Source organism: Oncorhynchus clarkii, chromosome 25, assembly GCF_045791955.1.
Source record: "Oncorhynchus clarkii lewisi isolate Uvic-CL-2024 chromosome 25, UVic_Ocla_1.0, whole genome shotgun sequence".
In the NCBI taxonomy this organism is placed as follows: Eukaryota; Metazoa; Chordata; class Actinopteri; order Salmoniformes; family Salmonidae; genus Oncorhynchus; species Oncorhynchus clarkii.
The window spans coordinates 19,689,805-19,833,983 of NC_092171.1; the positions used below are offsets into that span (position 1 = coordinate 19,689,805).

Consider the following 144,179-nt stretch of genomic DNA (forward strand, 5'->3'; position numbering starts at 1 on the left):
CACACACACACACACACCTGATAGAGAGTCTGTTCTGAAAAGGCCCTTGTTTTACTCCTTCCCAATTTGAATCATTTCAACTACGCCACTCCAGGGGAGGGGGTGGGGAGGGGGTGGGGAGGGGGTGGGGAGGGTAACAATAATCATCACACTGGCAACACAACAGGTATTTCTACCCACAGACATCATACGTTTGTAAGACTGCTATCTCAAGCTACCCTGTTTGACAACCACATTACGGTAGTTTAACACATTCACGTTATGTAAAGTTTGCAGCACACATTTTGAATCTTGTGTGAATGTTGGCACAGATGGACATGTGTTCCCTGTAAAATGAGCTGTTCACTTACAGAGGAGCTGAAACCTTCAGACTTGCGCTGATGTTTCGTAACATTCTCCTATAGAGTTTACAGACATACACAAAGCGTCCTAGAATTGCCAGATGGATGGCGACAAAGATCAAAATTGAATGAATTGCGACCATTCAGCTGATGTTCGTTCACTTGAGCAGATAAGAGTCTGACTTGTGACAATGCTTGAGGAGAAGCCCTGCAATTTTCCAATCACTACCATTCAGGCCAGGCCACTCTTTAGGGCCGTAAGATCAGATGAGACTCAGCATTTGCTTTTGTAAGAAACTACAGTCTATTTTCCTGCACACTGTGACAAAAACAATCAGACAGAGAATCAGGCTTTTTTAGTCTCCCTGGAGTGGGACCATAGGGAGGGGAGGAGAAGAGGAGAAGGAGGGGTGAGAGATAGAGAGGCGTCTGAGTCTCGTCCCACTGGCCGCCCACAGTGGGTGGTTGTGGTGATGATAAACGGAGTGGCGGCACAGCACTGAGGCTCTGCTGGCACGGCGCGCTGCAGGACCAGGCACTGAGAGGAAGTGTCACTCTCCACAGGCCTGCTGGGTCAACCTGGAGTCTGCTGTGTCCTGCTGTTTGAGTCTTCACAACAAATCAAACACCATAACACCACCTCCCTGAACACAGCTGGAGGCCCTCCGCTGTCTGGAAGAATGTGCTAACAAACTCTGGTGCTCATCCAGAATGAATTGAGCAGCACAGCACTGCTCACTGAATATCTGAATGAAACATAACCATTCAACTGCTTACAGCTGGGAGCCCTGTTCTCCCTGGGAGGGTAACTGATCTTTGGGCCCTGGGCCTGAGGGTGCTCCTCCCACAGGCTCCCCTCTACTCCACCCTCCCCTGCCCTGGCCCCCTCCGTAGGCTTTCCTCTCTTCACCCTACCCTGCCCTGGCCCCCTCTGTAGGCTCTCCTCTCTTCCACCCTCCCCTACTCTGGCCTCGTCCACAGGCCCTCCTCTCCTCCACCCTCCCCTGCCCTGGCCCCCTTCGTACGCTCTCCTCTCTTCCACCCTACCCTACCCTGGCCTCGTCCAGAGGCCCTCCTCTCCTCCACCCTCCCCTGCCCTGGCCCCCTCCGTAGGCTCTCCTCTTCTCCACCCTCCCCTACCCTGTCCCCCTCCGTAGGCTCTCCTCCACCCTCCCCTCCCCTGGCCCCCTCTGTAGGCTCTCCTCTTCTCCACCCTCCCATGCCCTGGCCCCCTCCGTAGGCTCTCCTCCACCCTCTCCTCCCCTGGGTCCCCTCCGTAGGCTCTCCTCTCCTCCACCCTCCCCTCCCCTGGGTCCCCTCCGTAGGCTCTCCTCTCCTCCACCTTCCCCTCCCCTGGGTCCCCTCCGTAGGCTCTCCTCTCCTCCACCCTCACCTCCCCTGGGTCCCCTCCGTAGGCTCTCCTCTCCTCCACCCTACCCTCCCCTGGGTCCCCTCCGTAGGCTCTCCTCTCCTCCAGCATCCCCTCCCATGGGTCCCCTCCGTAGGCTCTCCTCTCCTCCACCTTCCCCTCCCCTGGATCAACTCCGTAGGCTCTCCTCTCCTCTCCTCCACCCTCCCCTCCCCCGGGTCCCCTCCGTAGGCTCTCCTCTCCTCCACCCTCCCCTCCCCCGGGTCCCCTCCGTAGGCTCTCCTCTCCTCCACCCTCCCCTCCCCTGGGTCCCCTCCGTAGGCTCTCCTCTCCTCCACCCTCCCCTCCCCTGGGTCCCCTCCGTAGGCTCTCCTCTCCTCCACCCTCCCCTCCCCTGGGTCCCCTCCGTAGGCTCTCCTCTCCTCCACCCTCCCCTCCCCTAGGTCCCCTCCGTGGGCTCTCCTCTCCTCCGCCTTCCCCTCTCCTGGGTCCCCTCTGTAGGCTCTCCTCTCCTCCACCTTCCCCTCCCCTGGATCAACTCCGTAGGCTCTCCTCTCCTCTCCTCCACCCTCCCCTCCCCCGGGTCCCCTCCGTAGGCTCTCCTCTCCTCCACCCTCCCCTCCCCCGGGTCCCCTCCGTAGGCTCTCCTCTCCTCCACCCTCCCCTCCCCTGGGTCCCCTCCGTAGGCTCTCCTCTCCTCCACCCTCCCCTCCCCTGGGTCCCCTCCGTAGGCTCTCCTCTCCTCCACCCTCCCCTCCCCTGGGTCCCCTCCGTAGGCTCTCCTCTCCTCCACCCTCCCCTCCCCTAGGTCCCCTCCGTGGGCTCTCCTCTCCTCCGCCTTCCCCTCTCCTGGGTCCCCTCTGTAGGCTCTCCTCTCCTCCACCTTCCCCTCCCCTGGGTCCCCTCCGTGGGCTCTCCTCTCCTCCACCTTCCCCTCCCCTGGGTCCCCTCCGTAGGCCCTCCTCTCCTCCACCCTCCCCTCCCCTGGGCTCTCCTCTCCTCCACCTTCCCCTCCCCTGGGTCCCCTCCGTAGGCTCTCCCCTCCTCCACCCTCCTCTCCCCTGGGTCCCCTCCGTAGGCTCTCCTCTCCTCCACCCTCCCCTCCCCTGGGTCCCCTCCGTAGGCTCTCCTCTCCTCCACCTTCCCCTGGGTCCCCTCCGTAGGCTCTCCTCTCCTCCACCCTCCCCTGGGTCCCCTCCGTAGGCTCTCCTCTCCTCCACCCTCCCCTGCGTCCCCTCCGTAGGCTCTCCTCTCCTCCACCCTCCCCTCCCCTGGGTCCCCTCCGTAGGCTCTCCTCTCCTCCACCCTCCCCTCCCCTGGGTCCCCTCCGTAGGCTCTCCTCTCCTCCACCCTCCCCTCCCCTGGGTCCCCTCCGTAGGCTCTCCTCTCCTCCACCCTCCCCTCCCCTGGGTCCCCTCCGTAGGCTCTCCTCTCCTCCACCCTCCCCTCCCCTGGGTCCCCTCCGTAGGCTCTCCTCTCCTCCACCCTCCCCTCCCCTGGGTCCCCTCCGTAGGCTCTCCTCTCCTCCACCCTCTCCTCCCCTGGGTCCCCTCCGTAGGCTCTCCTCTCCTCCACCCTCCCCTCCCCTAGGCCCTCATCTCCTCCACCTTCCCCTGGCCACGACTCTCCTCCACTGGCTTATTTCCTCTCACAATGAGAGGTGACAGTGAACAGCGGAACTCGTCAGTGTGAATAACACACAGTCACGCTCTGCGAAACCCTATCTGGCGGTGTGCACACACACACACATGTGAGTGTCACAGGGGGCTGGGGGGCCTGGTGCAGAGCAGCACAGCGGCAGGCAGGCTGTCAGCCCCACTCCGACCCCTCCATTACAGCTTAACCAGGGACAAATTGAGCGATTTGACGTGTTACTGTATATCGTTTGACTCACTTTGTTGTCTTACAATGAAGTAGTGCAATTATAGACTAGTGTTAAAAATGAAATACCTTCTTCTGGATGGAAGGGTGTCATCAATACAAAAGTGCAGTGTCTCAGCTTTATACCAAGGGCATGCCAGTCATCTTTGGTTCAAACTTTACAGAAATAGCTAAGCTATTACTGTAAATTCCCATAGTTGCATGCTCTCAGTCTCTTCAGTCTTCCTCTGTCCTTCTGTGACAGACAGCCAGGAGCTGCTATAAGACAACCACTAGTCTGGCTTAATGTAACAACATTCTTACTCCTCTTCTGAGGAGGAGAAGCGAGAAGGAGAGGAGGACCAATGCGCAGCGTGGCAAGTATCCATAACGTTTATTTTAAGACATAAACTGAACACTATGAAATACAAAACAATTAACGTGACCATGAACGAAACCGAAACAGTACCGTGTGGCAACAAACACTCACACGGAAACAAACACTCACCACTCAAAGGTGAAACCCAGGCTACCTAAGTATGATTCTCAATCAGAGACAACTAACGACACCTGCCTCTGATTGAGAACCATACTAGGCTGAACTCAAAACCCCAACATAGAAAAACACACACAGACTGCCCACCCCAACTCACGCCCTGACCATACTAGATAAAGACCAAACAAAGGTAATAAAGGTCAGAACGTGACACTTAATTTAACCACTTTCCCTGTCCACTGTCACATCAGTATACAGTATTACATAACTGCTAATGGGCTAATAGCGAGAGAAAGAGAGAAAGATAGTTAGTTAGTTAGTTAGTTAGTTAGTTAGTTCGTTAGTTAGTTAGAAATGGAGCTCAGGTTCATCCAAACATTTAATACTTTATCCAATCTGGAGCATACACCTCTTACTGGGCTAATTATATAATTTAACTGGCCTGGATGAGTGGCCAATGCAGCCACTCTCTCTTACACTGTCACCACATAATTATGACTTATGCCAGCACAACCTAGCAACCTGAATGAAGTCAGCATGCAATAAATTGTAATGATCACTTAGACGATACAGACATTCACGCGGCTTCCACCACATTAACAGGAAAATATGGATGCCATCAAAGTCAGACAAGAGACCAGAGACAGGAGGAGAGATGAGATGTGGGAGACAAACAGGGGAGATGTGACAGAAGCCCTGTTTATACCTGTCGTTAACATGAGTCCTTTGTCCTGATCTTGACCTGATCTTGTCTGTTTCACAATCAGAGCACATTTCATCTTTTAATCGTCCACACTTGTCTAAAAAGGTGAGCACAATCACAATGTGGACAAGATTAGGACAAAGGCTGCATGTCAGAACCAGGTATAAACAGGACTATAGGGACAACTAGGCCAGCTGATACGGGGCAGATACATTTTCCTGCATCTGTGGGATAGGTTTCTGTCTGTGGTCACTGCTCGGCCTGGTTGGGGAGTGACAGAGCTGGTGTGGCGTCAGTTCAGGCCTGTCAGAGAGGTAGACACTGGTTCAGGAACCAGAGCTGCTGTTGCTGTGGTGTGGTGTGGTGTGGTGTGGTGTGGTGCGACTTGTCCCATCCAGCAGTAATGGAAAAACAGCAGCTGACACTCTACTCCTGAGGCGCTGCTGGTGACCTCATTTAGAACATGGGCTTTTGGAGGAGGGGTGGAGAGGAGGTGGGCGACTGTATATGGTGGACAGGGAACGCTGCCTTTCACGTTCCAAACCTCAAAGCACTCGCACAAAGTTTCAAATAACTTTCAAAGGTTGAAATAAAGAGAAATGTAATAATGAACAATGGTGATATAAAAATAGATTGGACATAATGAAAAGGGTTGCATGTCTTTTTAATAGCTGTAAAATGGCTAATTACCCCACTATGATTGATCATTGGAGAGGCACATTGGGACATTTGAGACCCCTGAGATTTTCTACTGAAATAATTCAACATTTCTCATGTAATTAAGAGATGTTATATGACTTTACTGACCTTAAATGACTGTGAAATAAGTCATGTAAAAACACAGATACAACAGAAAGGAATAGGCCTCTCAGATAGAAAGGGACTTGACAGTGGTAGATGGCCTGTCTAGAGAGAGAGAGAGAGAGATGAGCTCTGTGCTGTAGCTGTTTTTGTGGCTATCCTATTTCATGACCGCGCCTCGCCGTGGAGCGATTGAATGACAGAGATGACCTGTTTGGAAAGCACCAGTCTGACCACTTGATTTATGCATGTTTTTGTTTTCTTTCCTGGCTTTGTGAACTCTGTTGTTTTTCTGCTGTAACTTGACTAACTAAACCTGAGGAGGGTGATTCTTACCCGAGGGACTCAGGCCAGGGATCAGTCGGTTTCTGATTGAGACTTAGCTCAGAGTCTTGTTGGCTTGTAGCTTTTCTGGACCAGGGGTTCACCACAGTCACCCCGTGAGCCTCGCATTGACTTAAAAGGGGTGAAACAATATCTTTTTAAAATCTCCCCACCACCACAATCCCATTCTTTCCCAATATTAAATGAGATTGAAAGTTCCACTGCACACTTTCCCGGGGCTGTCAAATGAGCTGTCAGTCATGTGTCAGAACAGTCCGATGCTCATCTGCTCTAATACATCACAGCCTTTTATATGGACCAGGATCAGGGAGGCTCCCCTCCCCTCACCAGCCCCCCCTGGGACCCAGCGTGATTGATAACAACATCCAGGCAGGGACTGATTCATACTGGTGCCCATTTGGAGAATGGGGTGAGGCAGAGACCACTTCCTCCTGAACTGGTGCCTACCACAGCCCCACTGGAGAACATGACATTAGCCTGTTAAATACACAGCAGCAGCATGCTGAACCCCTGGAGCGTTCTGGAGACAAACTCAACAAGGTCTTCATTCATAAAGTATGCTTTGACAACCATTGATAAATCGTATTCACCAGATGCTGATCTGATTTTCATTGTTTATGTTTAGTATAAGGTAATCATCTTAGAACACAGACACCATGACATGCCCACTTTAAAATCCAGAGGGGCGGCAGGTAGGCTAGTGGTTAGAGTGTTGGACTAGTAACTGAAAGGCTGCAAGATCAAATCCCAGTGCTGACAAGGTAAAAATCTGTTGTTCTGCCCCTGAACAAGACAGTTAACCCACTGTTCCTAGGCTGTCATTGTAAATAAGAATTTGTTCTTAACTGACTTGCCTAGTTAAATAAAGGTCAAAAATAAATATTCCTGTGTCCATGCTCCACTCTAAATGAAATGCAGACATCTAAACTATTCTCCCTGATTAGCTGCTCTCTTTCCTTTGGAAGGAGGTTCAGTGCTAGGATTTGTATTGAGGGGAAGTTTTGAGCATGTAGTGGTGCTGCCAAGCTAATGACCACTTGGCACATAGACAGCTATCCATCCCAATCTCAGGTCACACTAATCCAATTCATGCGACCTGCTTGGCATAAGAGAGACTCATCTGTCTTTACTGTTCATTAACAGACCTCCTCTTGGACTAAACGCATTCACATTCCTCCTCTGGATTTCCTGAAAGGGAAGACTAGCATATAACCCCAAATCTAATCTGAAGAGTCAATAGAAGGGATGGATACACAGCATCAGAGATTCTACATAAAGCTAAAAACCACATTCAGTTCACCAAAGGGATATGTTTTTGGGTAAAACTGAAACTCGTTTCTGGACTGTTACAGTACATGTTCCTTCAGACCAGTATAGGAAGATCTTCACTCAAACAAATCTAATCCCTCCGTGTGATGAGCAGCAGGAGCAGCAGTGGAGGGGTATGTCAGGGAGTCTGGAAGTGATAAGTACATCAGTTGCGGCTGTCGTGAGTAAAAGTGTGTGAAGCGATGTAATCATGGCAGTCACAGGGCTGAGGACCTAATCCTGGCCTAGCATCACAGCTATTGACCATGCTATGATAGGACGCTGTGGGTAAACAGACCTGTCTTGATAATCACACACACACACACACACACACACACACACACACACACACACACACACACACACACACACACACACACACACACACACACACACACACACACACACACACACACACACACACACACACTAGTTCCATCATACATTACATCAATCCCTGAATCCAGAGCCGGATGACAGGGAATTCATGCTTTTGACAGGTAATCATGCTCACTTTCTCTCTATATCTCTCTCCAACTGTTTCTCTAGTCCTAGACACTGTCGCACATCCAACTGTCTCTTTGAATATGCTCCATTCAAATTGCATGAAAAAGCTCTTCTGTAGATTTCCCCCATATCCTATTCAAAAATATATCAGAGTACTTGTATTCACGTCAAATCCAATGCGTTTATTCCACACCATCTCAGTGTTGTCACAAGCTGAGTGGCTACATGGGATCCCCCTCTCTTCTCTCCTCTCTCTCAGGCTGTGACAGGGACTTTATGTCTGGGGGTGGAATGATAATAATGTTTCTAATCTTGTTACATTGCACACAGAATTGTGTTCCATGTTAATGAACTGGCCCCCTCCCGGCCCTGCCGATCTGCTTACTTTCAATTTGTGTACTGTCATCTCCCCGCGACGCTGCTGAAATTGATGCACCCTCTTCCTTTTAATTAAATCAAACCCAGTCGGGGGCCGGGCAGGTGGGGGGCCTGCGCCCGTACATACGTCAAAAAGACCTGCCTGACTTCACGCCAAACCTGAGTGCTGGTAAAACTCTGGTTTGGGTTTGGTAATCCATTAGCTAGTGTGTACTTCACTGTTCTCTCTAAGTGTATGTTGCATGGCAGTGTCTTTGAGGCAGACAGGACATCCAGCACACTGTAGTTTACCATAGAGGTGTAACCCACTGATTCCATGAAAATGTATTTAAAACATAGACAGTTGACATCCCGTACCCATGCTAACATGTAAAGATTTAACACAAAAATGACCTTTCTTGGTCTTTCCCAATCAGCCAAAATAAATAATACGATGTCAGTAGGGTAATGAAAATCTAGACTTTCTTTAATCTTGAATTATGTAGGCTGCATCACAATACAATATAATAGTCATGGAATAATTGATGGCAGCTGAAACAATCCAGTTTCCCAATCTTAATTCACACATTTTGGAGTTCTATGGACACTGCTCCTAATCTACAAAATCTCTGCTAGAAAAATAGTCCCTCCAACCTGCCTTGTAGCTTGCACAGGTACAGTGAAATATTGGAGCCAGCCAGAGCATAAAAAGGGAAGCGTAAAATTCCCACAAATTATAGGGAGGATAATTGGATTCCGAGCTTTGTCCTGTATGGTGGGCTGTGGGCGGTGGCACTCCTGAAGCTGTGACATTATCAATGTAACATAACCTGAAGGCTGCAGTGCTGTGGCGCAGGGCTGCCCGGTATGGCCCGTCCTCCAGGTTCCACATCACTGCCTGCTTGGCTATTCATCCTGTGGACCCTGCAAATGAAATTATGGGAGGAAGAGCAAAGGACATTCTTTGGGAATTAATCCTATTTATGCCTAAACTCACTTCAAAATGTTATAGTGAGGTACTCTTAAGATGTAAGGCACATTTACAATTAGACAAGGCACTGGGAGGATGGGTCACACAGTATGGCTGTTTCTTGGTAAGTAGGGCAGATGTGAGAGATATAGCAGAGTGTCTGGAAATAATCAAACAGATGGCTAAACACTGAACAAATAAAGACATTCAACATACTGATTTCACACTCAAACAATCTGAAAGAAAGATTCTCACCAGGTGTCCACTAGACCAGGGTTTCCAGTCCTGGGGTCCCCCATTGGTGCAGGTTTTGGTTTTTGCCCTGCACTACACAGCTGATTCAAATAATCAAAGGGGAGTTTAGGAAACCCTGCTGTCAGTAACCTTCATTCTGGACTGTATCTGCACCTGTTTGAACCGTTAGAAATGTATGTTTTGTCTTCTCCAAATCTAGGCCTACACCAAATTAAATTAAACATGTTTTTTCAAAGGATAGTCATCTCAAATATTTTGTCACTGTCATTTCCCACACACACACCTCAGTTCTGCCAGAGCAAAATATTGCCCTCTACAATTATAAAAATGTGGTTTTTGTTTTTATATCTAGGCCTACCTTAAACTCCAATAATCTTCTTCCTTGATCAGAAAAGGTGTGAGAATTGTTGTCGGTATTTAAATTCATTAGATCTAGTCTACAGTAGAGGCACTTTGATGTGAAGGCACGCCAAAGTAATCAAAATGACCCCGCAACACATCAACAAGCACTGGCTCGACACCGTGCTACGTTTTAGCCTCTGAAATAGAACACTGTTTTGAATTAAATAATGTAAGAAAAAATACATACATAGATTTTATTTGTTTGGCCTAGGCATTTGATTTGTTTAGCCCATAGGCCTATAATTGTATTTTTATATAAAGTTTTCATGTATACATTTGTTCAAACTTCTGTCATTCTAAGAATAACATTGTTGTTTTGGTGAAAATAAAACGATTATTCTAAAAAAAAGTTCCTCAGTCTCGATGGGCCTGTAGTTTGCAACCGTTTTATTACAGCGCGTAGCAGTGGCAATACACGTTCCACCTGGCTGTCACTACGAAACAGCGCGTGCTGTATATATGCAATATCAATGCATGGACTTTCTTGCATTCAAATGAAACACTGTCAAAAGCAGTAGAGCCTAAACGGTCACAATTGTTCCATTTGTTGAAATTATATACCTAATTGTATTTAGGCCAGCTGTGGAAATCTGACAAAATATTCCATTTTGAATAAAGGCTACCGAACATAAGTAAATGTCTACTGTTTCGCCATTCTTTTTGAATACATTTGGCCATGCAAAATATACAATTACAATAAAATGACTATTACATTAGTGCCTAATAATTTAAATATGAATGAAGCATAAGAGCAATGTTAGGCTTATTGAGACTGCTGCAATTTTGAAATAAAGTTGCAGGATTACCTGTCATTTAACAAAGAAAACCCAAATCTAACCTGTAATTATGTGATCAGAATGTATTAAATCCTAATCAGCCAATTTACGTCAAAACACAATATACTGTTACAACAAAACGATTAAACTGAAGCCACAAATAGGCTACGGATTTTGACATGCCACTGCGTTATATGAAGTGAACCACACTGGAGTGTTTCGACCCTCTCGGAATTGCAGAGAAACACTGCCCCCTGCTGATCAATACAAATACAATGACGATTCAAAAATGCCTTTAAAAAATCTGAACATTGCACATTATTTTATTCAAACATAATTGCACACATTATTATATTTCCATACACAGCAGCTTTGAAAGCATTCGGTTAGAAAACACATAAATCGAGCCTATATACCCCGTATGACTTTCACTATAAATCTAATTGTTGTTTGTAACAATGACATGACTACAACATACATTTCTGCCTGTCCAAAAGAGTAAAACATTATTTGATGGGGCTTATATACTGACAAATTACTATTACCTGTCCCACAAACATGGAGGTGTATATTGTAAAATATAAGATGAGGTATAAGCCTATTGTCAGCAGTGAGAGGTTTAATATCAGGTATCCTTGTGTTTAGTTAATTTTATTCCAAAACATTTATATATTCTATATATTTAAATAAAAATGATGTTAGACTACAAAAGAGGACAACAACATAAACACAGATATACTATACACACGTTCCAGGGAGGGCAGTGGCCATAATGGTTCTATAGCCTAATTACCTGATAGGTCCTTTACCCTTCTCATCAGGAGCAGCACAGACCCCAGCCAGAGCGAAGAGGCCACACCACAGAGCCTGTCTCTTCTCCCTGGTTACACGCTATCTCCCCCACCCACCGCAAACACACACACAAGATGCACAGGAAAGAGGATACTGACACATACACACATGCAGATGTACACATGCACTTGTACAAACAAACAATAAAACACACACACACCAGAGGAGGCTGGTGGGGGGAGCTATAGGAGGACAGGCTCATTGCAAAGGCTGGAATGGAATCAATGGAATGGTATCAAACATATGGAAACCACACATTTAACTCAATTTATTCCATCCAGCCATTACAATGAACCTGTCCTCCTATAGCTCCTCCCACCAGCCTCCTCTGACACACACACACACACACACACACACACACACACACACACACACACACACACACACACACACACACACACACACACACACACACACACACACACACACACACACACACACACACACACACACACACACACGAACACTCAGTCAGAGCCACAACTACTGCTTCACCCTGCCATTATCCCCTCCTCTACCCCAAACACACCGTTTTAATTTCAAAGCTCTGATTAGCTGATGATTGCATGACAGCCGCCGAACAGGTTCCCTTTTCGCCTGGCTCCCAGACTGCAACTCAATCATGCCCAATTAGTGGGTCCCCAAACACTCTCTCTTATTAGAGGACTCATAATCGACTCATTGTGTCCTGATTTGGCAAATAAATCACTCTGGGGGCTTCTCTCTCTCTCGCTCTCATTCCCTCACCTCTCCCACTATGTCTTTCACTGTGCCCCCTCTTTACCTTGTCCAGGGGTACAGTGAACGTTTTCAAGCAAGCTTTTCAGTGGAGCTGACAGTTTGAGCTCCTCTGCTGGAATCCTTTTTTATTCCCCCAGAAGAATAAATAATCATTTAGCAGCGAAGGCAGCATGCGGGTGTCCTTGTCCTACAAGGTTAAGAATCCATTCCGTCTGAGCAAGAAAGGAGTGAATTAAAATAAATGACGGCCAGATATTTATTGCGAGTTTGTAGATGAAGCTACGTCACTCCAGCGGACCAGCGGGGGCTGGGCTGCCAATGGCTCTGCCTCACTGCATGACCTGCTTGCTCTGCCTCACTGCATGACCTGCTTGCTCTGCCTCACTGCATGACCTGCTTGCTCTGCCTCACTGCATGACCTGCTTGCTCTGATGACCTGCTTGCTCTGCCTCACTGCATGACCTGCTTGTTCTGCCTCACTGCATGACCTGCTTGCTCTGCCTCACTGCATGACCTGCTTGCTCTGCCTCACTGCATGACCTGCTTGCTCTGCCTCACTGCATGACCTGCTTGCTCTGCCTCACTGCATGACCTGCTTGCTCTTTTTGCGTGGGACAAGGGAATAACACTCAATGTCACATTACACCTTTCCTGCTTTTAGATATTTCTGTTTATATATATATATATAAATGCATGTGTTACTGCGGACGTTAGGGGGTAGACATCAAACGAGATAGTAAGGCAAATGAAAGGATCTAGTGCTGGATGCTAAACATATTTGTCATTTGATCGAAAGAGAAGATCGTGAGAGATGTAAGCTTGGTAGAAAGACAGCACTGGCGGCTGGCATAGACAACGAGATATAGAGTGAAGGGGACGGATGGGATAAAAGAGGACAACGTTTCCTTGGTATTGTCATGGAATGTGGAGACACCAAACTCAAAGCCACTGCTTTCGTCCAGTATCTGTAATTGATATAAATAGGATAAATGTTAATGTTCAGGAACAAGGAGACAGGTTGGTTGGGAGGGGGTGTGGCCCCTTGACACTGTCCATTCATATAAAATTTTAGAGACTCCCAGCAGACATCTGTATACAACATGTTAGCCCCAGATCTCAGCACAAAGGTATAACAGCCTAATTAATTAAGTGGACCGAGACGAAGTAGCTTCGTCATAGTAAAAATACCTCCTGTGCCGAGGATTAAAATAAGGTTTTCAGTGTTTCCACACAGTGATCATGTGCCATGTTCATAGATAGTTGTGTTCTGCACGTCGCTAAGCTTCACAGGCTCTGTGGGGTGTACTGGGTTGAGCTCCAAGGGCTTGAGGAGGAGACAGGAGGCCTATGAAGTGACAGACTTAGAGGGAACCCGTCAGACTCTGATGTAGTGGACTCAGAACCCCATCTTACAGAGTGGAGTCAGCTGTCTCCTACTGTGATTCTGAGCCTGGCTATTGGGCTCAAACGGCTTCTGCAAGTAGGGAGGATTTGAGCATGCTTAGTGGGCTCTCAGAGGGGTGTGTGAAGTAACCTCTGGAATGTACGTACCTGCTCAGAGACAGACAGTACAGTAGTCCCCAACAGGGTGTAGCTGGGGGGCTGTGCATGTTCAGATGTCCCTCGCATACCTTAACAAGATGATTGTGTGAGTGGTCTTTACTGTCACAAGCCTCATGCTCTCTACTGTGTCCATATCACACAGCAGAACACAATTCTCATCATAATCTTTACTTTAACCACTTGACCCTTTGGCATGTGTGTCTCCCTTAACTCTGAACCAACTAATTTCCCCTTAACTCTCCCTCACACTTTACCTAGTAGTGTATGTGGACTGAGGCTGTGTATTTGTGTGTGGTGGTCATTAGTCTCTGCCTTTAAGGTAAAAGGAACCGTCCTGGCCAGCTGGCGTGGTGTGGGGTGCAGCGTGGGGTGGTCTGCCACTGTGAGACTCCCACGGCAGAACCACTGAGGCTTGGTGCCCCCCGCCCACCGACGGACTGCTGTGACCACCATAGGCGCTCAGCAGATGGAGCCTCCTGCTCCCCTCTCTCTCCTCTCTTCCACAGGAAGGCAAGGAGATTTGGGCTAGGACTGGCCTAACTAACCTCCGTCACAGATGCCAGAAGAAGCCTGGGCCTCCAGTGGAGCCCTGCTGGGGAGATGCTGGGCTGCAGCAGGTGTGATCTCAGCCCCTCTCTCTCCCCCCTGTCAGCACCTCAGTGGTGGAGCCCACACTCTGCACTCTCTTCCTGCCCTCGCTCTTCCTCACTTAGACACCGTCTGTGCTGAGGTAACAGGACCACATCCTCCCCCTCACTAACCAAAGACATGTCCACTACAGTACATTTCACATCTCTTTAGATCCAGATATTCTGACAAACCAGGCTTTATCATTTACTAACACGATGAACGGGGGTGAACTGGGATCAGAAATTGGCTCTGGCATTTCTAACACCCTGGCAAATTTCTTCCCCGAGGCCCCCACAGCGGTCAAATGTTTTTGCAAAAAAAATCATTTTATAATTATCACTTTTGCCAAAAAAACAACAAGTTAAACAGGTACACTTGGCAAAAAACTTGACCACCCTTTTGGCATTTGCAAGATATGTCAGATGGCCGCCCCAACGATGAAAGATGAGAGGTTACTGACAGATGACTGACTGACTCTGGTTGTGGACTGAATTGGATTTAACACATGAAGCATGGGGTATGGCAAATTATATGAAGTACCAAGATCAAAGTACAATAACCAAAGTAGATGTTTTTGCCCCTTTGAGGGCAAACTGTCTGCCTGTTGACTCAAGTGTTTTCCACTGCTGGTGATGATAAGCTCTCCTTCTGACCTCGCCACCGCCACGGGGCCCAGCCCACACTACCACTCTCCCTTCCATCAGCCCCTTCTCTATCGCCAGCAGCTACAAGACAAACAGGTTCTGCTGCAGGTCACACACTGCTGCGGCCAGTGTTCTCTGTGATGGAGAGGGTTTACATGGGGGTGCCGTCGCACCACGCGGCTGAGTCCCCCACCTTGACCTGTCCCTGTCTACAAGGCCTCGGTGAACGCTGTCCCCTGCCCCCCCGGTCCCCCCAGCCTCTCTGACCGCCACTGAGTTATTATCATAATTTCCCAGAGAGGAATTGCGGGGCCTCTACAGCGGGAGTCGCCCGTGTTTTACAGAATGTTTTGTGTTTTATTGCCTTTAAGTCACTCGTAGGCCAGTGGAGAGGGCCCACAATGATAAGAAAACCACTCATGTGAAAAATGAAGGGCCTCATGTCCTGGACTGAGAGGAGAAGAGAGGAAATAATCAAATCCATGGCAAATGTGGACCCTGAATGTAATTCATGTTCACACCTCCCCTCCAACCCACACCAATTCCCCAAAATTGTAGAAGAACGAGGAAATAAGCATAATTAATTCAGCCAATCTCTGTGTTACAAAAAGAACAGCGGCTTTATTCTCGTTTGGTTTGTACTTGAAAAAAACTCCTATAAAACACCACCCGCCCCTCTCATTCCCCCTCCCGACTCCCAAGCCCTTGACAACATGACACCTGTAAAATGCCCAGGGGCATTCCAAGCTGCCATCGTCCCAGTCATTTCATGTCCAAGCCCACCTGGGGTAAACAAAAAAGGACCAAGAGCGATAGAATATTAACAAAAGAGGGGGGGAAAAAAATCACTGTCGAAACTGAAAACACCAACTCACACAACTTTGGACTCTTAAATATAAAGCCTTTGTCTCTAATGTGGTCAGGAGAGCCCCTCCCCCACAGGCCCCTGTGGCTCCGCAGGATAAAGGTGCAGCATATCTCATGGAAAATAAAACATCTGTTTAATCTATTACTTTCAAACGCAAATCCCCTTTTGATCAAAGAATGATATTGATCTGCCTGCCTCTGTCTATGGCAGGGATTTCTCTTTCAAACTTGAAATATCATCCAGTCTTTGTGGCAAGTTAATACAGGGGCTAAACAGCTCTCTTTTTTCAAGTCATTTTCAAAGTGCACTGAAACAATTTGAATATGGTTGCATTTGCATTTATTTCAACCATATAAAATACAAATTCAGCTTGCCCATGTAAACAGAACGTATGTAGTGTGGTGGACATTTGCCCTAGAGTTAAAACACTGCTAATGTTTCATCCTACATAGAGAAGCCTCCAAAGCTTAATAATGAACAGACTCAGGGTCTGATGATTTATTTACTGCATCTCTGGAATAATCAAACCAACATCAGAGATGCTGGACATCCAGGCTTGGTTCATGGCACCTGACTCAGCTTGTAAAGCCCTGATCAGGCCAGTGACTGACTGAAGACCTGTGACAGGCCAGGCGCCTGGCCCCTGGTGGAACGAGCAGGTCAGGTCTTAATATCCCGTGAGCTTTGGCGTGTCTGTCCTCACCCGTCACTCTGTGTGTGACGGGCCCTGGCTGAAGGCCCCGGCTATCTTCACATCTCCCCATTTTCTTAACACTTTAATTACACATCAACATATTGCTTTTGGGCCATATGGAAGGCAGATATTGAGACCAGATAAGATGTATAAACTTCTGTCAACACCACAGCATATTAGGGGGAGTTGGAAGCATAGTACCTCGATTCCTTCTTCCAATTAGCGCCCTGTATCAAAATACATTAAGACAAGCCCATCAACCCCGAGCAGGAAAATACATCAAGACAAGCCCATCAACCCCGAGCAGGAAAATACATTTTTTAGAAGCCGTGGCCCAGTTGTATTAAAACTGTATTACTTCCCCTGTTTGTTTCTTTGCCACAAAATGAAAAGTCATTTCCACAAAGGGATTCAATAAAAACTCAGATAAAGGACCCAGTAAACTCGATGGCCTGAGAACTGGTCCTAGTCCGCTGGATCAGATTGGACTCTCAAGGTTCTACAGTTGGACTACAAATATGAGAAAACATCCATAAAAAAAGAACCAATAATAATAATTCACATGAGAATAAATAAATGCGGGATGAGAACTGAACTTTTACGTAACTGATGTATATTTACATTTTATATGGGACCCTGACAAAGAGTTCAAACGAACAGTTATTTATTCCAATCAGCCGAATAAGGATATCATATTCCACATTAAATACGGTGTATTTTCTTTCTGTACTAATGAGGTCAGAAGATCCCACTACAAAATCATTCACCATTCCCAAGGATGACCTCAACCCAAATCCTCCTAAAATAGCTTCCTACGTTTTATCAGAGGCACACAAAGAAGTCTCTGCTCACCTCTGCGTGACACGGTGTTCTTCTGGAGCTAAATACATCTACACTGCGAGGAGCTCTAGGAGCAAGGGCCGTCTCTCTTCGTAGAAATAACGTATGTGTTACAGTTGGTTTGACGTGATTCAATTCAGTGCGCCCAGCTACCGAGAGGTCATTCTAAGCCTTGCTGCATCAGGATATAAGAGAGAGGAAGAGAGATGGGGAGAAAGAGAGAGGGAGGGGGAGCACGAGAGCGAGAAAGAGGAGAGTATGAGGGACAGAGAGAGGTCACTTTGAGGAGCTGGATGCAGGCACATGCCAAACAGTGTCTCCTCTCCCTCTCTAATCCCCACTATGATCCACTGGTGTTCCAGCCAATCGTCTGAGACAGGCCACAACCCGTGATCACTGGGCCCTAATCTGGGTCCTCCGCCCGTAAGCCGTCCACCTCAAACGCCAGCGGCCCGGCGCCAGCAGAGGACTGGCAGGCGCAGCCATCTCCAGAGAGACAGCTAGAGGTTGTCTCTACATGGCTGGGCACTTCGCAGCTCCGCGGGGGTGGGAGGAAGGGGCAACGCGGCAGCTGCTCGGGGCATATGGGCAGAATTCATTAAGGCTGGCTAAATAAGCCAATTGTGGAGAGACTGTAAGTGTGTGTAAGTGATGGAGAGAGAGAGATAGTGAGGGAAAAAGAGAGATGGAAGAGGGAGAAAGGCTGACCACTCGTTACAGTAATTCTGAACATCCCCTCCATCTGTAATACCCATGAAGACTGATTTGAGGCCTACGAAATGACTGGCTGAATGGTTATCTATGTGTGACTGGAGATAATTGAGCTGTGAGCTGCGTAGATTGTGTCCTCCAGGCCGTTGGCGTATCCCCAACTGTCACGAGACCTCTCTCTGCTTCAGGGAGAAATAAACCTAATCACAGTCTGTAAATGTTAAACCTGTTTTCCCAATAGTCTCAGTGTAGCTTTGGAGGCCTGCGTCTTTATTCACACACATGATCCAAAGACTAATCTAAGTGGAGACAAGGCATAAACACACACTGATACATACTAAACATTTGTGTGCAAACTATGACAGTGAGAGGATCTTAGGTATAAACGATTCCATCCTTACATATAAAAAAGTAAAGAGCAGAGGACATACTCCACCGAGGGCTTCTTCGCTACTAATAATCTGTATTATGTTGAATTGGACTCATGTTCAGGCCCATAGGCATATATAGTATTACAGCCTCTCCTAAGGCCTTGTGGTTTGGGTTTGATGCATGGTTGTTATGTAAGTTTGGAGAGAGCATGCATCTGGACACCTCCAGCCATCTCCAAATGAGAAAGATGTCTTCCTTATATAATGTATGCTAATCCCCCATTTGTCAATAGGAAGTGTGTTCAATGCATTTGAGATAATAGTAAAGAGGGGGCAGCTCTTGTCGAAGAGCTGGAAGATAAAGTCAATGGCACAGTCAATAACAATAAAGTTGTGGGCTTTAATGAAGAATGTTAATTTGACCACAATCAAGTGGATTTCAGCTTAGGTGATTGTCAACCTTGGACTTGTATCTGACTGAGGTTGTAGGGGGGTAGATAATGCTGGTGGGAGATGAGGGCATTTTGATCTGTATCAGACCATTTAGGCATTCAGCATTTTTAAACAAAAGTGATTTGTCTTCTAGCAGTCTTGGTAGATTCAAACAGATAGCATTGCAGTGAAATACCGCACACATGTCATTAAACTTCTGTGTCTTAGAGAAGATCATTCATTTGCAACCTACTATAGAAATTACAGTAATTAATTTCACAATAAATATACCTACAAATGTGGCGTGTTTAAATTTATTCGAAAAAATAAATACATTGTGCACTGAATTTGGAATATGAACAACAAGCTACATATACTTGATGGTCCCTATATTTGGACAGAGCATTGACATGCACCCACCCAGGTCCCAGAGGAGGCATCCTGGTCCACCCGATCCCATCCTGGGGAGGCTCGTCATCATAACACATAACACATCATAACTCCTCCTTCTCTCCTTGATCCCATTCCGTCAGCAGCTCTGAGGACACCTCCGTAAACAGACGATCCCAGTCCCAACCCACGTCCTCCTGATAGAGAGAGAGAGAGAGAGAGAGAGAGAGGAAAAGAGAGAGGAAAAGAGAGAGAGGAAAAGAGAGAGAGGAAAAGAGAGAGAGGAAAAGAGAGGAAACAAGAGGAACAGAGAGGAAAAGAGAGGAAAAGCAGATGAAGGAAAAGAGGGAGAAAGAAGAAAGCGAGGAAAATAATAGAGGAGGAGAAGCAGAGCAAGACAGAGCGAACATCCCAGGGAAGGTGGGAGAAAGATAGTAGAGCGTGTTAATGCACACATCATAAATCTTGATTACCTAGGAGACTGGAAGGCAACCTCCCCTGGTGCTTCAGAAACAGCTGGACACCCCCCTCACATGGAACACAGCAGCTATATTTACAAAAAAATACTCACTCACCTCCCGCACCTCCTGCTCTGGAGCCAAAACCTTGGTGAGGAGCTTCAAGTCAATCTCCCCATCCTAGGGAGAGGCATAGACCTTATGAGAACACCCTGAGTGTGCAGAAACATACTCCTCAGAGAGAGGGGATTGATATGGGATGCATCCTAAAATGATCTCCTTAAAAGGCAGGCTGGGTAATCTATTACAAAGAAAAATAAATTAGCAGTTGAAACCTGGCTGTGTGTGTGGGGCCCATATGAGATGTCTTACCAGGGTCTGGAAGGCAGAGTACTTCATGAGGTCATTGTCCAAATCTCTGTATGTCATTACCCGGTTCACCTGGATGCTGAGGAGAAGAACAAACACTAAGTAAACAAAAATCCTATAGTAGATGTGCTATACTAAATGTTGGCATGCTTTTCCTCATTAGAGGCTGTCTATTCAAATACAGTAGCCACTATCTGCATCAGTAAGATATCACCAGACCAATCGACAAACTGCATCATAGTACAGTACAACTTGCAAGTATCACTCTGTGAGACAGATAGCTTCTCAGAAGTTTAGGGTAGTGCTTACAGGGCACGGAGAGTTCATAAAGGACAGAGAGATCAGGAGATGGGCGCCAAGTGGTAACCGCCTCAATTTGAAACCCAGCTGCTTATCTGTAGTTGGAATTAAGAGGAGGGCTCTGAAAGTGGCGAGGGCCTAGCAGTGCATGCCAGTCCTACTTACTGCACATTACACGCTACATTGCCCCCTCAATAAGTTCAATGTGGATATTATCTCGTACATAGAGCGGGCCCCAGCCTAATAACCCCCGCCGCTGTCATAGCCGTGCTACATAGCGGACACATGTCGGCGCATCTCTCACTGCCTTGTAAATCAAAGGGCCCCACTTGTAAGGGCCCCACTAACAGCCGTGCATAAATCACACCTTAACTGTTATTTCTGCATAACGGCCCAATATGCCAAGACACCTTCATTACCATGATGAGAGGAGGCAAGGTAACAGTCAAGACACCATCTAAGACCAGTGTATTATTATCTTTAACTCTCATTGATGTTCAAATGTAGGCCAGGTACTGTACATGGCTCTGAGGGTGGGCTGGGTCTGTAACCCTCCAGAGGTATCTGAACAGTTAAGCAGCCAGTGAGGGTGAGGAGGCATGTCTGTATTCACAAGACTGACCAAATGGATACACTTCAACTCTGAAAACAGAGTGATGGGATGCCATCTAGGAGTTTGAGTAACTGGAGTCAACTAAAAGGGAGGCTGGTGTTGTTTACAGTACCTTGGAGGAGCAGCAACTTGCATGGTAAGGTCTTCCTCTTGTACTTCATCAAGGTCTGGAATCACTGGTATATCTAAAACACAATATACATACAGAACATATCAATATCTCATCAATGTCACCTTCTCCCTTATTTAGTCATTCAATCTGTACATCTAAAGTGTTAACTGAGAAACAATAGTGGTCAATCACATAAACTGGACATGGATTACAGAAACACTAATTTCAAAGATACAGTCTGCTTTGTGTTTAGTATGACAGTTTGTGTGTACGTGTGAGTGTCTCAGAGTAAATTGGCACCTGATTCATCCCCTCCCTCTCTCTCCCTACATCCTCCGTAGAGCTGCCCTGTCACAATAGCCAGGCGGCCATGAATATTCAGGAGGCCAGGCAGCAGGTCTTCCTGCTGCGAGAGGGGCGCTGGCCAGGGGCTCCCCGGAAAGCACCCCCCGCTACCCCAGCATTTGGACCCTGTCAGCGCCGCCCAACCCCAGGACCCGCGGTGGCCGGCAGACCGACCTCCGTGACCACTCTGCCACTCGGACCGGGGCGGCATCCAGCCATGTGCAAGAGTATTTGCTGGCGGGCCCATCTGTGTGGGGTCGGAAGTCACGGTGCGGCCTGGCAGGGGCTGCGGTGCCAGGAGCCGCCAGCCCGCTGCTCAAACAGTGGGAACTCGCTTTAATTGGCAAAACGCAACAGGACAGAGGATGGCTCCGCTCCCAAGAAGGACAGGGCAAACTTTCACAGCACATTTCAGATGGACTTTTGTTAGAGTGGGCGAAGGTGTGTGTGTGTGTGTGTGTGTGTGTGTGGGGGGGGGGGGGATGGGAGGGGGGCAGACAGACAGACTGTGAGGAAATAGGATGAATATTGAAATGTTGAAGACACTTAAATGCACCTGTATAATTCATATGAAATTAATACATGCATTATACTATGTTAGAAACAAACATTACAAAATAATAAATATCACATCATATTTGAGGGAAGGTGGTCTCCCCTACTTCCACAACTGAAACGATAAATTCATACTTGTGCAAACTTGGCCATCAGAGTTGCCTGTCAACATCAAAGTCACAGAAATCTATCTAATCCTTGTCGCCATGTAACAACTCTAAATGAGCAACAAAAAAAACAGAGACAACTCATGTGCACTCAGAGGAGAGGTCTGATTTTCTGTTGTTTTGTCTCTTTTTTTAATACTGGTTTTGGTTGAAGGCAATTGAAAAGTGCAGCTACATTTCCTTCTGACTTCCTACAGACAGACAGTGTGCTAGGTGTCAGTGGAGAGGCTGGGAGAGAGCAGGGGAGCGGGAGGGAGGGAGAGAGGGAGCAGGAATGTCAGTAATCTCTGAACACAGCGCTGCACCCTGAGGGGAAAGTCAATAGTGGAGCTAGATAGAGGCCAGGAGATGGGAGGCACGATCTGATGGGAGGAAATATCTGTAGATCTGTCACTATACCTTGAAAATACTTCAAAATACATACTTTCTCGGAGGGTTAGTCTACCATTCTCATATAACAGTTAAGCAAATATTTCAGCAATGACAAAAGAAAAAGTTAAGGAAGTTATATGTTCCTAGAATGAGCTAAATGAGCAAAACGATTAATGTTATGAAGGATTTTTCCGTTGAAGGAAACAGAAAATAACCCCAGCAAATCCCAGCAACATTACACAGATAACAAACATCATCATCAGTTGATAACTAATTCCGTTCTCTTTTTTTAATTAAATAAAATTTAAAATGCCACACTCGTTTAGCCGCTGACAAGATTCATCTGTGTTTCTGATATCCAAATAAACGCAAGCGCGGGTATTTCATATTCATGAGGCCCCGGTGACACTTTGTCCTCTCATTTACAAAGCACAGTGTTCAGCAGAATCCATCCCCTCCGGACCCCCAATCAAATTTAATGGTCTTAGCGCAATGACATCAAAAAGCCGCGCTGTCCAGTTCTTTGCAAATAGCTTCCTGGGTTGTTTCCCCCCCCACTCTCTCAGCCAATAATGCACTATTAACACTATTCTATGAGAGTTCAACGTGAAACAGCAAGGGTTAGGTTCTCTATATGCAAACTCTCGAAACACTTTACTTGACACCCAGTGTCATAACACGTTATAATGTCATAACAGCTGACATAACTTGTCAAAATATGGTCATAACACAGTCATGACCCTTATACAGTACCGGTCAAAAGTTTGGACACACCTACTCATTCCAGGGCGTTTCTCTACTTTTACTATATTGTGGAATAATAGTGACGACAACTAAATGAATGAAATAACACATATGGAATCATCTAGTAAACAAACAAAAAAAAGTGTTAAACAAACCAAAATATATTTTCTATTTGAGATTATTCAAAGTTGCCACCCTTTGCCTTGATGACAGCTTTGCACACTCTTGGCATTCTCTCAACCAGCTTCATGAGGTAGGAACCTGGAATGCATTTCAATTAACACGTGTGCCTTGTCAAAAGTGAATTTGTCGAATTTGAGTTAATGAGTTTGAGCCAATCAGTTGTGTCGTGACATGGTAGGGGTGGTATAAAGAAGATAGCCCTACTTGGTTTAAGACCAAGTCCATATTACGCCAAGAACAGCTCAAATAAGCAAAGAGAAATGACAGTCCATCACTACTTTAAGACATGAAGGTCAGTCAAGCGCAGTCGCAAAAACCATCAAACTGGCTCTCATGAAGACCGCCACTGGAAATGAAGACCCAGAGTTACCTCTGCTGCAGAGGATAAGTTCATTAGAGTTAACTGCACCTCAGAAATTGTAGCCCACCGAGTTCAAATTCACAGAGTTCAAGTAACAGACACATCTCAACACCAACTGTTAAGAGGAGATTGCGTGAATCAGGCCTTCATGGTCAAATTTCCGCAAAGAAACCACCAATAAAGGACGCCAATAAGAAGAAGACCTACTTGCGCCAAGAGACACAAGCAATGGACATTAGACCGGTGGAAATCTGTCCTTTGGTCTGATGAGTCCAAATTTCAGAGTTTGGGTTCCAACCGCCGTGTCTTTGTGAGACGCAGAGTAGGTGAACGGATGTGTGGTTCCCACCATGAAGCATGGAGGAGGAGGTGTGATGGTGTATTGCTGGTGACACTGTTGGGTATTTATGTATAATACAAGGCACACTTAACCAGCATGGCTACCACAACATTCTGCAACAATACACCATCCCATCTGTTTTGCGCTTAGTGGGACTATTATTTGCTTTTCAATAGGACAAGGACCCAAAACACACCTCCCGGTTGTGTAAGGGGTATTTGATCAAGAAGGAGAGTGATGGAGTGTTGCATCAGATGACCTGGCCTCCACAATCACCCAACATCAACCCAATTGAGATGGTTTGGGATGAGTTGGACTGCAAAGTGAAGGAAAAGCAGCCAACAACTGCACAGTATACAGTTGAAGTCGGAAGTTTGCATACACCTTAGCCAAATATATTTAAACTCAGTTTTTCACAATTCCTGACATTTAATCATGGTAAGAATTCCATATCTTAGGTCAATTAGGATCACCACTTTTATTTTTAAGAATGTGAAATGTCAGAATAATAGTAGTGAGAATAATTTATTTCAGCTTTAATCTTTAAGTTTACATACACTCAATTAATATTTGGTAGCATTGCTTTTAAATTGTTTAACTTGGGTCAAAGTTTTCGGGTAGCCTTCCACAAGCTTCCCACAATAAGTTGGTTGAATTTTGTCCCATTTCTCCTGACAGAGCTGGTGTAACTACGTCAGGTTTGTAGGTCTCTTTGCTCGCACACGCTTTCTCAGTTATGCCCACACATTTTCTATGGGATTGAGGTCAGGGCTTTGTGATGGCAACTCCAATACCTTGACTTTGTTGTTCTTAAGCCATTTTGCCACAACTTTGGAATTATGCTTGGGGTCATTGTCCATTCGAAAGACCCATTTGCGACCAAGCTTTAACTTTCTGACTGATGTCTTGAGATGTTGCTTCAATATAGCCACATCATTTTCCTCCTCATGATGCCATGTGCACCAGTCCCTCTTGCAGCAAAGCACCCCCACAACATGATGCTGCCACCCCCGTGCTTCACGATTGGGGTGGTGTTCTTCGGCTTGCAAGCCTCCCCCTTTTTCCTCCAAACATAACGATGGTCATTATAGCCAAACAGTTCTATTTTTGTTTCATCAGACCAGAGGACATTTCTCCAAAAAGTATGATATTTGTCCCCATGTGCAGTTGCAAACCGTAGTCTGGCTTTTTTTTATGGCGGTTTTGCAGCAGTGGCTTCTTCCTTGCTTAGAGGCCTTTCAGGTTACGTCGATATAGAACTTATTTTACTGTGGATAAAGATACTTTTGTACCCGTTTCCTCCAGCATCTTCACAAGGTCCTTTGCTGTTCTGGGATTGATTTGCACTTTTCGCACCAAAGTACGTTCATCTCTAGGAGACAAAACGCGTCTCCTTCCTGAGCGGTATGACAGCTGCCTGGTCCCATGGTGTTTATACTTGCGTACTATTGTTTGTACAGTTGAACATGGTATCTTCAGGCATTTGGAAATTGCTCTCAAGGATGAACCAGACTTGTGGAGGTCTACAATTTTCTTTCTGAGGTCTTGGCTGATTTCTTTAGATTTTTGTCAAGTAAAGAGGCACTGCGTTTTAAGGTAGCCCTTGAAATACATCCACAGGTACACCTCTTAGCCTATCAGAAGCTTCTAAAGCCACGACATCATTTTCTGGAATTTTCCAAGCTGTTTAAAGGCACAGTCAACTTAGAATATTTAAACTTCTGACCCACTGGAATTCTGATACAGTGAATTATAATTGAAATAATCTGTCTGTAAACAATTGTTGGAACATTTACTTGTGTGTCATTCACAAAGTAATTGTCCTAACTGACTTGCCAAAACTATAGTTTGTTAACAATACATTTGTGGAGTGGTTGAAAAACGAGTTTTAATGACATCTGACTTCAACTGTATGTGGGAACTCGTTCAAGACTGTTGGAAAAGCATTCCAGGTGAAGCTGGTTGAGAGAATGCCAAGTGTGTGCAAAGCTGTCATCAAGGCAAAGGGAGGCTACTTTGAAGAATCTAAAATATATTTTGATTTGTTTAACATTTTGTTGGTTACTACATGATTCCATATGTTAATTCATAGTTTTGTTGTCTTCACTATTATGCCACAATGTAGAAAATAGTAAAAAATAAAGACAAATCCTTGAATGAGTAGGTGTGTCCAAACATTTGACTAGTACTGTATTTATACCTGTTGTTACATATATTGTATTATTTTATGGCTGGTAATGACACCTACATAAGAGTGTCAAAAACCACATTTTCTAATTAGTTTTTCCCTGCCAAGAAGTTTCCTTCCTTTCCTTTGTTGTTGTTGTATTTCATTATTTGTCATTTTTCTTCATATTTCAAATAACTTTTATGACACTGTCAAGAAGCATTATGACCATCATAATCATATACGCCAGATAGGCCTATCACGTACATGCTCTTATATCAGTCATCAGTCAAAAAGAGGGTGTCTTGTCCTGCTCCTGAAATCTGCTCCTAATCTATATATATAAAATGTACCATGTTCGATTATCATTGTAATTGCACACAGATTAATGTCAGACATGCGCCTACCCCAGTGCCGTGTTGCTGAAGACGGATGAATGCAGGATAATATATATATATATATATATATATATTATGGTGTAAAGGAATGTTTTGCCTTGTGTGGTAGGTTTTGTGGGTTTTGACACTCTTATATAGGTGTCATAACCAGCCATAAAATAACTACAGTGGTAACTTGTGTGAGTTTTGACACTATTGTGTAAGTGTCATAAATCCAGCCATAAAATAAAGCAATATATGCCAAACAGGTCTAAATATGTGTCAAGACAGTGTTATGACCATATTATAATAGGTTATGACAAATTGTCAGCCGTTATGACAAATTATGACATAGTTATGATTGTGTCATAACGTGTTATGACGCTGGGTGTCAAGTAAAGTGTTACCCAAACTCTATTACTAAGTGAAAAAAAAGTAAAACATTTTAAAATGAGCTTCAAATTCAACCTATTACTGGACGTCAAGAGAGTATAAATGGGAGCTGCAAACAAGCTGCCGTTTTTCTTTCTGAAGGAAAGGGCAACGCCATCAGAAAGAGACGTCTGTTCCCAGCACTGCTGGCACACATTACCTGATACATATCCTCCATTCCCCATTGCAGCCTGGACATCTATCAAGGTTGCTTTGTCTGGCGGCGACTGGGCCAAGCCTATCCTTATTACACGGTCACGGCGAGTTTCCTCGCTGAAGCATGTAAATATCAAAAGGGGATAATTTGCTGTGAATGTAGACATACTCCCAGCAGGCACGCCGCAGTCAGCGACTTTGGGGACACCTCCACACATCACCAGGCAGGGCTGCTATAATCTAAGCAGGGAGGCTATGGGATGATTACCTAGGCACGGACTACATTTGAAAAGCTTATGGGACAATATTCAGCAGATCACTGACAGAGAGAGAGAGAGAGAGAGACGGAGACAGAAAAGAAACAGATTGAGAACAGATTAGTGTGTTTGTAATGGCAGTTCTTTGCAATGAGACTGGCAGGGGACTGTAAGGCAGCCAAGGGGGAGAGGGGGAAAGGGCTAGCCCTCTCTCTCTCTCTGCTTCTAGCCAGTGGACATAAGGGATAGGGTAGGGGACATAATCAAGATCGGAGGGGCTATCTCACTAACCCTCAGCACTGCAATTTCCACTGCCCCAGCCGCCGGCACTGTAATAAGAGGTGGCCCTCCACTGAGGAAGTTTCTTTCCAGCTGCATTTGCTGGGTAAGAACGGTACCACTGGGGTCTCCACACAACTGACCCTTTCAGCTAGGGTGTGTGTAAGCATGTGTGTGTGTGAATGTGATTATGACAGTGTGTGTGTGTTCTTGTGAGCAACTTAAAAGCATTGTCAAAAACATTTATTACCATTTGTTATAATCGTAAAAAAACAAAACAGAAGAACAATGAAAAATTAAAAAGGCTTTGTAAAAACAAAGTGGCCATAAAACTAAAAGAAGATGTCAAATGTTTACATTATTTAGTAAATCTAATTCCAGTAATGAAGTTCATAACATCTAAACCTACAACAATGTGCAAATACACTTTATTAGGATTCTAAGCACATACAGTGCATTCGGAAAGTATTCAGACCCCTTGACTTTATCCACATTTTGTTACGTTACAGTCTTAATCTAAAATGGATTACATTCACATTTTTCCTCATCTACACACAATCCCACATAATGTCAAAAACACGTTTTTAGAAATGTTTGCAAATGTATTACAAATAAAAACAAAAATACCTTATTTACAGAAGTATTCAGACCCTTTGCTATGAGACTGGAAATTGAGCTCAAGTGCATCCTGTTTCCATTGATCATCCTTGAGGTGTTTCTACAACTTGATGGGAGTCCAACTGTGGTAAATTAAATTGATTAGACATGATTTTGAAAAGGCACACACCAGTCTATATAAGGTCCCACAGTTGACAGTGCATGTCAGAGCAAAAACCAAGCCATGCGGTCGAAAGAATTGTCCGTAGAGCTCCGAAACAGGATTGTTTTGAGGCACAGAAGGGTACCAAAACATTTCTGCAGCATTGAAGGTCCCCAACAACACAGTGACCTCCATCATTCTTAAATGGAAGAAGTTTGGAACCCCCGAGACTCTTCATAGAGCTGGCCGCCCGGCCAAACTGAGCAATCGGGGGAGAAAGGCCATGGTCAGGGAGGTGACCAAGAACATGACGGTCACTCTGACAGAGCTCCATAGTTATTCTGTGGAGATGGGAGAACCTTCCAGAAGGACAACCATCTCTGCACCACTCCACCAATCAGGCCTTTATGGCAGAGTGGCCAGATGGAAGCTACTCCTCAGTAAAAGGCATGACAGCCACCTTGGAGTTTGCCAAAAGGCACTTAAAGACTCTGACCATGAAAAACAAGATTCTCTGGTTTGATGAAACCAAGATTGAACTCTTTGGCCTGAATGCCAAGCATCACGTCTGGAGGAAACCTGGCACCATGCCTAAGGTGAAGCATGGAAGTGGCAGCATCATACTGTGGGGATGTTTTTTAGCGGCAGGGACTTGGAGACTAGTCAGGATTGAGGGAAAGATGAACGGAGCAAAGTACAGAGAGTTCCTTGATGAAGCCCTGCTCCAGAGCCCTGAAGACCTCAGACTGGTGCAAAGGTTCACCTTCCAACAGGACAACGACCCTAAACACACAGCCAAGACAATGCAGGAGTGGCTTCGGAATAAGTCTCTGAATGTCCTTGAGTGACCCAGCCAGAGCCCAGACTTGAACCCTATTGAACATCTCTGGAGTGACCTGAAAATAGACGTTCAGCTATGCTCCCCATTCAACCTGAAAGAGCTTGAGAGGATTTGCAGAGAATGGGAGAAACTCCCCAAATACAGGTGTGCCAAGCGTGTAGCGTCATACCCAAGAAGACTCAAGGCTGTAATTGCTGCCAAAGTTGCTTCAACAAAGTACTGAGTAAAGGGTCTGAATACTTATGTAAATGTGCCGTTTTTTTTTTTTTTTTTAAATACATCTGCAAAAACTTATACAAACCTGCTTTTGCTTCGTCATTATGGGGTATTGGGTGTAGATTGATGAGGGAAAAAAATATATAATCCATTTTAGAATAAAAGGCTGTAATGTAACAAAATGAGGAAAAAGTCAAGGGGTTAGAATACTTTCTGAATGCACTGTAAATCCACAGAAGAGGGCTATAATGGTGGGTAGGTGTTTCATTAAGTATGAGAGTAGTAACTACAGCCACAGAAACAGTGCTTCTGTTCCTCATCAATATGTCAGTTAAAATACGTCAAAGAAAACCTCCTTATACAACGCCATCCAGCCCGGACATTGGCATGTATATAATATAACTTCTTAAATAATCAGGGGCTCACCACTCCTATCTTTGCTAAGGCAATTTCACCCTTATTTCCCCTGGTGCTTTGCTCCGAAAAATGGAACAATTATCCCAGGCCGTGCTTTGTTGAAATGTCTACTCTGAAATTGTTTGTGATGCGGAGAACCAGGCCCTGAGGTGACCAAGTCAGAGGCTAGCATTGAGCGTTCCCCGCTGGTTCAACGCTCTGAAGCACCTGCCCCAACATGTAGATGTGTGTGTGTGTATGTGTGTGTGTGTGTGTGTGTGTGTGTGTGTGAGTGTGTGTGTGTGTGTGTGTGTGTGTGTGTGAGAGAGGAGAAGACGTGTGTGTGTGTGTGTGTGTGTGTGTGTGTGTGTGTGTGTGTGTGTGTGTGTGTGTGTGTGTGTGTGTGTGTGTGTGTGTGTGTGAGAGAGAGAGGGAGAAGACGTGTGTGTGTGTGTGTGTGTGTAACGCTCAAAGGGAAGAGACACTTAAATCCTGCTTCAGCCACTGAATAGGATAATTCATTTAGTGAATACTGTATTTGAGGTCTGTTATGGACTGTGTATGATGTGATTTTATGAGGGGATAACCAGTGATCAGCTACAGTTCTCTAAACGTATCAAATTAACATATTCACCTGTCACTTTCATCTAAACGATTGTGTTCTCTGGTAAGTTTTGGGTGTCTCACAGTAGGTGGTCAGAAGCAGATGTGCTACAGAGGATTCCTCACTAGCACTGAGAACAAATATGTTGGGACTGTTAAAGAAAGCGATAAGACGAGAGGCAGCTTATCTGCTCTATTTTGGATGAATGTGCTGTGGAGGGACTGGAGGACTCAGCTCTGCCCGCCAGAAGAGACGCGGGACTGGGATACAAGGGTGCTCTCACCTCCTTCATCATCCGAGCCCTGGGGGGTTTGTGGTCGAAGGCGTCGGCTGCAGAAACAGGAAGTGTGAGAGTATGAATTATTGAAGGCTTTCAGTGGTGAGGTCATCACAGGGAGCCAGACTTAGACTGGGCTGTTGTGCTTTGATGATGGGCCGGTTTCTGTGGGCTGAGTGAGGCTCTAGATCAGCCTGATAGGAGGTTTGCTCTGCCTCTGTCTGTCTGCTGCAGACTGACTGGGACTGTTTCTACAATACAGCAGCAGACACCGCCTAAAGGCTCCACAGACACAGCAGCATCAGTGGGACTGCCTGGCTGATTGTCTCTGTGAGCAGCCCAGGGCTTCAGTGAACTCAACAGTATCCCTCTAAGAATGAATCAAAAACACAACGGAGGCAGCAAATAAATGGAACTGAGATGGGCTGGTGGTGAAAAGAACATAGATCAAAGGACTATTTTGTAGCGCTGCCTGTGTTTCTTTCAAAGCCTGTGTCTCAACACTGCTATTCAAGCATGGGCCTCCAGCCGTGATGAGTAAAACACACCATGTCCTCTAGTCTCCTTCCATCTCACTACTGTCTATTCAAGGCCTAATATGCAAGTTGGCAACATGGAAGAACTAAAATAACAGGCTAACTTGGCTCCCAACAACAATAAAAGTGATGACAACTCAGTCACGCTGGATTTTAATCATGTTAAGTGATTGTTCTTGGAAGGCGAGGATTAGTTGCAACCAAGTACAGCAATTTCCAAATCAGAGCATCGGGCACAAACATTTAAATTGGTCCAATTTCGATTCCTGTATTTTTTTTTAACCAAATAGTTATTTAATTTAATCAACAACTGAGGGAAATATTTCAGAGTGAAAAGACGAGACTAAGTGAACTTACTCTTCCACGTCCTCCACCATGGCAGGCCTTCTTCCAGACCTACGGAACAGTGAACATAATTGATAGATTATACAACAAAGGAACACAGACAAAATGCTTTTGTGCCACATAAATAAAACGACTAAAATCTATTCAATTTTAACAGACAAACCAATGACCAATTAGCTTATTGATTCTATTGATATTTGAAAGCTTAATCTTAAAACCACTAATGGTTTCTGACGTAGGCTAGTTGCTCGGTCAGATTTGAGCCTCCTAAGGCTTAGGTGAGGGATGGGCAACTGGCAGCCCCCCTTTTGTAGGCCCGTGGATAAATTTCCCAAAAATGAAAATAGAAACAGAGTCAGAATCTTAGCCTAGGCAGATACAGGCTCCAAAGGCACAACTTTCCTCCGTAACTCGTTTTAGTGGCAACACGTCGGAAAAAAAACGAGGAAAATACGTGTACTGTCTTAATAATAAAACTATTTTCGGATTTTCAGACAATTATTCCTTCGCAGCCTGAATGGAGGATGCTTTATATGTATGAGCCGGTCCATGGGGGACATGAGTGTATTACCAGGAATGCAAATCAAATTTCACTTAGGGCTACTAAAAGGCTAGAGCTCTGACTGCATGTATAAGTATGGATGTGGGTACGCAGCCCCGCGAGCCACTGCGTCCCCTCATGATGAATTCCAATTTTTTTGGTGTCCCCAACCCCCATCAAAGTTGCCCATCCCTGTCCTAGGTTGTATTCTCTGTTTCTCCTCTTCTCTGTTGTTCCTCCCCTGCTGGACCACGGGGCTATTTTCAGACACCTCTCCATTTACACAGCCCAGCTTGACTGCATGCCACGCCCTACACACACTGACAGAATCCCTGTCTTTTCACACATTCTCACCTCAACACACTATTCTTGGCATAAAACTGTTTCACACCAGGGTTAGGGGAGATAATATTACACAAAACAGGACTACTGTCAAATAAAGGTATCCTCACTACAAGCAGCATTAGAAAGGCAAATCAAGACTTAAAATCTTAACATTTTAGACCAAGGCAGTCTGTGAATTTTTGGCTATGAAGACAACTTTTTACAAAGTTACTTTTACATAAGAGTGTTTCTGGATAATGTTTTGGAGGAGATACGCGGTACCGGCAGGTTCTACTGGTAGAGGAGTGCCCCCTACTGGTTTTGAAGAAAACAGATACTGTAATTTTCTCTGGACTGAAAACAGCTTTTAAGGCAAGAGAATGTTGCCCTACAAATATATTTCTTATTATTCCTTACTAGTGTGTATCTATAACCTAAATATTTTTTTTTTAATTACATTATATATGTTTATAAATTGTACTTCATGAATAATCCATTCACTAATCTCTGGAGGCTCCCCGCTCTACAATAGATCAGCATATTCTCTAGGGTTGAAGCCACCACAGGGCCATAGGAGTGTTAAGGGCTCCTCCGTCGAGAAGCAGGAGACCAGTGGTGTAGATGGCAGACACTGGCCAGGGTCCAGACAGAGCTCAGGGGAGACAGAGACAAAGCGGACATGCCCCCCGAGCCAACCCCCTGGCCTTAGGGCCTCGTCTGGAGGGGAGCGGAAGCAGAGCCTCACACATGGTCCTCATCCACCCTCTAGTCCACACAACAACCAGCTACGGTAGGGACACTTCACTGCTGTGGGACCTGATCTCTGCTGTATTATCTATGTTTATTTAGCCTTCATTTATAAAGGCTATACATTATGTTTATTTAGCCTTCATTTATAAAGGCTATACATTATGTTTATTTAGCCTTCATTTATAAAGGCTATACATTATGTTTATTTAGCCTTCATTTATAAAGGCTATACATTATGTTTATTTAGCCTTCATTTATAAAGGCTATGCATTATGTTTATTTAGCCTTCATTTATAAAGGCTATACATTATGTTTATTTAGCCTTCATTTATAAAGGCTATACACTATTTATACAGCCTTTATTGATATTTTTGTTGAGACAAATAAAATAAAGAAATACTTCAGTCTGACCCCACCTTAACCCACCCTGATAACAATAGCAACAGAAGCATCGTGATCAGCTATGGAGTCTGATGGTCAAAGAGAGATCAGAGAGGGAGCCCACCTTGCTGCCCTTGGACTGTGTCCTGGGCTGGCGATGCTTAAGACACATTACAGGCCCCTTGATTAAGACTCATGTAGACTGAAGCGATAGACATGGTAAAACTGTCTGGAAAAAGTTGTTAGGGATAAAATATATTGTGACAACCCGGCTTCAAAAGGTTCATCAATAAACTGACAGATCATTTAGTGTCAATTAGGAGTGATAGATCGACAAATCCTGGGATTTCTGGGCTGGGATTAGTGGGAGGAGGTGATTGAGCACAAGGGTTGACATTGAAGGGAAAAGTCCTTGCCGGTTCCAGGGGGGCCCATTACTTACTTTGTTTCAGAGAGGATCAATGCACGTGAGAAACTCTTAACACCTCTGGTATTCCAATCTCTCTGAACGCAGGAATCAAGACGAGTTACGCTAACGCAAGGACGAGACACTCTGACCTTCCCAGAGTGAGAAAGATATATTTAGTTTGCTGTTGTCTTTACTGGCTCTGCAAATAAATAATAACTATGCAAATAAACCCAGTTAAACCAGCTTGTTCACTTCAATGTATAGATTCATGCATCTCCCCGGCTCTCCTCCCCACAGAGACTGGAGTAGAGTGGTGGATGGAGCCATCTGGAAGAGTGCAGAGCCAGTTCCACAGTTTGACTACAGTCACACTGACGGCACATAGGGAGAAGCACAGTAACGAGCGAGGGGTAGTGCCTTTTCAGTCCTATAGTTGGCCCCCCTTTTCAAATCATAAAAAATGGACAGTTAAGAGGAATATGTTACTTAATGTAGAGACAAATAACTATGCATATTTTTTGGTCATAAAGTTAATTTACGAAAATCTAGCTAACATTAGCCAACTCGCTCTACATTTAGCTTGCTATATGGGCGTTTGACATTTGCATGAATTGTAATTTATAGTTGTTTAATGTTTTAGGGACTTCTGAGCAAACCAGCAAACCAGTGCTGTCATCTGTGAAAACCAGCAGATGTACATAATCTACCTAGAAATCATTTACTGCAAATTGAATGAACAATATTGTCAGGTTGCCTAGCTGTCAATCACTTGTCAATGTTTTTTTACTGTAGTAAGTAACGTAAAGTTAGTGTTAGAGATTGAAGATATTTGCTATAGCAGGTACATAGCAGTAGCTAACTGTTTTCTTCCTTGTTGTGTAGTGGAGGATAAAAAGACCTGTATGATATGGATGTGTAGCCATCTGTGTATGGACCCTAAAACGTTTGGTATAAATATTAGTTCAGAACAGTGGTTTTAATTGTTCTAGAATGCTTCCACTGGTAATGACTAAGTGAAGCAAATGCAACTGTTACATGCCAAACTGTTATGGAATGGAAGTCCTGCTTCAGTACTAATCCACATTGAACCACAGCCAGAAGATGGGTACATTACGGGCACATTGTTGTTCTGCTACTCTCAGATGGTGCTCATATGGTAAATAATAAGTACGCATTTGCTGCATCAGAAATATAAGGAGAGCTGTTACTGCCGCCAGTACGGGCATTGTGAAAAACACAAGGCTCGTCGCCAATGAATTGCGTGGTATCCGTTGGCAGTTTCTGATGTGAGCGAGTGATGTACTGTTGTCCCATTCCCTAGGCCTAATTTAGCTCTCCCTACCACTAGCTGCTCCGGTTGAGTGCCACTCTCCCACTGAGGAACACTTGAAAATGAGGGGGAGGGCTAAGGGAAGGCACTGGGATGGAGCCTAAATGTGTTGTTTTAGGGAGTAATTATTTTGTTCAATACATTCCATGTGTCTGTAGTTGGAAATATTCATACATGTGCCTTTAAAAGCGAGCATGCATTGGTTAGACAGCCATTGTAAGAGGTGATAAAGTGGCCAACCCTGTGATGAAGTGGATAACTGACTAACAGTGCCCTCCTGTGGCTGATACATGAACCATGTCAATTGCCACCTCCCGCTCAGCTGAAGAAGATTTGTGGGGTTCACTACTCAGATAGGCTCCCTTCAGAGCGCAAAGTAGAAAAAATATGCATTGATAAATAACCTATTCTCTGTTTCAGCATGAGAGATCATTAGTAACAAAAAAACATTGCTCCCAATCTCAAACGCATGCCAGAGACACATTCTGGAGACTGAGGTGGAGTTACCTAGTCTACAGGCTGGAGGTGAGTAGAGCGAAGGAGATACTCACTTGGCTGATCCAGATCCAGAAGTCTCCTCAGCCCAGCCGCCCTGCCTGCGGGCTGGTTTAGGAGGGGGTACCTGAGGTTAGAGAGATCCTTAATGACAGGCATAACAGACAACTTCTTTAAACTATTAGGCTAAATTCTACACTTCGGCTGAAAACATACAGAAGGAGGAAAAGGGGTCCAAAATAGTCTTTCACATGGTGAAATGATGCTTTCTGTCAAGCTTAATCAGAAAAATAAAGTAAAAGCAAAGTTCCAAAACTGAGCAGACCCTGATACATTTTGAGACAACTGCCCCTGGAACTGTATTCTGGAGCTGTAGGCTAGTACAACAGACCAAGTAACCCTTGGTATCCCATATCACTGAGGAGAGACTATTTTATCTAAGAGATCTTTTCAAATTACCAGAGGAACTATGTCATAACCCCTAAAAGTTCCAGAATGGGGTGAAAATGGCAGTATTATTGGTCAGCGTGAAATTCACACCACTCTAATTGAGTCTTTGCTAAACCCCGCCCCAGGAATTTGGACAACCAATGGATAGCAACTGTTTTTGAGTCCGACAACTCAGACAAGCTCATGTTTGAAACGCATGAAAGCCAGTGAGGGCAGTGGGAAAAAAACAAGTTTTCTTAAAGTTTAAATGGCTAAATAATTGTGCACCTGGGGTACTTGCCACTGTAATTCCTGAAATACAGAGCCAGTTGGAGTATTTTTCAAATAACTAGCTAGCTCTCAGTCTCATTCTTTGACCGCCAAATGTTGCAAACGCTAGCTAGCCCCTTAATATAAAGTTCTCTCGAAATGTGCAGTACCGGTCAAAAGTTTGGACACACCTACTCATTCAAGGGTTTTTCTTAATTTCTTCTATATCGTAGAATAATAGTGAAGACATCAAAATTATGAAATAACACATATGGAATCATGTAGTAAGCAAAAAAAGTGTTGCCCTGATGACAGCTTTGCTCACTCTTGGCATTCACTCAACCAGCTTCATGAGGTAGTCACCTGGAATGCATTTCAATTAACAGGTGTGCCTTGTTAAACGTTAATTTGTGCAATTTGTTTCCTTCTTAATGTGTTTGAGTCAATCAGTTGTGTTGTGACAAGGTAGGGGTGGTATACAGAAGTTAGCCCAATTTGGTAAAAGACCAAGTCCATATTATGGCAAGAACAGCTCAAATAAGCAAAGAGAAACGACAGTCCATCATTACTTTAAGACATGAAGGTCAGTCAATTCCTTAAAATTTCAAGAACTTTTAAAGTTTCTTCAAATGCTGTTGCAAAAACCATCAACTGCTATGATGAAACTAGTTCTCATGAGGACCGCTACAGGAAAGTAAGACCCAGAGTTACCTCTGCTGCAAAGGACAAGTTCATTAGAGTTAAGTGCAGCTCAGATTGCAGCCCAAATAAATGCTTCACAGAGTTCAGAAGACCTGGCCTCCACAATCACCCGACGCCAACCTAATTGAGGTGGTTTGGGATGAGTTGGACTGGAGAGTGAAGGAAAAGCAGCCAACAAGTGCTCAGTATATGTGGGAACTCCTTCAAGACTGTTGGAAAAGCATTCCAGGTGAAACTGGTTGAGAGAATGCCAAGACTGTGCAAAGCTGTCATCAAGGAAAAGGGTGGCTACTTTGAAGAATCTAAAATATGAAATATATTTTCGATTTGTTTAACACTTTTTTGGTTACTACATGATTCCATGTGTGTTATTTCATAGTTTTGATGTCTTCACTATTATTCTGTAGAACGTAGAAAATATTACAAATAAAGAAAAACCCTTGAATGCGTTGGTATCCAAACTTAGCTTAGCTTAATCGGCTATATTAGGAATATAACTCTCATCTGCTGTCAACATCAGCAAACGATTGGCTCCAAAAGTGGTTTGTAGCTTTAACTGCATGCACAGTGCATTCAGAGCCATTAAGAGGTTAGCCACACTACAAACAATGACAGTCCACCACAACATACCCAAGATGTTCCTGATTAGCCAAGAGTAGTCTGTTATTAATTTAATTGTGTATTAAAAACAGAGTTTGAGATCATTGTGAGCGGATTTCGCCAGTGGTTAGAAGGGGGAATTAGGCTTCCCGGAAAAATGTTGTCCAAGGTTGCAACAGTAACCAAGGGGGGTGGGGCATAGAGAAGGGTCAATTGGAATAAATGGCAGTAGAGGCGTAATCCTGATTTTATATGGGAAAATAAAAGTAAGAAATTGTGTAATAGAATTAGTCAACCTAAAATATAATCATACAATTCTAAATAGTTTATACAGGTTTTATACATGTTCTGTATAAATAGCATCTAAAATATATGTGAACAGGCCATAAATGTCTAAATTTTTGTTTTCTTGGAAAGCTGTGAGTGCTATTATATGATACAATATCAGTACTTGTTGCATCATCAACTGATTTCAGCCAGTGATTGACTGCATTGTTTTAATGGAATGTTGGCATATAGGCAGTACATTTTAAAACTTAATGGAACCATTCCTCTAAAACTGACTGGCTAGGTAGCTAAAAAACATTCTTCAATGTCATTATTTTACACAATATCTTATCACAGCACTGGCAAACCATGGTTTACCAACTCCCTGACCAAAATGGCTGACCTTTATACCATCATAAGAAGGTTCATTGCCATTCTAGTATTCTAATTCTATATTTGATCAGTGTTCTGTCATTTGTTTTATGCACTATACCATGCTACAGATGCATGTTTCTGGCAAAGATCACATGCCTTCTCACTAAGCCCACATACAAAATACTTAGGAATGGCATGCACAACATCTTGCCGTCTATATGCAAACCATTGTGATGCTTATTATGGTTTTAACTCCTGTCCAATAATAGAGCCTGAACATATGGAGCAGAGTGTGGGAACTGCCACACAGAGGACAGCCCGGGTGGACTGCGAGTCTGACCTAAAATAGCTTCACATGAAAAAAATGACCCTCTCCCTCTCATTCTTTGATTCTGAAAATAGTACTGAAAATAGTGAATTGAATTTGGATTGTGGTCCTGAGACCGGGGCCCGGGGAGCTGGGGACCAGCACTTGAATGAATGAATTCCTCAGAGCACACAAGGGTAGGCAGCAGACAAATGAATTTGGAAAAAAAGGACAACATTCTCATTACCAAATTGGGTCTGCAAAGGACATATTGGTCAGGAGGAATTTCTTACTTTCGACATGAAAGAGGAAAACATCTTTCATGGCTGGTTCCTTCAGCAAACCCATTTATAAATGTGAATGTCAGCGTCTACAGAGGAAGGGGAGGCTGGCTGATGGTATTAAGCTGGGAGGTTGAGGCTGAACAAGTTATTTCATGCAAAAAGTAAAGAAAAATATTTCAACAAGAACAAGGGAGGATAAATGAATGACAAATGTGGCAACTTATTAACAGTATTAAATTACTCTGGGTAAATCCTGCTTTTACAGTCTGCTACCAAAAAGAACACTCAGAGCGCTCTATGTAATTAGGAATTAATGAGGATAAATACTGATGACAAAGACGATACAAAAGCAGTTGATCTTTGAAGATGAAGACCTATCTTTAGCTTATGATGAGTTATTTGACCATGAAAAATAACTAAACTCAGCAAAAAATATATATAATTTTGAAAGCACTTATGCCTGTAATAATTTTCTATGTGCAAGATGAGGGTCCAGGAGCAAGTGCAGATTAGTACACGGCGCTGAACAAACTTCAGACTAACTCAAATCTATCCTCTCTCTTCATAACAGCCGAAGACATAAAACGGACAACGATGTACCAAAGCAAATAGCCTAGGCCAATTCAAAAATAACATATATGGTGAGTTTCCACTGAGGATTTACCCTGGTGTTTTACCAAAAATACTCTGTTTGCATCTATGCGGACCGGCCTCCGTGTCTCATTGGGCCATGGCTTCAGCGGACCTTCCCTGACTTGAGGCCAAACCTAGGCATCTGGGTACTTTTCAGCTAGTGTTAACATAACAAAAGCTAACTGTGAACTTTAACACCTTCTCACAAAGCAACTGTTGAATGATGCAGACGTTGTTGATTCAGTACGCTCCAAGTCTTTACTGTCACACTCCTGATGGAAACACAATTACACTAGAGCAGGGTTCCCCAACTGGCAGACCTCGGGTGATTTTATTTGGCCACCCAAGTTCTGAGCAAAACATTTTCTGTTGAAAAAAACAAAAGCAAATCCGCTCTTAGTGATTTTAATTTTGGAAATCTGTTCCAAAGTATTCCAACAGATCACACATAATAGAGATATATGTGATCGTATACAAATGTAAGCAAAGTTTGAAATGGTTATGTCTTAGTCAAATAATTATGATATCCGTCTTTCAATCTACAAATAATTTGTAATTATGTTTTGGCTGAATCTACTTGATGATCCCCTGGTGTGGGGGTAAGACTCAATTGAAAAGTACCACTAGTCCCTATTCCTACAATTTCATGTGTGATGGAACTGGGTAGCTGGGCTTTGCATAAAAAAACAAGCAACTCAAGACCACCAGATACGTAGGACAACTTTTAAGTCAAAGAAACTGCACGATCAGGAACACCACTAAGCAAGGGGCACCACCAAGCAAGTCATGAAGACCAAGGAGCTCTCCAAACAGGTCAGGGACAAAGTTGTGGAGAGGACCATGCAAGGACAGCATTAATCAGAGAGGCAACAAAGAGACCAAAGATAACCCTGAAGGAGCTGCAAAGCTCCACAGCGGAGATTGGAGAATCTGTCCATAGGACCACTTTAAGCCGTACACTCCACAGAGCTGGGTTTTAGGGAAAAGTGATCAGAAAAAAAGCCATTGCTTAAAGAAAGAAATAAGCAAACACGTTTGGTGTTCGCCACAAGGCATGTGGGAAACTCCCCAAAAATATGGAAGAAGGTACTCTGGTCAGATGAGACTAAAATTGAGCTTTTTGGCCATCAAGGAAAATGCTATGTCTGGCGCAAACCCAACACCTCTCATCACCACGAGAACACCATCCCCACAGTGAAGCATGGTGGTGGCAGCATCAAGTTATCGCGGCCAGAAACCTGCTCCCTTTGCTCTCTGTTCCAAACGTAATAGACGACCAGTTCTGATAGCCTTTAGCTGTACCCTTATCCTACTCCTCCTCTGTTCCTCTGGTGATGTAGAGGTTTTTTATTTTACCTTTATTTAACTAGGCAAGTCAGTTAAGAACAATTCTTATTCTTATTTTCAATGACGGCCTAGGAACAGTGGGTTAACTGCCTGTTCAGGGGCAGAACGACAGATTTGTACCTTGTCAAATCGGGGGTTTTAACTTGCAACCTTCCGGTTACTAGTCCAACGCTCTAACCACTAGGCTACCCTGCCGCCCCATATAATCCAGGCCCTGCAGTGCCTAGCTCCACTCCTACAGTGCCTAGCTCTCATTTGTTGACTTCTGTAACCGTAAAAGCCTTGGTTTCATGCATGTTAACATTAGAAGCCTCCTCGCTAAGTTTGTTTTAGTCACTGCTTTAGCACACTCTGCCAACCCGGATGTCCTGGCCGTGTCTGTATTCTGGTTTAGGAAGACCACCAAAAACCCTGAAATTTCCATCCTTAACTATAACATTTTCCGACAAGATAGAACTGCCAAAGGGGGCGGTGTTGCAATCTACTGCAGAGATAGCCTACAGAGTTATGTCTTACTATCCAGGTCTGTACACAAACAATTTGAGCTTCTACTTTTAAAAATCCACCTTTCCAGAAACAAGTCTCTCACCGTTTCCGCTTGCTACAGACCACCCTCTGCCCCCAGCTGTGCCCTGGACACTATATATGAATTGATTGCCCCCCATCTATCTTCAGAGCTCGTGCTGCAAGGTGACCTAAACTGGGACATGCTTAACATCCCGGCCATCCTACAATCTAAGCTTGATGCCCTTAATCTCACACAAATTATCAATGAACCCACCAGGTACAACCCCAAATCCGTAAACACGGGCCCCCTTATAGATATCATCCTAACCAACTTGCCCTCCAAATACACCTCAGCTATTTTCAACCAAGATCTCAGCGATCACTGCCTCATTGCCTGCATCCGTAACGGTTCTGCGGTCAAACGACCACCCCTCATCACTGTCAAATGCTCCCTAAAACACTTCAGCGAGCAGGCCTTTCTAATCGACCTGGCCCAGGTATCCTGGAAGGATATTTACCTCATCCCGTCTGTAGAGGATGCCTAGTTATTCTTTAAAAGTGCCTTCCTCACCATCTTCAATAAGCATGCCCCATTCAAAAAAATGTAGAACCAGGAACAGATATTGGTTCTCTCCAGACCTGACTGCCCTTGACCAGCACAAAAACATCCTGTGGCGTATATGCATTAGCATCAAATAGCCCCTGTGATATGCAACTTTTCAGGGGAGTTAGGAACCAATATACACAGGCAGTTGGGAATGCTAAGGCTAGCTTTTTCAAGCAGAAATGTACATCCTGTAGCACAAACTCAACTGAGGCAAGGAAACACTGTCACCACCGATAAATCCACTATAATTGAGAATTCCAAGAAGCATTTTTCTACGGCTGGCCATGCTTTCCACCTGGCTACCCCTACCCCAGTCAACAGCCCTGCACCCCCCACAGCAACTCACCCAAGACTCCCCCATTTCTCCTTCACCCAAATCTAGATAGCTGGTGTTCTGAAAGAGCTGCAAAATCTTGACCCCTACAAATCAGCCGGGCTAGACAATCTGGACTCTCTTTTTCTAAAATTATCTGCCGAAAATGTTGCAACCCCTATTACTAGCCTGTTCAACCTCTTTTTCGTATCGTCTGAGATAACCAAAGATTGGAAAGCTGCCGCAGTCATCCCCCTCTTCAAAAGGTGCAGACACTCTAGACCCAAATTGCTACAGACCTATATCCATCCTACCCTGCCTTTTCAAGGTCTTCGAAAGCCAAGTTAACAAACAGATTACCAACCATTTCGAATCCCACCGTACCTTCCCCGCTATGCAATCTGGTGTCAGAGCTGGTCACGGGTGCACCTCAGCCACACTCAAGGTCCTAAACGATATCATAACCACCATCGATAAGAGACATTACTGTGCAGCCGTATTCATCGACCTGGCCAAGGCTTTCTACTCTGTCAACTTTAGGTATTTTTAATCGTTAATAATCGAACAAATTGTAGACAGGTCTATCTGTGTTCAATACAGGAAGACAACAAATCAACGCTACTTTTCACATCTTGCGCACTGTCAACAGTGTTACCCAGTTCCTAGATGGCCTACTTCTTCATTGCACAAATGAATAACCTCAACCAAATTCCAAAGACTGGTGACATCCAGTGGAAGCGGTAGGAACAGAAAACAGGTTCCTAAGAAATATAATTTGCCAATGAGAATTCAGTGAACAGACAGAGACCAAAAAAAGAAATTCTGAACGGTTAGTCCTCAGGGTTTTGCCTGCTACATAAGTTCTGTTATACTCAGACATGATTCAAACAGTTTTAGAAACTTCAGAGTGTTTTCTATCCAAATCTACTAATAATATGCATATCTTATATTCCTGGCATGAGTAGCAGGAAGTTGAAATTGGGCACGCTATTTATCCAAAAGTGAAAATGCTGCCCCCTATACCTTAAGAAGTTAACTAACCTCCAGACGAGCTTCATCCTTCACTCATGCTGCCAAACACACCCTCGTAAAACTGACTATCCTACCGATCCTCAACTTCGGCAATGTCATTTACAAAATAGCCTCCAACACTTTACTCTACAAATTGGATGCAGTCTACCACAGTGCCATCCGTTTTGTCCCCAAAGCCCCATATACTACCCACCACTGCGAGCTGTGCACTCTCGTTGGCTGGCCCTCACTTCATACTCGTCGCCAAACCCACTGGCTCCAGGTCATCTACAAGTCTCTGCTAGGTAAAGCCCAGCCGTAACTCAGCTCACTGGTCACCATAGCAGCACGCGCTCCAGCAGGTATAGCTCACTGGTCACCCCCAAAGCCAATTCCTCCTTTGGCCGCCTTTCTTTCAAGTTCTCTGCTGCCAACGACTGGAACGTGCTGCAAAAGTCACTGAAGCTGGAGACTCATATTTCCCTCACTAGATTTAAGCACCAGCTGTCAGAGCAGCTCACAGATCACTGCACCTGTACATAGCTCATCTGTAAATAGCCCATCCAACTACCTCATCCCCATACTGTATTTATTTATTTATTTATCTTGCTCTTTTGCACCCACAGTATCTCTACTTGCACATTCATATTTTGCACATCTACCATTCCAGTGTTTAATTGTTATATTGTAATAACTTCACCACCATGGCCTATTTATTGCCTTACCTCCCTTATCCTACCTAATTTGCACACACTGTATATAGATTTTTCCTACTGTATTATTGACTCTGTTGTTTATTCTATGTGTAACTCTGTGTTGTTGTATGTGTCGAACTGCTTTGCTTTATCTTGGCCAGGTCGCAGTTGTAAATGAGAACTTGTTCTCAACTAGCCTACCTGGTAAAATAAAGGAGAAATAAAAATAATAATAAAAACATGTTTTTCATCGGCAGGAACTGGGAAACTGGTCATAATTGAAGGAATGATGGATGGCGTTAAATACAGCGAAATTCTTGAGGGAAACCTGTTTCAGTCTTCCAGAGATTTGAGACTTGGACGGAGGTTCACCTTCCAGCAGGACAATGATCCTAAGAATACTGCTAAAGCAACACTCAAGTGGTTTAAGGGGAACATTTAAATGGCTTGGAATGGCCTAGTCAAAGCCCAGATCTCAATCTAATTGAGAATCTGTGGTATGACTTAAAGATTGCTGTACACCAGCAGAACCATTCCAACTTGAAGTAGCTGGAGCAGTTTTTCCTTGAAGAATGGGCAAAAATCCCAGTGGCTAGATGTGCCAAGCTTATAAAGACATACCCCCAAGAGACTTTCAGCTGTAATTGCTGCAAAAGGTGGCTCTACAAAGTATTGACTTTGGGGGGTGAATAGTTATGCACACTCAATTTCTTGTTTGTTTCACCATAAAAAATATTTTGCCCCTTCAAAGTGGTAGTCAGGTTGTGTAAATCAAAAGATACAAACACCCCAAAATTTCATTTTAATTCCAGGTTGTAAGGCAACAAAATAGGAAAAATCCCAAGGGGGGTGAATACTTTCACAAGCCACTGTATCAGACCATATACTACGGGTATGACAAAACATTTATTTTTACTGCTCTAATTATGTTGATAACCAGTTTATAATAGCAATAAGGCACCTCTTGGGTTTGTGGTATATGGCCAATATACCACGGCTAAGGGCTGTGTCTCCACGTTGCACCGTGACTAAGAACGACCCTTAGCCGTGGTATATTGAACATATACCACACCTCCTCAGGCCTTATTGCTTAATGATCACTTCTCACAATGGTGCTTGTTTAGTAGATCAAAGCTGATTCAATGTTTTGTAAGATTACATAATGATTCATTAGCATTTTACATTACAGAACCGAATATAATACTATAGCATAGTAGGCCTACAACGTTACTGTTACACTAAAAACATTGTTAGCTGAAGATGAATGGTCCCAAAAAAAGATAATGCGCCAAAACTCAACAGAGCGTGCCACTCAGCAGGATATATGCTTTGATTGAAACGAAATACAAGAAAGGCTAATAGCTTGTTAACACAATGTGCTCTAATTTGCTCACGAAACCATAATTCAAGAAGACCTAAATGCACATTCCCATGAAACTGGGAATACGAAGAATGAAGAATTATCATTCATGATTGACAGTGATGATGGCCTATTTTGAAACGAGGTAGCATATGCCTAATTTGGTGTTTGAGAGTATTAACTTTTTTTTTGTTGACAATACTGTATCTGTGAACATATGCAGATGTTGCAATTGGAGGATCCATTTTATAGATATTCTATAATGATAGGTTATTCAATTGGCTACATCTCTCGGTACAAACTGAGGAAATGATGACATCACTTACTTTTTTTTGCGCTCCCTCGTCAAAAAATAATAATAGCACTATACCACTGTGCAGGATCCACTTCAAACTAATTTTACATAAAAGTAGCAGTATCCAAAGGAACAACTGTACTCTAATATGCCTACATCTATAAAGCAGAATAGAGCAGTACATCCCTTGAACACAACATGAAGTAACTTAATACCACAGTGTGAGGTACCCAGTGACAGCTGAGTTAGTATGTAGAATGCCTACATTCAAATCATATGTAATGTGTATGGATTCAATCTATGAGGGTACAGTATATGTTCTTGTGGTATAAAGTTACTCTGTAGGATTATAAAATGAATACTACCAAGCCATATCATTACTTAAGTGCCCTCATACAATACCTCTTCCTCTTCCTTGGTTCATGCATAAGAAATGATAAGAAATGATTGATGTATTTAGGTGGAGTGTATGCAGTGACGTTAATGGCAAGTAATATATGATATTTGGTTTTAGGTAAATAAAACATTACAAGCAACACTGATAGTCAATCATAAATCATAGCTACCTCTCCCATCGACGTAGAAGAAGAGGATTTTCTGACGTGTCGAGACTCCTCCATTGAAGATGTTTGCTCTGCAGCCTGGCGAGCCCGTCGACCTAACTTTACAACCTGAGTGAATATCATAATTCGAGTCACTAAAAGTTATCATAAAATGACATGAACACGGTCGTAACTCTGAAGCATTAGTTGAATATGAACTTTATCACACAATTGCTGTAAAGCGGTGTTTAGTAAGCTGGATGGCAATGCTAACGCGTTAGCTAGCTAAGTAGCTGCCTGGAAAAGGCTGCCTCGACAAGAGAGAAACCATAATTCAAGTTCAAGGTTTGCAATGACATGCTAAACATTACTAACGTTACTTATTATGTAAAGACTCTGTGTACAAGTTGAAATCGTAAATCACTTACATTCTTTACAACTCCACTGTCTCCGAGTTGAAGATTATCGTCCATTTCCCCGTGCGTTTACAGATGGAGCTACTTCCTGGGGACCAGGAGCGTCACACTGCAACCATCTCCATGGTGACACCAATAAGGGGGAGTGGCGTAAGTGGTCCATGCTCGAGTGGCAGGGATCGTGACGTTGGAGGCAAGCCAAAATTACATGATGGAGCTACATCCAAAACTTTCAAAAACTCTGGTCTGGTAGATGCTGAGGCTACCCATCATTGGGTAGAAGTGGCCAATAGACAGAGACACATCAGACAAAATGTCATTATAACCCTACCTACAGACGCCTCATTAGCATAACAGTGATAGGGGGTATTTCTACTCCTGTGTAACTTCAGATTACCTATAGTATAACTTTTATTTTACTTTTGAGGACATTTTCTGTAGCCTACATCTAGGCTGGAAACATATCTTTTAATATATATAAAACTAGTTAATTGCCTCTGAAATGGAGCCCAGTTTCATAATATTACCTTATCTCCCTGCTACTTGCCAAAGTTTTTTAGGGGCTTTTTCACACCTTTTCCCCCTAGCAATTGCACTAGACGCCAGTGGTGGAAAAAAGTACATAATTGTCATACATGAGTAAAGTAAAGACACCTTAATAGAAAATTACTCAATTAATAGAAAATTACTCAAGTAACAGTGAAAGTGAAGGTTACTGAAACACCCAGATCCTACACTGCCCTTTGTGGTGGAGGTGGCCACTTCAGAATTGGGCATAGGGGCCGTCATGTCCCTATGTCAGGGTAACCCACAGAAATTGTATCCATGTGCATACTACTAAAAAAAATGGTATCCTGCAGAGAGGAACTATGATGTCAGCGATTGGGAGCTCTTGGTGGTGAAGTTTGCATTAGAGGGGTGGAGACACTGGCTGGAAGGCACCAAGGACCCATTTCTCATCCTCACGACCATCGGAACCTGGAGTACATACGGACAGCGAGGCGGCTGAACCCGCGCCAAGAAAGGTGAGCCCATTTCTTCACTAGATTCGACTTCACCTTGTCATATCGCCCAGGTTCAAGGAACATCAAAGCTGATGCCCTGTCCAGTCTCTACAATTTGGGAGAAGTTCCTGTCCTGAGTGCACCAATTATACCGCCCTCCCGAGTGGTTGCCCCCATGCTTTGGGACATAGATGTGGACTTTCACTAGGCAATGAGGATAAGGAATGGGCTGTTGACCTGGGCGCAAACATCTCTCGTCGCTGGACACCCAGGTATCACCCGCACATCGCTCGATATGTCAACACCTGCTCCGTATATGGCCAAACTAAATCTTCCCGGCACGCTCCAGCAGGGAAACTCCTTCCCCTTCCTGTGCCTCAGCGGCTTGGGTCTCATCTGTCCATTGATCTCGTCACTGATCTACCCTCTTCTGATGGTTTCACTACTATCATGGTTGTTGTGGACAGATTCTCTAAATCCTGATGTTTTATCCCTTTCTCTGGTCTCCCTACCGCTCTCCAGGTCGCTGAGGCACTGTTCCAGCAGGTCTTCCGGCACTATGGCCTTCCGGTCCCCTGGCTGGTGCCGTCCCCTGCGACACCCCTCCACCTCCCCTGGATATCAATGGGAGCCCTGTCTATGTCGTCAGGTCACTCCTGGACTCCCAACATTGTGAGGGTTGGCTCCAGAACCTGGTGGACTGGGAGGGGTATGGTCCAGAGGAGAGTTGATCCCAACATCGTCCTGGATTTCCACCTCCTCCGTCCGGACCGGCCCACTCATCACCCTCGTGGCCGTCCCCTTGGCCAGTGTCGTCCTTCGGCTAGAACCGTGCGTCAGGCGGGGGATACTGTCACACCTACTCCTGCTTTCCCGCTCCAACACTCGACGTTGCCAGTCTACTAACCACCGGTAAGGCAACCCACATTACGCACACCTGCTCCCCATTGTTACGCACACCTCACCTCACATCATCCTGATTTCTCTCCCTTTATTTAGGCCTCAGTAGCCTTCAGGCAGTATTGCTTATGATATTCTTCATGTTTTTTATTATTAAACTCACCTTCTGCACCTGCTTCCTGACTCCCTGCGTATTGAACCATTTTCCTGTCCTGCTAGCCATTCAAAATGTAACTAGTACTTTTGGGTGTCAGGGAAAATGTATGGAGTAAAAAGTACATTATTTTCTTTAGGAATGTGGTGAAGTAAAAGTTGTCAAAAATATAAATACTTAGGTACAGATACCCCCCAAAAATGACTTAAGTAGTACTTTAAAGTATTATTACTTAAGTACTTTGTACACTGCTAGGCCCCACACTTCTAGGCCCCACTGCTAGGCCCCATATTGGAAGACCAGAGTCAGTAGGTAGTATGCCTCCAATCGTCCACATTGCTGGCTGCTTTCTGCTACCACTGGAAACTTCGGGACCAAGAAAACAGAGGCAGTGGGAGAACCTATTCAAGTAAGTAAATATTTGTATTTATTTTGTATTATTAGCTACCTTGCTACAGAAACTTAGTGTGCACTGTGCAGGCTAACTCGAATGAGCTGCCAACATAATGTTTGCTACTGTAGTTAGCCAACTTTACACCCTTCGAAAAATGTACCATGGTACTACTATGGTATTTTCATTCATAGCATGGTACTACTATGGTACTTTCACTTATACCTGGCATAGTCTGAATCATGGAAGTGTACCATGGTTTTAGCCTTGAACTATGATGGTACTACCATGGTTCTGCCATTGTACCTAAATATTACCATGGTATGGTATCATTTATACCATTGTCACGATCGTCATAATGATTGAACCAAGGCGCAGCGTGCGTAGAGTTCCACATATTTTAATTAATAGAAACTCACCAAACAAAACAAACAAGCACAAACGAAACGTGAAGCTACTGGCGTGCACACAGACAAATACGTAAATGAATCAATATAATACCAACCAACCTCTTGACCTTGGGGGGTTGATTTACTTAATGCATTATACTGCAATTGTACTATGGTAAAGCACACTTAATAACGATGATACCATATGATAATTTGTTGTACAATTTATCATAATTGTGCATTACTATGGTAGAATGTATAATACAGGTTAAAACCATAGTTTTCCATGATCCACATCTACACCATTGTATAAAAAATAAAAATAAAGTATTTAGTCGGCCACCAAATTGTGCAAGTTCTCCCACTTAAAAATATGAGAGAGGCCTGTAATATTCATCATAGGTACACTTCAGCTATGACAGACAAAATGAGAAAAAAAATCCAGAAAATCACATTGTAGGATTTTTTATGAATTTATTTGCAAATGTATGGTGGAAAATAAGTATTTGGTCAATAACAAAAGTTTATCTCAATACTTTGTTATATACCCTACAATGTGATTTTCTGGCTAACTAAATTGTAGCTGAATTGCCATAAATGTTTAATGCTTTTAGATCTGTCCCCAAATTAATATAGTACAGTGCCTTGCGAAAGTATTCGGCCCCCTTGAACTTTGCAACCTTTTGCCACATTTCAGGCTTCAAACATAAAGATCCTCACTGAACTTCTGGAGAGAGTTTGCTGCACTGAAAGTAAAGGGGCTGAATAATTTTGCACGCCCAATTTTTCAGGTTTTGATATGTTAAAAAAGTTTGAAATATCCAATAAATGTCGTTCCACTTCATGATTGTGTCCCACTTGTTGTTGATTCTTCACAAAAAAATACAGTTTTATATCTTTATGTTTGAAGCCTGAAATGTGGCAAAAGGTCGCAAAGTTCAAGGGGGCCGAATACTTTCGCAAGGCACTGTATATACATGCGTGTTCTGATCATGTTTGGTGTGGGTGGACAGAATTAACGTGCGCGCATGTTAGCATAATGTTTTTTTGAGCTCCAACGACGCCAATTAACATGTTCAGTTTAGCCTAAATCTAAACCCGGGTTCTATCTTAAAATTGTATCGTGTGTATTGGAGATTGTTTGCAAGTGTATCATTCATCATTAATTATTTCTATACAAATATATCTGTAGGTAAGAACCCTGGTCTCTATTTATTTCCTAGCAAGTTAAGTTATACTATGTACTGAGAGGTCTTTTTCACAATACTTACTGTATTGATTTACAGTGCCTTCGGGAAGTATTCAGACCCTTTGACACTTAAATATTTGAAACTTTGTTACACAACACAATGCCACAGATGTCTCAAGTTTTGAGGGAGCGTGCAATTGTCATGCAGATGGCAGGAATGTCCACCAGTGCTGTTGCCAGAGAATTGAATGTTCTTTCTCTACCATAAACCGCCTACAATATTGTTTTAGAGAATTTGTCAATAGGTCCAAACGGCCTCACAATAGCAGACCATGTGGTGGTGATTGGCTGGGCCTGGCCTCCCAGCGGGTGTGTCTGGGAGCCACTGACTTCACACACCATTGTTACTTGGATATAGTTGACTTTATTTAATACATATGTTTGTCATTTCTTTATCTCTGCGTTGTCTCCCTCTTTGTTACGCGATATGAGCTGGTTCGTAACACAAGTCATGTGAAATTCATAGATTAGAGCCTAATGAATTTATTTCAATTGACTGATTTCCTTATATAAACTGTACTGAGTTACAATCTTTGAAATTGTTTCATGTTGCATTTATATTTTTGTTCAGTATACATTTTAAATGCAAATGCAAAATGATAGTAGTTTTTTATTTTATTTTACCCCTTTTTCTCCCCAATTTCGTGGTATCCAATTGTTGTAGTAGCTACTATCTTGTCTCATTGCTACAACTCCCGTACGGGCTCGGGAGAGACGAAGGCTGAATGTCATGCATCCTCCGATACACAACCCAACCAGCCGTACTGCTTCTTAACACAGCGCGCATCCAACCCGGAAGTCAGCCGCACCAATGTATCGGAGGCTACACCGTGCACCTGGCAACCTTGGCTAGCGCGCACTGCGCCCGGCACGCCACAGGAGTCGCTGGTGCGCGATGAGACAAAGAGATCCCTACCGACCAATCCCTCCCTAACCCGGACGACGCTAGGCCAATTGTGCGTCACCCCACGGACCTCCCGGTCGCGGCCGGTTACGACAATGATAGATAGTTAAAGCTGTGTGCAGTAGCTAGACTCAGCACAGCTACATGTAGCTACATGGCTGGGCGCCTAAATAAAAATCTGCCTGCCCTGAAAGCCATCACTGCAACATGAGGGATGCTAGCTCCTTTTGGAGGAGCGGAAGTGAACACTGGTGCGTTTGAAAACGAGCCATTACGTTGCGGCTGTCAACAGCTACCTATCTATGCTAATGTAACCGGTACTGTACCGGTACCTTTCTGCGTTGTGTTCTGGTGAGGTGTAGGTAGAAGACAAGGCTCTGGACACAATTCTGCCAGTTGTCTCTCTTTTAATGACTGCATGAAATGGATACAAATACAAGGTAAAGGCTAATACTGCCTTCTGGACTCCCATACACAAGTATATTTGCCTCTCCTCATCATGCTCTGAGCAAAAATCCCGTTGATGACATCACAGCATTTACACAATTTAGAAAATAAATACAATAAAACATTGTATTTACTGCATGACAAACACAGACCCTCCCTTCTACAGTGTGCAAGCGTAGAGTGGTTTGTACCGTAACACACCTGCAGTATTTCCTGTAAGAGTAACCTTGGTTAGGTGGGTGCTGCGGTCTTACTGTTGTCTGAGTGTTCTGCGTTAGCACACGATCAAGTAGGCTTATCAAGATTTGCATGCACTTTCCCTCAGTTTGATTAGCGGGTGTGACAAGTTTTTATTTATTTATTTCACTTTTATTTATCCAGGTAGGCTAGTTGAGAACAAGTTCTCATTTACAACTGCGACCTGGCCAAGATAAATCAAAGCAGTGCGACACAAACAATAACACAGAGCAAACAAACAAACATACAGTCAATAATTCAATAGAAAAAGTATATATTAAACAGTGTGTGCAAATTAGGTAGGATAATGGAGGTAAGGCAATAAATAGGCCATAGTGGCAAAATAATTAAAAAAATAATGAAGTTGTCACTTCATCTTCAAGTACAGCCATCTGGATATGTGTCTCACAGCAGCCTGGCGCTTTGACCTGGTCAACATTCAGGCTTTCATTTCAGACTGATACTCCTCTAGACGTTCTTGTATCTCAGCTGCCGTCCACCTATCAGCTGTTTTGAACGTTTAAAACCTCAGAAAGAGAAGGATCTGGGCAGTATTTCACAAACATCATCGTTACCTCTTGGCTGGAGTCCTCAATGTTCCGACCCTGTCTCCTCAAACACTCATCAGCCACATCTACTGCCTTGCTCAGAAGGATCCAGTACTCCATGGCATTTTCTCCTAGTATGGGCAAAGTGTTATAAAAATCATGAAGAGGCATAGATGAATATGTTCCCTCACTGAAATGCTGTCTCATTATATCTATTATCACTTTAGAGTTCTCGTGAGGTTTCAGAGATGTTTTGCTGCGGAGTGTTATCTTTACGACGTCTCTAGCTCTTCCCATAAGCGTGGACATGACCTCCTGTGACTGTTCTATGACCGGCACGCCCATTTTCCTCAGGTAAGCTTCGATGAGCTCCCCCCATTAATGTACTGAGTACTTGTCAGACCCCTCCCCTCTGAAACATGGAGGTTCTCTCATGTCAGACTGCATGACCAACTTCACACCAGATAAATTAAGGGAAGGTGTGTCAGTCAATGTCTAACCTGCACTGGAGCTCTGAGCATGTGCTCCTCTGTCCTCCTTCCCCTCATCTTCCTTCCTAATTTGAGCTGATATAGACTGTCCTATCTGATGAGCGAGTTGTGTGATAAGATTTCCCAAGTCAGGATTGGCCACCTCTGAACTATCTAAGGGGGTGTCACTAGGCATAATTACAGGAGCTGAAGGTGTGTTGTTAGCCGCCTGAGTAGAGCAAAAATGTTGTGAATCTACAACATCTTTAGTTCTAGCTGGGGTCTGAGGCAACTTCCTGAAAAACATCCCTCTCCCAAGACCCAGTTCAAGATCATCATTGGAAATACGGTCTTCTTTTCCAACAATAAGTCATATTCACTATATGATACACAAATAAATGGATGAGTAATTAAATTAAAATACAGTTGAAGTCAGAAGTTTACATACACTTAGGTTGGAGTCATTAAAACTCGTTTTTCAACCACTCCACAAATGTATTGTTAACAAACTATAGTTTTGGCAAGTCGATTAGGACATCTACTTTGTGCATGACACAAGTAATTTTTTCAACAATTGTTTACAGACAGATTATTTCACTTATAATTCACTGTATCACAATTCCAGTGGGTCAGAAGTTTAAATACACTAAGTTGACTGTGCCTTTAAACAGCTTGGAAAATTCTAGAAAATTATGTCATGGCTTTAGAAGCTTCTGATAGGCTAATTGACATTATTTGAGTCAATGGAGGTGTACCTGTGGATGTATTTCAAGGCCGACCCTCAAACTCTGTGTCTCTTTGCTTGACATCATGAGAAAATCAAAAGAAATCAGCCAAGACCTCAGAAAGAAATTGTAGACCTCCACAATTCTAGTTCATCCTTGGGAGCAATTTCCAAATGCCTGAAGGTACCACGTTCATCTGTACAAACAATAGTACGCAAGTATAAACACCATGGAACCAGGCAGCTGTCATACCAATCAGGAAGGAGACGGATTCTGTCTCTTAGAGATGAACGTACTTTGGTGTGAAAAGTGCAAATCAATCCCAGAACAACAGCAAGGGACCTTGTGAAGATGCTGGAGGAAACAGGTACAAAAGTATCTATATCCACAGTAAAACGAGTCCTATATCGACATAACCTGAATGGCTGCTCAGCAAGGAAGAAGCCACTGCTCCAAAACCAAAGCCAGACTACGGTTTGCAACTTCACATGATGACAAAGATCATACTTTTTGGAGAAATATCCTCTGGTCTGATGAAACAAAAATAGAACTGTTTGTCCATAATGACCATCGTTATGTTTGGAGGAAAAACGGGGAGGCTTGCAAGCCGAAGAAGACCATCCCAACCGTGAAGCATGGGGGTGGCAGCATCATGTTGTGGGGGTGCTTTGCTGCAGGAGGGACTGGTGCACTTCACAAAATAGATGGCATCATGAGGTAGGAAAATTATGTGGATATATTGAAGCAACATTTCAAGACCTCAGTCAGGAAGTTAAAGCTTGGTTGCAAATGGGTCTTCCAAATGGACAATGGACCCCAAGCATACTTCCAAAGTTGTGACAAAATGGCTTAAGGACAACAAAGTCAAGGTACAAAACCCTGACCTCAATCCTATAGAAAATGTGTGGGCAGAACTGAAAAGCTCTGTCAAGAGGAATGGGCCAAAATTCACCCAACTTATTGTGGGAAGCTTGTGGAAGGCTACCTGAAACGTTTGACCCAAGTTAAACAATTTAAAGGCAATGCTACCAAATACTAAATGAGTGCATGTAAACTTCTGACCCACTGGGAATGTGATGAAATAAATAAAAGCTGAAATAAATCCTTCTCACTACTATAATTCTGACATTTCACATTCTTAAAATAAAGTGGTGATCCTAACTGTCCCAAGACAGGGAATATTTACTAGGATTAAATGTCAGTAATTGTGAAAAATTGAGTTTAAATTTATTTGGCTAAGGTGTATGTAAACTTCCGACTTCAACTGTAGCTAATGAACTGATTTCCAGTCCCAAAGAGAGAACTATGACAATACAAAAACTCAATTACAACGAAATATCAAATGTCATAATACTTGAGAATAATGAAGCAAGTCTTGGTCTAATGTCTATGCTTCTAATCTCAGATACAGAGACCTGTGAAAATTGCTTAACCTTGTGTGGATGAAGGTCCCAAAGAAAGCATCAAGTCCTGGAGAGACTGAAGGGTATATCGCCATGCGTTATATGTGCATGGTGAACCTTGCTTCTGAACATTCTGCTTATTATTTGTATTAAACACTACTACACATAATTATTCAATTATCTCTCGTTTTTGAGAAAATGAATGTCTAAACCCACTAACCATTTACATAGGCATTCTTTGTATGATATAAAATAAAGTCTTGATTATTTTATGTAAAGTGTATTTTTTGGTCATTGAACATTCCCTGTTTGTCTGTTTTATTTGGTTGTTACTCACTTTCATTCTGTCTGATGAAACTGAACAGATTTGAGCAGCAGTTGATGTCCTTGATCATTGGTGCGGGTGTAACAATCCCTGTATGACTGACCTAGGATGCAACCCCTGTCCATAACAGCACTTCATACCCACAAAGTACCATCCCTTTATCATTCCAAAACCAGGATCTTGGTTGGTCTAGGATAACAGTACTTTAGGTCTCAGGGTGGGTGACCTCACCACACGATGGCTACTAGGGCATTCTCACTTTGTCTTTCCTTGATTATTTCCTCACCTGTATTGTATTGGAGGAGAAAATACAAGATCTCTCCCTTCTGACCTTCTTCTCCAATGGGTTTTTAGAAGGATACGAGGAGAGGAATCGAGGAAGGATGAATTGAGAAAGTGACTAGCACTCCCCTGTCAACTAGTTCACGTGTGCTACACACTCACCCCTCTGCTACATTAACTGACCTCCTTCTCCTCATCAACTTCGGCACACTCACCCTCTGCTACACTCACTGACCTCCTTCTCCACATCAACCTCAACACACTCACCCTTCAGCTACACTTACTGACCTCCTTCTCCTCATCAATCTCAGCAGCCAGCAGAGCAGACTTTGTGAACTGAGTCAATCTAATTTAATTCTGCTACATTGACTCAGATCGGAGTTGGTGGCATAGGAGGAGGTGAAAGGGGTGTGACTGTAGCAGAGGTGAACTGCAGATAAATTCTGGTAGCCACTGTGATGTAATGTCATCCACCCTGAGACTTGAAGTAGTGTCTCCTCCAGTCTATCATGAACCGATCTATATTTTAATGCTGTAAGCATCTTGGCTGCTGGATGATGTCCTCTAATTTTGCACTGATTTGCTTCATTTTGCTACACTTATTGTCCTCCTTCTCTAGTGGTTGGTATGCTAGCTACAAGTGTATCTGATTAGGATTTCTGGCCCAGTCAGCCATACAAGGATGGAATTCATACATTACATAGCTACTTTGCAGCCCATGTAAAAGTTAACCTTCATCGTGGTCACTCTCCAGGGATTTTTTTTCTTGCCTCCACTATTGGTTACAGTGGATGTGAGATTATTTATGGCATGCATGCACAATGCAGACATGATGGGATTATTATTGGCCTTGTGGGCATGTCCAATGTACTTGTACACGTGGCTTGTCATTTCTGTACAGAAACAGGATTTGCAAATCCTCACACATTGTTTACATTTTGCTGATATGTTTTCTCCATTTAAAATTATACTGTAGAAATAGGAAAAGCACTCACACATCTGAGAACGTGTGTGTGTTAATCATTTGCTAATAACTTGAAAGAAAATACAAGTCTGGTTTGATCCTGGCAAGATCAGTGTGTGGGTTTTTCTTTTTTTCTTAGACAATTAACAGGGCTAACCATGTTGAAGGACAATTAACAAGGCCAACCATGTTGAAGGATACCAGATTTGACTTCTATAGCTTCTGTGCACTTCTCTGATTCAGAGGGGTTGGGTTAAATGCGGAAGACACATTTCAGTTGAATACATTCAGTTGGACAACGGACTAGGTTAACCATTTCCCTTTCCCTTTACATGCCGTCAGAAAATGTATTTGTGCAAGCCCAACCCTTGTAATGAAGGTAGACCTTAAAACCAGTGGGTCCCCCGCGGGACGGTTGAGCTAACGTAGGCTGATGTGATTAGCATGAGGTTGCAGGTAACAAGAAGATTTCCCAGGACATAGACATATCTGACATTGGCAGAAATCTTAAATTCTTGTTAATCTAACTGTGCTGTCCAATTTACAGTCTCTATTACAGTGAAAGAATACCATGCTATTGTTTGAGGAGAGTGTACAGTTATGAACTTGAAAATTTAGTAATAAACCAATTAGGCACATTTGGGCAGTCTTGATACAAAATGTTGAACAGAAATGCAATGGTTCATTGGATCAATCTAAAACTTTGCACATACACTGCTGCCATCTAGTGGCAGCAGTGTATATAAATGGCGCCTGGGCTGGAATATTACATTATGGCCTTTCTCCTTCATTTCAAAGATGATGATACAAAGAAATAAAAAATAAAAAAACATGTTTTTTTCTTTGTATTATCTTTTACCAGATCTAATGTGTTATATTCTCCTACATTAATGTAACATTTTCACAAACTTCAAAGTGTTTCCTTTCAAATGGTATCAATAATCTGCATATCCTGGCCTCCCGGGCGCAGTGGTTAAGGGCGCTGTACTGCAGCGCCAGCTGTGCCATCAGAGTCCTGGGTTCGCGCCCAGGCTCTGTCGTAACCGGCCGCGACCGGGAGGTCCGTGGGGCGACGCCCGGGTTAGGGAGGGCTTAGTCGGTAGGGGTGTCCTTGTCTCATCGCGCACCAGCGACTCCTGTGGCGGGCTGGGCGCAGTGTACGCTAGCCAAGGTGGCCAGGTGCACGGTGTTTCCTCCGGCGCATTGGTGCAGCTGGCTTCCGGGTTGGATGTGCGCTGTGTTAAAGAAGCGGCGGCTTGGTTGGTTGTGTATCGGAGGACGCATGACTTTCAACCTTCGTCTCTCCCGAGCCCGTACGGGAGTTGTAGCGATGAGACAAGATAGTAGCTACTACAACAATTGGATACTACGAAATTGGGGAGAAAAAGGGGTAAAATTCAAAAAAATAAAAAAAATAAAATAATAATAATAATCTGCATATCTGCTTCAGGTTCTGAGCTGCAGGCAGTTAGATTTGGGTAGGTCAAAAATTTGAAAAAAATGGGGCAGATCCTTAGGATGACATGCTCAGCACATATCACTATCAAGAGGGTGTGCAGAAAGGAATATTTTAGGGTTCATTTAATTTCATAATTTCAATATTTGTTTGTAATGTATCATCCTGGTGTAATTCATATACAGTTCAACATTATCACCACAAGGTGTCAGCGCTAGCATTTGTTTTACTACAAACCGCTAGCTTGGTCTCGTAACGTGAGGTCAATAAGACATGCAAGCTAGTGGTTCATTAAAACAACAGTATATTTCTTAATTTAAACTGGCTAAGTGGGCAATATACCTGGGTAAAATATAGTTGCGTTTTGGAGGAAGCAGACGAAGAGCTAGCGGGGTAATTAGTGCTGCTAGCCAACTTTGATGTAAACAATGCGGCCGTTAAACATTGGACTCGAATGCTAGCTACGTTGGCTGTCGTGTGAGAATCGTCATAATTTGAGCCAATTATCAGTCAGGAAAGGAGCCCGTATTAACTTTGTTATTCTTAGCCTTATATGCCCTGTAGTCAGTCTGGCATCGCTTTAAAAGTTTTGGTATAGCTCATATGAGTTTATGGCATCTGAACCGCAGTTTATTTTTGTTAGTCAATGGATAGTTGGGTGTATGCCAGCAATTGGAGGTTCAGTATTGTTTACTAGATTATTTCCAGTGAATGTTGATTTAAGCCCCTTGGAGTTCCATATATAGAGATACTGATATGGAATCTCTCCCTGCAACCACACTAGTGACTTCATACCACTATATATGTTCATGTCATTCATGACCTAAAAAAATACATTTTAGTGGTAGAGATTTCTGCAATGTAAAATATCCTATCATGCAGTCCCAAGGGAAGCATGCTGGGTATAGTTTTACACCAAAAGCGACATTGCTGACATTGGATTGTATTAATAATTCGACAAACAACTTTAGCAAAGTTGAAGGACATAGGCACTTGTTGGATATTATGTCTCAGAACCAATAACTCAAACTTGTATTTAGTCTTTATGTATACAGAGAATCCCATTTGAGACCAGGATATCTTTTTCAATCGTGCCCTGTGTTATAACAAACAACAAACCCAAACAGATATTACATAAAAAATAACAAAAAGTTTAAATTATATAGGCCAACAGAGAAACATGATTCGATTTTCAATCACAAACAAATACTGTCAGCATATAGGCTAATACAGGTTTATTATAAAGGTATGACAGAAGTACGCCCTTTATATCACTAAATTATCTGAAAATCAAGTAATATGCAGTGGTTTGGTTTTCCCCTAATCTTTTCCACATTAGCTTCACATATCCACTAGGGGGCATACTCTCACTTCTTGAAAATGTACACTGCTCTTGTGTGAACCCAAACTATTTTGTGACCTGACGTGTCAGCGTAGGCTATTATTTGTATAAATTGGATAAATACTACAAAGTTCAATCGCAAACAAAACAAGTTGTTTATTTATCTGTAAAACGTAGCACATGGCCTCCAGATAGACAGACATAATCATAGTGTGAAATGCGTACTTCTGCAATGATGATCTGCAGTCCCTCCTTCCCAAACGTCATAACTACGGCTTACTATAAAGTATCAGTGAAGGGACTGCGCGCACATTGAGTACGAGACTCTGGTTGTGCAAAACCGGCAGGAGCGCGAGGGAGACCGGCACTGACTTAACACCAGCAACAATTGATGAAAAATAAAAAGCAATGGGGAAAGTGAATTTTGTCATGATGAACTAATGAAGAGAGAAAACGAAACACGTCAAGGTTGTGACAGAACATATGAAGAACAGAAAGACAACAGGTTGAATGAAAAGGGGTCTCAGATAAGATACAATTTCAAGAATGATCTGGACTATTCTTGGAATGCACAGCCGGTTAGCACCCAGATGACACTAGCCCTATCTTGACAAGATGGGATTCCTCGGGGGGAAGAACTCGTTGACCACTTGAATGCAGAGATAGAGGGTAACATTTCTCCTGGAATTTAGTCCAAATTATTTGGTGTATTTTTCTGTTTCCACTTTACCATACGTTTAAAAACATATTTCATCATATTATTAGCTAAGCAAGGGCAGATAGAAATATGCATTTGGGCAAAGCACTTCTGTTTTTCCTCCTGTTGAACTGTGTGACAATGACTTTGTCACTATCCACTTGCACCACTGTGGACATAGACCACATAAAGAAGAAGAGAGTAGAGGCAATCCGAGGACAGATTCTTAGTAAACTTCGAATGACCAGCCCGCCGCAAACAGTGGGTCCGAATCAGGTACCGTTTCAGGTGCTGGCGCTCTATAACAGTACGAAGGAGCTGATCGAGGAGTTGGGGAGAGACAGACAGCAAAGTTGTGGACAGGATAACACGGAGACTGAATATTACGCCAAAGAGATTTACAAGTTCAATATGATTAATGGACCACCAGAAAACAGTAAGTAATGTTCATGTATCTTTTTACGCGTTTTACTCATGAAGGCCATGTTTCTATCATGATCATACCAAACAGCTGATCGTGTTGCCACCGTGGCTTCTATTGTGTTAGGTATCCTACAGATCAAAAGCCTGATTATTAAATGTAAATAGCCATTGCTCCATGGTGAAAGGCTAAGCAGCCCAGGTCTGATGATGCGTCATTTCTTAAACCTGAATGCCACAGCTGGTGAGCAGCGCATGCATGTAATAACAATTGATAGTGGTTTGCCATGAAAATGAGTAAAATAATCGAGGAGCATACCTCTCCAATAAAGACACAAGACAGCAACTTTATGATTTCCCGAAGAAGCCAATTTAGCCTTTTTTTTTACTCCGCTTTAAAATATAATTATTCTGACGCCCCTCCAGAGTACAGAGATGTCTGTGTGTAATGCAATTTGTCTGTGTTTTATTTATATAATTTGTCATTGTCTCCCTTCAACTGGCCATATGTTAAATCCAGCGGAATTAAATTATAAAAGCATCCGTAGATCTCCAGCATATGCGAAATACTGCAAACACGTAGAGGAAATGTTAACAAATTCTACTAAAGAACGCAAGAACACCTTCGCTTGGCGTGCGTTCCCATCCGCCTGAAATGAGTTGGCGAACACAACTTAAACGCACACTCGCGTCTCTGAGCAGTGGAAAGACCGCGGGCATTGGAGAGGGCAAAGCAAACAGTCTAATTGGCGTAAGCGCCATTCCTCCCTCATACCTCACTCAAAAGCCATGGGAACTCCCAATAGCGCACACGACCGTCTGAGATGCCATTGGAACAATTTTTTTCTAGGACTCCATCGATTTGAGCATTCCTCCAACCACTGTTCCAATTACCCTTTCTTTCCCAAGTCCAAATATGCATTTATCCAAAACCTTTTTTATCAATTGTTTGATTATGTATTGTGTACACTACAGCAACAAAAAAAAAATATTGGTTAAGTTGAAAAGTTAAAACACAGCTAATTCAGCTGCAAATTGGCTTGTGCACTAGAGCATAATTGCTAATCCTAGTTGGCATTACCTGTATAAACCTACCACAACTGATTTTTCCAGTCTAATCAGAGTGAGACGTTTATTGGAAGCTTGCCTCTCTATTGCAGTGAGTTTTCTCAGGGAGGGAATTGTTTACTGAGTGGAAGACTTGGAAGCAGGCCTATTCACTGTTCAGGGGCTGAATCATTGCATCATGTTACTACTTTAAGATCAACATGGCAGGTGTTTCGTGCTATTCAAAGACCGAGCTGTGCTTCCTCTGGCAACAGCTCAGGCCCCCCTGTCAAATCTGTTTCCTGGGTCCCATTTGTGCATCTGACTCTCAAAATAATAACTACTACAACCACCTTGGTTTAGCGGTGTAGGGACAGGTGCTCTTGTCAGTGTTCCAAACAAGACATTATTATTATTTTTTTATCTAAACAAGCAAACACCATCAGATCAAATTCATAGCAAGCAATTCACTGTGTTAGTCAGATTTGATGAAATATAACAAAATGGATGACCTGGAATGACATTCACTCTCACGGGATGAGTTGTCAAAAAAAACTGAAAGCCACACCTCCAATCAGCCATGAATATGACTTAGAGGCGTATGTCACAGTGCTTCTATGTCTATATACACCATACCACTGCCTATTTCAATTGTTCATTTAGCAAACAAGACAGCTTATAATCCCGTGACTTTATCACAGTCAACGCACCTTTATTTAGTCTTTAATTAGCTTTAAAAATGCAACATTTTCTCTCAGCCTCAGGGCAAAATGTGTAGAATAGCATGGAATGAGCTATACAATGGCACATTGTCCTCTCTGCCCCATAGCAAAATGTGTATAATTGTAGGAAATTTGATTTTTAAAAGCAACATTTTCTCTCGGCCTCATTACAAAATGTGTAGAGAATAGCATGAGATTAGCTATCAAGCTGCACATTTTTCTATGTGCCCCATGGCAAAATGTGTACAAAGTTGGCTGTTTTTTGGTGCCCACCCAAATTTCTGCAGTCCCACCCACCAACTAATTTTTGGCTACGCCACTGCCTTAGTCAGAGTCCGCAAAACAAATAGAGGTCTGATGTGTGAGCTATGGGCTGCACCAGTCATGGTCAGGAGCCCTAGTCACATCACCCTGTCAGTCACGATCAAAGTAAATAAACAGGGCCTATAGGCTACAGTTGTCACTCATTGTCTATGGGACTAGACTAATTATTTTTCATACACTTACGTAAAAGTACAATGCACTTTTTTTGTCCCTGTTTTTTGTTTGTTTAATTGTTTTACTTGTTTATGTCCAGATACACCCTCCAGAGTAGACTGTAAGGGAGGGAGAGTGTTTATCCTCTCATTAACAAGGCCTGCAGTTTGGACAAATAACCACTTTTCTCTTCCCTCCACTTTCCATTATGTCATTTTCATAAGAAGTATCAGAGTGTAATGTCTGTCACCAAAAATCTAATGTTATTGGTCTCGTACACATATTTTTCAGACGCTATCGTGGGTGTAGCGAAATGCTTATGTTCCTAGCTCCAGCAGTGCAGTTAAACCTAACAATACAAAACAATACACAAATATATGCAAAGTCACTTCACCCCCACCCACATGTTTTATTTTTGATTTTTTTGATTTTATTTCACCTTTATTTAACCAGGTAGGCTAGTTGAGAACAAGTTCTCATTTGCAACTGCGACCTGGCCAAGATAAGGCATAGCAGTGTGAACAGACAACACAGAGTTACACATGGAGTAAACAATTTACAAGTCAATAACACAGTAGAAAAAAGGGGAGTCTATATACATTGTGTGCAAAAGGCATGAGAAGGTAGGCGAATAATTACAATTATGCAGATTAACACTGGAGTGATAAATGATCAGATGGTTATGTACAGGTAGAGATATTGGTGTGCAAAAGAGCAGAAAAATAAATAAATAAAAACAGTATGGGGATGAGGTAGGTGAAAATGGGTGGGCTATTTACCAATAGACTATGTACAGCTGCAGCGATCGGTTAGCTGCTCAGATAGCAGATGTTTGAAGTTGGTGAGGGAGAAACAAATTACCTCAACTAACCTGTACCCCCGCACACTGACTCGGTACCAGTACCCCCTGTATATAGCCTCCACACTGACTCGGTACCAGTACCCCCTGTATATAGCCTCCACACTGACTCGGTACCAGTACCCCCTGTATATAGCCTCCACACTGACTCGGTACCAGTACCCCCTGTATATAGCCTCCACACTGACTCGGTAGCAGTACCCCCTCTATATAGCCTCCACACTGACTCGGTACCAGTACCCCCTGTATATAGCCTCCACACTGACTCGGTACCAGTACCCCCTGTATATAGCCTCCACACTGACTCGGTACCAGTACCCCCTCTATATAGCCTCCACACTGACTCGGTACCAGTACCCCCTGTATATAGCCTCCACACTGACTCGGTACCAGTACCCCCTCTATATAGCCTCCACACTGACTCGGTACCAGTACCCCCTGTATATAGCCTCCACACTGACTCGGTACCAGTACCCCCTGTATATAGCCTCCACACTGACTCGGTACCAGTACCCCCTCTATATAGCCTCCACACTGACTCGGTACCAGTACCCCCTCTATATGGCCTCCACACTGACTCGGTACCAGTACCCCCTCTATATAGCCTCCACACTGACTCGGTACCAGTACCCCCTGTATATAGCCTCCACACTGACTCGGTACCAGTACCCCCTGTATATAGCCTCCACACTGACTCGGTACCAGTACCCCCTGTATATAGCCTCCACACTGACTCGGTACCAGTAGCCCCTGTATATAGCCTCCACACTGACTCGGTACCAGTACCCCCTCTATATAGCCTCCACACTGACTCGGTACCAGTACCCCCTGTATATAGCCTCCACACTGACTCGGTACCAGTACCCCCTCTATATTGCCTCCACACTGACTCGGTACCAGTACCCCTCTATATAGCCTCCACACTGACTCGGTACCAGTACCCCCTGTATATAGCCTCCACACTGACTCGGTACCAGAACCCCCTCTATATAGCCTCCACACTGACTCGGTACCAGTACCCCCTCTATATAGCCTCCACACTGACTCGGTACCAGTACCCCCTGTATATAGCCTCCACACTGACTCGGTACCAGTACCCCCTCTATATAGCCTCCACACTGACCCGGTACCAGTACCCCCTGTATATAGCCTCCACACTGACTCGGTACCAGTACCCCCTGTATATAGCCTCCACACTGACTCGGTACCAGTACCCCCTCTATATAGCCTCCACACTGACTCGGTACCAGTACCCCCTCTATATAGCCTCCACACTGACTCGGTACCAGTACCCCCTGTATATAGCCTCCACACTGACTCGGTACCAGTACCCCCTCTATATAGCCTCCACACTGACTCGGTACCAGTACCCCCTGTATATAGCCTCCACACTGACTCGGTACCAGTACCCCCTGTATATAGCCTCCACACTGACTCGGTACCAGTACCCCCTGTATATAGCCTCCACACTGACTCGGTAGCAGTACCCCCTCTATATAGCCTCCACACTGACTCGGTACCAGTACCCCCTGTATATAGCCTCCACACTGACTCGGTACCAGTACCCCCTGTATATTGCCTCCACACTGACTCGGTACCAGTACCCCCTCTATATAGCCTCCACACTGACTCGGTACCAGTAACCCCTCTATATAGCCTCCACACTGACTCGGTACCAGTACCCCCTCTATATAGCCTCCACACTGACTCGGTACCAGTACCCCCTGTATATAGCCTCCACACTGACTCGGTACCAGTACCCCCTGTATATAGCCTCCACACTGACTCGGTACCAGTACCCCCTGTATATAGCCTGCACACTGACTCGGTACCAGTACCCCCTCTATATAGCCTCCACACTGACTCGGTACCAGTAACCCCTCTATATAGCCTCCACACTGACTCGGTACCAGTACCCCCTGTATATAGCCTCCACACTGACTCGGTACCAGTACCCCCTCTATATAGCCTCCACACTGACTCGGTACCAGTACCCCCTCTATATAGCCTCCACACTGACTCGGTACCAGTAACCCCTCTATATAGCCTCCACACTGACTCGGTACCAGTACCCCCTCTATATAGCCTCCACACTGACTCGGTACCAGTACCCCCTGTATATAGCCTCCACACTGACTCGGTACCAGTACCCCCTGTATATAGCCTCCACACTGACTCGGTACCAGTACCCCCTGTATATAGCCTCCACACTGACTCGGTACCAGTAACCCCTCTATATAGCCTCCACACTGACTCGGTACCAGTACCCCCTGTATATAGCCTCCACACTGACTCGGTACCAGTACCCCCTCTATATAGCCTCCACACTGACTCGGTACCAGTACCCCCTCTATATAGCCTCCACACTGACTCGGTACCAGTAACCCCTCTATATAGCCTCCACACTGACTCGGTACCAGTACCCCCTCTATATTGCCTCCACACTGACTCGGTACCAGTACCCCTCTATATAGCCTCCACACTGACTCGGTACCAGTACCCCCTGTATATAGCCTCCACACTGACTCGGTACCAGTACCCCCTCTATATCGCCTCCACACTGACTCGGTACCAGTACCCCCTCTATATAGCCTCCACACTGACTCGGTACCAGTACCCCCTGTATATAGCCTCCACACTGACTCGGTACCAGTACCCCCTCTATATAGCCTCCACACTGACCCGGTACCAGTACCCCCTATATATAGCCTCCACACTGACTCGGTACCAGTACCCCCTGTATATAGCCTCCACACTGACTCGGTACCAGTACCCCCTCTATATAGCCTCCACACTGACTCGGTACCAGTACCCCCTCTATATAGCCTCCACACTGACTCGGTACCAGTACCCCCTGTATATAGCCTCCACACTGACTCGGTACCAGTACCCCCTCTATATAGCCTCCACACTGACTCGGTACCAGTACCCCCTGTATATAGCCTCCACACTGACTCGGTACCAGTACCCCCTGTATATAGCCTCCACACTGACTCGGTACCAGTACCCCCTGTATATAGCCTCCACACTGACTCGGTAGCAGTACCCCCTCTATATAGCCTCCACACTGACTCGGTACCAGTACCCCCTGTATATAGCCTCCACACTGACTCGGTACCAGTACCCCCTGTATATTGCCTCCACACTGACTCGGTACCAGTACCCCCTCTATATAGCCTCCACACTGACTCGGTACCAGTAACCCCTCTATATAGCCTCCACACTGACTCGGTACCAGTACCCCCTCTATATAGCCTCCACACTGACTCGGTACCAGTACCCCCTGTATATAGCCTCCACACTGACTCGGTACCAGTACCCCCTGTATATAGCCTCCACACTGACTCGGTACCAGTACCCCCTGTATATAGCCTGCACACTGACTCGGTACCAGTACCCCCTCTATATAGCCTCCACACTGACTCGGTACCAGTAACCCCTCTATATAGCCTCCACACTGACTCGGTACCAGTACCCCCTGTATATAGCCTCCACACTGACTCGGTACCAGTACCCCCTCTATATAGCCTCCACACTGACTCGGTACCAGTACCCCCTCTATATAGCCTCCACACTGACTCGGTACCAGTAACCCCTCTATATAGCCTCCACACTGACTCGGTACCAGTACCCCCTCTATATAGCCTCCACACTGACTCGGTACCAGTACCCCCTGTATATAGCCTCCACACTGACTCGGTACCAGTACCCCCTGTATATAGCCTCCACACTGACTCGGTACCAGTACCCCCTGTATATAGCCTCCACACTGACTCGGTACCAGTACCCCCTGTATATAGCCTCCACACTGACTCGGTAGCAGTACCCCCTCTATATAGCCTCCACACTGACTCGGTACCAGTACCCCCTGTATATAGCCTCCACACTGACTCGGTACCAGTACCCCCTGTATATAGCCTCCACACTGACTCGGTACCAGTACCCCCTCTATATAGCCTCCACACTGACTCGGTACCAGTACCCCCTGTATATAGCCTCCACACTGACTCGGTACCAGTACCCCCTGTATATAGCCTGCACACTGACTCGGTACCAGTACCCCCTCTATATAGCCTCCACACTGACTCGGTACCAGTAACCCCTCTATATAGCCTCCACACTGACTCGGTACCAGTACCCCCTGTATATAGCCTCCACACTGACTCGGTACCAGTACCCCCTGTATATAGCCTCCACACTGACTCGGTACCAGTACCCCCTCTATATAGCCTCCACACTGACTCGGTACCAGTACCCCCTCTATATAGCCTCCACACTGACTCGGTACCAGTACCCCCTGTATATAGCCTCCACACTGACTCGGTACCAGTACCCCCTGTATATAGCCTCCACACTGACTCGGTACCAGTACCCCCTCTATATAGCCTCCACACTGACTCGGTACCAGTACCCCCTGTATATAGCCTCCACACTGACTCGGTACCAGTACCCCCTGTATATAGCCTCCACACTGACTCGGTACCAGTAACCCCTCTATATAGCCTCCACACTGACTCGGTACCAGTACCCCCTGTATATAGCCTCCACACTGACTCGGTACCAGTACCCCCTCTATATAGCCTCCACACTGACTCGGTACCAGTACCCCCTCTATATAGCCTCCACACTGACTCGGTACCAGTACCCCCTGTATATAGCCTCCACACTGACTCGGTACCAGTACCCCCTCTATATAGCCTCCACACTGACTCGGTACCAGTACCCCCTCTATATAGCCTCCACACTGACTCGGTACCAGTACCCCCTGTATATAGCCTCCACACTGACTCGGTACCAGTACCCCCTGTATATAGCCTCCACACTGACTCGGTACCAGTACCCCCTCTATATAGCCTCCACACTGACTCGGTACCAGTACCCCCTGTATATAGCCTCCACACTGACTCGGTACCAGTACCCCCTGTATATAGCCTCCACACTGACTCGGTACCAGTACCCCCTCTATATAGCCTCCACACTGACTCGGTACCAGTACCCCCTGTATATAGCCTCCACACTGACTCGGTACCAGTACCCCCTCTATATAGCCTCCACACTGACTCGGTACCAGTACCCCCTGTATATAGCCTCCACACTGACTCGGTACCAGTACCCCCTCTATATAGCCTCCACACTGACTCGGTACCAGTACCCCCTGTATATAGCCTCCACACTGACTCGGTACCAGTACCCCCTGTATATAGCCTCCACACTGACTCGGTAGCAGTACCCCCTCTATATAGCCTCCACACTGACTCGGTACCAGTACCCCCTGTATATAGCCTCCACACTGACTCGGTACCAGTACCCCCTGTATATAGCCTCCACACTGACTCGGTACCAGTACCCCCTCTATATAGCCTCCACACTGACTCTGTACCAGTACCCCCTGTATATAGCCTCCACACTGACTCGGTACCAGTACCCCCTGTATATAGCCTCCACACTGACTCGGTACCAGTACCCCCTGTATATAGCCTGCACACTGACTCGGTACCAGTACCCCCTCTATATAGCCTCCACACTGACTCGGTACCAGTAACCCCTCTATATAGCCTCCACACTGACTCGGTACCAGTACCCCCTGTATATAGCCTCCACACTGACTCGGTACCAGTACCCCCTGTATATAGCCTCCACACTGACTCGGTACCAGTACCCCCTCTATATAGCCTCCACACTGACTCGGTACCAGTACCCCCTCTATATAGCCTCCACCCTGACTCGGTACCAGTACCCCCTGTATATAGCCTCCACACTGACTCGGTACCAGTACCCCCTGTATATAGCCTCCACACTGACTCGGTACCAGTACCCCCTCTATATAGCCTCCACACTGACTTGGTACCAGTACCCCCTGTATATAGCCTCCACACTGACTCGGTACCAGTACCCCCTCTATATAGCCTCCACACTGACTCGGTACCAGTACCCCCTGTATATAGCCTCCACACTGACTCGGTACCAGTAGCCCCTGTATATAGCCTCCACACTGACTAGGTACCAGTACCCCCTGTATATAGCCTCCACACTGACTAGGTACCAGTACCCCCTGTATATAGCCTCCACACTGACTCGGTACCAGTACCCCCTGTATATAGCCTCCACACTGACTCGGTACCAGTACCCCCTGTATATAGCCTCCACACTGACTCGGTACCAGTACCCCCTGTATATAGCCTCCACACTGACTCGGTACCAGTACCCCCTGTATATAGCCTGCACACTGACTCGGTACCAGTACCCCCTGTATATAGCCTGCACACTGACTCGGTACCAGTACCCCCTCTATATAGCCTCCACACTGACTCGGTACCAGTACCCCCTGTATATAGCCTCCACACCGACTCGGTACCAGTACCCCCTCTATATAGCCTCCACACTGACTCGGTACCAGTACCCCCTCTATATAGCCTCCACACTGACTCGGTACCAGTACCCCCTGTATATAGCCTCCACACTGACTCGGTACCAGTACCCCCTGTATATAGCCTCCACACTGACTCGGTACCAGTACCCCCTGTATATAGCCTGCACACTGACTCGGTACCAGTACCCCCTCTATATAGCCTCCACACTGACTCGGTACCAGTAACCCCTCTATATAGCCTCCACACTGACTCGGTACCAGTACCCCCTGTATATAGCCTCCACACTGACTCGGTACCAGTACCCCCTGTATATAGCCTCCACACTGACTCGGTACCAGTACCCCCTCTATATAGCCTCCACACTGACTCGGTACCAGTACCCCCTCTATATAGCCTCCACACTGACTCGGTACCAGTACCCCCTGTATATAGCCTCCACACTGACTCGGTACCAGTACCCCCTCTATATAGCCTCCACACTGACTTGGTACCAGTACCCCCTCTATATAGCCTCCACACTGACTCGGTACCAGTACCCCCTGTATATAGCCTCCACACTGACTCGGTACCAGTACCCCCTGTATATAGCCTCCACACTGACTCGGTACCAGTACCCCCTGTATATAGCCTCCACACTGACTCGGTACCAGTACCCCTCTATATAGCCTCCACACTGACTCGGTACCAGTACCCCCTCTATATAGCCTCCACACTGACTCGGTACCAGTACCCCCTGTATATAGCCTCCACACTGACTCGGTACCAGTAAATCAAATCAAATCAAATTTATTTTATATAGCCCTTCGTACATCAGCTGATATCTCAAAGTGCTGTACAGAAACCCAGCCTAAAACCCCAAACAGCAAGCAATGCAGGTGTAGAAGCACGGTGGCTAGGAAAAACTCCCTAGAAAGGCCAAAACCTAGGAAGAAACCTAGAGAGGAACCAGGCTATGTGGGGTGGCCAGTACTCTTCTGGCTGTGCCGGGTGGAGATTATAACAGAACATGGTCAAGATGTTCAAATGTTCATAAATGACCAGCATGGTTGAATAATAATAAGGCAGAACAGTTGAAACTGGAGCAGCAGCACAATCAGGTGGACTGGGGACAGCAAGGGTCATCATGTCAGGTATTCCTGGGGCATGGTCCTAGGGCTCAGGTCAGTCGAAAGAAACTGGAGCAGCAGCACGGCCAGGTGGACTGGTGACAGCAAGGAGTCATCATGTCAGGTAGTCCTGGGGCATGGTCCTAGGGCTCAGGTCCTCAGAGAGAGAGAAAGAGAGAATTAGAGAACGCACACTTAGATTCACACAGGACACCGAATAGGACAGGAGAAGTACTCCAGATATAACAAACTGACCCTAGCCCCCCGACACATAAACTACTGCAGCATAAATACTGGAGGCTGAGACAGGAGGGGTCAGGAGACACTGTGGCCCCATCCGAGGACACCCCCGGACAGGGCCAAACAGGAAGGATATAACCCCACCCACTTTGCCAAAGCACAGCCCCCACACCACTAGAGGGATATCTTCAACCACCAACTTACCATCCTGAGACAAGGCTGAGTATAGCCCACAAAGACCTCCGCCACGGCACAACCCAAAGGGGGGGGAGCCAACCCAGACAGGATGACCACATCAGTGACTCAACCCACTCAGGTGATGCACCCCCTCCAGGGACGGCATGAGAGAGCCCCAGTAAGCCAGTGACTCAGCCCCTGTAATAGGGTTAGAGGCAGAGAATCCCAGTGGAAAGAGGGGAACCGGCCAGGCAGAGACAGCAAGGGCGGTTCGTTGCTCCAGAGCCTTTCCGTTCACCCTCCCACTCCTGGGCCAGACTACACTCAATCATATGACCCACTGAAGAGATGAGTCTTCAGTAGAGACTTAAAGGTTGAGACCGAGTTTGCGTCTCTGACATGGGTAGGCAGATAGTTCCATAAAAATGGAGCTCTATAGGAGAAAGCCCTGCCTCCAGCTGTTTGCTTAGAAATTCTAGGGACAATTAGGAGGCCTGCGTCTTGTGACCGTAGCGTACGTGTAGGTATGTACGGCAGGACCAAATCAGAGAGATAGGTAGGAGCAAGCCCATGTAATGCTTTGTAGGTTAGCAGTAAAACCTTGAAATCAGCCCTTGCTTTGACAGGAAGCCAGTGTAGAGAGGCTAGCACTGGACTAATATGATCAAATTTTTTGGTTCTAGTCAGGATTCTAGCAGCCGTATTTAGCACTAACTGAAGTTTATTTAGTGCTTTATCCGGGTAGCCGGAAAGTATAGCATTGCAGTAGTCTAACCTAGAAGTGACAAAAGCATGGATTAATTTTTCGGCATCATTTTTGGACAGAAAGTTTCTGATTTTTGCAATGTTACGTAGATGGAAAAAAGCTGTCCTTGAAATGGTCTTGATATGTTCTTCAAAAGAGAGATCAGGGTCCAGAGTAACGTCGAGGTCCTTCACAGTTTTATTTGAGACGACTGTACAACCATTAAGATTAATTGTCAGATTCAACAGAAGATCTCTTTGTTTCTTGGGACCTAGAACAAGCATCTCTGTTTTGTCCGAGTTTAAAAGTAGAAAGTTTGCAGCCATCCACTTCCTTATGTCTGAAACACATTCTTCTAGCAAGGGCAATTTTGGGGCTTCACCATGTTTCATTGAAATGTACAGCTGTGTGTCATCCGCATAGCAGTGAAAGTTAACATTATGTACCCCCTCTATATAGCCTCCACACTGACTCGGTACCAGTACCCCCTCTATATAGCCTCCACACTGACTCGGTACCAGTACCCCCTGTATATAGCCTCCACACTGACTCGGTACCAGTACCCCCTCTATATAGCCTCCACACTGACTCGGTACCAGTACCCCCTGTATATAGCCTCCACACTGACTCGGTACCAGTACCCCCTGTATATAGCCTCCACACTGACTCGGTACCAGTACCCCCTGTATATAGCCTCCACACTGACTCGGTACCAGTACCCCCTGTATATAGCCTCCACACTGACTCGGTACCAGTACCCCCTGTATATAGCCTCCACACTGACTCGGTACCAGTACCCCCTGTATATAGCCTCCACACTGACTCGGTACCAGTACCCCCTCTATATAGCCTCCACACTGACTCGGTACCAGTACCCCCTGTATATAGCCTCCACACTGACTCGGTACCAGTACCCCCTGTATATAGCCTGCACACTGACTCGGTACCAGTACCCCCTCTATATAGCCTCCACACTGACTCGGTACCAGTAACCCCTCTATATAGCCTCCACACTGACTCGGTACCAGTACCCCCTGTATATAGCCTCCACACTGACTCGGTACCAGTACCCCCTCTATATAGCCTCCACACTGACTCGGTACCAGTACCCCCTCTATATAGCCTCCACACTGACTCGGTACCAGTACCCCCTCTATATAGCCTCCACACTGACTCGGTACCAGTACCCCCTGTATATAGCCTCCACACTGACTCGGTACCAGTACCCCCTCTATATAGCCTCCACACTGACTCGGTACCAGTACCCCCTCTATATAGCCTCCACACTGACTCGGTACCAGTACCCCCTGTATATAGCCTCCACACTGACTCGGTACCAGTACCCCCTCTATATAGCCTCCACACTGACTCGGTACCAGTACCCCCTGTATATAGCCTCCACACTGACTCGGTACCAGTAGCCCCTGTATATAGCCTCCACACTGACTAGGTACCAGTACCCCCTGTATATAGCCTCCACACTGACTCGGTACCAGTACCCCCTCTATATAGCCTCCACACTGACTCGGTACCAGTACCCCCTGTATATAGCCTCCACACTGACTCGGTACCAGTACCCCCTCTATATAGCCTCCACACTGACTCGGTACAAGTACCCCCTGTATATAGCCTCCACACTGACTCGGTACCAGTACCCCCTGTATATAGCCTCCACACTGACTCGGTACCAGTACCCCCTCTATATAGCCTCCACACTGACTCGGTACCAGTACCCCCTCTATATAGCCTCCACACTGACTCGGTACCAGTACCCCCTGTATATAGCCTCCACACTGACTTGGTACCAGTACCCCTCTATATAGCCTCCACACTGACTCGGTACCAGTACCCCCTGTATATAGCCTCCACACTGACTCGGTACCAGTACCCCCTGTATATAGCCTCCACACTGACTCGGTACCAGTATCCCCTGTATATAGCCTCCACACTGACTCGGTACCAGTACCCCCTGTATATAGCCTCCACACTGACTCGGTAGCAGTACCCCCTCTATATAGCCTCCACACTGACTCGGTACCAGTACCCCCTGTATATAGCCTCCACACTGACTCGGTACCAGTACCCCCTGTATATAGCCTCCACACTGACTCGGTACCAGTACCCCCTCTATATAGCCTCCACACTGACTCGGTACCAGTACCCCCTGTATATAGCCTCCACACTGACTCGGTACCAGTACCCCCTGTATATAGCCTCCACACTGACTCGGTACCAGTACCCCCTGTATATAGCCTGCACACTGACTCGGTACCAGTACCCCCTCTATATAGCCTCCACACTGACTCGGTACCAGTACCCCCTGTATATAGCCTCCACACTGACTCGGTACCAGTACCCCCTGTATATAGCCTCCACACTGACTCGGTACCAGTACCCCCTGTATATAGCCTCCACACTGACTCGGTACCAGTACCCCCTGTATATAGCCTCCACACTGACTCGGTAGCAGTACCCCCTCTATATAGCCTCCACACTGACTCGGTACCAGTACCCCCTGTATATAGCCTCCACACTGACTCGGTACCAGTACCCCCTGTATATAGCCTCCACACTGACTCGGTACCAGTACCCCCTCTATATAGCCTCCACACTGACTCGGTACCAGTACCCCCTCTATATAGCCTCCACACTGACTCGGTACCAGTACCCCCTGTATATAGCCTCCACACTGACTCGGTACCAGTACCCCCTCTATATAGCCTCCACACTGACTCGGTACCAGTACCCCCTGTATATAGCCTCCACACTGACTCGGTACCAGTACCCCCTGTATATAGCCTCCACACTGACTCGGTACCAGTACCCCCTGTATATAGCCTCCACACTGACTCGGTACCAGTACCCCTCTATATAGCCTCCACACTGACTCGGTACCAGTACCCCCTCTATATAGCCTCCACACTGACTCGGTACCAGTACCCCCTGTATATAGCCTCCACACTGACTCGGTACCAGTAAATCAAATCAAATCAAATTTATTTTATATAGCCCTTCGTACATCAGCTGATATCTCAAAGTGCTGTACAGAAACCCAGCCTAAAACCCCAAACAGCAAGCAATGCAGGTGTAGAAGCACGGTGGCTAGGAAAAACTCCCTAGAAAGGCCAAAACCTAGGAAGAAACCTAGAGAGGAACCAGGCTATGTGGGGTGGCCAGTACTCTTCTGGCTGTGCCGGGTGGAGATTATAACAGAACATGGTCAAGATGTTCAAATGTTCATAAATGACCAGCATGGTTGAATAATAATAAGGCAGAACAGTTGAAACTGGAGCAGCAGCACAATCAGGTGGACTGGGGACAGCAAGGGTCATCATGTCAGGTATTCCTGGGGCATGGTCCTAGGGCTCAGGTCAGTCGAAAGAAACTGGAGCAGCAGCACGGCCAGGTGGACTGGTGACAGCAAGGAGTCATCATGTCAGGTAGTCCTGGGGCATGGTCCTAGGGCTCAGGTCCTCAGAGAGAGAGAAAGAGAGAATTAGAGAACGCACACTTAGATTCACACAGGACACCGAATAGGACAGGAGAAGTACTCCAGATATAACAAACTGACCCTAGCCCCCCGACACATAAACTACTGCAGCATAAATACTGGAGGCTGAGACAGGAGGGGTCAGGAGACACTGTGGCCCCATCCGAGGACACCCCCGGACAGGGCCAAACAGGAAGGATATAACCCCACCCACTTTGCCAAAGCACAGCCCCCACACCACTAGAGGGATATCTTCAACCACCAACTTACCATCCTGAGACAAGGCTGAGTATAGCCCACAAAGACCTCCGCCACGGCACAACCCAAGGGGGGGGGAGCCAACCCAGACAGGATGACCACATCAGTGACTCAACCCACTCAGGTGATGCACCCCCTCCAGGGACGGCATGAGAGAGCCCCAGTAAGCCAGTGACTCAGCCCCTGTAATAGGGTTAGAGGCAGAGAATCCCAGTGGAAAGAGGGGAACCGGCCAGGCAGAGACAGCAAGGGCGGTTCGTTGCTCCAGAGCCTTTCCGTTCACCCTCCCACTCCTGGGCCAGACTACACTCAATCATATGACCCACTGAAGAGATGAGTCTTCAGTAGAGACTTAAAGGTTGAGACCGAGTTTGCGTCTCTGACATGGGTAGGCAGATAGTTCCATAAAAATGGAGCTCTATAGGAGAAAGCCCTGCCTCCAGCTGTTTGCTTAGAAATTCTAGGGACAATTAGGAGGCCTGCGTCTTGTGACCGTAGCGTACGTGTAGGTATGTACGGCAGGACCAAATCAGAGAGATAGGTAGGAGCAAGCCCATGTAATGCTTTGTAGGTTAGCAGTAAAACCTTGAAATCAGCCCTTGCTTTGACAGGAAGCCAGTGTAGAGAGGCTAGCACTGGACTAATATGATCAAATTTTTTGGTTCTAGTCAGGATTCTAGCAGCCGTATTTAGCACTAACTGAAGTTTATTTAGTGCTTTATCCGGGTAGCCGGAAAGTATAGCATTGCAGTAGTCTAACCTAGAAGTGACAAAAGCATGGATTAATTTTTCTGCATCATTTTTGGACAGAAAGTTTCTGATTTTTGCAATGTTACGTAGATGGAAAAAAGCTGTCCTTGAAATGGTCTTGATATGTTCTTCAAAAGAGAGATCAGGGTCCAGAGTAACGTCGAGGTCCTTCACAGTTTTATTTGAGACGACTGTACAACCATTAAGATTAATTGTCAGATTCAACAGAAGATCTCTTTGTTTCTTGGGACCTAGAACAAGCATCTCTGTTTTGTCCGAGTTTAAAAGTAGAAAGTTTGCAGCCATCCACTTCCTTATGTCTGAAACACATTCTTCTAGCAAGGGCAATTTTGGGGCTTCACCATGTTTCATTGAAATGTACAGCTGTGTGTCATCTGCATAGCAGTGAAAGTTAACATTATGTACCCCCTCTATATAGCCTCCACACTGACTCGGTACCAGTACCCCCTCTATATAGCCTCCACACTGACTCGGTACCAGTACCCCCTGTATATAGCCTCCACACTGACTCGGTACCAGTACCCCCTCTATATAGCCTCCACACTGACTCGGTACCAGTACCCCCTGTATATAGCCTCCACACTGACTCGGTACCAGTACCCCCTGTATATAGCCTCCACACTGACTCGGTACCAGTACCCCCTGTATATAGCCTCCACACTGACTCGGTACCAGTACCCCCTGTATATAGCCTCCACACTGACTCGGTACCAGTACCCCCTGTATATAGCCTCCACACTGACTCGGTACCAGTACCCCCTGTATATAGCCTCCACACTGACTCGGTACCATTACCCCCTGTATATACCCTCCACACTGACTCGGTACCAGTACCCCCTGTATATAGCCTCCACACTGACTCGGTACCAGTACCCCCTGTATATAGCCTGCACACTGACTCGGTACCAGTACCCCCTCTATATAGCCTCCACACTGACTCGGTACCAGTAACCCCTCTATATAGCCTCCACACTGACTCGGTACCAGTACCCCCTGTATATAGCCTCCACACTGACTCGGTACCAGTACCCCCTCTATATAGCCTCCACACTGACTCGGTACCAGTACCCCCTCTATATAGCCTCCACACTGACTCGGTACCAGTACCCCCTCTATATAGCTTCCACACTGACTCGGTACCAGTACCCCCTGTATATAGCCTCCACACTGACTCGGTACCAGTACCCCCTCTATATAGCCTCCACACTGACTCGGTACCAGTACCCCCTCTATATAGCCTCCACACTGACTCGGTACCAGTACCCCCTCTATATAGCCTCCACACTGACTCGGTACCAGTACCCCCTGTATATAGCCTCCACACTGACTCGGTACCAGTAGCCCCTGTATATAGCCTCCACACTGACTAGGTACCAGTACCCCCTGTATATAGCCTCCACACTGACTCGGTACCAGTACCCCCTCTATATAGCCTCCACACTGACTCGGTACCAGTACCCCCTGTATATAGCCTCCACACTGACTCGGTACCAGTACCCCCTCTATATAGCCTCCACACTGACTCGGTACAAGTACCCCCTGTATATAGCCTCCACACTGACTCGGTACCAGTACCCCCTGTATATAGCCTCCACACTGACTCGGTACCAGTACCCCCTCTATATAGCCTCCACACTGACTCGGTACCAGTACCCCCTCTATATAGCCTCCACACTGACTCGGTACCAGTACCCCCTGTATATAGCCTCCACACTGACTTGGTACCAGTACCCCTCTATATAGCCTCCACACTGACTCGGTACCAGTACCCCCTGTATATAGCCTCCACACTGACTCGGTACCAGTACCCCCTGTATATAGCCTCCACACTGACTCGGTACCAGTATCCCCTGTATAGAGCCTCCACACTGACTCGGTACCAGTACCCCCTGTATATAGCCTCCACACTGACTCGGTAGCAGTACCCCCTCTATATAGCCTCCACACTGACTCGGTACCAGTACCCCCTGTATATAGCCTCCACACTGACTCGGTACCAGTACCCCCTGTATATAGCCTCCACACTGACTCGGTACCAGTACCCCCTCTATATAGCCTCCACACTGACTCGGTACCAGTACCCCCTGTATATAGCCTCCACACTGACTCGGTACCAGTACCCCCTGTATATAGCCTCCACACTGACTCGGTACCAGTACCCCCTGTATATAGCCTGCACACTGACTCGGTACCAGTACCCCCTCTATATAGCCTCCACACTGACTCGGTACCAGTAACCCCTCTATATAGCCTCCACACTGACTCGGTACCAGTACCCCCTCTATATAGCCTCCACACTGACTCGGTACCAGTACCCCCTGTATATAGCCTCCACACTGACTCGGTACCAGTACCCCCTGTATATAGCCTCCACACTGACTCGGTACCAGTACCCCCTGTATATAGCCTCCACACTGACTCGGTACCAGTACCCCCTGTATATAGCCTCCACACTGACTCGGTAGCAGTACCCCCTCTATATAGCCTCCACACTGACTCGGTACCAGTACCCCCTGTATATAGCCTCCACACTGACTCGGTACCAGTACCCCCTGTATATAGCCTCCACACTGACTCGGTACCAGTACCCCCTCTATATAGCCTCCACACTGACTCGGTACCAGTACCCCCTGTATATAGCCTCCACACTGACTCGGTACCAGTACCCCCTGTATATAGCCTGCACACTGACTCGGTACCAGTACCCCCTCTATATAGCCTCCACACTGACTCGGTACCAGTAACCCCTCTATATAGCCTCCACACTGACTCGGTACCAGTACCCCCTGTATATAGCCTCCACACTGACTCGGTACCAGTACCCCCTGTATATAGCCTCCACACTGACTCGGTACCAGTACCCCCTCTATATAGCCTCCACACTGACTCGGTACCAGTACCCCCTCTATATAGCCTCCACACTGACTCGGTACCAGTACCCCCTGTATATAGCCTCCACACTGACTCGGTACCAGTACCCCCTCTATATAGCCTCCACACTGACTCGGTACCAGTACCCCCTCTATATAGCCTCCACACTGACTCGGTACCAGTACCCCCTGTATATAGCCTCCACACTGACTCGGTACCAGTACCCCCTCTATATAGCCTCAACACTGACTCGGTACCAGTACCCCCTGTATATAGCCTCCACACTGACTCGGTACCAGTACCCCCTGTATATAGCCTCCACACTGACTCGGTACCAGTACCCCCTCTATATAGCCTCCACACTGACTCGGTACCAGTAACCCCTCTATATAGCCTCCACACTGACTCGGTACCAGTACCCCCTCTATATAGCCTCCACACTGACTCGGTACCAGTACCCCCTGTATATAGCCTCCACACTGACTCGGTACCAGTACCCCCTGTATATAGCCTCCACACTGACTCGGTACCAGTACCCCCTGTATATAGCCTCCACACTGACTCGGTACCAGTACCCCCTGTATATAGCCTCCACACTGACTCGGTAGCAGTACCCCCTCTATATAGCCTCCACACTGACTCGGTACCAGTACCCCCTGTATATAGCCTCCACACTGACTCGGTACCAGTACCCCCTGTATATAGCCTCCACACTGACTCGGTACCAGTAACCCCTCTATATAGCCTCCACACTGACTCGGTACCAGTACCCCCTGTATATAGCCTCCACACTGACTCGGTACCAGTACCCCCTCTATATAGCCTCCACACTGACTCGGTACCAGTACCCCCTCTATATAGCCTCCACACTGACTCGGTACCAGTACCCCCTGTATATAGCCTCCACACTGACTCGGTACCAGTACCCCCTCTATATAGCCTCCACACTGACTCGGTACCAGTACCCCCTCTATATAGCCTCCACACTGACTCGGTACCAGTACCCCCTGTATATAGCCTCCACACTGACTCGGTACCAGTACCCCCTGTATATAGCCTCCACACTGACTCGGTACCAGTACCCCCTCTATATAGCCTCCACACTGACTCGGTACCAGTACCCCCTCTATATAGCCTCCACACTGACTCGGTACCAGTACCCCCTGTATATAGCCTCCACACTGACTCGGTACCAGTACCCCCTCTATATAGCCTCCACACTGACTCGGTACCAGTACCCCCTGTATATAGCCTCCACACTGACTCGGTACCAGTACCCCCTCTATATAGCCTCCACACTGACTCGGTACCAGTACCCCCTGTATATAGCCTCCACACTGACTCGGTACCAGTACCCCCTCTATATAGCCTCCACACTGACTCGGTACCAGTTCCCCCTGTATATAGCCTCCACACTGACTCGGTACCAGTACCCCCTGTATATAGCCTCCACACTGACTCGGTAGCAGTACCCCCTCTATATAGCCTCCACACTGACTCGGTACCAGTACCCCCTGTATATAGCCTCCACACTGACTCGGTACCAGTACCCCCTGTATATAGCCTCCACACTGACTCGGTACCAGTACCCCCTCTATATAGCCTCCACACTGACTCGGTACCAGTACCCCCTGTATATAGCCTCCACACTGACTCGGTACCAGTACCCCCTGTATATAGCCTCCACACTGACTCGGTACCAGTACCCCCTGTATATAGCCTGCACACTGACTCGGTACCAGTACCCCCTCTATATAGCCTCCACACTGACTCGGTACCAGTAACCCCTCTATATAGCCTCCACACTGACTCGGTACCAGTACCCCCTGTATATAGCCTCCACACTGACTCGGTACCAGTACCCCCTGTATATAGCCTCCACACTGACTCGGTACCAGTACCCCCTCTATATAGCCTCCACACTGACTCGGTACCAGTACCCCCTCTATATAGCCTCCACCCTGACTCGGTACCAGTACCCCCTGTATATAGCCTCCACACTGACTCGGTACCAGTACCCCCTGTATATAGCCTCCACACTGACTCGGTACCAGTACCCCCTCTATATAGCCTCCACACTGACTCGGTACCAGTACCCCCTGTATATAGCCTCCACACTGACTCGGTACCAGTACCCCCTCTATATAGCCTCCACACTGACTCGGTACCAGTACCCCCTGTATATAGCCTCCACACTGACTCGGTACCAGTAGCCCCTGTATATAGCCTCCACACTGACTAGGTACCAGTACCCCCTGTATATAGCCTCCACACTGACTAGGTACCAGTACCCCCTGTATACAGCCTCCACACTGACTCGGTACCAGTACCCCCTGTATATAGCCTCCACACTGACTCGGTACCAGTACCCCCTGTATATAGCCTCCACACTGACTCGGTACCAGTACCCCCTCTATATAGCCTCCACACTGACTCGGTACCAGTACCCCCTCTATATAGCCTCCACACTGACTCGGTACCAGTACCCCCTCTATATAGCCTCCACACTGACTCGGTACCAGTACCCCCTCTATATAGCCTCCACACTGACTCGGTACCAGTACCCCCTGTATATAGCCTCCACACTGACTCGGTACCAGTACCCCCTCTATATAGCCTCCACACTGACTCGGTACCAGTACCCCCTCTATATAGCCTCCACACTGACTCGGTACCAGTACCCCCTGTATATAGCCTCCACACTGACTCGGTACCAGTACCCCCTCTATATAGCCTCCACACTGACTCGGTACCAGTACCCCCTGTATATAGCCTCCACACTTACTCGGTACCAGTACCCCCTGTATATAGCCTCCACACTGACTCGGTACCAGTACCCCCTCTATATAGCCTCCACACTGACTCGGTACCAGTACCCCCTCTATATAGCCTCCACACTGACTCGGTACCAGTACCCCCTGTATATAGCCTCCACACTGACTCGGTACCAGTACCCCCTCTATATAGCCTCCACACTGACTCGGTACCAGTACCCCCTGTATATAGCCTCCACACTGACTCGGTACCAGTACCCCCTCTATATAGCCTCCACACTGACTCGGTACCAGTACCCCCTGTATATAGCCTCCACACTGACTCGGTACCAGTACCCCCTCTATATAGCCTCCACACTGACTCGGTACCAGTACCCCCTGTATATAGCCTCCACACTGACTCGGTACCAGTACCCCCTGTATATAGCCTCCACACTGACTCGGTAGCAGTACCCCCTCTATATAGCCTCCACACTGACTCGGTACCAGTACCCCCTGTATATAGCCTCCACACTGACTCGGTACCAGTACCCCCTGTATATAGCCTCCACACTGACTCGGTACCAGTACCCCCTGTATATAGCCTCCACACTGACTCGGTACCAGTACCCCCTGTATATAGCCTCCACACTGACTCGGTAGCAGTACCCCCTCTATATAGCCTCCACACTGACTCGGTACCAGTACCCCCTGTATATAGCCTCCACACTGACTCGGTACCAGTACCCCCTGTATATAGCCTCCACACTGACTCGGTACCAGTACCCCCTCTATATAGCCTCCACACTGACTCGGTACCAGTACCCCCTGTATATAGCCTCCACACTGACTCGGTACCAGTACCCCCTGTATATAGCCTGCACACTGACTCGGTACCAGTACCCCCTCTATATAGCCTCCACACTGACTCGGTACCAGTAACCCCTCTATATAGCCTCCACACTGACTCGGTACCAGTACCCCCTGTATATAGCCTCCACACTGACTCGGTACCAGTACCCCCTGTATATAGCCTCCACACTGACTCGGTACCAGTACCCCCTCTATATAGCCTCCACACTGACTCGGTACCAGTACCCCCTCTATATAGCCTCCACACTGACTCGGTACCAGTACCCCCTGTATATAGCCTCCACACTGACTCGGTACCAGTACCCCCTCTATATAGCCTCAACACTGACTCGGTACCAGTACCCCCTGTATATAGCCTCCACACTGACTCGGTACCAGTACCCCCTGTATATAGCCTCCACACTGACTCGGTACCAGTACCCCCTCTATATAGCCTCCACACTGACTCGGTACCAGTAACCCCTCTATATAGCCTCCACACTGACTCGGTACCAGTACCCCCTCTATATAGCCTCCACACTGACTCGGTACCAGTACCCCCTGTATATAGCCTCCACACTGACTCGGTACCAGTACCCCCTGTATATAGCCTCCACACTGACTCGGTACCAGTACCCCCTGTATATAGCCTCCACACTGACTCGGTACCAGTACCCCCTGTATATAGCCTCCACACTGACTCGGTAGCAGTACCCCCTCTATATAGCCTCCACACTGACTCGGTACCAGTACCCCCTGTATATAGCCTCCACACTGACTCGGTACCAGTACCCCCTGTATATAGCCTCCACACTGACTCGGTACCAGTAACCCCTCTATATAGCCTCCACACTGACTCGGTACCAGTACCCCCTGTATATAGCCTCCACACTGACTCGGTACCAGTACCCCCTCTATATAGCCTCCACACTGACTCGGTACCAGTACCCCCTCTATATAGCCTCCACACTGACTCGGTACCAGTACCCCCTGTATATAGCCTCCACACTGACTCGGTACCAGTACCCCCTCTATATAGCCTCCACACTGACTCGGTACCAGTACCCCCTCTATATAGCCTCCACACTGACTCGGTACCAGTACCCCCTGTATATAGCCTCCACACTGACTCGGTACCAGTACCCCCTGTATATAGCCTCCACACTGACTCGGTACCAGTACCCCCTCTATATAGCCTCCACACTGACTCGGTACCAGTACCCCCTCTATATAGCCTCCACACTGACTCGGTACCAGTACCCCCTGTATATAGCCTCCACACTGACTCGGTACCAGTACCCCCTCTATATAGCCTCCACACTGACTCGGTACCAGTACCCCCTGTATATAGCCTCCACACTGACTCGGTACCAGTACCCCCTCTATATAGCCTCCACACTGACTCGGTACCAGTACCCCCTGTATATAGCCTCCACACTGACTCGGTACCAGTACCCCCTCTATATAGCCTCCACACTGACTCGGTACCAGTTCCCCCTGTATATAGCCTCCACACTGACTCGGTACCAGTACCCCCTGTATATAGCCTCCACACTGACTCGGTAGCAGTACCCCCTCTATATAGCCTCCACACTGACTCGGTACCAGTACCCCCTGTATATAGCCTCCACACTGACTCGGTACCAGTACCCCCTGTATATAGCCTCCACACTGACTCGGTACCAGTACCCCCTCTATATAGCCTCCACACTGACTCGGTACCAGTACCCCCTGTATATAGCCTCCACACTGACTCGGTACCAGTACCCCCTGTATATAGCCTCCACACTGACTCGGTACCAGTACCCCCTGTATATAGCCTGCACACTGACTCGGTACCAGTACCCCCTCTATATAGCCTCCACACTGACTCGGTACCAGTAACCCCTCTATATAGCCTCCACACTGACTCGGTACCAGTACCCCCTGTATATAGCCTCCACACTGACTCGGTACCAGTACCCCCTGTATATAGCCTCCACACTGACTCGGTACCAGTACCCCCTCTATATAGCCTCCACACTGACTCGGTACCAGTACCCCCTCTATATAGCCTCCACCCTGACTCGGTACCAGTACCCCCTGTATATAGCCTCCACACTGACTCGGTACCAGTACCCCCTGTATATAGCCTCCACACTGACTCGGTACCAGTACCCCCTCTATATAGCCTCCACACTGACTCGGTACCAGTACCCCCTGTATATAGCCTCCACACTGACTCGGTACCAGTACCCCCTCTATATAGCCTCCACACTGACTCGGTACCAGTACCCCCTGTATATAGCCTCCACACTGACTCGGTACCAGTAGCCCCTGTATATAGCCTCCACACTGACTAGGTACCAGTACCCCCTGTATATAGCCTCCACACTGACTAGGTACCAGTACCCCCTGTATACAGCCTCCACACTGACTCGGTACCAGTACCCCCTGTATATAGCCTCCACACTGACTCGGTACCAGTACCCCCTGTATATAGCCTCCACACTGACTCGGTACCAGTACCCCCTCTATATAGCCTCCACACTGACTCGGTACCAGTACCCCCTCTATATAGCCTCCACACTGACTCGGTACCAGTACCCCCTCTATATAGCCTCCACACTGACTCGGTACCAGTACCCCCTCTATATAGCCTCCACACTGACTCGGTACCAGTACCCCCTGTATATAGCCTCCACACTGACTCGGTACCAGTACCCCCTCTATATAGCCTCCACACTGACTCGGTACCAGTACCCCCTCTATATAGCCTCCACACTGACTCGGTACCAGTACCCCCTGTATATAGCCTCCACACTGACTCGGTACCAGTACCCCCTCTATATAGCCTCCACACTGACTCGGTACCAGTACCCCCTGTATATAGCCTCCACACTTACTCGGTACCAGTACCCCCTGTATATAGCCTCCACACTGACTCGGTACCAGTACCCCCTCTATATAGCCTCCACACTGACTCGGTACCAGTACCCCCTCTATATAGCCTCCACACTGACTCGGTACCAGTACCCCCTGTATATAGCCTCCACACTGACTCGGTACCAGTACCCCCTCTATATAGCCTCCACACTGACTCGGTACCAGTACCCCCTGTATATAGCCTCCACACTGACTCGGTACCAGTACCCCCTCTATATAGCCTCCACACTGACTCGGTACCAGTACCCCCTGTATATAGCCTCCACACTGACTCGGTACCAGTACCCCCTCTATATAGCCTCCACACTGACTCGGTACCAGTACCCCCTGTATATAGCCTCCACACTGACTCGGTACCAGTACCCCCTGTATATAGCCTCCACACTGACTCGGTAGCAGTACCCCCTCTATATAGCCTCCACACTGACTCGGTACCAGTACCCCCTGTATATAGCCTCCACACTGACTCGGTACCAGTACCCCCTGTATATAGCCTCCACACTGACTCGGTACCAGTACCCCCTCTATATAGCCTCCACACTGACTCGGTACCAGTACCCCCTGTATATAGCCTCCACACTGACTCGGTACCAGTACCCCCTGTATATAGCCTCCACACTGACTCGGTACCAGTACCCCCTGTATATAGCCTGCACACTGACTCGGTACCAGTACCCCCTCTATATAGCCTCCACACTGACTCGGTACCAGTAACCCCTCTATATAGCCTCCACACTGACTCGGTACCAGTACCCCCTGTATATAGCCTCCACACTGACTCGGTACCAGTACCCCCTGTATATAGCCTCCACACTGACTCGGTACCAGTACCCCCTCTATATAGCCTCCACACTGACTCGGTACCAGTACCCCCTCTATATAGCCTCCACCCTGACTCGGTACCAGTACCCCCTGTATATAGCCTCCACACTGACTCGGTACCAGTACCCCCTGTATATAGCCTCCACACTGACTCGGTACCAGTACCCCCTCTATATAGCCTCCACACTGACTCGGTACCAGTATCCCCTGTATATAGCCTCCACACTGACTCGGTACCAGTACCCCCTCTATATAGCCTCCACACTGACTCGGTACCAGTACCCCCTGTATATAGCCTCCACACTGACTCGGTACCAGTAGCCCCTGTATATAGCCTCCACACTGACTAGGTACCAGTACCCCCTGTATATAGCCTCCACACTGACTAGGTACCAGTACCCCCTGTATACAGCCTCCACACTGACTCGGTACCAGTACCCCCTGTATATAGCCTCCACACTGACTCGGTACCAGTACCCCCTGTATATAGCCTCCACACTGACTCGGTACCAGTACCCCCTCTATATAGCCTCCACACTGACTCGGTACCAGTACCCCCTCTATATAGCCTCCACACTGACTCGGTACCAGTACCCCCTCTATATAGCCTCCACACTGACTCGGTACCAGTACCCCCTCTATATAGCCTCCACACTGACTCGGTACCAGTACCCCCTGTATATAGCCTCCACACTGACTCGGTACCAGTACCCCCTCTATATAGCCTCCACACTGACTCGGTACCAGTACCCCCTCTATATAGCCTCCACACTGACTCGGTACCAGTACCCCCTGTATATAGCCTCCACACTGACTCGGTACCAGTACCCCCTCTATATAGCCTCCACACTGACTCGGTACCAGTACCCCCTGTATATAGCCTCCACACTTACTCGGTACCAGTACCCCCTGTATATAGCCTCCACACTGACTCGGTACCAGTAGCCCCTGTATATAGCCTCCACACTGACTCGGTACCAGTACCCCCTGTATATAGCCTCCACACTGACTCGGTAGCAGTACCCCCTCTATATAGCCTCCACACTGACTCGGTACCAGTACCCCCTGTATATAGCCTCCACACTGACTCGGTAGCAGTACCCCCTGTATATAGCCTCCACACTGACTCGGTAGCAGTACCCCCTGTATATAGCCTCCACACTGACTCGGTACCAGTACCCCCTGTATACAGCCTCGTTATTGTGTTACTTTTTATTATTACTTTTTGTTTTGGTCTCGGTAAATATTTTCTTAACTCTTCTTGAACTGCAAAGTTGGTTAAGGGCTTGTAAGTAAGCATTTCATGGTAAAGTCTACACTTGTTGTATTCGGCGCGTGTGACAAAGTTTGATTTGATTTGAAATCCCCAAAATAAAAAGGATTTAAGAAATATTAGAACGCGCAACCACGGTAATACAGTAAGGCATATTTTAAATCCATTTCCATAATCTAATGGGTTTTACATACACTCTCTTTGGAAAGTGGGAATGTCTTGGGTTATTGTCAGTGGTGCTTTTTCACTCGTTTTATTATTCAGTTACAGGACTGTGTAAGATGAAGCAGAGACTTTTCCTCCCAGACTCATATGCTTTAATAGCTAGAATAATTTGCCAAAATACTCATTGTACCACTAGTTAGGTATCTCTGAATATAAACAGCGTTTATAAACAGTAAAGCTGTGGATATGACAAGTGCAGATGGGAGCCATTTGGCAAACACTGGTAGAGGAGCCAAACTAACGACACAAGGGCCAAGCATCTCCATAACCCACACCACTCAGTCCTAGGTTTGGTTTAGGGATTGAACTCCAGTTGTACTCACTCCTCCACATATATTAGTACTCATTCACTGTCTTTATGTTTGCTGTAACATAGTAAGACTGTCCGAAGGCAACCATTGAACCATCTAAGAAAACCACCTGTTGGCTCTCATAGCTGAAAATTAGTTTCTTTAAAAGAAAAGCTTGTAGTGAGTGGTCAGTCTGGCATATGGCAATCATTGATTCATCGTCGGGAGGATAGAAGGATGTGGACCGGAGCTGAGGACAGCAGTGCTTCTGATATATGGAATAGTAGAAAAGTGATGTCATCCCAGGCAAACAGACAGAGTTCTCTGGTCCATTCCGAAAGACGCCGCCCCCCCCCCCCCCCCCAGCCATTTTTCCCTCTTCATCCTTGATCAAGTGGAAAAAAGCTGTCTTACTTCAGCAGAGAACTCCATCACATTATCTCATCTAACGCAGTCAGCCACAGGCTCCATGTGTAGAGACTTACTCAGGACAGAAGGGCCTGGTCCACACTAAAGCATTGCGTTTAACCCTTGTGTAGTCTTAACATTCTGTATACTCCCCTTGTCCTAAGGGTAAAAATGACTCACCTTCACTAAACCCCTAAAATAAAGCAGCTTAATTGAATTTGAAACCCCAAATCTATTTTTTCATGAAGAAACAACCTGTCATTCATCAAAATTTGTTTTCCCTCTTCACAACACAGAAAGATGGGGCGGCAGGTAGCCTAGTGGTTAGAGCATTGGACTAGTAACCGAAAGGTTGCAAGATCAAATCTCTGAGCTGACAAGGTGAAAATCTGTCGTTCTGCCCCTGAACAAGGCACTTAACCAGTCATTGAAAATAAGAATTTGTTCTTAACTGACTTGCCTAGTTAAATAAAGGTAAAAAAAAACTGCATTTAATGAGTAGACAACACTCATTTTTTATTACATCACACCTGTCATAATTGTTTTCTTTACTAGAGGTTTATTATTATTGCTAAAGGTACTGCATAGGTGTAAAAAAAGAAGAAGAAGCAAGAGATGGCACTTGTATAGCATAAGAAAGTAGCAGAAATGTGCATAAAGTAGTTTTGAATGCATTTTATTGAAGGGAAACAATCTTGAACTTTTCTGGCAACATAGTGATATTATTATATACTGTACAATGAGGAATTCAACTACAAAATACTAGTCTTCTCCCATTTTTTTAAACCATTGCCCCACCCACAAGGTGTATAAGCAACAACAATAAGAATAAAATAATAGATACAAAAACGTGAAGAACTTAAATCAGTCAACTCTAATTAGCACATGTAGGACAGTATGCAAGTGTGTGTGCATGGATTTTGCAGATGTATTTCTCACATGTGCAGCACAAAGTATTGGTTTTACAGTCCTTCTTTGGGGGGAAGAATTGGCATCTCCTCCTCTTGCCTGCCCCAGCTGCAGCCTCAGGTGGATCAGGACAAGATTCAGCCCCCTGAACAGTTTTCACAAGCGCTGCAGAGGCTGCTGTGCGGGGGAGGTGCTCCCTTTGAATGTGTGGGGTTACAAGTGCCTTTCCCAGCTGCTCCAGGAACACCGCTCTCTTGTTCCGCTTATCAGGCATCCAGGTAGGGTTGATCTAGTTCCATATCACGAAGGTATTGTATAAGGACACATCAATGATGTTATGGAACATGACCAGGGGCCAGTGGGCAGTCATCCTCCTGCAGCTGTAAGTCCCAATCACCTTGTCTAGGTTGTCCACCCCTGCTTTTTTGTGGTTGTAGTCCAGGATGATGGCTGGCTTCCTGTCCTCACGGTCGCTGATCTCAGCCGTTTTGTGCAGTGTGCTCAGGAGGACCACATTCTTGTTCCTCTTTGGGAGGTAAGAAACTAGAGTGGTAGTGGGGTGAAGGCAAACGTTTGATGAGAAGGCCTCTCTACCCTTTGTTGCGAGGAGTGCAGGGGGGAGCTCATGCTTGTTCTTTGCCAACCATGGTGATCTTTCTCTTCAGGAGCTGCTGGCTAAGTTCAATCAGTAGCACACAATCTCAATTTATCATTTTGTGTGTGTGTTGTGTAAATGATTTTAATTGCCGGGTCACAAATGACCCTAAGACAATCTTTGTACCCTGGTGGTGTACAGCTTTCTTTGAAATATGAACAAAGGCGATGTTTCACTTTTTCAAATGTTGGGGTCACTCTAGGAAAAGTCATCAAATTTCAAGTTGAAAAAATAGAATTTAGGGGGTTTTCTCTGCTGTTAAACATAGTGGGTCATTTTTGACCCTTAAGACAACAGAAGGGTTAAATGATAGTACCACACACAGGTGATCAAATCTTTGACATAACACTATGTTTCTATGAGCATGATCAGTACTTCAGTTGCAAGAATTTAGAATTTACTGCTCAAGTTATTACATTTAGTCATCTGGAGTTAGCTATATTCTCCTATTGACAGATTAGAAAGCATGATTGGTTACTTATTATTTTAAGATGGAAACGTTAGTTGAAAAACATTAATATTTATGGCCTTCTGGAACAGCCTTAAGATTAGTTTGATAGGTCATTTAAATACATTATAATACCAGTTTTTGCAGCGCCGTTGCCATTTTTCACTGGTAAACAAGGTCCAGACTCCTCAGCAGCTGACCAGCACCTGCTTTCTATGCTTCCCATTTCCTTTGTTTACCTTCACATAGCTTTGGAGAGACTGACATCATGGCACTGGGAATAGGCTGATTGCTGGGAGCTTCTATGTGATGTCACCTGCCAGGGTAGGGAGGAGCTAGTGTGGTGGGGCATCCCAGACACAGGAAGCAGAGGGTTTGAGGGCGGAGGATGGAGGAGGGCGCAGGGAGAGGAGTGTCTGTCTGGGGTGGAAGCTTTATGAGAAGCTTTAGAGCAGAGATATTTGAAGTCTGTCCCTAGGCCTTCCTATGTGGAGGGTTTCACTACTGTTGCAACCCTTACCTAATACTCTTCTATTGACCATGTTACTGACCTAGAACCCTCAAACTCAACTCTGGACCTCTAAGCCAGTTCCACTGCATTTCTTCATTGTTCCCCCCAATCAGGGACCGATTTAAACCTGGGACACCAGGTGTGTGCAATTCATTATCAGGTAGAACAGAAAACCAGCAGGCTCCGGACTTTGTAGGGTAAGAGTTGAGTACCCCTGACCTAGAACATAAATATATCTGGTCAACTGCTGAACATTTTGACTACATCACACTTCTGTCAAAGTGTTAGTGGATGGTTTCCAACTGGTCTTCAGAAGTCAGCTTTCTCAGCTCCACAGTCCAGACTCCATGAAAGTCATTGACGACATACTGCCAAAGAAAAGAGAGAGGTTACAAAAAGCAGGACCTCAGTTTCAGTCCCCTGGGAAAAGTGGGAGAGGTGTTTGTACCACTTCATGTTAAGTGCCATGAAAACCATGTATTTACATAGTAGTTACATAAGCAGGTGATTAGTGTAATTACAGTGTAGATATACAATTCTAAAGTACTATAGTACTTTGTGTGTAGTATGTAACTGTGATACCTGTTTGTGGTTTGTCATTACACAACAACAACAAAAAAGTTACTATTTTCACAATGAATCTCGAAAGAACAGTGAACCACCTTGAGAAATGGGGAGGGCTACAATGTAATACAAGTTTGTCACATTGACAAATAATCTATTTTGAGGGCCCAGAGAAGCTCTTTGGGACATGTTTTGGTTATTCCAGATAAAGTTCAGGTCCAGATTCCACTGATATCAGCATCCTCACGATGCTGGCCTTAGAACCAGATCTGATAATGGAGAGGAGAGAGACTGTCAATTATCCTGCTGTGTATTTCACTCTAATTATACTAGCTATCCCCTGCACTCACAGCCATGGAACAAATTACCTTCAGACCCTTGGCAAAAATAAGCCTTAATGCGAAAGCCACCTAAAACCATTGCAATGGGAAAAATGAGGTCATCCAAAAGGAAACTAAAGACTTGATTAGAATTTCAAATCTCCTCTCAAAGTGGGGCTTTCCACCTTCTGTGGGGGAGGCAGAGGGACACAGGAGACGAGAGAGAAAGGGTGTGTGGGACAGGCCAAGGGAGTACGGAGCCCTTATAGATTGTGAGGAAGCACAGGACAGATATTTGGCTAGGGGTGAAGAGTCAAGACTGAAAAGGTCACTTGAAAAAAGTGTGGGGGGGGAGGGGGGAACAGTCAATGGAAATATTGGATAATGGCAAAGCCGCAGTGAAATAGGATTACGGGTCATAGGAAGTTTAGGTAGACGTGTAAGCTCACAATCCATTATACACAAACATCCTTCTCCATTGTTATAAACAGATCTAGATGTCAACCAAAGATGCAATGTCCTTGTTAACCACCACAGCGAATCACAGGGTCTCTATTAAAGCTCAGGCTTGGGGTAATAAATTAGCGATGGCTTGGCTGTAAATTAGTGTTTCCACTTAGCTCGTAAAACGCTTGCCGTGTTCTTGTTTTGCTCAACACTGCATGCGCTCGGCCTGTTAAAATAATAAACAATTCAATGGTATTAGGGTTGGAAAAAAAGAAACGCTTCCTTGACTGGCAGTGCAACAGGAAGTATTTCAGAAGAGGGCCATCGAGAAGTGTTCTGTGGCTGTTACTGTAACTACTGTACAACTGAAGCTGAGTTCACTGTCTGCCTTACACAACCACACCACACAGGTTGACAGGACTTGTTCCCCTTCCAATTCATTACTTAATTGATGGCTAAGAAAACCTTAAGGCGCTACTCTGTTATACACTCAGCCCCCCTGACAAACAGTCACCGAAGGACTGTCTTTCTCCCTTACAAACAACACATTGATTGAACTTGCGTTCTGTATTTACATGCATGTGATTGCACATGTGCGCTGAGCTGGTTGGTTGTTCCAGGGAATGCTTGGCTTCTGTCCTAGCTTTCTGAGCACCTGTTGAGCTCTGGATCGGGAGGGGGGAGGAGCACCCTGCCATCTTAGACCAGCCTATTCAGTTCCACCAACACATGGGACATTTGGTTTTCATTTCATGACTTCAACTTGTTGCTAACTCGCACTGCACGAAGTATAACCAGATGGCCCAAGGCTTAGTTTTATTCACTGGCAATAGTTGAAGAATGGTTAACTGTATTTTTTCTGTTGTGAACAACATTTGTTTATAGTATCAAACACTACGAAATGCAGAAGATTGACAAATAATTTTATTTCAAAACAGATTTTAGGCTGTGTACAGAGTGACGACTTTAGTCACAGTCCTGCTGTGTGTAAGCAGGGAGGATTGCATAATTATAGTGTTTCAAGGTGGCTCACCTTGTCTGTGACTAAAGTGTGTTATGCTCTGCAGATGACCTTCCCTACTGCCCCAAGGGCATCACCTCCAAGGTGTTCCGCTTCAATGTCTCGGCCATGGAGAAGAACTCCACCAACCTCTTCAGAGCCGAGTTCCGAGCCCTTCGTGTCCCCAACTCTAGCGCCAAGAGGAACGAGCAGAGGATTGAGCTCTACCAGGTGTGTGAATGTACTATTTCATTCCCACTGTGCTCAAGCATGCAGGGGGGTCGTGATCCAATTCTCCCATATGGCTCAATGCACATGGGACGGTGTTGGTCTACATGTAGTGTTGGTCTACACCTATTTATACAGGTCCCCTAATTCCCCTCTCCTCTTTTTAAGTGATGATCATTATTCCATGTGCCTCAAGTCAAATGGATTCTACATAAGTCCATTTGTAAAACTTTAAGAGTGTGCTACAGCAGACTCTGAGAAACTCAAGATTACCGTTTTGATATCGCTCCTTTTAAAGCTGTCAATCTCCAAGCTTTTGTCCAACCACCCTTTCTTCAAGTCCTGTTAGATGTTTTCAACAGGGGATTCAGACATCTGCACCTGGATTTGTGTGTTTAAATGGTGTGTGTTTGTCCTGGGATTGTGGGGTGTATGTGGGGTGGCAGGGATGGGTCTTCGCTCAGTTCTCTCATTAATCTCCAGTGAGAAACTTGGAGCCATGATCAGCTGCCAACATTTCCTGCCAGGGAGACAAGCGTTTCCGGCCCGCATACTGCCTGAGGCGAGCTCTGCTCTGGCCAGGGTCGAGCTCAGCTCAGATTGACTGGGGGAGTAAACGGAGCGGCGCCCCCACACATAGCTGGGAGCTGATTGGCAGAGGCTGGCACTGGCCGCACTCTCTGGCTGGGTCTCCTGTTCCCACAGGAAGCCAGATTAGATGCGGACAATGTTCAGGAACCTGGTTATCCAGCCTGCTGTGGGACTAGGCGCTGAGCCCCCAACTTCACTGGCCTCTCCCTTTTCACAGAAACCTTAGGTGCTGTTTAAAGTGTGGCTCTCTACATCCTATGCCTCAGTCCCGCAATTTGAGACGTAGAGTAAAGTACACTTTCATGCTGGTATACAGCACATACTCAGAGACGCTCAGATCTGAATCAATGGCGACTCTAGCACCATATGCAGTGCCTCATCCTGACTAGACCAGTGTAAGGAAACCCAGAATGTTGAGATCCCAATTGTTTGAAGTGCAGATGGGAGGGACAGCCAGGTTCTCATTGGCAGTAGGGCTACACACAGGCATTAACTTGCAAAATGGGGATATCAACACAGGGAGTCACTTTTTCCATGAGGAGAAGACGTTTGGCCCAGGGCATCCTGGAGCGTCTGGCTCAGGCAGAGCTGGCTGGGTTGCAGTCTGGTGTGTGTGTGTGTGTGGGAGAGAGAGTGAGCATATGCAGCTGGGTCACTCTCTACCTCTGGCTGGCAGATCCTGCGGCCAGACGACCACATAGCCAAGCAGCGCTACATCGGGGGCAAGAACGCCCTGACCAAAGGAATGCCAGAGTGGGTCTCCTTCGATGTCACAGACACAGTCAGGGAATGGCTCATGTACCGAGGTGAGTGGACTAAAGCCCCAATGTTCCCTGTCTCATACCATATGTTGCATATCAAAGCATGAGCAAAGGGTATTTGGAAACTCAAGTTCATTTGAACAAAGAAAAATGGCCTCAAAGTTAAATACCACTTCCTCTTCTTCCCCTCAGAGACCAACCTGGGCTTGGAGATCAGTGTGCACTGCCCCTGCCACACCTTCAACCCCAATGGTGACATCATCGAAAATGTCAACGAGGTGCTAGATGTCAAGTTCAAAGGTCAGATGACACGAGGTGCCTCATTTTGTATGACAATCGTTTTTGGCTTTTCCACTGCTCTTCACAGCCCCTCTTTCTTTCCGTACGAGCTCTGATTTAGAAAAAGACCCTCTGAAGTCTTATCCAGTGAACATGGGCCTCAATGGTTGATAGTTATTTGGCATTTTTTTATGAGAGAAAGAGAGAGAGAGAAAATATCATGGGAATACAATTGGTCTGGTATCTCACTTAGAATTGGGGGCCCCTGGTCCTGGGAACGCTGCCCTGACTGGCTAGGCCACAAGGAATGTGCTTCCACGGCGCTCAGATGCTTGGCCCCGAATTAAGAAGGGCGTCCGTATCCACCGGCAGCGTCTCTCCTGAGTTCTCTACTGCTTTTGCTATCAGGGGAAGATTGGATGAGCAGACACTAACCCAGGGGGAGGACAGAGGGACCAGCTCTGACTGGTGGAGGAGGAGGAGGAGTGGGGGATGTCTCAAGTCCAGCCTCTCACCAGTGAAGACAATGCTTTTAAAACTTTACAGAAAGTACTATGACTAAAACAGCAGTGATGAATTTAAATTTGGTATAACTTACTCAGACACACTTATGCACAATTTTCTAATGGACTAGGACTGCACTTCAGCTTGAATTAACCAAATTGTTCAATTTGAATATGGAATGGTCTTGGTCTATGTACCATTTCATCCACTGATGACACTTCCCTCTGAGACATCTGACATCCCTGGATCATCCTCCTGTAGGTGTGGAGGGTGACTACGATGAGAGTCGCTGGGACCTGGGTAGCAGACTGAAGAAGCAGAAGGAGCAGCTCTTCCCTCACCTCATCCTCATGATGCTGCCCCCTCACAGGCTAGACGCCCAGTCCTCATCCCGCAGACGCAAGAGAGCCCTGGACACCAACTACTGCTTCTCGTAAGTAACCACCTCACTCTAGTAATTCAATCACGATTTTAGAGTGCATGTCATATATTTAGATGAAAACTTTCTGCAGGATGAGTAGACACATTTGTGTCCAATAGATGAATAGCCCCTAATTACTCCTGTAAGCAATATAGTAGGTCAAGGTGGATCTCAAATGGCAATGTGTCTTCTCTCATTTCTAATTTACTTGGCAGAGGAGCATTACGCATATAAATAAGCTGGTTAATTTGCTGTCAGTCTCTGGAAAGGCAGAGGCATTACAAGTCGAGATCTGTCCCTGTGTTAAAGTGTACGACAGTGAAATAAGGACACACCTTCCAGTGGTATTTCTGGGCTTCTCAGACTGCTTGCATGTAGTGAAATATACCCAACTTGGAAATAGAGTGTTTCTCCTTCAGGTAATGTGTATACTTTCTTCATAATTATCACTCTCTCTCCCCTGCCTGCTGTAGTAACTATGAAGAGAACTGCTGTGTGCGACCCCTCTACATTGACTTCCGCCAGCATCTGGGCTGGAGGTGGATCCACGAGCCGAAGGGATACTATGCCAACTTCTGCTCCGGGCCCTGCCCTTACCTACGGAGCGCAGACACCACACACAGCTCGGTGAGACACGACACCACTAATGTACACCACTAATGAGACACAATATGTACACCACTAATGACTCATTACCCTGTGTTACAAATATTATTATCACACAAACACCTCTATTCCCCTGTAGATGCTGAGTCTGTACAACACCCTGAACCCTGAGGCGTCTGCCTCTCCCTGCTGTGTGCCTCAGGACCTGGAGCCCCTCACCATCCTCTACTACGTGGGCCGCACCCCCAAGGTGGAGCAGCTCTCCAACATGATTGTCAAGTCCTGCAAGTGCAGCTAAGGGCCCCAGCCCAGCACACTGGGACCTGACAGGGCCTGCACGGCACTGAGGGAGTGGAGGGTGACGTGCCGTCTGTCCCACCACCAAGAGTACCTCTGTCCACCCTCAACACTCTCCACCCTCCTCATTCCTCAGCCGAGCAGACGCAGAGGGCCTGCAGAGAGAGACGCAGCCCACCACTCTACCCACAATCCCCAGGCTGTGTGTCCAAATGACTTTCAAATACCACTCCAGACCCAGCAATCTCAACGTCAACATAACTTTTTATTGGCCTTTTACAATGGCTTTTTTCTTTTCAACGTCAAGTGTTTTCCTCATTCTTTTGTCAATATTTCAGCCTTCTGAACTGCCCGTACCTTTGTGCCATATGACCACGGGCATTCAAAGCCAACCTCTGAACAGAGGAAAAGAACCGACGAAAGCTGTTCGAGCCTTGACCACTGCCTACTCAAGGACACACCGTAGTTGCAGTCAAAAAGAGAGACCCACTGAGAACCTGGATTTACAGTGCAAATGACTACATCAAAAGGGGCTAAAGCAAAAGCTCTGTCAGGCTTTTGAACCATCCTCTTTAATGGAGGCATAACACAAGGCGTTGACGCACAGAACAGACTGTCTATGCTGGAAACTAGCGTGGTGCGCACCACAGCTCCCTCTTCTTCTAGGACAGATGCTGGTGGACTCAAGTTACCGGTATCTTAGGAAAAATACAACATGCTGGAAACTAGCGTGGTGCGCACCACAGCTCCCTCTTCTTCTAGGGTAGATGCTGATGGACTCAAGTTACCGGTATCTTAGGAAAAGTACAACATGCTGGAAACTAGCGTGGTGCGCACCACAGCTCCCTCTTCTTCTAGGGCAGATGCTGATGGACTCAAGTTACCGGTATCTTAGGAAAAGTACAACATGCTGGAAACTAGCGTGGTGCGCACCACAGCTCCCTTACATTGTTCGTCTAGGACAGATGCTGATGGACTCAAGTTACCGGTATCTTAGGAAAAGTACAACATGCTGGAAAACAACTTTTATTCAACGACGTATCTTCACGGTTATGTTTACCTCGAATATGCAACAGAATCATGTTTTTAGGGATTTTTTTTCCCGCAAATGGAGCAGACTTTTCTGTTGTACAAGACGATAAATGTCACTAAGTGAACGTGTAAATGTTTTTATTGCTATTACTCTTAAACACTTTTTTTAAAATAAAAAAATAGTCTTGGAAGAACAGATGTTATTAAATGTTTGTATCTGAAAGTAATCGTAATTTGTGGATATCAGTGTATATTCAGCATTTAGGCTCAGCTCAACAATACAGCTATTCATATTGAGGTCCTAGAAACTGAAGAGATTGACAACTTTTCTTCTTTTTTTTAAAGATACACTGCAACCATTTAGAGTACATATAGACACTGGCATGAACAACATATTGCTACCGATATTAATGGACTTGCTTTGAAATGGTCACTATTGGTCACCACAATGTTTGGTCCTTACAGTACAACAGTTGAGGAGACACAGGCAAAAGGCTATGAAAAAGTATTACCTTGCAATACATGCACAACCCACCGTTTCTACTCTAGATAAGAGCATGCTGTCATAGGTTTCGTACAAAAATATGCTCTGACCATAGGGGCCATGAGACAGACATTCAATAGCTTTTTACCTCTCAGGTTGTAAAGGTGCCAACGCACTTTAAATGTTCAACATTGTCATTGCATTACAGCAACACACTATAAAGTTAAAGCCAATTACATTATACCTACAGTACCGTTCCAAAAATTTGGGGTCACTTAGAAATGTCCTTATTTTTGTCCATTAAAATAACATAAAACGTATCAGAAATACAGTGTAGACATTAATGTTGTAAATGACAATTGTAGCTGGAAACGGCTGATTTTCAATGGAATATCTACATAGGCGTACAGATGCACATTATCAGCAACCATCACTCCTGTGTACCAATGGCACGTTGTGTTCGCTAATCCAAATGTATAATTTTAAAAGGCTAATTGATCATTGGAAAAGCCTTTTGCAATTATGTTAACACAGCTGAAAACTGTAGTGCTGATTAAATAAGCAATAAAACTGGCCTTCTTTAGACTAGTTGAGTATCTGGTGCATCAGCATTTATGGGTTTGATTACAGGCTCAAAACGGCCAGAAACAAAGAACTTTCTTCTGAAACTCATCTGTCTATTCTTGTTCTGAGAAATGAAGGCTATACCATGCGAGAAATTGACAAGAAACTGAAGATCTCGTACAACGCTGTGTACTACTCCCTTCACAGAACAGCGCAAACTGGCTCTAACCAGAATAGAAAGAAGTGGGAGGCCCCGGTGCACAACTGAGTACATTAGTGAGGCCCCGGTGCACAACTAAGTACATTAGTGTGTCTAGTTTGAGAAACAGACGCCTCACAAGTCCTCAACTGGCAGCTTCATTAAATGGTACCCGCAAAACACCAGTCTCAACGTGAACAGTGACGAGGCGACTCCAGGATGCTGGCCTTCTAGGCAGAGTTCCTCTGTCCAGTGTCTGTGTTATTTTGCCCATCTTAATATTTATTTTTTATTTTTATTGGCCAGTCTGAGATATGGCTTTTCCTTTGCAACTCTGCCTAGAAAGCCAGCATCCCCGAGTCGCCTCTTCATTGTTGACGTTGACTGGTGTTTTGAGGGTACTATTTAATGAAGCTGCCAGTTGAGGACTTGTGAGGTATCTGTTTCTCAAACTAGACACTCTAATGTACTTGTTCTCTTGCTTCGTTGTGCACCGGGGACTCCCACTCTTTCTATTCTGGTTAGAGCCAGTTTACGCCATTGGAATACGGGAGTGATGGTTGCTGATAATGGGCCTCTGTACGCCTATGTAGATATTCCATTACAAATCAGCCTATCCAGCTACGATAGTCATTTACAACATTAACAATGTCTACACTGTATTTCTGATCAATTTTATGTTATTCTAATGGACAACAAAAAAAGTGCTTTTCTTTCAAAAACAAGGACATTTCTAAGTGACCCCAAACTTTTGAACGTTAGTGTATATTACTACTGTAAGCCCTATCGCACAAAGAATGGCAAAATAGGTGCACATCACTACAGTTCATAGTGGAAAATGCCTTGTATATACTGTTCCTAGAGCCCTGCTGTAGGTTTGAGATCCAACCCCAGTTGGAACTAACCTGGTACAACTTTTCAACCAGTGAAATATTAGAATCAGGTGTGCCAGGACGGAATCTCTCAATGAACATGGTTGGAGCCATGCTGTAGAGTATAGACAAACTATGGAGTGAAAACGTGAGAACTGTAAAGGCAACAATAAAACTCATTCAAACAAATGTCCTGCTAGCCAATGCAACAAGTCTTCGTGAAGAGAGGAATCCCTTCAGTATACATGATTGGAAACTGTTTGTGATACTCTCAGATAAATTAATTAATGAGTGAATGGGGGGTGGTTGGTTCCCAAACAACTTCAAAACTGCCTTACCTGACAGGAGTTCCTTTCCTGGCTCATTTCTCAATAATACAAGAGATCATTGAGACAATCTCTAAAATACTGATCAATTGCAGGCGATATCTATTGCCATCCTAAACTTGCCTACATGGCAAACCTGTTTTTAAACGGAGAATGAGGGGAGTGGTGGAGCACTTCTCCTTGGCTGTACAGTAACTGCTATGAAGTATAAAGAGTATACTCTGAGATCCAGTATTAGTGCCCATGGGGGCTCTGGTGGGAACCAGCTGTTGCTGTGTGTTTGTCTTTCTATAGCATAGACAAAAAGACAGACAGACAGCAGACGAGGGAAGAATGAGGGAGGACAACTGCTGCGATAGGGGTTATGGAGTAGAGGCCGGGTGGTGGGGAGATACAGAAGGGCACTGGAAAGTATTGGGCTGTGCAACGGATCCCGACCTGCGTCAGACAGGGATTCCTGACAGGAGAGGCTATCTTTCATGTTGGCGGCTCCTTCACATAGTGTAGTAACAGGCCCTGATGTGATGTCAGACATACCGTCATGCTGTCACAGTGGTGGTATTGGTCTGTTGTTTCCTACCCAGCATGCACCTGTGGTCATATGCAGATACACCTCTGTCGGCAAAGTGGAGTGGCGTCACTCCCATCCTCTCTCTGTCACCTGAGCTTGGTCCTCTGGCCCTGAAACAGTTGTACACAGAAAGACCTGCAGAGGAAAGAAGATAACTGACATGAACACAATAACTCCATTGGGGTTAACATCTAATGTTGCCATTTAAAGGCCCGCTCTTCATTGTGCAGTAGTTAGAAACTATACTACCGTGGGAGCAGGTCAGGGCAAAAGCTGTGGAAGAATGTACTCCATAGTGATGACTGGTGTATCTTACACTTCAAAAAGGAGCATTTGGAGCCAATTTCAAAGACAAATAGTGTGAGGAGTTGAGCCAAACTTGAAAAGTTCTATATGGGATTTTATGGTTGCAACAGTATGCTAGATGTTTAAATTGTTATAGGGAGAAGAATGAGTCTGAGAACTATTAGAAATATAATAGTCTGAGGTATTGGATATAGAAATATTTGCTAAACATTATAAAGTTTCAAAGGAATGTGCAAAACCAATGGAGAGAGAGGAATCAGCTGGCACACTGTCCTGGTAGGGCTGTGTTACTTTTCATGGCCAACGCAAGTGGACCGGCCCAGGCAGCCACTGAACATCAGCCCCTGTCCTGCTGTCCCATCACCCCTTGCCCTCTTGCATATCACCTGGCCTAGAGCCAGGCATCCAGTATAAAAGGAATTCCAAGTACAGTTGGAGCTGCTATGTTTGTGCTCCCAAACAGTATTCCCTTTCATTCCCTCTCAGCAGACTGTTTATTTTGGTGCTCTTTTACACTGTGGGGCCTGACGGAGCTGGAAAGCGAAAACATCTCCCCAACTTCCAATCCGATGACATGACCGCTGGAAGCGACTTATTCTAGCTCAGCAAAAGAAAGAGAGAAAGGCCAATATTCCCCTTCCATTCCCCCTGATAGTAGCCTAATGCAGAACAAAACCTAATGAAACACAAAGCCACAAAACAGATACCAGATTACTGTGAGAAACCAGGACCTGAGAATTTTCTGAATTGAACATGACAACTGGGTAAAAAATATGCCAAGTGGGGAAACTAGTTGAAAAACAAGAATTTGAGTGATGTGTCTTTACTTGGTTGCGGGGTTGGAAATGAACACCGCCACACGCCAAATGCGGGTAGATTTTCTCATTGACGAGTAAGAATGTATATTAAAAACAAAAAAACAACATTTTAAATTAGAATAGGCATTGGTCTGAAACTGAAAAAGAAAGAAAATTCACATGAGTACCACAATGACTATTCCACCTATGCTCTACCAAGATCTTCCAGCATGCAGCTTTGACCTACAGTAGCTGTGTCAGTATTGTACCTCAAACTACACTAATGTTGAAAAGTTTGGGGTCACTTAATGAAATGAGTTGCAAAATGAATAGGAAATATAGTCAAGACAAGGTTATAAAAGCAAATAGGAAACCACTCACCCAGAGGTGGCGCTCCTAGTGGCCGGAGACTTTAATGCAGGGAAACTTAAATCAGTTCAACCTAATTTCTATGTTAAATGTGCAAAGGAAAATAAATTGTAGTTCACCTTACTCCACACACAGAGACACATGCAAAGCTCTCCCTCGCCCTCCATTTGGTAAATCTGACCACAATTCTATCCTCCTGATTCCTGCTTACAAGCAAAAATTAAAGCAGGAAGCACCAGTGACTCGGCCTATAAAAAGTGGTCAGATGAAACAGATGCGAAACTACAGGACTGTTTTGCTAGCACAGACTGGAACATGTTCCGGAATTCTTCCAATGGCATTGAGGAGTACACCACATCAGCCACTGGCTTAATCAATAAGTGCGTGAAGGGCGTCGTCCCCACAGTGACTGTACGTACATACCCCAACCAGAAGCCATGGATTACAGGCAACATTCGCACTGAGCTAAAGGGTAGAGCTGCTGCTTTCAAAGTGCGGGACTCTAACCCGGAAGCTTATAAGAAATCCTGCTATGCCCTACGACGAACAATCAAACAGGCAAAGCTTCAATACAGGGCTATGATTGAATCGTACTACACCGGCTCCGACGCTCGTCTTATGTGGCAGGGCTTTCAAACTATTACAGACTACAAAGGGAAGCACAGCCGCGAGCATCCCAGTGACACAAGCCTACCAGATGAGCTAAATCACTTCTATGCTCGCTTCGAGGCAAGCAACACTGAGGCAGGCATGAGAGCATCAGCTGCTCCGGACGACTGTGTGATCACGCTCTACGTAGCCGATGTGAGTAAGACCTTTAAACAGGTCAACATTCACAAGACTGCAGGCCAGATGGATTTCCAGGACGTGTGCTGGTCAAATGGCAGGTATATTCACTGACATTTTCAATGTACCTGATTGAGTCTGTAATACCAACATGTTTCAAGCAGACCACCATAGTCCCTGTACCCAAGAACACTAAGGCATCCTGCCTAAATGACCACAGACCCGTAGCACTCATGTCCGTAGCCATGAAGTGCTTTGAAAGGCTGGTAATGGCTCACATCAACACCATTATCCCGGAAACCCATACCACCCAAACAGATCCACAGATGATGCAATCTCTATTGCACCCCACACTGCCCTTTCCCACCTGGACAAAAGGAACACCTACGTGAGAATGCTATTCATTGACTACAGCTCAGCGTTCAATACCATAGTACCCTAAAAGCTCATCACTAAGCTAAGGATCCTGGGACTAAACACCTCCCTCTGCAACTGGATCCTAGACTTCCTGACGGGTCGCAACCAGGTGGTGAGGGTAGGTAGCAACACATCTTCCACGCGGATCCTCAACACTGGAGCCCCTCAGGGGTGCGTGCTCAGTCCCCTCCTGTACTCCCTGTTCACCCACGACTGCGTGGCCAGGCATGACTCCAACACCATCATTAAGTTTTCAGACGACACAACAGCGGTAGGCCTGATCACTGACAATGATGAGACCGCCTATAGGGAGGAGGTCAGAGACCTGGCCGGGTGGTACCAGAATAACAACCTATCTCTCAAAGTAACCAAGACTAAGGAGATGATTGTGGACTACAGGAAAAGGAGGACCGAGGACGCCCCCATTCTCATCGACGGGGCTAGAGTGGAGCAGGTTGAGAGCTTCAAGTTCCTTGGTGTCCACATCACCAACACTTGTTCTCAACTAGCTTACCTGATTAAATAAAGGTGAAAAAACTAGAATGGTCCAAACACACCAAGACAGTTGTGAAGAGGGCACGACAAAGCCTATTCCCCCCCAGGAAACTAAAACTTAGAGCCTGTAAGTAAACATTTCACTGTAAAGTGTTGTATTCGGCGCATGTGACAAATACATTTGATTTGAAATAATAATTGTGTCCTTCAAACTTTGCTTTCATCAAAGAATCCTCCATTTGCAGCAATTACAGCCTTGCAGACGTTTGGCATTCTCATTGTCAATTTGTTGAGGTAATCTGAAGAGATTTGACCCCATGCTTCCTGAAGCACCTCCCACAAGTTGGATTGGCTTGATGGGCACTTCTTACGGTCAAGCTACTCCCACAACAGCTCAATAGGGTTAAGATCCGGTGACTGTGCTGGCCACTCCTTTTTAGACAGAATACTAGCTGACTGATTCTTCCCTAAATAGTTATTGCATAGTTTGGAGCTGTGCTTTGGGTCATGGTCCTGTTGTAGGAGGAAATTTGCTTCAACTAAGTGCCGTCCACAGGGTATGGCATGTCGTTGCCAAATGGAGTGATAGCCTTCCTTCTTCAAGATTCTTTTAACCCTGTACAAATATCCAACTTTATCATCTCCAAAGCCCCCCCAGACCATCACATTGCCTCCACCATGCTTGACAGATGGCGTCAAGCACTCCTCCAGCATCTTTTCATTTTTCTGCATCTCACAAATGTTCTTCTTGTGATCCGAACACCTCAAGAGATTAGATTTGTCTGTTCGTAACACTTTTTTCCAATCTTCCTTTGTCCAGTGTCTGTGTTCATTTGCCCATCTTAATCTTTTATTTGTATTGGCCAGACTGAGATATGGCTTTTTCTTTGCAACTCTGCCTAAAAGGCCAGCATCCCAGAGTCGCCTCTTCACTGTTGACGTTGAGACTGGTGTTTTGGGGGTACTATTTAAGGAAGCTGCCAGTTGAGGACATGTGAGGCGTCTGTTTCTCAAACTAGACACTAATGTACTTGTCCTCTTGCTCAGTTGTGCACTGGGGCCTCCCACTTCTCTTTCTATTCTGGTTAGGGCCAGTTTGCGCTGTTCTGTGAAGGGAGTAGTACACAGAGTTGTACGAGATCTTCAGTTTCTTGGCAATTTATTTCATGGAATAGCCTTAATTTCTCAGAACAAGAATAGACTGACGGGTTTCAGAAGAAAGTTGTTTGTTTCTGGCCATTTTGAGCCTGTAATCAAACCCACAAATGCTGATGCTCCAGATACTCAACTAGTTTAGAAGGCCAGTTGTATTGCTTCTTTAATCAGAAAAACAGTTTTCAGCTGTGCTAACAATTGTAAAAGGGTTTTCTAATGATCAATTAGCCTTTTAAATGATAAACTTGGATTAGCGAACACAACGTGCAATTGGAACACAGGATTGATGGTTGCTGATAATGGGCCTCTGTATGCCTATGTAGATATTCCATAAAAAAATCCATAGATATTCCATAAAAAAATCTGCCGTTTCCAGCTACAATAGTCATTTACAACATTAACAATGTCTACACAATCAATTTGATGTTATTTTAAAGGACAAAATAAAAATCTTTCAAAAACAAGGACATTTCTAAGTGACCACAAATGGTAGTGTATGTTTAGGCAGGTTGCTAGGATTCAAACCTTCTCAAACAGCCTGATTCAAACTCTTAGAGGAGGTGCTTCCACAATAATGTGATTTGTAACGTATACAAGTATTGGATTCTTCACACACCACAGCAAGACATTTTCCCCCATTACACTACCTTTTCATGCGTTTTTTTATTTAATGAAAGAAAGCGTTGCTTTTATACTTACAAGACCATCAGGCTTGATTGAGCTGTTTTGTGTTGTAGTAATGCGGTGCATGCCTGTATTTCCTTAAACCTACGTGTCATTGAATACGTGTCATTGAAAACAAGTAATCATAACATCCTTTTCTGGTCAGTAGGTGACCAACATAACAACAGGGGTTGGTGTGTGCGAGTAGCTCAGATAGACAGAACCTGTCTGAATTCCTATTTTCTGTGACTGTTAGCTTACCTGTGCAATACTGACATAAGCTCAAAGCCACTTGTGTTTCAATCATGGTCCCTGTTTTATCAATTGCTGTGCTGAACAATGGACAGTTCATTACCACTGTCAAAATAATGTGTAGCTTTAAGTTATGTTTGCAATACGATGGTGACAAAACAATAATACACATTTACATAGGCCTGCATCTAAAAATACATAAAGCCAAATAGTATATGTATATATGCTGAACAAAAATATAAACACAACATGTAAAGTGTTGGTCCCTTGTTTCATGAGCTGAAAATAAAATCCCATACATTTTCCATACGCACAACAAACTTATTTCTCTCAAATTTGGTGTACAAATTTGTTTACTTCCCTGTTAGTGAGCCTTTCTCCTTTCCCAAAATAATCCATCCACCTGACAGGTGTGGCATATCAAGAAGCTGTTTAAACAGCATGATCATTACACAGGTGCATCTTGTGCTGGGGACAATAAAAGGCCACTCTAAAATGTGCAGTTTTGTCACACAACAAAACGCCACAGATGTCTCAAGTTTTGAGGGAGTGTGCAATTGGCATGCTGACTGCAGGAATGTTCACCAGAGCTGTTGCCATGTAATTGAATGTTAATTTCTCCACCATAAACTGCGTCCAACATAATTTTGGAGTACGTCCAACCAGCCTAACAATCGCAGACCACAAGTAACCACCCCAGCCCAGGACCTCCACTTCCGGCTTCTCCACCTGCGGGAATGTCTGAGACCAGCCACTCAGACAGCTGATAAAACTGAGGAGTACTTTGGTTTGTAATAAAGCCCTTTTGTGGGGAAAAACTCATTCTGATTGGCTGGGCCAGGCTCCCCAGTGGGTGGGCCTGGCTCCAAAGTGGGTGGGACTATTCCCTTCCAGGCTGAACCCCTTCCCAGTCATATGAAATCCATAGATTAGGGCCTAATACATTTATTTCAATTGACTGATTCCCTTATATTAACTGTAACTCAGTAAAATCGTTAAAATTGATGCCTTTTGGGTTTATATTTTTGTTCAGATAGATACGGTATATATACAGTGCCAGTCAAAAGTTTGGACACACCTACTCATTCAAGTTTTTATTTTTTTTTATTTTTTACTATTTTTACATTGTAGAATAATAGTGAAGACATCAAAATAAGAAATAACACATATGGAATCAGGTAGTAACCAAAAAAGTGTTAAATAAATCCAAACCACTTTGCCTTCGTGAGACGCAGAGTAAGTGAATGGATGATCTCCGTATGTGTGGTTCCCACCGTGAAGCATGGAGGAGGAGGTGTGATGGTGCTTTGCTGGTGACACTGTCTGTGATTTATTTAGAATTCAAGGCACACTTAACCAGCATGGCTACCACAGCATTCTGCAGCGATACTCCATCCCATCTGGTTTGTGCTTTGTGGGTCTATAATTTGTTTTTCAACAGGACAATGACCCAACACACCTCCAGGCTGTGTAAGGGCTATTTGACCAAGAAGGAGAGTGATGGATTGCTGCATCAGATGACCTGGCCTCCACAATCACCCAACCTCAACCCAATTGAGATAGTTTGGGATGAGTTGAACCACAGAGTGAAAGAAAAGCAGCAAACAAGTGCTCGGCATATGTGGGAACTCCTTCAAGACTGTTGGAAAAGCATTCTAGGTGAAGCTGGTTGAGAGAATGCCAAGATTCTGTAAAGCTGTCATCAAGGCAAAGGGTGGCAACTTTGAAGAATCTCAAATATAAAATACATTTTGATTTGTTTGACACTTTTTTGGTTACTACATGATTCCATATGTGTTATTTTATAGTTTTGATGTCTTCACTATTATTCTATAATGTAGATAATAGTACAAATAAATAAAAACCCTGGAATGAGTAGGCGTGTCCAAACTTTTGACTGGTACTGTACCTGCCATGGTGGCTGGTGGACCAACAAGTAAATTTCCGACCCTGCTTGGTTCACTTAGAATTGTCTTTAAGTGCAAAGCGCCAGCAAAGCAAAACTAACAAAAAAACCTGGCTAGCTAAGCAAACGAAGAAGAAGCTATTGCTCTTGACATGATCGGTTTCTCAGTAAAATGACAAGTGCAGCATTCATTTCCTTCTCAAACAGAATGCAATAAATCTCCCTTCAGCTGCCTTCTGTGGCGCACCACCCACTTCAGGAGAGATAGATCTTACACATTTGGGGCCAATTAGTATAAATATTTTCATAAGCTTTGATAGGTCCTCATTTGTGGAGGATGCACAAGAGAGCGGTGGTTGAGAGAGAGAGAAGAGAAAGTGAGGAAGAGAGAGAAAGAGAGTGAGTGTGCGATTAATATTGGCTGACAGCTGACCAGAGAGAATGCTGTCTGTTTGGACCCAGTCTAACTCCCTGTCAGAGTGGATCAGAGGAGGCCAGTCATCTCACTACAAACGGACACTGGGCAGGCAGTGTTCCTAAGCTCCACTAAAGCTATGTCCACTCGAAAAAACAAAGGGCAGAAATCCAGCAATACCCCGGGACTGCTCCATTCTCAGTGCATGGCTAAACCTGGTCCAGGGCTGGCTTGTTAAGCGTTTTGGTACTGAAGTTTTTTTGTCCTTTCTCTCCCTAGCTAACTGCTTTCACGTTGTACGTGAGGAGCCAAGCTTCTCCCCCACCCCGGTGCCGTAAATGAGGAAAAAAGGCATTCAAGAAATTCAGGAGCTGCTCCCCACGGATCCAGTTATCGATGAGTTTCTAAGATGTTTGTTAACCTACGCCAACCTTCATACTTTGGAGAAAAAGAGAGAAAGAAATGTTATGGTTTACAGAGGCACACATTTTTGGGTTGGTGCATAGATGCTGTCTTTTTCCAGCTCCGTTTGGACAGATGCAGGCTGATCTGGGTTTCTCTGGGTCGGCTCAAGTGTGACGCTCACATGATGAATGGTGTGATACGCTAATGCTAACGTATAGAAGGACTATGGAAAAAGGCCCTGATCAGACAAACAGATGTGCATCCGGAAAAACTGTTTAATATCACCATTACTGTAATAAAGTCAGAGTTCCACCAGCCCCTTTCTCAGGCTCCAGGATGGAAAGAGTTGAGCAACTACAGGATGAGAAGGCGGTACACACACACACACACAACTTACTGGAATTATGCCAATCAAATGCAAGGTCTGTTGACTGCAATTGAAAATGAATAATGCTTTTCAAAAGAATAATATGCCATTTAGCAGACGGTTTATCCAAAGCGACTTAGTCATGTGTGCATACATTTTATGTATCTAAGCAATAAGGCCCGAGGAGGTGTGGTATACGGCCAATATACCACGGGTAAGGACTGTTCTTAGGCACCCTGCTAAATGGAGTGCCTGGATACAGGCCTTAGCCTTGGTATATTGGCCATGTAACACAAACCTTTGAGGTTCCTTATTGCTATATAAATTGGCTACCAATTTAATTAGACCAGTAAATAGTAATTTTTTGTCATACCCGTGGTATACTGTCTGATATGGCTGTCAGCCAAATTAGCATTCAGGGCTCGAACCACCTGGTTTAGAATATGAATATATAGCAGCAATAAAATAACAGGAGAAAATGTTGAGCAATGAATATCACAATGAATACCGCAATGAGACCACAATGAGACCACAATGAGACCACAATGAGACCACAATGAGACCACAATGAGACCACAATGAGTACAACAATGAATACCACCTGGTTTAGAATATGAATATATAGCAGCAATAAAATAACAGGAGAAAATGTTGAGCAACGAATACCACAATGAATACCGCAATGAGACAACAATGAATACCACAATGAATACCGCAATGAATACCGCAATGAATACTGCAATGAGACCACAATGAGAACAACAATGAATACCGCAATGAGACCACAATGAGTACAACAATGAATACCACCTGGTTTAGAATATGAATATATAGCAGCAATAAAATAACAGGAGAAAATGTTGAGCAACAAATACCACAATGAATACCGCAATGAGACAACAATGAATACCACAATGAATACCGCAATGAATACTGCAATGAGACCACAATGAGAACAACAATGAATACCGCAATGAGACCACAATGAGTACAACAATGAATACCACAATGCACCTACCGTAACTGAGGTGTTTTCCTACGGAAGGCAGGCTCAGTCTTGTGTGTGATTTCTGGGGCACAACTGGCTAAGGATTTAGGTGGCTGGGCAGCGATTAGGATGGGAAGCATGGCCAACAGCTGGGAATGCCCAAACGATGTCTATTTCCCACCATTACAAAAGAAAGATGGCCATCACACTAAAGCTCCTTTCTACGCCAGTAGTCATGTGACCTCTACAGTTAGAGATACATGGAGCCTATCTGATCAAACAGCAGATCACCAGACTAGTAGAAACCTAATTCAATATTTACAGACGGTCAGAGACGCCGCCTGTAAATCTTTTGAAACAGACCCGTCAGGCCTGGAATTGTGTACACTGGGAAGAGCCTTGCAATAGCTATAATCTAGTGTGAAGCAGTCAGGCCAAACGGGATAAAAACATCCCAATTGTGTTTCTCAGTCCTCGATGAAGGAATGACGTTTTCCTCAACGCTAATGCTCCAACAGAACACATAGTTTAACTAGTAGAAAGAAGAGGAAGGGAAACGCTACCAAGGTACACAATAGTACATTTTGGTAGACAGAAGGTGCTCTTTGGTAAAAGGGGTGAATTGGTCATCAAAAAGAAAGGAGTACCAAGGCTGCAGCCGAAACGCATCGGATTTGTAAAACTTTGTTTCTTTTGAACATGCCATACAAATAAAGGCCTTTTAATTCATTATATGAAGAGTGCCTTGGTCCTCCTTTCTTTTTGAGAACACATAGCTTGTAGGGTTAGCCAATACGGTTGTGGTGTCAGCTGTGCCATTTGTGTAATTACCTGTTTTTTTAAATAGAACAGTTATGAAGACAGGAGATGATTGTGGACTACATGAAAAAGAGGACCGAGCACCACCCCATTCTCATCGATGGGGCTGTGGTGGGAGTAGGTTGAGAGCTTCAACTTCCTTGGTGTCCACATCACCAACAAACTAACATGGTCCAAGCACACCAAGACAGTTGTGAAGAGGGCACAACACAACCTATTCCCCCTCAGGAGACTGAAAAGATTTGGCATGGGTCCTCAGATCCTCAAAAGGTTCTACTGCTGCACCATCAAGAGCATCCAAACAGGTTGTATCATTGCCTGGTATGGCAACTGCTCGGCCTCCGACCGCTAAGGCACTACAGAGGGTAATGCGTATGGCCCAGTACATCATTGGGGCCAAGCTTCCTGCCATCCATGACCTCTATACCAGGTGGTGTCAGAGGAAGGCCCTAAAAATGGTCAAAGACCCCAGCCACCCTAGTCATAGACTGTTCTCTCTGCTACCACACGGCATGTGGTACCAGAGCGCTAAGTCTAGTTCCAAGAGGCTTCTAAACAGCTTCTACCCCCAAGTCATTTGACTTCTGAACATCTAATGAAATGGCTACCCAGACTATTTGCTCTGCTCCCCCTTTCATTTACACTGCTGCTACTCTCTGTTATTATCTATGCATAGTCAATTTAATAACTCTACCTACATGTACATATTACCTCGACTAACCGGTGCCCTCGCACACTGACTGTACATTTACTTTTTATTTTTTAGCTTTAAAGTATTTTTCTTGAAACTGCATTGTTGGTTAAGGGCTTGTAAAAACACATTTCACTGTAAGGTGAAACCTGTTGTATTTGGCGCATGTGACAATTACATTTGATTTGAGGTCCCATTGTGGCTGATACTGTATGTTTCATGAAACCAGGGACCAATGGAACTTCTATCCAGCAAGTACTACCAATCTGTACTTCGCACTGCATCTCACAACACTGGCTCTCACAGAAGCAGACTACACAGGGAGAATGTGTGTACAGCTTCTCAGACTAAATCAATATGGGTGGAAGAATGGTGTAAAGCAGGGGCTAACAAGCCTGTAACTCTATACATTAAATCTGTTAAGCATTTTTTGGGGAACAATAAATAACCTTAGCTGGTATTAACCTCTCACCCCATAACATTGGCTTGCCAAAGCAGCATTAACAAGGTAATGAGGGCACACACTGCTTCCTTGTAGGGGCTGCACAGTTGTTCCTTCATACCATTACGCAACCACAAATAAGACTGGCCCATTTAAAGTGTGGCATAACTATACAGGAAGAAACCCTTTAATATTTGGAGAAAGCTTGACCTTCTTCACACATGACTTTCTTTGTCAACAGTCTCACTTCGCAGTCATAAAGTGAACATCGGCCAGCGCCACAGTACGGAAGGGCTCAAATGCTGAACATGTATCTCATCATGGAGTATGCACCCACAGTTGGAAGTTCAGTAAATAACTGTAATGCCTTGTAAGATGCTTGTTCCTTGAGAGTGGCTTGAGTGGATTTCTCCAGATAGACAATGAATTACAGGAACATGGTTGCCTGTGGTTGTGTTTCTTTGTATATGGAGAAAGTGAGTGTTTCTTTTTGTTATCTGGACGTTTTACTGAGGGGGAGATTAGCGTTCATTTACAAACAGAGTTTTGGCAGCATGATGTGTTTATAGTGTCAAGTCTTTCCTACAGCTGACTCTAATAGGCAGTGAAAGCAGCAACCAGTCTGACATTAATGGTGCTGCTGTGATTGGCACCCTATTAAGAATGCCATACGACAGCCTGGGCTTCCGTAGCTACAGCGGCAAAACTCGTCAACCCTTAAACAAAATAACAAACACACATTTATTTGTGTCACAAATCGTGCCTTTCAAATTTGGAACTGAAGTCATACCAGTCTGAGACCATACTGTACAGTCTAAGTTGGTAACCATGACAAGCCAATAGACACTTGAAGGTCCTCCCCTACTATATGTCACAGCTAGCAATTTGGTTAGTATATGGGTGAAGTTTGGAATTTGATTGACATTGTCCTTAGCCATAGAGACAAGCGCTGATGCTTTGGTGTCCTCTTAGGACATCTCACAGAGGCAGTCATTGTTGCGAAACTAGTGTGTGGTCCCATTCGCGTTCTTTTGGTCTTCTCTCTCACATCAGTTAACATTTAATGAGACAGAAACAAGTGCTGACAAGTCTGTCCAATCAGTGGCTGAACTGAGTTGGCATTTCCTCATGATGTTCTGCTCTGACTGGCTGGCAGCTTGGTGGTGGGTCCAGTGAATGGGCTGTTCTCTTCTCACATCTCAGCCCTCGGACAGAGAGAGGAGACGGTTTGGCTGCTCCAACATATAAATCCCCTCCCCTCTTTATTTGACTCCCAAACACAACTGCTAATCTTTATCCTCGTTAGTCACCATTGTCAAACAAATCTAAAACTGCATGAAATTCAGATCCTAGATTCAATAACAAAGACTAACTCTCTGAGTTCATCAATTTATGTATCGTCTTGTGGGAAAGCAGGCAGGGGCAAAGTATCTTAATGTAATGTGTTTAACGTAGTTGGCTTTTGGAAGGGTGTTTTGAAGATGAAATAACCTTGAACATTTCTAATACTTACAGTATTACAGAGATTCATTATGAGTTGGACAAGCTAAAGCTAAAGTGGAACAGGTTTCAGATGATTTTCAACCAAGGTATTGAGTTGCCCCTGAAATGAGTTTAAAATTAAAGGAAACAAATTATGATACATTTTCTGCAAACAATCATCTCATCTCTTTCAGACAGAGGTTAGCTTTCTATCTGTCATTCTTCCTTCCCACTCTTCTTTCTTTCGTTGTTTCCACCAGTGCATTTTTGGTCTTGAAGCATTCGTTTTTCCCACACTCTCCCCTGTCACACAGGCCGACCACAAAAATGCAGGACAGTGGAGAGTGTGAGGGGGCTCTGGAATTCTGCATGCAGAGGGTAAACACAGAAACTTCCAGGAAAAGACACACAGAGGAGCAAACAGTGCACCTACCCTGCCCTAACCTATCATCCCTTTGCCCTTAACTCTTCACTGCCCTCCCTCCCCTCTGACCGTGCCGTTTGTCCAGGAGAGCTCTCCTCACACATCAGCAGCATAACACAGCCACATCCCTCTGGCCTCAGCCACCACATCCCTCTGGCCTCTCCTGCTCCCTGGCTGGCCTCAACCGGCACATCCCTCTGGCCTCTCTTGCTCCCTGGCTGGCCTCAACCGCCACATCCCTCTGGCCTCTCCTGCTCCCTGGCTGGCCTCAGCCGCCACATCCCTTTGGCCTCTCCTTCTCCCTGGCTGGCCTCAGCCGCCACATCCCTCTGGCCTCTCCTACTCCCTGGCTGGCCTCAGCCGCCACATCCCTCTGGCCTCTCCTACTCCCTGGCTGACCTCAGCCGCCACATCCCTTTGGCCTCTCCTTCTCCCTGGCTGGCCTCAGCCGCCACATCCCTCTGGCCTCTCCTACTCCCTGGCTGGCCTCAGCCGCCACATCCCTCTGGCCTCTCCTACTCCCTGGCTGACCTCAGCCGCCACATCCCTCTGGCCTCTCCTACTCCCTGGCTGGCCTCAGCCGCCACATCCCTTTGGCCTCTCCTTCTCCCTGGCTGGCCTCAGCCGCCACATCCCTCTGGCCTCTCCTACTCCCTGGCTGGCCTCAGCCGCCACATCCCTCTGGCCTCTCCTACTCCCTGGCTGACCTCAGCCGCCACATCCCTCTGGCCTCTCCTACTCCCTGGCTGGCCTCAGCCGCCACATCCCTTTGGCCTCTCCTACTCCCTGGCTGGCCTCAGCCACCACATCCCTCTGGCCTATCCTGCTCCCTGGCTGTCCTCAGCCGCCACATCCCTCTGGCCTCTCCTACTCCCTGGCTGGCCTCAGCCGCCACATCCCTCTGGCCTCTCCTGCTCCCTGGCTGGCCTCAGCTGCCACATCCCTTTGGTCTCTCCTGCTCCCTGGCTGGCCTCAACCGGCACATCCCTTTGGTCTCTCCTGCTCCCTGGCTGGCCTCAGCCGCCACATCCCTTTGGCCTCTCCTGCTCCCTGGCTGGCCTCCGCCGCCACATCAAAGCTGCCTCTGAGACAGCCACTCAGGCTTTGTGTCATTACCTAAATCCATGTAACCCTGATAAAAATAAATGAACAAGGAACCTCTGATACAGACAGAAAGACAAGTGGCATGCACACGTGCCAGTCTCACACAGTAGGAGCAGACACATGGAGCAATGGCTTTACCATACAGTTCTATAAATATGCATACTTAGCAAAAAAAGACAACAACATCTAATGTCCAGGTCCTTATAAATCTCACTGATGCTAATACCAGAGTAGCACACAGCAGGACTGGGGAGGGGGGGGGGCTCTGCAGAGTGACAGAGTTAGGACCACTGCGCCTCACAGGGGCTGGAGCCCTGTCCTCACACTGGGAGAGAGGAGCCCTCCACCAAGGCCATGTGCTTTAAACAAGCAGCCCTATCGCCGAGGTCTGCCATCTTTGTGTAATTTGGCCAGATGTTGGGTAATAAAGTCATACTGCAGCGTGGGAAACAGATGGCAGTTTCAGGCTCCGCTCCGTTTTCCCGATCCCTAACTTTTCTTTCTTTCTCTATTTTTCCTCCTCTCTTCTTCTGTTAATCTCCAAACAAAACAGGGTTTAAATGGCGCTCATAAATAGGGCCCTGCAGTTGAACCGCAATGTGTTTACTGAGCAGGCACAAATCAGGCCTGTGATGAGGTTGTTTACTGAACGGGCAGATACAGCCTGAAGCCAAGGGACTAGGACCGTACGCTTCACGCTTCAAGTAGTCTAACTCTCATTACCCTCACCACCACCCCCTCTTAAACTCTCTACTGCTGCTGGACCCTGGTTCACCCCTCCAGCACCTATAGTCCTCTAGACCCCATCACACATACTGCATATTCATGGTCCAGTCAATGTGGTAATAATGAACTCTTTAGTGATAGAGTATTAAACAGCAGCATCCCAGTGCTGTGCTGTTGTGTGGTGTAGCGTGGTGTGAAGGCAGTTCTAGCTCCAGGTCTTACTTGTTGAGGCTCTGGTTGGCTGGGGCCGAGGGGCCGTCACATGATAGGGTGGCATCATGGCCTGAGCAGCCAAGATGGTCTAGGGAGCAAAAAAAAACAACACTTTTAGCTTCAGATTCAGTGTCCAGTAAGTTATAAGGACATGACAGTTGTGAGGATTTATAGAATAGGGCATATTATGTACACTATATCTACAAAAGTTGCTGACAGGTGTATAAAATCAAGCACACAGCCATGCAATCTCAACAGACAAACATTGAAGTAGAATGGCCCATACTAAAGAGCTCAGTGACATTCAACATGGCACCGTCATAGGATGCCACCTTCCCAACAAGTCAGTTTTTCACATTTCTGCCCTGCTAGAGCTACCCCAGTCAACTGTAAGTGCTGTTATTGTGAAGTGGAAACATCTAGAAACAACAACAACTCAGCCATGAAGTGGTATGCCACACATGCTTACAGAATGGGATCGCCGACTTCTGAAGCCCGTAGAACGTAAAAATCATCTGTCCTCGGTTACAACCCTCCCTACCGAGTTCCAAACTGCCTCTGGAAGCAACGTCAGCACAAGATCTGTTCGTCAGGAGCTTCATGAAATGGGTTTCCATTGGCCAAGTAGCCGCACACAAGCCTAAGATTACCATGCACAATGCCAAGCGTCGGCTGGAGTGGTGTAAAGCTTGTCGCCTTTGGACTCTGGAGCAGTGGAAACGCGTTCTTTGGAGTGATGAATCACTTCAGAGCTGTTGCGGTAACCATATTACTGCCACACCGGCGGTCACGTGTCATGAAGGCAGTCAAATTCCACGTGATAGTTAGGTGTCATGACTCTCCTGTGAGGATCCAAAGATCAGGTTTACAATGGATCTGACTTCCACCAGACCCCTCTCACCTGCAGAGGAGAGGAGGGATTGATGTGGGGGTTTTATGACACCTCACGCCCGGTCGTAAATTGTTTGCAGCAGAGGACTCTTTTTTTGGTCTTCAGTAGGGGTGATTGGAATCTCTTTGTTACAAAGACGTTTTGCCGCCCAAAAACTCTTAACGTCCAAAAGTGAACACCGGGACAATATTTTTAACATCCAAATGTGGGGAATGATGAGAGATGGAATATGGGAAATTAATGTCTATTTTTTGATGTCATTAAAAATTGTATAAAAATGACATTACAAAATATTGTAACTTGAAGAGTTCACACTGTATGTTAGGTTTTCATCCTTTATGTTGTGTAGGAAATACCAGGGATGAAGAAAATATTTTTGTTAAGACAGGAATGTGATTTTAGTTTTCTAATGAGATCATAGTTTTGATGATACTTTGCACAGTAAGTAGCCATGCCCGAGGGAGCTCAGAGAGCGTGTCAGCATGACGGAAACGCCCCCTTTTTACAAGATTTTATAAAGGATGAGTTGATAAATAACATATCAGACCAGAAGGACTCAAGCTGCAGCTTAGGTCTCCATTGGTTACAACCCTGAAAATCAACACGAGGTGAAGACGACAAAGTAGCCTCTCTAACAAACAAGCTGTTCTAAGAACTGTATCTAAGAAAGTCAATTTAAGTAAGACCATCCTGTTACTCTCTTCAAAACATTGTCGACGCCACTGCTCTCATCACCCCATTGGGGATCATCGACCTGGCTGATTAGCTGTCTTCAGAGGACCGTTCTTCTCTAACGGGTGAAAGTAAACACCATCCTGTTATTCTGCTAAAGACTACACGACAAGGCATTAAAGCCACGGACAACTAAGAAGAAGGACATTGTGACCTCTTGTGGACAATCAGAGCTTTACACTTAGAGTTTGGGAGAAGGCCCAATGGTAACCTTTTCACGAAGGCCTGGGTCCAACAGAGATACACGACAAAGGAAGACATTCAAACACGTAAATACATTCATTAGTTCTTTAGCCCAAACAGGCGGCGGTTCGGGGCAAAGTATTATGATTACTGTGAGCATAGTCCAAGTGTATAAGTTTGTATCTCTTTCTTTCTCCCTTTGTTCCTCTCTACTCCTCCCTCTTTTGATAAACAAGCAGTCATGCAGTTGTTAGTCTGCTAGGGGCCGGTTTCCATCGTATTAAGTTTCTAATCAATAACCTATACCGTGTGTGTATCCTGTGTTATCCTTTAGTTAGTTAGTAAATAAACAACTAAATCAATGTGTGTGGTTCGGAATGATCAGTAAAGCTGGGGTTTGAGCAAATGCAAGGAGTTATGAGACTGATATGAGGTAATGATTAATAAATTACTTATCGATATTTGTCTTATATATCATCTAGAGTTTATTCGGGAGATGGTAACTCGTTAAACAACTTCTTCCGTGGTGCCCCAAATCCAAATGTGTTGATTGTTACATGATTAATTGAATCGAGTAACAACTAAACATAGTTAGTTGATTCGATACTTAACAGTCATCAGATTAATGAAAGTCAAGTCAAAGGCTGCTGCTGGTCATTAGTAGCCTACCAAACTTGCTAACTGCCTGGTACTCAGCACTCTATTGTCCCTCTAATCACTCTGACATCAATGCAAATGTGTTCGAAAATCTAATTAAACACTTCATGATAGACTGAGGTCATGTTGCGCAACATTTCTATAGGCTATGCAATTGTGCGAGAAAATGGCCTTTACTACAAAGAGGATCCCATCAGCTTTCTATAGGCTAGACCTACTATATTTATTTCTCAACTTTCCTAATATTAAGCCCATTGTTTATCTTTACAACAGGTGTATGGCCTACCTGGCTGGCACGAAAATGAACCACGGGAAAAGCGTCCTCCATTCACTATTTAAGTGCATAGATGACATGTATTTTTTCTTGCTGTTCCTGTTTCGAGGTTGGACCATTATCATGCATCTTTCTAAATCAAAACAAATTTCACACATATATGATTTAGTATTGTCACAAGTGTAGAGAGGAGTAGGCAGGAGGCTGTCGCAGGTTTAGAACTACTGAGTTTATTAAAGCACTATATACACTGTATATATAAAAGTGGGACGAAACCCAAAGTGCAAAATAATAAAGTACTCAGGAAATAGTAGGAGAGATTCCTCTCAGGAAAACAAGCAACATTTACAATGACCGACAAAGACAAATGGCAGAGGGAATGTATGTACAGTGATAGAGTGGGGATTGGAACCAGGTGTGTGTAATGATGACAAGACATGTCCGAGGTTGATGAGTGTAGGGCGTTTGCCAGCAGCAGCTAGAAGGCCAGCGACACCGAACGCGTGACCTGGACAGGAGGGAGAGCCAAAGTGAAGTCTGGTGTGACAAGTATATGTAAAGACAAAATTAAATCAAGAATAGTCTGATTGGTGATATTAGCCTATCACCTGTGAATTATATATCACTTGTGAATGATGCCCAGCATAAGAATCTGCCTTTTATTTTGTGCGGCTTTTTCGAATCATAGTAGCACACCTCATGTAGCCTAGCCCTATATGTTTTGATAAGGTTTGTATCACAACTAAGCACATTAATCCGCTTTACAATGGGTTTAGAGCCTAACTGGCATACATAAGCAGCGTGTGAGTTTCAAGGGGGAAGATAATTTTCACCACAAAAATGCACCTGTTTTCCTGCTAATGGAGCATTTGTGCTTATAGCCTACTACCATGTGTGCATTGCTGCGCTTATAATGTGAAGAAATAGCCTAATAGTTTTGCAACATTTTAAGCAAAATGTTATGATCTGTTGCATCAGCCACATTGCGTCAGACAGAAAAAAATGGGGATGCTAGTGGTTGTATTAATTTGGGATCGATTGCATCCCACAACTGTCCCAGACTATGTTTGGAATATTTATTTCTCGCAAAGAATAGGTTGACCTTTGTACTATGGGGGATAGTAGATTGACATAGGCTAGTGCTTTTGCTGTTCGTTAGGCCTACTCATCTTGTTGGCTGATGAAAAGTGAATGTGGACAGTTCTTCCAATATCTTCAATATGCACCTCGGAATTGGATAAGGACACACACAGATGGGTCCCCGATGTGTCTGTCTTCACTTGTAGCCTGTGAGAAAGACCCGATCACGTGATGGACAGCCATGTGAGTGAGAGTTACTTTGGAGCGTGCAGCACTCAGGCATAACGGCACACCGCAGCACCTGGGCATAAGGGCACACCGCAGCACTCGGGCATAAGGGCACACCGCAGCACTCGGGCATAAGGGCACACCGCAGCACTCGGGCCACTGACTGCAAAAGGCATGGATTACGACCACAAAGGGGATGCCGCATTGGAATTCGAGGCATTAGACTTTTTAACTAGCTTGACAGTCCCCGGCTGACAAAATTTGACGACCGCCACAGCCCTAATCACGCTTCACCATCTGCCAGTCCGACAGAAGAATCTGGGTTTGGCGGATGCCAGGAGAATGCTACCTGCCCGAATGCATAGTGCCAACTGTAAAAATTTGGTAGAGCAGGAATAATGGTCTGGGGCTGTTTTTCATGATTTGGGCTAGGCCCCTTAGTTCCCGTGAAGGTCAATATTAACGCTACAGCATACATTGACATTCTAGACAATTCTGTGCTCCCAACTTTGTGGCAACAGTTTGGAGTAGGCCCTTTCCTGTTTCAGCATGACAATGCCCATGTGCACAAAGCGAGGTCCATACAGAAGTGGTTTGTCAAGATCGGTGTGGAAGAACTTGACTGGCCTGCACAGAGCCCTGACCTCAACCTCATCGAACACTTTTGGGATGAATTGGAACGCCGACTGAGAGCTAAGCCTAATCGCCCAAGATCAGTGCCTGACCTCATTAATGCTCCTGTGGCTGAATGGAAGCAAGTCCCCGCAGCAATTTTTCACCTTCTAGTGGAAATCCTTCCCAGAAGAGGACGGGGGACCAACTCTATGTTAATGCCCATGATTTTGGAATAAGACGTTCGACAAGCAGGTGTCAACATACTTTAGGTGGTTAGGTACACTACATGACCTATCAGGGATGGGAAAACCTATCAAAATTGTAAATGTTCTCAGTACAACAATAAAAGGATCAGACTTTGATTTAAGTACAAAAAAGTTCTGCCTTCCAGGTCACATAAGGTAAATTATCACAGATCTAAAAGACAACTACATCAATTAGCTTTGAAAAAAGTGACATCCTTTATCAAAACACGCTCTACATATTTTGAAGTTGGACGCAGTGCAACACATAGTTGTTCAGACAAGACTTATCTTTAAATGACTTCTAGAGACCAGGTAAACAACATGTTCCTCCTGACAATATTTAAGAGGTACCTTTGCTTGTGTTGCTGGGGAATGCTTCACGGACATTCCTTCCACATCTCATGTCTATGCTATTTTCTCTGCCACTTTATATATCTATCTAACAACCTAATGGTTTTCCAGCTTCCCAGCATAGGATTTCAAAGGGCCGGCAGCTTGACAGGGAATATTTTGATGTAATTTCTGTGTTGATAAATGAGAAGCTGAATTTCCAGGTTGGAGGGTCTGCGGCTGTGCAGCAGTTGAGCAGGGCCAGGGAGGGCACCTTTCTTTGGTTGCCAGGTGGCCCCAGGCCAAGCCTGTAGAGGAGCCTCGCAGTCTGCACCCAGTAACTGGAACACGGAGTAGATCACCGGAACAGCACATGCGCACACACGCACACACACAGCTCCCCTGGACACACACACGTTTTTGTGTTCAGTTAAGCCAAATACTTAAATCAATTCTCCCGTAAGGCCACAAGGCAGCGGAGGTGAGTGCATGGATGTAGAGAGTATTTGTTTCAATAAGACCAAAACCCTTGATGCTTTTTCACATCATTACAGAGCAGGGTCAAGGCATTGACTTATTTTCTGACCAATTGAGGGACACAGGAGGGTTTACTGGGCAATTCAACTCTGAGTCCAAGACATGAATGAGCTTTAAAGCCATGGAACACATGGAAAAGCTACAGGATTTCGGGGCATCTGTTAGTATAGACCCCTATTCAGGTCAAGCTGGCAAGAGTGACTGAGGATCAGAGCGGGTGAATCAGAGAGAGGAGATTAAAAGGAGGGTTCCCTGATTGGGTAGTGACTCATTGCGCACAGTAACCCCTCCCATGAGCTCAGTAAAGGGCTCATGGGAGGGGTTACTCGAGGTCAGAACAACAGGTTGGGTCTCTCTATCTCTCAATGGTGTTCCCTTCATGGCATATGATTACACACAGCAATTAATGCTGCAAACCATTTCCTGCAATTTAGCATCACAATAAGGGTTAGAGGTGGGCCATGCTCTTCCCCAGTCCCTACCTGGTAATGGTGAATGGATGGATGCTGTGTGGCTGGCTGTGGGTTGGTGTGACTTGGTGAACTGGTAAACTGTGCTCAATCAGAGAGCTGGTAATTGGAGTGGATGGAAGGGGAATGGACAAGAGCTGGGGGGGATCACTTTCACAGAGAGCCTTGTGTAACACAGACAGTCTGGGCCAAGAAAAATATCACCTCAATTGCATTAATTAGACCCAACCTGGACTCCAAAATGATTTGAGAGCAACTGCATTAAAACATTTTTTAAATGATGCGCGCATCCAATCATCCCACCCCGAAAGCCGACGTCTTTCCCCAGCCTCCACGCCGCCTTGTCCACAGAACGACTACAACAAATGCTGCAAGAAGAATAAACACACATTTCCTGTTTGCTTTGACAGGATCCACTTTCAAAGCAAACATACAGAAAAACCAAGAACCTATCTGTTTTCTCAGTGTCAAAATAACTGTCAAGTAACCCAAAGCGCTCAGTTTAATTTCCTTCAGCAAATGGCAGAAATCACATCTGTCATGACGACTAGTCAAGCATGACTAATAGGTTTTGTAACTATGAAGGTTTCGAATAGTTAAATGTAGAATCTGATATGAACTGTGAATGATGGTATTAGACTTTTTATTCGCTGTCGAATCAGTGGCGGGGCCTCACCAGAGCCCTTGTGGACAGCCAGCCTTGATTACTCACCTTCCAATATAAGCACAGCCAGCAGTAGACTCAGCAGAACAAATAGTTCTCTTGGTGTGAAAATTCATGTTTGCTTTCAAGGAACGAGCTCCCTGTGAGGATGTTCCCACTGGACACCATTTTGTTCGGCGTTTGGAGGAGAAATTCCCAGAATAACTTTGCAAACGCTAACTTCAAGGCTTTTTTCCACAAGTGATTTGGGACCTTTTTACAGAACCTTTGGACAGTATCCTCATTGCTTAACAAAAACAAGCAGTTGATATTGCCCAGACAAAAAGAGATGAGGGTTTTCCTGATTTATAATCCAATAGTAATCAAATGCCCAGCTAAGTGTTTACATCTATGCTTTATTTGAGTAAGAGTAAAACATCAAGGGAGGAAAAGGGATAAATTGCAACTTCTAATGTTTCTCTGAACCCCAATCAGAGAAAATCACAAAAAGTCTCAAATGGTTTTGGCACAAAGCTGAACACAGGTTCCAATTGTGTGCAGCTTTCAGCCCAGTCAGAGAAGGAGAGTTTCTAATGCATGCTCACCACACTGTATATAGTCTAGCAGCGTTTATAATCTGGGTCTACCTGAACATGAGGTTTTCCATGCTCAGCCTGTGGTTTACAGAAGGACAAGGTCTCATTTTATTGGGCTGAATAGTCCCAAGGCAACCAGAACTACACTGTTGTCTCTCATAGCTTAAGCCACGAATAGCAGTAATCTTTCTCTCTAAACTCCACAACCTGAGTTACCCTATCATCCAGTCCGTGATTTTGTGGTATGCAGCTCACTGACCTGGTGGAGGGTGTGGCTCTGGCCCAACAGTTGGAGGGACTGGAACTTCTGCTGCTGCAGAATGGCAAACTGGAGCTGGTATCTGCCTGTAGTGGGATGCTGCTGGGGGCTGACACCTCTCAACCAGGTTGTAGGGTCTCTTGGTTTTCCCATCCCAAAGACCCCCTTCATCTCGCAACTGCCTGAGGCTATGGGAGCAGAGGAAAATAGATCAAAGATAGTTCCAAAGTTTATGTGTACTGTACGCTTGACAAATTAAGAGTGCTTTTTCTGATGAAAAAAGTCAGGCTCAGACAGCAGCGGAACAGAAAAACCACTGCTGTGGGTTAGTCAAGTGAGTACTTAGGCCTTCTACCATCTTCTCATTGTCAGTCACTTGACCATGCAACCAAGACCCGAATGTGGTATAAGCTCATTAACTGGCCTATTTCTCTCCACATATTGAGTAGTAAGATGGCAAACGAGAGGTAAAGAGGACAGGACAGCGTGCGGCACCCCAGCCACTGCATCCAGATGTCTTCCTGTCAAAACTGACCAATCACAGAAGCAAAGCAGAGAGTAGACCCGTGGCCAACATGGTGCTCATTGAAAACATTGAAACCTCTCCCGCCTCAGGACTCTCAACGCATCACGTTCCATCCGCATCACAAAGCCACAACCTTTGAACGGCTCCACGCGTTTCTAACTGGATTAGCGCTCATTAGTACTAAGCCCTTTGTATTTTTGGCAATGGGGGAGTCAGGGCTCGCCTCCCAAGTTCACGGCAGAGTCTGTGACAATGAAAAGCACCCCTTCAGCCAAAAAAAGTATGCCCTAAAGAACAAGGAGCTAAGAGAAAAACATGTAAAGGAAGAAAGAGAGAGATTGAGGAAGAGAAAGAAATAGAAGCCCCAGGTTCTCATTTCACACAAAAAAGTGAAGAGTTCCTGGAAATTCCTCCCATAAGATGCAATAACATTTGCATACAGTAAGAGTTAAAGAAAATATTATCAGACTTGAAATATCACAATTCGACAAGACATTTTTAGAACAGAACTGAGATAAAATCTAAAATTAGAATGAAATTAATCTTGAATAACAACATGCACTGCAGGAAAATAATCCAATGTCGCTCACAAAGGCTACATGAAAAATATTCCTTTCGGGCGTAACCAAACAAAGACACCAGGGATCTGAAAGCCATGTGAACGAGCTATCCACCCATGCATTTCTCATTTCACATAATGACATGTATATTGCAAAGCGAACTGGTGCAATCCAGAGCCATTCAAACTTGTTTCCCCCTCTGCTGCTATCAGAGGTTTGTCTGTGAACCCTTTAAGACCACATATTGTAGATGACCACAAGACAAAAACAAAATCCTGAAGGATGGTTTTATCTCAATTCATTATTATTTAAGTATTTTTCCCCAAAACTATTCCAAGTACTGTATGCTTCCGTTAGTCTTTATCAGTATCGCTCCACTTGAGCTACATGGGAGACCAAATCACACATCCCCAGAGTCCCACATCAGGAACCTCAGTTCCTGGCTATTCAATTCCAGCACAATAAATAACAAATAGGGAAGGGAAAAAACAGCCACATCTGAGTTTCCCATCACTGGTACAGTACAGTACAGTACACTACATGTGTGAGGCTTTAGCAGCCTGGGGCCTTCCCTGCCTGTAACATGTGGGTGTCAGTAAGATCCCTGCTGCGCTCACCGTACTGTAATTTGCTGATATGACTTACAATAACACAGCAGCGCGAGCTGAGCACATGTGCTGCATCAATCTAACTCAGCACTGAATGTGGGAAAAAGGCCGTTCTGAAATGACATCATGCTGCTGCAGCCCACCATACCTCTAAGACCTGGTCTGGACTAGCTGGCCAACATGGACATCATCAGGCTCAGTGGTATTTCCAGAACTTATTTATTTTCTCTTCTCTGTCCTTCCCCTAGTGGGGTATGATAGCTATGAAACACGGAGTACTAGAGCCTATAGTGTTGAGAAGCACAGAGCTTGTGGATGGGTTCAGAGTGGTAGTGTGCATCAGCCCATCTCTGATGTGTGTGACTGACATTGAGGTTTAGATGGAGGGAGAGAGGGGTTTAGTCCATGCTGCCTGCTGAGAGGGGCAGGGCTATTACCAGGGTGTCTATGTCGACTCATTAACATGGCCGTCTTTTCACTCTCCCCTACTTCAGGGGATGCCTCACTCCCAGCACTACATCTGGGTCCAATTGAGGTTTTTATTAAAATGAGGAAGACATCATACCATTTTTGCGTTGCATTTTTTTTACCCAGTTCATTTTTAAGTTTCTCTTGAGTTTTCTGGTGAGCCGAATTGGCTCTGCAAATGGACAGTCACACAATGTACTGGAATGAAATTCCCCTACACCGTTTGACCAAGTAAAACAACAATCTGACAAAATATTGAGCAAAACCAAAAATACCAGTATGTGTGTTGCGGTGACCAGGGTCTGACATGTCCTTCAGTACTACAGAACCAGAGATGGTGGCCCTGTGGATATCAAGGAGGAGATGGAGTTAAGAGTGTACACTCTTTGCAAACAAATATGCTATCTAGAACCTAAAATGTGTCTTTGCCTGTCCCCATAGAATAACCCTTTTTGGTTCTAGGTAGAACCCTTTCTGGTTCCATGTAGAACCCTCTGTGGAAACAGTTCTTCATGGAACCCAAAAGGTTCTGCCTGGAACCAAAAAGGGTTATTCTATGGGGACAGCCAAAGAACCCTTTTGGAACCCTTTTTTTCTAAGAGTGTAGAGGTTGGGTGCCAAGGGAGAGAGAGACACACATTAGTGTTCTCCTCACTGAGCGGAGTAGAATGCACCAACCATGACGTATTCCAAACCAAAATACACAATAATCATGGTGCTCCATCACAATTTTAAACCACAACTATTACCAATCCAGAGAAGTACCCAATAACTTACTGGAAATGAATTCTTACCTGAGCCAAGAGTCTGATCCAGGATCGGGTAAAATTACCAGAACACATCAGAGGCTGTAGACAATCTGTCCGTCTTTCCTGCATATGCTGGTCGTAAACGAGCAAGAGAGGGCTAACAAGACACCATGCACCTATTGGTCATTCAACCTGATGTTGGAGATTTTCAGGTCAATATAATGCCTGGGAGAAATCAAACATAATTTTACATCAACTATGTGGTCGGAAATATTCAAACACTGGGAAGTCAAGCGTTTCTCCTGACAGCAGAGTTGTGAGTTGTGCGGTGGGTAATACATAGTAGAGGGATAATGGTGTTTATGAATGTGAGTGTAGCCAGCAGCCCCCTGCCCCAGGCTGTCAGCAGACTGGAGTGGAGAAGAGTGGAGAAGCAGCGTCTCTCTCTCTCTCTCTCTCTCTGTTTCTCAGAGTGCTGAGGCAGCATACCTGGCAGATCCTGGCAACGTGTCGGCACAACAAAGGCCCCAGCTACTCTTTGAAACCCATCATGCTTCACCCCTGTGGTTGCTGCTTAAAGAGCCAGTGTGCTTAACGGCTTCAGTATGTTTGGCATAGACCACCGGCCCCAGTTATAGGGGGCTCAGGAAATCCTATGTTAAAGAAACAGCACTCAGTCAAAATCAAGGTAATTTATCCTAATATCTCATCAACAATGTTATATGCAGTCTAAGATCCCTGCACCAAATTTACTGTTGCGGGTAAAGGGGGAAAAATAGGGTTTTGTGTTGGTGCTCAGTGGGTACCAAATGGAAAGTTACAGAGAGAAAGTGATGGCATGTTCTTATCAGAGAACGTTTTTACCCGAGCTGTCCAGTGACGAGGTGAAGAATCTCATCAAAATCTCGTATGAAATATTGACCGCAGAGCTCATAAATGGCAACTTACTGTAGTGCACTCAAGAACAGTCTTTTATATGTTTTTTTATGAGAGGATTTCCAGTTAAAAAGTAGAATAGTCCTCACATGAACTGGGACGAAAATAGAGTAAAAATGTGTAAAAAATGAGAAAGTAGATCAGAAAAAAGGACTGACAACAGAAAGAAGGATAATCCATGAAGGTCAATTGACAATTAGGCAACATTTAAAATGTGAAATGTGTTGTGTCTTTGGCTATGCCTGATTAAGTGATATGACATGCTATTCTATAAAATAATTTCTCGGTAATTAAAATTACCTGATTGAGCTAATCATGTAAATGTAATTAACTAGAGAGTCGGGCACAACAAAATAATATTTCTAGAGCTGTAATCTTCCGAATAAACTCTTAAAGACCTAGTAATATTTTACATCAATAGCAGTCAATATGAATCGTTATCTTAATTCAGTCTCATCTGAAAGTTGTAAAATCTTGGTTATCTGCACGAACCCTGGCTAACAAGTTGAATCAGCAATACAAAATTGGGTTTAATTATTAATTTACTAAATATCTAACTAATCACACAGAATTACACATATACAGTGCCTTGCGAAAGTATTCGGCCCCCTTGAACTTTGCGACCTTTTGCCACATTTCAGGCTTCAAACATAAAGATATAAAACTGTATTTTTTTGTGAAGAATCAACAACAAGTGGGACACAATCATGAAGTGGAACGACATTTATTGGATATTTCAAACTTTTTTAACAAATCAAAAACTGAAAAATTGGGAGTGCAAAATGATTCAGCCCCTTTACTTTCAGTGCAGCAAACTCTCTCCAGAAGTTCAGTGAGGATCTCTGAATGATCCAATGTTGACCTAAATGACTAATGATGATAAATACAATCCACCTGTGTGTAATCAAGTCTCCGTATAAATGCACCTGCACTGTGATAGTCTCAGAGGTCCGTTAAAAGCACAGAGAGCATCATGAAGAACAAGGAACACACCAGGCAGGTCCGAGATACTGTTGTGAAGAAGTTTAAAGCCGGATTTGGATACAAAAAGATTTCCCAAGCTTTAAACATCCCAAGGAGCACTGTGCAAGGGATAATATTGAAATGGAAGGAGTATCAGACCACTGCAAATCTACCAAGACCTGGCCGTCCCTCTAAACTTTCAGCTCATACAAGGAGAAGACTGATCAGAGATGCAGCCAAGAGGCCCATGATCACTCTGGATGAACTGCAGAGATCTACAGCTGAGTTGGGAGACTCTGTCCATAGGACAACAATCAGTCGTATATTGCACAAATCTGGCCTTTATGGAAGAGTGGCAAGAAGAAAGCCATTTCTTAAAGATATCCATTTTTATTTATTTATTTTTTATTTCACCTTTATTTAACCAGGTAGGCTAGTTGAGAACAAGTTCTCATTTGCAACTGCGACCTGGCCAAGATAAGGCATAGCAGTGTGAACAAACAACACAGAGTTACACATGGAGTAAACAATTAACAAGTCAATAACACAGTAGAAAAAAGGGGAGTCTATATATACATTGTGTGCAAAAGGCATGAGAAGGTAGGCAAATAATTACAATTATGCAGATTAACACTGGAGTGATAAATGATCAGATGGTTATGTACAGGTAGAGATATTGGTGTGCAAAAGAGCAGAAAAATAAATAAATAAAAACAGTATGGGGATGAGGTAGGTGAAAATGGGTGGGCTATTTACCAATAGACTATGTACAGCTGCAGCGATCGGTTAGCTGCTCAGATAGCAGATGTTTGAAGTTGGTGAGGGAGATAAAAGTCTCCAACTTCAGCGATTTTTGCAATTCGTTCCAGTCACAGGCAGCAGAGAACTGGAACGAAAGGCGGCCAAATGAGGTGTTGGCTTTAGGGATGATCAGTGAGATACACCTGCTGGAGCGCGTGCTACGGATGGGTGTTGCCATCATAACCAGTGAACTGAGAACTGAGATAAAAAGTGTTGTTTAAAGTTTGCCACAAGCCACCTGGGAGACACACCAAACATGTGGAAGAAGGTGCTCTGGTCAGATGAAACCAAAATTGAACTTTTTGGCAACAATGCAAAACGTTATGTTTGGCGTAAAAGCAACACAGCTGAACACACCATCCCCACTGTCAAACATGGTGGTGGCAGCATCATGGTTTGGGCCTGCTTTTCTTCAGCAGGGACAGGGAAGATGGTTAAAATTGATGGGAAGATGGATGGAGCCAAATACAGGACCATTCTGGAAGAAAACCTGATGGAGTCTGCAAAAGACCTGAGACTGGGACGGAGATTTGTCTTCCAACAAGACAATGATCCAAAACATAAAGCAAAATCTACAATGGAATGGTTCAAAAATAAACATATCAAGGTGTTAGAATGGCCAAGTCAAAGTCCAGACCTGAATCCAATCGAGAATCTGTGGAAAGAACTGAAAACTGCTGTTCACAAATGCTCTCCATCCAACCTCACTGAGCTCGAGCTGTTTTGCAAGGAGGAATGGGAAAAAATGTCAGTCTCTCGATGTGCAAAACTGATAGAGACATACCCCAAGCGACTTACAGCTTTAATCGCAGCAAAAGGTGGCGCTACAAAGTATTAACTTAAGGGGGCTGAATAATTTTGCACTCCCAATTTTTCAGTTTTTGATTTGTTAAAAAAGTTTGAAATATCCAATAAATGTCGTTCCACTTCATGATTGTGTCCCACTTGTTGTTGATTCTTCACAAAAAAATACAGTTTTATATCTTTATGTTTGAAGCCTGAAATGTGGCAAAAGGTCGCAAAGTTCAAGGGGGCCGAATACTTTCGCAAGGCACTGTACATATTTAAATCATAACTTGATTACAAATTACGTCATAAAGGAAAACGTCACAAGCGGGCGGAACAGATATGACAGCTGGTTACACAAAAGAAAAGGGGCTGAGTTTGAGTGAAAGAGCGGGGAGACTGAGGAACAAAGGGTGAAGCTGTGCTATCGTAAATACAGTATCTTATGCATTCTAAATGACCGCCCATTTGGAAAAGGAAAATGCAATAAATATTTACTCTGAGCTGCGCTTCGGTAGGTTGGTAGTAGATGGAAGGCTGTGTTGTCCAACCAAGTTCTTTGTCCTTTGAAGAATGTCTGCTGGTAAATTGAATACGTTGTAGTAACGTAGTTGTGTGGTAGACGGTATACTCTGTCTGTTCCTTCCTAACCCTCGTTTGCAGCGGCTGTTGCTAACTCAACGGCTAGGAGGTATCACTTCTGTAGTGAATAAGAGTTCAAAGTTCATACCATTCGCAATCAAAGCTCACGCTGATGTTGGCTTCATTCTGTAGTTATTATCTGAACCATTCTGACATCGGACCGTCGTCCTCACGTCCTCGGAACAGGAGGTTACGTTGTCGTCAAGGGCTTATATAGGAAGGGAGAGGAGGGCGTGTTTGAAAAGTTTTATAGCCCATGTCTCTTCACAGGGGCGGGCCACTGATTGAGCAGAGCCCTATCTTATGAAAACCCAAATCTCACATTTTAGAAGCTAAAATCACATTTCATCCCATCACAAACAATTTCATATTCAAACATTTAAAATTAACAACAATTCCATGTGAATCCGATAACTCTGATGTGTACACTTTTCACTGTAGAGTTTATGTCATCTTATCATTGATGAGAATGTCTCAGATGACAACCGAACTGACATCATATTCATTAAGTACCACCGCATATGTTCAATTGGTCGGGTTACCAGATTATAGTTCATTTCCCCCCACCTTCTGATGTTCCCAGAATCTCTATGTTAACCAAGGGTTTTGCAAATGTAACATCAGTAGGGTAGAGAGAGGAAAAAGGGGGAAAGAGGTATTTATGACTTTTATAAACCTACCCCCAGGCCAATGTCATGACAAATGTAAAAGTGAACTTCTCTCTCTCTCTGAGATAAATTCTAGTAAACCCATCTTCCTTCGTTTGTGGAAATAAAAACATGTTAAAAAGGGAAAGGGCCAGACATTCCAGGAATTCCCTGACAGTTCCATACATAAGGAAGGGCTGGACTGGAAAAACAGAGATCAGGGCCAAACTGTCTGAGACATTGTCACTCACATATCACTGTAAAAATAGAGAGCAACCATGTATGCTTAACCCTTGCTCAGCCTCCTTTTCCAGAAGCAGCATCCAGCAGGTAGAACCGCCCCAGATCTCACGTGACAGAGACTGGCACACATATTCTCGAGTCCATGTGCTCACTTTTCTTCTCTCCATCTCTCCCTCTCGGTCTCTCCCTCTTGGTCCCTCAGTCTCCCTCTCTGCAGTCTGCACTCCCCCAATGTGAGGGGAGAGCATGGTTACGGAGGAGGGCTGGAGCAGACGGGCTCTGTGGCTGACTTATTGTTGACTCTGACCCCCTCTTATTCAATGCAATGTATTAGGCTGCCAGGATGCTTCACACACACCAGGCAGCTAGCTATCTGTCAACTCCTCTACTAGCCCCTTAAAAGCTAAATTAAAACAGCTAACTAAATGTTTATTTTCATGCACAGGCCTAATTAAAATACCCCACTAAGCCCAGAAGTGTTGGAAGTTGAAAATACTTTCCCAAAGACTATCAGTCTTCAATATTAAAGGTTCTTCAGAGACCATTAAACCTGCCTTAAGGTTTTATTGACTGTGACCAAATAGTCTGCCACAAACTAAAACGCCTATAAAATTGTCCAAAGTCGATTATACAGAAAATCCTCAAAATGTTAATTTTCACCTACATGAATGAGGCTCTCAGAATCGTCACACTAAAAACCTCTCAAGGGGTTGAGCACAGCTCTTGTGAACCTCTCACTGGCAAGCACTATCAGGGAGACCAAGAGAAAGGCACTCACATTAGGAATAGCCTAGAACTTTGAAAAGCACACCCAAGACACACACTTGGAGAGCCCTCTCCAAAATGACTGATGTGATCCAAGATGCTTCTGTAAAAACAGATGGCACATGGGGGTAAAACAGACCAATACAGTGCATTCTATTGATGGCAGTGATGCATTAAATCAAAATTAGTGTTCAAGTCACTGATCAGAGATGTTCCAAGAAATGGAGGGGTTGCAACCATTCATCACAATAAAGGCTTAAGCCTGTCGAGAGAAAGAGAGCACAATGTCCCAGCAGTTTGGAATATAAATTACCTTTGACCATCAGACCGACATAAAAGAGTGAATATCTAGTCTAGTAAAAAAACAAAAAAAATGTTATAAAGAATTGCATGTATCTTTAAATCTCATATGCATAGCTGTCTTTTTAAATGTCTGCTGTCCCTATTTCGCTGAAGATATGTTCTGAAGTAGGCCTTAAGTAAATTAAAAAGGCCTTTTGAAAATAAATATCATTAGCCTATTGCTGTCATTTGTTGGGTACAATATGCACTAGCCCTTCTTTGTAATTGCTGCAATTGAAAACCCTAGTCATTGGCGACTCCATTACCCGCAGTATTAGATTTAAAACGAATCATCCAGCGATCATACACTGTTTACCGGGGGCAGGACTACCAACGTTAAGGCTAATCTGAAGATGGTGCTGGCTAAAGCTAAAATTGGCGAGTGTAGAAAGTATAGGGATATTGTTATCCACGTCAGCACCAACGATGTTAGGAGGAAACAGTCAGAAGTCACCGAGCGAAACATAGCTTCAGCGTGTAAATCAGCTAGAAAGATGTGTTTGCATCGAGTAATTGTCTCTGGCCCCCTCCCAGTTAGGGGGAGTGATGAGCTCTACAGCAGAGTCTCACAACTCAGTCGCTGGTTGAAAACTGTTTTCTGCCCCTCCCAAAAGATAGGATTTGTAGATAATTGGCCCTCTTTCTGGGACAAACAAACAAACAGGACCAAGCCTGGCCTGTTGAGGAGTGACGGACTCCATCCTAGCTGGAGGGGTGTTCTCATCTTATCTACGAAAATAGACAGGGCTCTAAGCCCCCTAGCTCCACAATGAGACAGGGTGCAGGCCAGCCTGCCAGCTTAGTGGAGTCCGCCACTAGCACAGTCAGTGTAGTCAGCTCAGCTATCCCCATTGAGACCGTGTCTGTGCCTCGATCTAGATTGGGCAAAACTAAACATGGAGGTGTTCGCCTTAGCAATCTCACTGAAATAAAGACCTCCTCCATTCCTGTCATTATTGAAAGAGATTGTGTTATCTCACATCTCAAAATAGGGCTACTTAATGTTAGATCCCTCACTTACAAGGCAGTTATAGTCAATGAACTAATCACGGATCATAATCTTGATGTGATTGACCTGACTGAAACATGGCTCAAGCCTGATGAATTTACTGTGTTAAATGAGGCCTCTCCTCCTGGTTACACTAGTGACCATACCCCCTGCCATCCCGCAAAGGCAGAGGTGTTGCTAACATTTACGATAGCAAATATAAATTTACCAACAAAAAAAAAAGATGTTTTGTCTTTTGAGCTTCAAGTCATGAAATCTATGCAGCTTACTCAATCACTTTTTAAAGCTACTGTTTACAGGCTTCATGGGTCATATACAGCGTTCCTCACGGAGTTCCCTGAATTCCTATCAGACTTTGTAGTCATGGCAGATAATATTCAAATGTTTGGTGACTTGAATATTCACATGGAAATGTCCACAGACCCACTCCAAAAGGCTTTCGGAGCCATCATCAACTCAGGGGGTTTTGTCCAACATGTCTCCGGACCTACTCACTGCCACAGCCATACTCTGGAACTAGTTTTGTCCCGTGGAATAAATGTTGTGGATTTTATTACGTTTGCAATTGCAACAAATAATCTGCTCAGACCCCAACCAAGGATCATCAAAATCCGTGCTATAAATTCTCAGACAACCCAAAGATTCCTAGATGGCCTTCCAGACTCCCTCCACTTACCCAAGGACGTCAGTGTACAAAAATCAGTTAACCACCTAACTGAGGAACGCACGTTAACCTGGCATAAATCCCTAGATGCAGTCGCACCCCTAAAAACAAAAAAACATTTGTCATAAGAAACTAACTCCCTGGTATACAGAAAATACCCAAGCTCTGAAGCAAGCTTCAGAAAATTGGAACGGAAATGGCGCTACACCAAACAGGAAGTCTTACAACTAGCTTGGAAGGTGGTAAATGACCTTTTAATGGCGTCAGACCGAGGCTCTGCATCGGTCCTCGTGCTCCTAGACCTTAGTGCTGCTTTTGATACCATCAAAGACCACATTCTTTTGGAGAGATTGGAAACCCAAATTGGTCTACACGGACAAGTTCTGGCCTGGTTTAGATCTTATCTGTCGGAAAGATATCAGTTTGTCTCTGTGAATAGTTTGTCCTCTGACAAATCAACTGTAAATTTCGGTGTTCCTCAAGGCTCTGTTTTAGGACCACTATTGTTTTCACTATATATTTTACCTCTTGGTGAGGTCATTCGGACACATAATGTTAACTTTCACTGCTATGTGAACGACACACAGCTAGCTGTACATTGATGAAACATGGTGAAGCCCCAAAATTGCCCTCCCTGGAAGCCTATGTTTCAGACATAAGGAAGTGGATGGTGGAAAATGTTCTACTTTTAAACTCGGACAAAACAGAGATGCTTGTTCTAGGTCCCAAAAAACAAAGATCTTCTGTTGAATCTGACAATTAATCTTGATGGTCGTACAGTCGTCTCAAATAAAACTGTGAAGGACCTCGGCGTTACTCTGGACCCTGATCTCTCTTTTGACAAACATATCAAGACTTTTAAGGACAGCTTTTTCCCCATCTACGTAACATACCAAAAATCTGAAACTTTCTGTCCAAATATTATGCAGAAAAATTAATCCATGCTTTTGTCACTTCTAGGTTAGACTACTGCAATGCTCTACTTTCCAGCTACCTGGATAAAGCACTAAATAAACTTCAGTTAGTGCTAAACACGGCTGCTAGAATCTTGACTAGAACCAACATTTTTTATCATATTACTCCAGTGCTAGCCTCTCTACACTGGCTTCCTGTTAAGGCAAGGGCTGATTTCAAGGTTTTACTGCTAACCTACAAAGCATTACATGGGCTTGCTCCTACCTATCTTTCCGATTTGGTCCTGCCGTACACGTATGCTACGGTCACAAGACGCAGGCCTCCTTACTGTTCCTAGAATTTCTAAGCAAACAGCTGGAGGCAGGGCTTTCTCCTATAGAGCTCAATTTGTATGGAATGGTCTGCCTACCCATGTGAGAGACGCAGACTCTGTCTCAACTTTTAAGTCTTTATTGAAGACTCATCTCTTCAGTAGGTCCTATGATTGAGTGTAGTATGGCCCAGGAGTGTGAACGTGAACGGAAAGGCACCGGAGAAACGAACCGCCCTTGCTGTCTCTGCCTGGCCGGTTCCCCTCTCTCCACTGGGATTCTCTGCCTCAAACCCTATTACAGGGGCTGAGTCACTGACTTACTGGTGCTCTTCCATTCCATACCTAGGAGGGGTGCGTCACTTGAGTGGGTTGACTCACTGACGTGATCTTCCTGTCCGGGTTTGCGCCCCCCCCCCCCTTTGTATTGTGCCGTGGGGGAGATCTTCGTGGGCTATACTAAGTTGGTGGTTGAAGATATCCCTCTAGTGGTGTGGGGGCTGTGCTTTGGCAAAGTGGGTGGGGTTATATCCTGCCTGTTTGGCCCTGTCCGGTGGTATCGTCGGTGTCTCCCGACTCCTCCTGTCTCAGCCTCCAGTATTTATGCTGCAGTAGTTTATGTGTCGGGAGGCTAGGGTCAGTCTGTTATATCTGGAATATTTCTCCTGTCTTATCCAATGTCCTGTGTGAATTTAAGTATACTCTCTCTAATTCGCGCTCTTTTTTTCTCTCTCTCAGAGGACCCTTGCCCTAGGACCATGCCTCAGGACTACCTGCCCCGATGACTCCTTGCTTTCCCCAGTCCACCTAGTTGTGCTGCTGATCCAGTTTCAACTGTTCTGCCTGCCTGAACCCTGAGCTGTTAACCGGACGTCCTACCTGTCCCTGACCTGCTGTTTTCAACTCTCTAGATACAGCAGGAGCGGTAGAGATACTCTGAATGATCGGCTATGAAAAGCCAACTGACATTTACTCCTGAGGTGCTGACCTGTTGCACTCTCTCCACTCGGCACAGCCAGAAGAGGACTGGCCACCCCTCATAGCCTGGTTCCTCTCTAAGTTTCTTCCTAGGTTCTGGCCTTTCTAGGGAGTTTTTCCTAGCCACCGTGCTTATACACCTGCATTGCTTGCTGTTTGGGGTTTTAGGCTGGGTTTCTGTACAGCACTTTGAGACATCAGCAGATGTAAGAAGGGCTTTATAAATACATTGATTGATTGATATAGCCTGTTAACTTTTTTGAAGGTTTAAACCAGTTCGCAAGTGTTTTGTTTAAATATGTTGAGCTATTTTTTGGGCCAAATTATGTCCCAGCTGTAATGTGTTTGCCATGATATAAACAACATGACCAAAAGTATGTGGACACTTGCTTGTCGAACATCTCAAGCCAAAATCTTGGGCATCAATATGGAGTTGATAACCCCTTAGCTGCTACAACAGCCTCCATTCTTCTGGGAAGTCTTTCCACTAGATGTTAAAACATTGCTACAGGGACTTGCTTCCATTAAACCACAAGAGCATTAGTGAGGTCGGGCACTGATGTTGGGCGATTAGGCCTGGCTCGCAGTCGGCGTTCCAATTAATCCTGAAGGTGTTCGATGGTGTTAAGCTTTGTGCAGGCCAGTCAAGTTCTTCCACACACCATTTCCTCCCCAAACTGTTGCCACAAAGTCAGAAGCACAAAATTGTCTACAATGCCATTGTATGCTGTAGCGTTAAGATTTCCCTTCACTGAAACTAAGGGGCCTAGCCCCAGAACATTATTCCTCCTCCACCAAACTTTACAGTTGGCACTATGCATTGGACAGGTAGCGTTCTCCTGACATCCGCCAAACCCAGATTCGTCTGTCGGACTGCCAGATGGTGAAGTGTAAGCCATTCCTGTGAAAAAGGCACGTCTGGCCACTCTGCCATAAAGCCCAGTTTGGCTATTTTTTTTAATTATTGTCTACATTGTAGAACAATAGTGAAGACATCAAAACTATGACTTGAACACAATCAAACATCTGTGCAGAGACCTAAAAATAGATGTGCAACGCTCCCCATCGAACCTGACAGAGCTTGAGAGGATCTGCAGAGAAAATGTCTAAAAACCTGTTTTTGCTTCGTCATTGAGGTATTGTGTGCAGATTGTTTTTTCCCCTCATCAATTTAATCAATTTAGGAATAAGGCTGTAAATCCTAACAAAATGTGAAAAAAGTCAAGGGGTCTGAATACTTTCCTAAGGCACTGTATATAGTGTAGGCTACAAAATAAACTTTCCAGTGACACTGACTCACCCAATGATGAAGATGAAGCATAGGCTAGTCACCAGTGGTGGCCGATGCGCTCGTGCCAATATCTCAAGATAAGCTACTTTGAAAAACAGTGATGTTTGTTCATGATCGCTCAAAAGCTTCTACAGACAGATTAGTCTTCTCTTTTCAGCAGTAGGCATTTGCTTTCCAAACAGAAGGCCTGTGTTTTTTCTCATGAATTGTATTTCGAAATTTGTGAAAGGCAAACTGACAGCTGCAACCAACCATAGAAATATAATCCATAGGTGGCAGTCCCCATTCAAGTCAGGACTGGCAGTCATTGCTAGTGTACCACTGAGTTTAACAGTCAAATCGCCAGGGTTAGAGGTTCCAAAATCCTTGTATGGATTATATCTATGGCCACAATACAACAAGCTGTTCTATATTTGGCACGTGCGTGTGCTGCCCAAATTGTGGCCTTCCCGACAGTAAGTGTAGTAAAAATGTATCCACAGATATTTTTTAGAAGCTATTGATACATGTAAATTATGCTCTATGGTGTAGTATTTTGAATTATTTAATTTGTCTATTCAGTCAGGAGTAAAGTATTTTTTTTATAGCCTAATTTTGGCAAAAGTATTTACATTTATCAGGGGGTGCTGCAGCACCAGCACTCCTACTTCCCGTGGCTATGCAGCACAGAGTAAACTACAGGAGCAGGTCTGTAAAAACAGAGCTGACTATTCTTTGAGGCCTCCACTGCCTTAGCACCACTCTAAACCTGCTGCTCTGTGTGACTGTATACAACTGCCCAGCATCTCAGACTCCAGTCTCTCTGAGGAGAGGAATGGCTGTTTACCTTGGCAGTGAAGCTCGTTGAGATTGCGAAGAACCATTCCATCTCCACAGCCTTTGGGGAGGGCAAATACCACTGGTTAAGCACAATGGTAATGCTGCCCAAAGCAACACAAAAGGTCTCAGGAACAGAGGTGAAGTGAATGACAAATGGACAAGTGGCTGCATATGAGTTGTATTTATTTTTTATTGAACCTTTATTTAACTAGGCAAGTTAGTTAAGAACAAATTCTTATTTACAATGACGGCCTACCTCGGACAAATCCTAACCCGGACGACGCTGGGCCAATTGTGCACGGCCTATGGGACTCCCAAACGAGGCCGGGTGTGATACAGCCTGGAATCGAATCAGGGTCTGTAGTGACACCTCGATCACTGAGATGCAGTGCCTTTGACCGTTGTGGTGCCACTCGGGAGGTTGGTGGCACCTTAATTGGGGAGTATGGGCTTGTGGTAATGGCTAGTGCGGAGTAGAATGGTATCCAATACATGGTTTCCTCCTTTCCAGACATTTTTACGAGCCGTCCTCCCCTCAGCGGCTTTTATGCTGGTGACGGGTGGAGAAATTATTTTACTATTCAAATAGTATCATGAATTTGTCGGATTTCCAAAAGACATCGTTTTTAACCTGAGCATTGCTGTGTGAGGGAGAGGCTGGCGCTCTATTGCTGCAGCTGCAGAGTGGGAGGGAGCAGATGGGGGCAGAGAGCGAGACGCTACTCGGCTACAACTAAGACTAGCTAACTTGTAGCAGCCACAATGTTATTTATCATTGCACCTAACAGTACCTGTCTTGACTGGAGTGGCCTAGATAAACTAGCTAAGCTAACCAGCTATATCTAACTAGGCTAATTGAGGCCACACTGTGCTTTCTCCCTAACCCATTCGGATAAAACAGCCTACCTGTTGGTTGCTCGTTCTTGCCTTCTCCTCATTTCGCAAACTTTTAATTCCGTAATTTTATTTCATCTAGCATTGCATTGCATTAGTGAACTCTCCCTCCACTTGCTACACATTGAGCCGCTTTGATTGATTGGCCAACATAAACAACAAGCTACACATGTGAAGGCTATGGTGCGCACGTCATAAAAACTATGTTGAAAAGCTTGTTGTTTTTATTAAATGAATCTGAAACGTCATGGTATATCCTTGTATGTAACAACGTCACATGGATATTTTAATTTAGAAAATGCATTTTCGGTGTTAAAGTAGGCCTATGATTGTTTTGGGCACAAAACATTATGAATACTCACATAAGTATTTGAATACTAACATCTGTTCGGATATTCCAATAACCGTGCACACAGGAGATGCAGTATCAAGGGGTGTTGCAGACAGGCACTCCGCCTTTCTTTATTAAATCCTGGATAATTTCTCACTGTACAAGCAACCAGTGGCCTAAACAGTCGTTATCAGTATATGAACAGAGTATGGTAGTGCACTAAACCAATAGACTCAATCGGATTAGATAGGACGTCATGGGCCTGCCCGCCTGTGGGGAAAACAAGTGTGGCTGGCTTCCGGGTTGGATGCGCACTGTGTTAAGAAGCAGTGCAGCATGGTTGGGTTGTGTTTCGGAGGACGCATGGCTTTCTACCTTCGTCTCTCCCGAGCCCGTACGGGAGTTGTAGAGATGAGACAAGATAGTAATTACTAACAATTGGATACCACGAAATTGGGGGTAAAATTAAATTTTTAAAAACACATTGGCTCACAGCAAATATTTGGCCTATTCAAACGCAATTTTATTTTTTTCTGCTTGTTTAAGAATGTCTAAAGATTACTTTTCAACTTTGCCTGCTCCCGGGTGTTCTCACTACTTAGAAAAAATAAATATTGGAGGGCTTCCCTCATGCCCCTTTTCATGGCAGTGCTAGCAGCAACATGAGTGAGTGCTAGCTATCTACCAATCGGAACATTAAGCTAGCCAAGACAACAGGTAGTGGCGTTACAAACGGACTATACTTAACAAGTTAAATGTCTTACCTGTGATGAAATGTTTTAACATACACAGCTACGTGTAGCCTACTTTGACACCGGGTCCCCACATTTCCCATTCCGAATAACCTGAAGCCACAGTGCTCTTCTCGCAGGCTCTAACGTAACATCCATACTTGGGATCATTGTGAACCGTAGGTTGGGAATTTTGACCTGGTTACATGTACATTGAACAACACTGCAGCTTTTTAGGCATTTTTTATTATTTCTGTATAACAAAAAAATATACGACGAAGTTGGCTCTTTTACAATGGGGGTCAATGGCAAAGAATGTTTATTTTCATCAATTTGTGGGCATGGTCGAGGGGAATTCATTATTATGTGAATATCGATTCGGACTATAGATGCGGTAAAGGAGTCAATGAAAGGCTGACATTCTACAAATCTGAACTAACAAAGTGGATATTTGTCAAATTCATGATTTATGTACTGTATTGTAACAGGTCCACAATGTGGTTACTTAAGTCCAATTTTGATACATTTAACTATTTTCACTGCAAAAAAAAAGAAACATCCTCACTGTCAACTGTGTTTATTTTCAGCAAACTTAACATGTGTAAATATTTGTATGAACATAAGATACAACAACTGAGACATAAACTGAACAAGTTCCACAGACATGTGACTAACAGAAATTGAATAATATGTCCCTGAACAAAGGGGGGGTCAAAAGTAACAGTCAGTATCTGGTGTGGCCACCATCTGCATTAAGTATTGCAGTGCATCTCCTTCTCATGGACTGCACCAAATTTGCCAGTTCTTCCTGTGAGATGTTACCCCACTCTTCCACCAAGGCACCTGCAAGTTCCTGGACATTTCTGGGGGGAATGGCCCTAGCCCTCACCCTCCAATCCAACAGGTCCCAGACGTGCTTAATGGGATTGAGATCTGGGCTCTTCGCTGGCCATGGCAGAACAATGACATTATTGTCTTGTGGGAAATCACACACCGAATGAGCATTATGGCTGGTGGCATTGTCATGCTGGAGGGTCATGTCAGGATGAGCCTGCAGGAAGGGTACCAGATGAGGGAGGAGGATGTCTTCCCTGTAATGCACAGCATTGAGATTGCCTGCAATGACAACAAGCTCAGTCCGATGATGCTGTGACACACCGCCCCAGACCATGACGGACCTCCACCTCCAAATCGATCCCGCTGCAGAGTACAGACCTCGGTGTAATGCTCATTCCTTCGATGATAAACGCAAATCAGACCATCACCCCTGGTGAGACAAAACCGCGAGTCGTCAGTGAATAGCACTTTTTGCCAGTCCTGTCGGGTCCAGCGATGGTGGGTTTGTGCCAATAGGTGACGTTGTTGCCGGTAATGTCTGGTGAGGACCTGCCTTACATCAGACCTACAAGCCCTCAGTCCAGCCTCTCTCAGCCTATTGCGGACAGCCTGAGCACTGATGGCGGGATTGTGCATTCCTGGTGTAACTCGGGCAGTTGTTGTTGCCATACTGTACCTGTCCCGCAGGTGTGATGTTCGGATGTACCGATCCTGTGCAGGGGTTGTTAGACGTGGTCTGCCACTGCGAGGACGATCAGCTGTCCGTCCTGTCTCCCTATAGCGCTGTCTTAGGCGTCTCACAATACGGACATTGCAATTTATTGCGCTGGCCACAACTGCAGTCC

The 144,179-nt window shown here is 45.2% G+C and overlaps 2 protein-coding genes across 4 annotated transcripts; one reads left to right on the forward strand and one right to left on the reverse strand.

The window, feature by feature from the left end:
- Positions 1-19,138: 19,138 nt before the first annotated feature.
- Positions 19,139-47,070, reverse strand: LOC139383494 (intraflagellar transport protein 43 homolog A). Of its 2 annotated transcripts, none has more exons than XM_071128053.1 (9): positions 46,991-47,070; positions 46,587-46,691; positions 36,075-36,145; positions 31,801-31,839; positions 30,914-30,960; positions 21,079-21,151; positions 20,057-20,132; positions 19,802-19,864; positions 19,139-19,423 (listed from the first exon to the last, which is right to left on the reverse strand). In XM_071128053.1, exons 1-9 carry the CDS (start codon positions 47,033-47,035, stop codon positions 19,331-19,333), a joined length of 612 nt encoding a protein of 203 aa, XP_070984154.1. In that variant the 5' UTR covers positions 47,036-47,070; the 3' UTR covers positions 19,139-19,330. The 2 variants fall into 2 exon arrangements, with proteins under 2 accessions (XP_070984154.1, XP_070984153.1); XM_071128052.1 differs by having other exon boundaries at positions 19,798-19,864.
- Positions 47,071-60,479: 13,409 nt separating this feature from the next.
- Positions 60,480-99,763, forward strand: LOC139383524 (transforming growth factor beta-3 proprotein-like). 2 transcript variants are annotated; one of them, XR_011628740.1, is made up of 8 exons: positions 60,480-61,301; positions 94,889-95,052; positions 96,317-96,446; positions 96,594-96,701; positions 97,446-97,617; positions 98,079-98,232; positions 98,351-99,271; positions 99,469-99,763. XR_011628740.1 is itself a non-coding variant. In XM_071128091.1 (7 exons), the coding sequence occupies exons 1-7, from the start codon at positions 60,956-60,958 to the stop codon at positions 98,507-98,509; spliced, it is 1,233 nt and encodes a 410-aa protein (XP_070984192.1). In that variant the 5' UTR covers positions 60,480-60,955; the 3' UTR covers positions 98,510-99,763. The 2 variants fall into 2 exon arrangements, 1 of the variants encoding a protein (XP_070984192.1); XM_071128091.1 differs by having other exon boundaries at positions 98,351-99,763.
- Positions 99,764-144,179: the final 44,416 nt, after the last annotated feature.

Excerpts from the sequence above, each read along its gene's own strand:
- LOC139383524 (XM_071128091.1), top strand. The coding sequence starts at position 60,956 with ATGCATTTGGGCAAAGCACTTCTGTTTTTCCTCCTGTTGAACTGTGTG. Across the intron at positions 95,053-96,316 it reads AGAGGATTGAGCTCTACCAG|ATCCTGCGGCCAGACGACCA; the intron begins GTGTGTGAATGT and ends TCTGGCTGGCAG. Across the intron at positions 96,702-97,445 it reads GCTAGATGTCAAGTTCAAAG|GTGTGGAGGGTGACTACGAT; the intron begins GTCAGATGACAC and ends ATCCTCCTGTAG.
- LOC139383494 (XM_071128052.1), bottom strand. The coding sequence starts at position 47,035 with ATGGACGATAATCTTCAACTCGGAGACAGTGGAGTTGTAAAGAAT. Across the intron at positions 46,692-46,990 it reads ACAGTGGAGTTGTAAAGAAT|GTTGTAAAGTTAGGTCGACG; the intron begins GTAAGTGATTTA and ends ATATTCACTCAG. Across the intron at positions 21,152-30,913 it reads GGGCTCGGATGATGAAGGAG|ATATACCAGTGATTCCAGAC; the intron begins GTGAGAGCACCC and ends ATTGTGTTTTAG.